This window comes from Sceloporus occidentalis, unplaced genomic scaffold (assembly GCF_023333645.1).
Source record: "Sceloporus occidentalis isolate IW3139 unplaced genomic scaffold, rSceOcc1.0.p SCAF_250, whole genome shotgun sequence".
NCBI lineage: Eukaryota > Metazoa > Chordata > Lepidosauria > Squamata > Phrynosomatidae > Sceloporus > Sceloporus occidentalis.
In genome coordinates, this window is record NW_028317230.1 from 80,462 (window position 1) to 224,640 (window position 144,179).

Consider the following 144,179-nt stretch of genomic DNA (forward strand, 5'->3'; position numbering starts at 1 on the left):
CACTGATTTATCTATACATTATACAGGGGGCCGGTCACTGATTTATCTATACATTATACAGGGGGCCGGTCACTGATTTAACTATACATTATTCAGGGCCCGCCTCGCTGATTTAACTATAGATTATTCAGGGGCCGGCTCGCTGATTTATCTATACATTATACAGGGCCGGCTCGCTGATTTATCTATACATTATACAGGGGGCCGGTCACTGATTTATCTATACATTTTACAGGGGCCGGCTCGCTGATTTATCTATACATTATACAGGGGGCCGGTCACTGATTTATCTATACATTATACAGGGGGCCGGTCACTGATTTATCTATACATTATACAGGGGCCGGCTCGCTGATTTATCTATACATTATACAGGGGCCGGCTTGCTGATTTATCTATACATTATACAGGGGCCGGTCACTGATTTATCTATACATTATACAGGGGGCCGGTCACTGATTTATCTATACATTATACAGGGGCCGGCTCGCTGATTTATCTATACATTATACAGGGGCCGGCTTGCTGATTTATCTATACATTATACAGGGGCCGGTCACTGATTTATCTATACATTATACAGGGGGCCGACTCGCTGATTTAACTATACATTATACAGGGGGCCGGCATGCTGATTTAACTATACATTATACAGGGGGTCGGCTCGCTGATTTATCTATACATTATATAGAGGGCCGGCTCGCCGATTTAACTATACATTATTCAGGGGCTGGCTCGCTGATTTATCTATACATTATACAGGGGTCGGCTCGCTGATTTATCTATACATTATACAGGGGTCGGCTCGCTGATTTATCTATACATTATACAGGGGGCCCGGCACGCTGATTTATCTATACATTATACAGGGGTCGGCTCGCTGATTTATCTATACATTATTCAGGGGTCGGCTCGCTGATTTATCTCCCTCTGTATAGATGTAATGTAGGACAGTAATGAATATGTTGAGAAGCAGTTCGCATGGTTTGCAGGAATCAGAATGTTGGGTATTAAACACACATGTTTGGCCCAAACTCAAAAACATTTGTTCCCAAAACTGAAATTCCGTTTATGTTGATTTTCTTTACAATTCTGATGTTTGCACCGGGGAGGAATTAGCGCGCTGCTAATCGGTTCCGTCTGGGCTCCCAGCATTCCTCTCGCCGCGTTGGATAAATGTTTCAAAATCTAATCAATATGGAATTTCAGACATGATTGTGTTTTCTGGATAGAAGAGATGTTTGCAGCGCAGAGCCTGGGGCTGGGGGGGGGCAACGGAGACCCTTAAAGGGTTAAATACATAATTTATGTATCCGATACGTAACCAACTCGCAACAACGCTGAATGAAGAAAAACTGACATAAAATCCAATCGTATCCCTGAGTGTAATTCTTACACCTATAGAAACCCAGAACCCGCCGGCAGATCGGCCCCATCCGGCCCCCGTCTGGTCTCCCGTTTTTCCTGCTGTAAAGACTCAAACCTTAATCAGTCGTTGGTCTCGTCTTAGATTCAGGAGCCGTATGTCTATCCCATGCATGTTTAATACCCTCACTGTATTACCCTCTACCACTTCTGCTGGGAGGCCGCTCCACTTATATGCACACTCATACTAACACATTTACACACACATGTTACGCAATACCCCTCCTGCTCACACACCGAATGCAGCAGCCAGTCAGCAGAGTGAAACTAGGACCCTGGTGTGTGTGTGTGTGTGGGGGGGGGCATCGCACTGCAGATCTGGAGCTGCAGCTTCTCCTAAAGGTAAATTATTATTTGTTTTTTGCATTGATGAGGCTGCATGGAGCGAGGTGACTGCTGCCGTAACACAGAAGTAAGGTGGTTTCTAATACAGAGGACGCTGAACGCCTCCGGTCCGCCCCGCGTTGTTGTGATTTATGTATATTTTTGTAACTTTCCCCCGAGTGATCGTCAGCTCTGCGGTTCCGTTCCTCTTAGAAATAAAGGCCTGCTCGTTATACGTCTTCACCGCATTACTAACACCGGCTCACTGAGGAGAGACACACGGATTCCTGCCACTGAGTAATACGGACCACCAACAGGCCGACCTCGATGGGGGGTCCGCCATCTATACCACTGCTTTCTGGAAAAAGGATGAGCGCTGACGGGATTGGGCAGAATACGGGGTTAATGGATTAGTAACAAAGTATCCTCGGCGGGGGGGGCATGACTTATTCCTAAAACATCGTCACAGCAGGGGAAGATCAAGGGTTACGGCTGGAAAATGGTTTTACCCCCCAGTCTCGGGGCGATTGGGCAGATTCTCAGTGTTTTTACCCCAATCTCAGGGTGAAGGGGCAGATTCTCAGTGTTTTTACCCCAGTCTCAGGGTGAAGGGGCAGATTCTCAGTGTTTTTACCCCAGTCTTGGGGTGAATCAGTGGATTCTCAAGGTCAGATAGACTGGAGCCGACTCGGGTTTAATGATATTTAAACATCCCGATTGGTGCTTTTCTCCCTGCTATATCACAGCTGGAATCCCTGCTTGAATACAGGTGACTTCATTCAGAATATCTTTACCTCCTGTCACCGAGTCCCTGCAGTGGGATCTGTGTGACGGCTACTAAAGGGTTCTGATTCGCGACTTCAAGTTGCAAGATTTTCCAAGGATCCACTGGGTCCCTCGTCTTGGTCCCTTCAGGTAGCCAGTCGTAGATTCTAAGCGGCCCCGGGCTTCCTTTTTTCAGAAGACGACGTTATATCAGGTATAAGAGTCTCACATTATGTCCCAAAGGGGCCATTCCTGGTGGTCCGAGACCCCATACGGCCGTTCACAATTTTATGGTGGTTATTTCAGATAATGAAAACCATAGATAATCTCACACAAACCATAGAGAGGGGCTTTGGCGGAATGTTGGGTACGTCCCAGAATTCCATGGATGATACAGAAACCAGAAAGTTATGGCACCCGGTTAACGGAGAAACTCATACATTTAGGACAGGACTCCATCGCTTACCCATAATCCAATCTGCTCGCTAGAAGATGTCGCTCTCCAAATCTACCTTCTCAGAATGTCTTCAGACTGTTGGCCCCAACATGGCCTAAAACTCCTGTGACCGTTACTGAAATTATCGGCCTCCCGCCGGCCATAGAAACGAGGAAAACTACTCTTCGTGTTACAATGAAAAGTTGGCGGCCTCCTCGGGCACCTGGTAGCGCGAGGTTCCTACCAGGTCGGCCAGCGAGTCGCTTCTGGGAGCCGGGTTCGGGGTAGAACCAGTTGAAGGATCTCACGGACGTTCCATGGAGTTCCATCGCTGGAGAGCAGAAGTTCATGCATGGCGGAGCCGGTCCTGACCTGGTGCCCCTCCTGCTTTCCCAAAGTAATAATAGAGGGGCAGTTTATTTATTTTCGGGGGGGGGGGGGGGGTTGGGCATTTTTGAGCCGCTTGCTTCTTGGTGATATTTTGTAGGAAATGTTGGTTACTATAGTAACGATCAATCTTTTTTTTTTTTTCCTGTCATCTCCCATCTTTGTTGGGAAGAAGGGACAACGCCTCGTAACTGAAACACAAAGAATTCGTTCTCCAAAACACGTTCTGTATTAACAGATTCCATCTGTTCTGCTCCAAACCGCAAGCCGTGGCCCGGCTTCCAACATCATGTAATACATCTGCTTCGTTCCTCCGCGCAGTACCCGGCCAACCGACAAGATCGGAAGAATAGATTCAGATATCAACTATGGTGTATTGATATATGATACATATTACAGTACCGAGATCATGGTGGATAAGTGGAACAGCCTCCCTGCAGAGGTGGTAGAGGGTAATACAGTGAGGGGATTCAACATGCGCGGGGTAGACATACGGCTCCTGAATCTAAGACGAGACCAACGACTGATTAAGGTTTGAGTCTTTACAGCAGGAGAAACGGGCGGCTAGACGGGGGCCGGATGGGGCCGATCCGCTGGCAGAGTAAAAGGTGTCTCAGTTTATATCAAGGGGATCTGGACACGTTTATGGCCAGGTTAGCTTAACTGAAGAGTTCAATTAGTTTGATTTGGGTAAGCGTGAACGGCAGGTTAACCCGTCAAGCACTTTCTGATCGCCAACGCGCTTTGGGGAGCGAATCGCTTACCAGGGCTTACACTTTTAGCATTCCTCTTTTCTTTTTTTTTTTGGACCGCTCGCCTTGGTGTTAGACGCCACGTTTAATCGAGCCCAATTATTTTAGGTTTCAATGCAAAATAAATTGAAAAGGTCCAGAATTCTAGAAAATAGAGAAAAAAAAAAAAAAAAAAGCGCAAGGCCGCGTGGTTTTGGTCTGAAAGAAAAAAAAAAAAATGAAGATGTCGAGCAGAATAAAATTCGAATGATTTCCTTAAAATGAGAATTATTTCGGGTTTCATAAAATCAGTCAGAGCGAAAGCTTCGATTATATAACCCGTGCTGAGATTTGAACGAAAATCAGGGACTTTCCTAAAACGACGTTCCTGTCAAAAGCAAAACAGAAATGAATTCGCTAAAATGAACCGTTTCCTCAATGAAGGTGATTTCCCATTTAACCAAAAACGCTAAAAAAAAAGAAGAGATGAACCAAGTAACAGCCTTTTACTCGCATTTCATTCGGAAACGATATCATAACGGTGCCATAAACTGAATAAATCAGCGTAACGGTGACTATAGGTTAAGATAACCGTATATATATATATATATATATATATATATATATATATATATATATTAGAAGCCCCTCTTTAATGCCTATAACAAACTCAACGTCCTGTCCGTAGGATCTGCAGGATTATTCCTCCCCATCAAGTTATCATTGCTAAATTGGCGATTGTTGCCGATTGGTTCAATCCTCTAGTGTTAGATTCCGGTCTCTTGTTGTAACTTTTCTCCTCCTTTAAATAAATTCACTCCTGTCCTTTATTAACCCCTTTATGCATTTAAATCCCCCCCTGCATTTAAATGTCTCTCCCATCCCCCGCCTCTTCTCTCCCCCAACCCGACGTATCGATTCCGTAAGCTATTCCCCGTTATAGTCGCCTCCTCTGAACTCTCTCCGATGTGTCTCTAGCCTCCCGCAGATGGGGGTCTCCAGAACTGCCCCCAATACTCTAGGTGAGATCTGGCAGAGCCCCCTCCTTCTGCCCCTAATGCCCCTCTTTACGTAAGAGCTTTCTCCTAAACACCAGAGAGTCCCCGGATTGAGGAGTCTTAGATTCAGGAGCCGTATGTCTGTCCCATGCATGTTCAATCCCCTCACTGTATTACCCTCTACCACCTCTGCTGGGAGGCTGTTCCATTTATCAACAAGCCTGGAAAGTTTCAAACTAAAAAAGCCAAGAATTCTTGTGTCTCCACTTTCGCAAGAAAAACCACGAGGTAGATGTTCGTAATCAGTGAATCTTAAATATCCAAGAGCTCCAGACAGACCCCACGGGGACGCACATTCACATGATTCTTGGAAGCCGTTTGTACGTAAGACCACCGGGGAATGGGATTTATGATCCTCCGTCCAATGCGTGAGTCAAAATGTCTGGGACAGAGGACAATGCAGATGTGGAGGAATGCTAATTACGCTCAGTTTGATATTACAATTTTTTGTAATTGCTATCAAAATCTGAATCACTCCTTTTATATAAAAAGAGATCAGAATTCTGTCCTGCAGGAAACCGATAAATCCAGCAAATCAGAACCTGATAAAAATAACAATTTCCATACGAGAGCCTGACTCAGAATACAGCATGTGAGCTGGACATGAAAACCGCGCTGTATACAGTAATAACCCCCAGCGCTGTATACAGTAATATAACCCCCAGCGCTGTATACAGTAATATAACCCACCCCAGCGCTGTATATAGTAATATAACCCCCAGCGCTGTATACAGTAATATAACCCCCAGCGCTGTATACAGTAATATAACCCCCCAGCGCTTTATACAGTAATATAACCCCCCGGCGCTGTATACAGTAATAACCCCCAGCGCTGTATACAGTAATATAACCCCCAGCGCTGTATACAGTAATATAACCCCCAGCGCTGTATACAGTAATATAACCCCCCAGCGCTGTATATAGTAATATAACCCCCCAGCACTGTACACAGTAATATAACCCCCCAGCGCTATATATAGTAATATAACCCCCCAGCGCTGTATACAGTAATATAACCCCCCAGCGCTGTATACAGTAATATAACCCCCAGCGCTGTATACAGTAATATAACCCCCCAGCGCTGTATACAGTAATATAACCCCCAGCGCTGTATACAGTAATATAACCCCCAGTGCTGTATACAGTAATATATCCCCCAGTGCTGTATACAGTAATATAACCCCCAGCGCTGTATACAGTAATATAACCCCCAGCACTGTATACAGTAATATAACCCCCAGCGCTGTATACAGCAATATAACCCCCAGCGCTGTATACAGTAATATAACCCCCAGCGCTGTATACAGTAATATAACCCCCAGCGCTGTATACAGCAATATAACCCCCAGTGCTGTATACAGTAATATAACCTTCCCAGCGCTGTATACAGTAATATAACCCCCCAGCGCTGTATACAGTAATATAACCCCCAGCGCTGTATACAGTAATATAACCTTCCCAGCGCTGTATACAGTAATAACCCCCCAGCGCTGTATACACTAATAACCCCCCAGCGCTGTATACACTAATAACCCCCCAGCGCTGTATACACTAATATAACCCCCAGCGCTGTATATACAGTAATATAACCCCCAGTGCTGTATACAGTAATATAACCCCCAGCACTGTATACAGTAATATAACCCCCAGCGCTGTATACAGCAATATAACCCCCAGCGCTGTATACAGTAATATAACCCCCAGCGCTGTATACAGCAATATAACCCCCAGCGCTGTATACAGTAATATAACCCCCAGCGCTGTATACACTAATATAACCCCCAGCGCTGTATACACTAATATAACCCCCAGCGCTGTATACAGTAATATAACCCCCCAGCGCTGTATACAGTAATATAACCCCCAGCGCTGTATACAGTAATATAAACCACCCCGGCACTGTATACAGTAATATAACCCCCAGCGCTGTATACAGTAATATAAACCCCCCCGGCACTGTATACAGTAATATAACCCCCAGCGCTGTATACAGTAATATAAACCCCCCCGGCACTGTATACAGTAATATAACCCCCAGCGCTGTATACAGTAATATAACCCCCAGCGCTGTATACAGTAATATAACCCCCCAGCGCTGTATACAGTAATATAACCCCCAGCGCTGTATACAGTAATATAACCCCCCAGCGCTGTATACAGTAATATAACCCCCAGCGCTGTATACAGTAATATAACCCCCAGCACTGTATACAGTAATATAAACCCCCCCGGCACTGTATACAGTAATATAACCCCCAGCGCTGTATACAGTAATATAACCCCCAGCGCTGTATACAGTAATATAACCCCCCAGCGCTGTATACAGTAATATAACCCCCAGCGCTGTATACAGTAATATAACCCCCAGTGCTGTATACAGTAATATAACCCCCCAGCGCTGTATACAGTAATATAACCCCCAGCACTGTATACAGTAATATAACCCCCAGCGCTGTATACAGCAATATAACCCCCAGCGCTGTATACAGTAATATAACCTTCCCAGCGCTGTATACAGTAATATAACCCCCAGCACTGTATATAGTAATAACCCCCAGCGCTGTATACAGTAATATAACCCCCAGCGCTGTATACAGTAATATAACCCCCTAGAAGCTTAAGACCGTATTAATACGTTTCTAATAGCGTATGGCACTGCGGAATATGATGGCGCTACAGAATACTATAATTCTATAATACTACTGTTACATAAGTTATGGTGGGTAAAGGTGATGGAAACCCTTCCACTTAAATTTAAGGGGTAGTAGAAGTATTATTATTAAACACTCATCTACAGACACCAGGCAAGCCAAAAGGCTTGTTTTTCCCCCAGAAATCTCATGGTGCTTCCACAACCACAAGGGATTCTGGGTAGGCGCATGCAAATAAGGTTAACAATTATCACCTTTGCCTCTATATCCAGATATGAGTGTTTAATACTTCTACTACCCCTATAATACTACGAATAACACTAAAGTTTGACCAAATGTGCAAATACATGATAATAGCGCCACCCAGTGGTTAAAAGAGAATATGATTTTTCTTGATTCTTCTGCCTCAAATTGTTAAGGGTCTATTACCGGTATTGTGTATTATTATTATTATTAGAAACGTTTGTATATTGGGTGATATCTCAGCAAATGTTTGTGAATGTAAAAAGGTCAGTAGTAGACGGGGGGGGGGATTTGCCGGCGGATTCTATGTTTCTGTTGCCCCCTGGTCGGGAGGCATCTCTGCCAGCAATCGAAAGAGAACGGAGGACAGGGTTACTTAACCAGCTTCTTATTCTAAACGCCTTCACATTCATATTGTCTCAAATATATCATATTGTCCCATTTGCTATCTGTGCAGCACCCCGTGGCCGCGTGAATATTAAAGCGGTCACACCACGTGCGGTGGTGGTGGAGGAGGAGGAGGAGCGCCCCCCCCCTCCCCCATTCACAGAGCTGCACACCGGCGTTTCTTGTGGAACTAAGAAATTCCACCTTTTATCCAGCACCAGGTTTTGGGTCTTTTTACTTTATTTGGAACAGGACTGAGACGCCGGCTCGGCCTATAATAACCACGGCAAAGATCGGACCCTCGTCACGGAAGGAGATTTACCGGAACGCTCAGATTCCGAAAGCAAAGTACGAGATACAATATAACCAGGAATCTAATGATCTTATCACCATAGCAACCACTAGAATTCCCACTGATTGGACCATTTCATTGGCCGCCAGGACAAAAGACTACTTTGTAGTAAAATGATTATTTATGCCTAAGTTCCCTTGTATTGTGACAAGTGAGTTGCGCAGGTACAGCGACAGCTCGGTAGAAGGAAAAACAGACGCGACACCTCGATTCTTCTGTGAAAAACTGTATAAAAATACATTTTGGTTACAGATTTTTTGTTGTGAGAAATAACGATAGCGGCGGTCGCAGTTTCTACAGATTTTTCTTTCTGGTGGGGGAAGGCGCAGCGAAGACGGAAATGTAAAGTCTGATCCAGGAGTAGGAGACCCCCAGGGCGCAATACACAGAGGTCAGCATCAGCGGCAGAAACGGCAGCTGGAGCCCCCACGGCGTCAGCGGGAAGAGCATCTCACAGAAGACCTCCAAGGGCACCAAGCCACAGAGATAGAGCGTCTCCGGCCAAGTGAGTAGAGGACCTTCCTTCCTGTAACAGACCATAGAGTGGGGAGTCAGGTGACTGGACAGGACTCACAGTATAGGTCATTCCAGTAACTGAACATAATATTACAGTAATATAACCCCCCAGCGCTATATATACAGTAATATAAACCTCCCAGCGCTATATATACAGTAATATAAACCTCCCAGCGCTATATATACAGTAATATAAACCTCCCAGCGCTATATATACAGTAATATAACCCCCCAGCGCTGTATACAGTAATATAACCCCCCAGCGCTATATATACAGTAATATAAACCTCCCAGCGCTATATATACAGTAATATAAACCTCCCAGCGCTATATATACAGTAATATAACCCCCCAGCGCTGTATACAGTAATATAACTCCCCCAGCGCTGTATACAGTAATATAACCCCCAGCCATGTATACAGTAATATAACCCCCCAGTGCTGTATACTGTAATATAACCCCCAGCGCTGTATACAGTAATATAACCCCCAGCGCTGTATACAGTAATATAACCCCCCAACGCTGTATACAGTAATATACCCCCAGCGCTATATACAGTAATATAACCCCCAGCGCTATATACAGTAATATAACCCTCCCAACGCTGTATACAGTAATATAACTCCCCCAGCGCTATATACAGTAATATAACTCCCCCAGCGCTGTATACAGTAATATAACCCCCCAGTGCTGTATACAGTAATATAACCCCCAGCGCTGTATACAGTAATATAACCCCCCAGCGCTGTATACAGTAATATAACCCCCCAGCGCTGTATACAGTAATATAACCCCCCAGCACTGTATACAGTAATATAACCCCCCCAACGCTGTATACAGTAATGACTGGTTTGATCTCATTTTGTTCCAATAAACCCCCTTTTATCTGCAGCCCTGGAGCCGCTGTTGCTGTCAGTCAGGTGATATTTTGGGTGACTTTCCCGGCACAAACACCACATTGAGCTGATGCTTTATGGCGATGCTAATGAAGTCCGTTCCTCCATAGACTTTCATTAGTCAGAGAGTCCGACTGGGTGATTAAGACCGAGCCATTCTATTGTTCCCCACAGGCGGTATGATAAGGAGTCGGGGTGTTTAGTAGATTGGGGTCGGATAACAGAGCGAGAATCATACAAACGGCTGATATGCAGCTGCCTGAAAACGTTATATAATGGGGCAAAATATACAAGTGTAAAGAAAGAAAATTGTGCAAAATTTCTGAAAATATTAGGAAGATTTCCTCTTTAGTAATAAGTCGGTTATTGTTCCCATTTAACTCCCAAACCCTCCTCCACGCTGCCTTAGTTCTGAAAAGCTTTCTGTGGCGCGCATGCACTGTATTCCACCCGCCAGCTTTCATCTACCTGGCAGTCAGAGGTAATTATGGCTCTTCTGAACTACACTGACCAGGTCCTCTCTCTGTGTCCATGGTACGAGGGGTGAGAGGGTAACGGCAATATTCATAGTTCTTTGAAATATAACAAATTTAAACATTTGCCGTAAATACCTGTTATTGCCAACGTTTCTCTTTAAACTTCTTACCTGAACAAGGACTTCAGGAAGGATCCGCTGAACGCGGTGAAAATCAGCATCAGCAAAATCTTAATCGGAAGTTCTAAACACGGAATCGGAATAAATTGAGAAACAGACAACGTTCTGTTTTACTGCAAGATACTGCATATTTGGGAACCTATCCGCTAAAGGTTGTATTTTCTACTATTGGGTATATTCACTAATATTCCATGCATAGCCCCCCCCCGTATAATATTTCCATCAGCGAGCTAGGCTTGGATAATATTATAGTTAAATACCCCCAGCGCTGTATACAGTAATACAACCCCCCCAGCGCTGTATACAGTAATATAACCCCCCCAGCGCTGTATACAGTAATATAACCCCCAGCGCTGTATACAGTAATATAACCCCCAGCGCTGTATACAGTAATATAACCCCCCAGCGCTGTATACAGTAATATAACCCCCAGCGCTGTATACAGTAATATAACCCCCCAGCGCTGTATACAGTAATATAACCCCCCAGCGCTGTATACAGTAATATAACCCCCCAGCGCTGTATACAGTAATATAACCCCCCCAGCGCTGTATACAGTAATATAACCCCCAGCGCTGTATACAGTAATATAACCCCCCAGCGCTGTATACAGTAATAATATAATATATGCAGCTGCCTGAAAACATGATGGGGCGAAACATACACATATATATATATATTGGTGTAAATGATGTTACCTTGGGCTGTAAAAAGCAGGGGGAAGAGAGAGTAATGTCCTGTGGTGGCCAAAAGCAGAAATATCCCAGCATCCTTTACACTCAACACAGACAAGATGCTGCAAAATAAATAATAAAAAAAAAAAATGTAAAATAAATAACTTTCAGTAGCTGAGCGATAGAGCGTCATGAATCGCACACACGGGACCCAAAAATAAAAAGCGATCCTTTTCTCACCTTAGTGGAAGTACGGCCAAGAGGATGGCTTTCTCGTGCACGTGCCAACCGAACATGAAAGAGCCGAGCGCGCACACAACCAGGCAGCGGAGGAAGCCTCGCGGACCTCGGGGGTTAAACCACAAGCAGAAGACGGCCGGCTGAGAAGAGATAAACGAGTGAATGTTACCCCAGCCAGGGGCAATAACCTGCCAGGTAGCTACAAAAACAAACGTACGCATGCGCGGAGGCCTCGGGAGAACTGAGCTGTGTGCTCTCTCAGGAAAGCAGGATCCCTGCTCCCCACTCAATGAGAGGATACGGTAAAGCCCTGCTAAAAAAATCTAAATATTTATAGACAGAAAATATAAAAAAAATTATGTTATTTTATTATTATTTTATTACCAGTATGGAGAGGAAGGTGCACAGTAACGTCGCCAGCGGCGTGACGGAGGGGAGGACATTGTGCTCAAATTCCTGAACCAGACCCCCGGTCATGGAACCGGCGCGGATATCGGATGGATCAAGCAGATGAAACCTCACACCTGTGTGAAAGCAGAAGCGTTTAGGAGGGGGGGGGGGTTACCTGCGGACAGGTGACACGGTCAAAATAATATCACCGCGTGCCACTCGTGTTATCTCTCCTTACTGTTTAGAGAGAGAGAGAGAGTGTGAGTGAGTGAGTGAGTGTGTGTGTGTGTGTGTGTTATATACACATATATATAATGCAGGTCTGTAACATGTGGGGCTTTAGTCCAATGAAAGAACTCAATAGGTTATTATGCGGGATTTCAAAGAAAGATATTTTCCAAAAATATTGAATTTTTAGTACCAATAATAGAAAGCGCTTTGTCTGCCACGTTGTACAACGCCCAGAAATTCGGAGCCCAATACGCATGGCAAAGACCTCTTTTAAAAGGGAAGAGTCGGGACAGAACTTGAGGGATTTGACCCTGAAAAATAAAATATATAATAATAATATAGGAACGTTACTATTAGTCTACGAAAATTATTAACCAGGCCTCATATTAAAAAGGTATGGGTAGCAAAATTGTTCCCTTTGGGGGAAATCAGCCTTTCACGTCCGCCCCGTCCCTGGACCCAATCGGTATCCATAACGCGCGTTTGGACCGCATTCTGTACGGCTGGGGAGGACCAGGGACACGGTGGCCGTTGGCATCGCCAGGTAAGAAAAGGGGTGCTTTCTACCAAACTCTAAAGTAACGTTTGCTTTAAAAGCCCATAAAATAAGCTACCACTTTAACAAATTAACGTTACTTATTGGTCAGAATAACACTGATGAAATGGCAGATAAGTGGAACAGCCTCCCAGCAGAAGTGGTAGAGGGTAATACAGTGAATCTAAGACGAGACCAACGACTGATCGGGGTTGGAGTCTTTACAGCAGACTAGACGGGGGCCGAATAAAGCGGTTTTAGATACCATGTATGCAAAAGGTCCAAAGGAAACGGCGAACACAAAGGAGACGATAAGCGCCAGGAGGAGGAAACGCGAGGGACTGAGGCTTCTCCAGCGTAAAGAGCCGTCTGCAGGGAAAAAAGGAAATATACAAACTACAAAGAAAACGTGACGTTTGATGACATCATATATATGAGCAACGAGATCATCGCTTAAAGAACCTTCATCTTCCACTGCCCGGATAACGGCCTTAAGTGGACACTCCAGCCATCGTCTGCACTTTAATGCATATGACAGGCGTGTGGACCCTTTACATTTTCATGTGGTCTGCCAAATACATGGGGGATTCTGCAAAATGCCCCCAAATGCATTTGCCCCTTTCCCTAGCCAAATGCCCCCGCATGTTACATCATCAACAATCAGATCCAGCGCTGGCTCTGCTTAACGCTGTCTGCGGGGGTCTGTGCAGACCCCAGCGCGCATGTATAACGTCTCCTCATTCAGAGCTCCTTCCTGCCATCGATTGGCTGCTTAAGCTGTCAATCAGGGACAGGGCGTACTCCCACTGATTTAATCGAAAAGCACTTGCTGCCACTGATTGACGGCTTCAAGCAGCCAATCAGCGGCAAGGAATTTCAGATCACGAAGAAACAAAGATTTTGCAGAATGCAGATAACTTCTCATTTTTTTTGGTATGGGCAGAACATTAGATTATTTATGTAGCGCCAGCAGATTCCGTAGCGGTGTTACAATAAGGGACGATGCATATATCTAGCAGATCATTTAAAATGACAGACATACTGGTACAGAAGGAAAAAAAGGGCCCTGATCTCGTGAGCTTACGATCTATCCGTGACATCAGAACTCACCAGGATTATTCCCCGTGAAGCAGTAGCACCGCAGCAGATAAATGCCGTACGCCGGGGCGACGTAGAGGTAAATGTGCTTGAAATTCAGAAGAACGGCGAAAAGGAAGGCGCTTTCCGCGTAGCGATTCTGAGAAGAGGAATAAGACGGAACGTTTAGCGGGGAGAAAGAAATTCCGATATCCTCGCAATCCGTATAAAACACAGAAGAACGCCTGTAACCACAAACATTCTCTTTATATATTCCTATTCTTTCTCACACGCAACGTTCCTTTCCTTAACAGACCCTCTGCGGAAATATTTCACGCTAATTAAATAAAAATAATTAAAAAAAATAATAAATTATACTGTATTGAAGCACAAAAGCCTGTAGGAAATAAAATAAAAAATAATAAAAACCTACTTTTAATCCTTTTTTATTATTATTTATTTATTTATTTTATCCCAGTCAGGATTGAACGTGAATCTGGTACATAATAAAATGTAAATATCGGGACACGGACGAACTCACTTGAAACGAGCGCGCGACGGAGAGGAGCAGGATCCCGGACAGAAGGCCATTGTACTGGAAGTGAATGTCTTCAATCGGGTCAGGAAACAGAACCGCAGAATTCGGAATCACATGACGGGGTTAACAGGGGCCGTTCAACCTATTCTGCTGATTTTATACTCCATTGAAGAACAAAAAAATGTATAAGAATTTAACAATAAAAATATTACAAAAAAAGGGGAAAAAAAAATACCAGAAAACTTTGCCTCAATCATGATTTTTTTCCCCCAACTTTTGAAAAGTTACTCTCGTAAGAGAGTCATCCCCCCTGAGGGTATCACAGAGGTGTCAGCAAGGTCCCCTTTTATATTTTGGGTCTACAGCGTGGAGCTCTGACGCTCTGAGAGCTGCAACTTTGTTTTCATGCCCAAAACGGCCCAAAACGTGCAGAACTTTTATTTTATTCTTTCCTCTGAAGGTTTCATTACTTTAGAAACAAACGATTTCTCTAATCTGCGGAGTCTCGGGACAAGAATAACGTGAAAGAGAAAGCTTTTTTTCCGGTGTTATTACGTAACTAGACATTTTTCACAGATCTGTTTAAGGATACGGTCCACGATTAACAGCCCGAAGTTCCAGAGCAGCAGGGCGGCCAAAACGAACGGCGGCTTCTCCAGGACGTCTCTGCGATCGCTCCTCCCGTCCACGCAACCGCAGCATCTGAACGGGATTAATGTGCCGAGGGCCACGTGCGGGAGGTCAGAGCAAGTTTGGCAACGGCAGGATAATGGAGTGCAAGCTTTCAGGACCACTGTGGTCTATAATACAATCTATATTATTTTATTTTTTTTTTCTCTCTGTGCTTCCTCCATTAATGTGACAAGGTGCCCCAAATTTACTTCTACACAAGAGAGCAAAGCAACATTTGGTGATGGAAGCGGCAGGATGGGATTCTCACAAAACCCGGGGAGGACTTACTGTTTGGCTGCGTAGATGAAGAGGAAGTCGCCGACGATGACAGAGAACCTCTGGAAGAGAACGGTAGCTTGACTCGCGTAGTTCAAGTTCTGCACCTTAAGCATCTCCGGGTCAACATACCGGGCCACGTAGGAGAGTAAACACTCAAACCACGCAAAGAACGGAGGGTAGTCGAGCGTCCACTCAGACGTCGCCTGGGAGCAAGCAAAGGCATGAATGAACAAGGACTTCATTCCTCATCATCCTCCGGCAGTCTGTGTTTGGCTAAGGATAATGGGAGCACATTGCCAATATCATTCTGTATGGTCGGCTGCGTTCAACTTGAAAAAAAAAAAAAGTTTCTTTTAAAGAGATATTTTAGACGTTTTTAACTCTTAAACCCTAAGCGCTAGAAATTGTGTTCCGGTAATTGATGCTCCCGATATCTGCGTACAAAATAAATAATACGTTTTTTAATTCCCTATAAATATACACGGCCGTTCAGAAGTTTGGCGTGACTTAGGAATATATTTGGTCCATTAAAATAACGTGAAATGGATCCGAAATCCAGCGCAGACGGGGTTAATGCTGTAAATGACTATTGTAGCTGGAAGCGGCTGATTTTTAATGGAATCTCTTCATAGGCGTACAGAGGCCCTTTATCACTCCCATCACTCCTGTGTTCCAACGGCCCTTTATCACTCCCATCACTCCTGCGTTCCAATGGCCCTTTATCACTCCCATCACTCATGTGCTCCAATGGCCCTTTATCCCTCCCATCACTCCTGTGTCCCAATGCCCCTTTATCACTCCCATCACTCCTGTGTTCCAATGGCCCTTTATCACTCCCATCACTCCTGTGTCCCAATGGCCCTTTATCACTCCCATCACTCCTGTGTCCCAATGGCCCTTTATCACTCCCATCACTCCTGTGTCCCAATGGCCCTTTATCACTCCCATCACTCCTGTGTCCCAATGGCGCCCCCCCCCCGTAAAATCATACCTCATAGTACCACCGGGAAACGGGCAGACTGTGGGTGATCGCCAGCCAATTTCTGTGAACTTCGAAGTCGGTGGAATGACTAAAACAAAAACAACAAAAAAAAAAATTACAAAACAGGGACAATACATGTTATTCAGAATTAACCCTTTCCTTGCCGCGGCTTTTTAGAGCCCTACGCGTCGCATGATTTCTGGGCCATTTTCACCGTACGTCGGTTTAATTAAGATTCCTCTTTTTTGTGTTTGATGAATCAACGCAAACGATGCATTTTTTTTTTTTCCTCCTCAGACAAAAAGGTCTTTCGTTTAAAAACCAAAGAAACGCACAAATAATAACTACTGTGAGTGCTATGGATCAAAAACAGAAAAAAATAGATTCTTTTTTTTTGAGCACGTTTATCGACACAATTTGGGTTGAGATCCCTTTTGTAAATCTTGTGAATGGCTGGTGATGTCACAATGACATCGCCAAGCTCACTGCATTGTTTATTTTTCCCAATAAAGATGTGTTGATATAAACACGGAGTGGACACTGATTACATTTTATATCAGTCACGGCCTCATGTCTGTGTGTGCGAGAACGTGCTTATGGATAAGCAAAGTCTCCAATCGCATCTATGGTAGATCAGTGGAACAGCCTCCCAGCAGAAGTGGTAGAGGGTAATACAGCAAGAGTATTAAACATGCATGGGACAGACATACGGCTCCTGAATCTAAGACGAGACCAACGACTGATTAAGGTTTGAGTCTTTACAGCAGGAGAAACGGGAGACTAGACGGGGGCCGGATGGGGGCCGATCCACCGGCAGATTCTAGCTTTCTATGTTAAAAAAAAAGGCTTACGTTCCGGGTCAGTTCCAGGTTTTTCTTTGCTCAATACAAAAATAAAAGATTGGTGCCCCAGGAAGAATAAATAATTCTGCATACAATTAAAAAATAATTATGGTAAAAAAAGCATAAACAGTATTTTGTTTATTATCCTTAGCGGGGGCAATTCAGATTCTACTGGGGAACCCGCAAGACCCAAAGCGCGCGCAGGTACAACGATAATACATTTACCAGTCACGGGATACGACATGACTACAATTCCCATTATCCATTCTGCTTCAGAATCTAACAAAATGCTGGCTGAGGATCATTAGAATTACAGTTTTTAACGTGGTAAAAGCGTCTTGGTGTCCATAATTATGCCTGCAGTTTGTATTTATGGGAGGATAGAGGGGGCAGCAGGGGAGGAGAGAGGGGGCAGCGAGGGAGTTGAGGGGGGGACTGGCCAGACTAAACTGAGACACTTGGCAGGTATTGCCCATGGTCACTTGCCTGCTACATACTGAACTCTAATGTGAACGTTATTTAGGTATGAGGGACCGGAGCCCATCCCCCGCCGGCAGTTTCCGAGCGGCTCTTACTAGGTCTGTATCAGGAGACATTTCAGGAGAGACACCCCGACCGCGAGTGTCCCAAACCAGCCACCGTCCCCGCCGGTTTTACCCCGGGAGCTGCTGCCTACATTTCCGCCTCTGGAGGCCGCCATCTTGCTCCACCCGGAAGTTACACGCGGCGCTTCTGTTGTGGTTTTCGATCGCTTGTGACAACGCCCCCCGCCTACGTAACGTCGGGGGGCGTGTCCTGTCAAACCCGTTTAATGCTGCGCTGTGGTTATTACCCGGTTACCGTAATCACCTCTCATCCTGTCCTTCACGGATTCTGACCCAGGGGTTATGGAGCGATGCCGGGAATGTGGTCTTATTACCATAGCAGCCAGTGGAGTGGGCCAATCAGCAGCAACATTCCCATGTTGCTATGGTGATAATAACATCCTTTTTAAACCTTGAACATAATTGCTCTTTAGGCATAACCCTGATCAGGGCGCAGAATACCGGGACCGTCATTTATGTTTACGGGAAAACAATTTTACCGGTTCAATGAAAAGTAACGCGGAACATGGGGGCCTACATTCTACCCCTCCCCGGCTCATGTGCCCCCTCTGGTGGCAGGACAGTGATGGGGGGTTAGCCGGAGGTGGGGATCGGGATCGTTAGACGGACTGATGGGTGGGGAAGCGCCGTTATTCTATAGAACAAACGTTTAATGAGGGGAGATGTGGGGCGTCCTGCGGATTTACTCACCGTGGAAACAGGAACAGAAAGCATGGCGGCCATTAATTTTAGAAAATAATATACTTTGGTCCTGTCCTGTTGATTGGGGCAAATAGTTTAATTTTGGGAACAGACTACATTTACTCAAGTAGTAATAAAAAAAATTACTTCTGTGCTGTGTGTGGGAGCCGCCATCCTGCTGCCCCGTCCCAGGGTATAAATCGCCCCGCACCCTGAGATATCTGTGATAATAGCGCTACGGAGGGACCTGCGGGGCTGGAAACAATCTCTAGCGCTAGAGCCTCATGCGCCGTCCGCTACAACAACGCGGGGAGAGAACAGGAAGCGGCTTTCAACTTCCTGCTCGGGCTGAAAGGAGGGAGAGAACAGGAAGCGGCTTCCAACTTCCTGCTCAGGCTGACGGGAGGGAGAGAAGAGGAAGCGGCTTCCAACTTCCTGCTCGGGCTGACGGGAGGGAGAGAACAGGAAGCGGCTTACAACTTCCTGCTCGGGCTGACGGGAGGGAGAGAACAGGAAGCGGCTTACAACTTCCTGCTCGGGCTGACGGGAGAGAGAGAACAGGAAGCGGCTTACAACTTCCTGCTCGGGCTGACGGGAGGGAGAGAACAGGAAGCGGCTTACAACTTCCTGCTCGGGCTGAAGGGAGGGAGAAAAAAAAGGAAGGGCCCTGTATGTTAGTACTAGGATTTTAAGTGTAATTCTAAAGGTAATAGGGAGCCAGTGGAGGATTTCACAGAGTGGGGAAGCAGACTGTAGAGGAGAGAGTCGAGACAGTGGAGCGCCAACCAGAAGAGTGTTGCAGTAGTCAAGATGGGAAATGATAATAGAATGTACCAGAGTTTTTGTGGCTTCTTGGGTGAGGAGCGCGCAGAGAGAGGTTTTTTAGGTCCAAGCGGCAGGATCTGGCGAGGGACTGAATGTGAGGATGAAGGAAAGGTTAGAGTCAAGGATGACCCCAAGGCATTGGGCCTGGTTAGCAGGAGAGATAGTCGTGTTGTTAATGGTGATAGAGAATTCAGGTTCTGGGGTGGAGATGGAAGGAGGAAAGATAATGAGTCCAGTTTTAGAAAGATTAAGTTTCAGGTAGCGTTGTGACCTCCATGAAGATTATTACCAGAGGATCATTACAGAACCTAAACTAATACTGGGGTTAAATCAGTCCAGGCGCTTTAGGGCCAATGTCTGATAAATCACGTGCAGCCATGGACCGGATCTGCGGTACAAGTGGCAATAACGGTACATGGGGCATTTGCCCTGCTTCCCAGTCCGGTACAAAAATTACAACCCATTAATGTATGGGGGTTATAATACTGTATACAGAGCTGGGGGAGGGTTATATTACTGTATACAGAGCTGGGGGAGGGTTATATTACTGTATACAGCGCTGGGGGAGGGTTATATTACTGTATACAGCGCTGGGGGTTATATTACTGTATACAGCGCTGGGGGTTATATTACTGTATACAGCGCTGGGGGGTTATATTACTGTATAGAGGGCTGGGGGTTATATTACTGTATACAGGGCTGGGGGTTATATTACTGTATACAGGGCTGGGGGGTTATATTACTGTATACAGCACTGGGGGGTATATTACTGTATACAGCACTGGGGGTTATATTACTGTATACAGAGCTGGGTGTTATATTACTGTATACAGGGTTGGGGGTTATATTACTGTATACAGCGCTGGGGGGTTATATTACTGTATACAGCGCTGGGGGGTTATATTACTGTATACAGTGCTGGGGGTTATATTACTGTATACAGCGCTGGGGGGTTATATTACTGTATACAGCGCTGGGGGTTATTACTGTGTACAGTGCTGGGGGTTATATTACTGTATACAGCGCTGGGGGTTATATTACTGTATACAGCGCTGGGGGGTTATATTACTGTATACAGCGCTGGGGGTTATATTACTGTATACAGGGCTGGGGGGTTATATTACTGTATACAGCACTGGGGGGTATATTACTGTATACAGCGCTGGGGGTTATATTACTGTATACAGCACTGCTGGTTATATTACTGTATACAGAGCTGGGGGTTATATTACTGTATACAGGGTTGGGGGTTATATTACTGTATACAGCACTGGGGGTTATATTACTGTGTACAGTGCTGGGGGGTTATATTACTGTGTACAGTGCTGGGGGGGTTATATTACTGTATACAGCGCTGGGGGGTTGTATTACTGTATACAGTGCTGGGGGTTATATTACTGTATACAGCGCTGGGGGTTATATTACTGTATACAGCGCTGGGGGTTATATTACTGTATACAGCGCTGGGGGGTTATATTACTGTATACAGCGCTGGGGGGTTATATTACTGTATACAGCGCTGGGGGGTTATATTACTGTATACGGCGCTGGGGGTTATATTACTGTATACAGCGCTGGGGGGTTATATTACTGTATACAGCGCTGGGGGGTTATATTACTGTATACAGCGCTGTGGTTTAATTAAGTTTTCCCACTGACGATGGGTAATTTCATACCTTCCAACATCTTGATTGGCCAAATTGGTACTTTAGGTGGTTAGAGGTGGCTCTAGTTTGTGAGTGGGGCATTTAGAAGAATAATGGGATTTATTTACCCCATTTGATTTATAAAGCCGTTTCCTGCTGTTTCTATACACATTATCGGGGCTTTTAGGGCTGTAGAACCCTGCGATCCCCTCATACCCAGCAAACATTCTCACCTCCTAGAAAAGGGGGGCATCGGGGGGGGGGAGAGGGGCATCGGATTTAGGGACCAGAAAGAGATCGGCCAAACTGAACAGAGACACATTGGTAGGTTTGTGAACGTGAGCTGGAATCCAAGAATTTCTCTATCGCCCTAGAAATCTGACAAATTATTAAACCAATAGCATTAGGTTTAATGCTACCAAATAGACAGTTACTTTGTTACACGTTAGACTGTCAGGATTAAAAACAAAAGCAAATTAAAAAAAACCACAGAAATCATCCGAAATATTTTTTAAACATGTACCACATTTATTGAGATCGCACATGAAATTAAAATATTAAACCTAAAAGGACTTCTTTCTATATTAAAAAAAAAAGAAACACGCATGAACGTCTACTTCCTGCATAAATAAAGCTACGACTTTACTGTTACTTTCCTAAAACACGAAATAAATTAATAATTTACGCCGCTACGTCACAAATACTCGGGAATTAGAAACACAGAGATGTTAATATTACAAGATATACATTCTATGGTGTAACATCGCACGCGGGGGAAGGGACATTAAATAAAAAAAACATGATTTTTGATGTTTTTGTTCTTTTTTTTACCGTTATTTTTATAATTTCATAATATTCACTAGACATTTAACAATTCGGAAATGTTATTTCAGAACAATTGACAATGACAATTTATGAATATTTTATTGTTGGTGTTTTTTTTTTTTTGTTTTTTTTTAATTTTAATAAATCGAGAAACAAAACAAAAAAACAGGAAACAAACAAAAAAAAAGTAATCAAAACTGAGAAAACAAAAGTGAAAGAAAAAAAACAAAAACTTGCCTAATTCATAAAATTCAGAAGAATAAGATCTCGTCCGGAGTTAATGGAAAATAAAATGTTTGTTTCTGCGCATGTATACGTTTCAGCGTGGCATTGGGACGTGACCCAAATATAGGTGCGGCTGCCGAATCTGGCCCCCCCCCCTATTATAAGTGTTTTTAAAGGCACGTTCAATGTCTATTTACTAAAAAGGACCATCATGAACAAAAATAGAAAATATCTTTTGAAGGCCGGCGTTCGCTCCATGATGTCCTCCTTCTAAGGAAAAAGTTTAGTTACTTTTTCGCTCCAGTGAAGGGACGCAAACCGATGACATCACAGCGAACGCGCACCGTGAGGAATCATGATTATTTGTTTTTTAGGAATCATGATTTAATGTAGGTTGTAAAATAAATTTTCTCCGCTGTGCTGGGAGGATTAGAACTCTGATCACAGATTGCCCCTAGTGCCCTCCCTAGAACCCCTATGCCCCTTTATAACCATAGATCCCCCCCCCCCCCGTCCCAGGAATCATCGGAACAGAAAGATCAAAGAATCGCCAAAATCCTTATTTCTAAACCCAGTCCATACACAGCACAGAGACCGCCGTGCACCGAGCCAACATTTCCTCAAGGAAAACCCAATCAAACTCGGCCGCAGAACTAACAATTTACTACATTTCCACCAGAGATATTGGCTGGGAGTGGGATTAACCCATGAAGGTGAAACCAGAAAAACATTGCAGACCCTGCGTGCAAATTCAAACAAAAATAGTAAAAAAAAAAATAAAATAAAAAAAAGCTTCCCCCCCCCCAATTTTTTTTATTTTTTATTTGGGGAATATGAAAAAAATCTCTGTACTTCAGCGGCCCCAATAATTAAAAAAAATATTGAGGGATTAGGACATCATAATAAGTTATTTATGAGCCAAGTCATAATTCTTCCATTATAGTCAAATTTCCCATTATTACACCAGATTTAGAACATTCACCATTCATTTCAAACTTGTTCCTCTATTTTTGAGAGGCGCGTGGATCAGCCGGACGGAGGGCCTGTTTTTTTTTTTTAAAGAAATTGGAAATTTTGAACATGATATCTTATGGAATGTTCTAGATCTCGTATAATTCACAGAACGTATTTCTGAATGTCACGGGATTCGGGGAATTATTTGTGCACGAGGAGAATGATGGTGCCACGTGGAAAAAAGAAACAAGAAAAAAAAGACTGAAAATGAGGAGCAACGCTAGACTTAACTGCCCGCCGCTCTGACCGGTTACAGAGGGTGAGATGGGCCTGGCTGGTACTAGAAGACCTTGAATCATTTATGGTCTGAGTAACCTCAATGACATCATCGTTCAGGAGGACCGGGCAAGGTCTGGCGATTGTGACACGACCCGACTTTTACTAAACTATGGGTTTGGACGTTAAAATACAGCCCTGCTCAATACTGCCCCCTAATGCCCAATGCTGCCCCCCTAATGCACAACACTGCGGCCTAACGCACAATACTGCCCCCTAACACCCAATACTGCCCCCTAATGCCCAATACGGCGCCCTAACGCCAAATACTGCCCCCAATGCCCAACGCTGTGCCCTTACGCCCAACACTGCGCCCTTACGCCCAATACAGCGCCCTAACGCCAAATACTGCCCCCTAACGCCCAATGCTGCCCCCTAACACCCAACACTGCGCCCTAACGCCCAACGCTGCCCCATAACGCCCAACGCTGCGCCCTAACGCACAATACCGCGCCCTAACGCACAATACCGCCCCCTAACGCCCAATGCTGCCCCCCTAATGCCCAACACTGCGCCCTTACGCACAATACTGCCCCCTAACGGCCAATACTGCCCCAACGGCCAATGCTGCGCCCTAACGGCCAATGCTGCGCCCTAACGGCCAATGCTGCGCCCTAACGGCCAATGCTGCCCCCTCACACAATACATTGTATCAACGCAACTAATAAATGTAACTTTATAAAATTCTACACTTTGGGAAAAGATGGATTCCGGCCCCATGCAGACGCGGCAATACGTTAAACATTCCCCGCCGTGTATGTCCAGCATAATCCATAGATATAAATACCCCATAGAAATCACTCTTTAGTGAATATGCCCCCAATCCACAAATGGTAAAAACACGGGGGGGGGGGGGGGAATTTAAATTGGAGCTCAAATCAATCCAAGACTGGATTCCCCGGTAATAAACCTGATTTCTTTATGAAACACTAATAATATTATAATCTCTATATATAATATTATAATCCGGTTACAGCCCAAATTATGCTCATGGTGCAGAGGGACATCACACGGTAACCTAGCCAAAAAAAGCGCCTCATCGGAATCCCGTAACAAAGCTGAACATAATAAATAGAAGGACGTTAAAATCTATTCTATGGGTTAAAATTAAAAATGTTTTTTTTCTCTCATTTAATTTGGATCGGATCTCCCGTGCTCTACCGCCAGCGAGATAACAGAATACCGTATACATGCTTTGTGGGCGCGACGAAGGGGTCCAAATTAAGGATCAAAGTTCCAATTCGATTAACGGCATTTACGGGTCTTTGATTGTAATTTTCAAGCTGTTGCCATGAGGTATTTCCCGAGTGTCAGAGCGAAGGCGATACGGCGAGTTTTGTTGCTGCGCATGCAGACGCCACCAGCGGCACCCCTGGATTATATATCATGCGCGTCCGGCTAGGCAGGCTTTGTTAACGCTACTCGCGCGGCACGTCGGAAGAGGTGAAATCGGCATCGGCTGATCGATTATCCCACCCAAAATCCACTCGCTAACCTATTGCTATCCTAATAACAGTCACTCGCCAGACCCGCGGCATAAACGTAAGGCGCTCGCACGACCGGGCGACACCGCGATTCTACTCGGTAGGTTCTGGTCAGGGGTTCCCCCCCTGTGACCCGCGTACTGCTGCTTCTCATCAACGAGCGGAACGCAACAGGAGGATCAGACCACAGGTCGAAATCGGAATGAAGCGGCAGAAAAGTCTCGGCTTTGCTACAAGTAACGGAAACGGAATGCTTCGCGTTCTCCTGAATTCCGTAGAAGCGTTGGTGAATTCGGCGGATTTCCCACCTACTCCCGAACCCGTGGTTTTTGATGGCCCCTCACCTTTTGATGGCGGTAAACATCCTCCCCTCCCATCATAACCATGAATAAGTGGCACGGTCTATGCTGCCCCTACTGCCCCCTGCCTGTGCTTTAGGGGCAGATAACAGGTATAGATTTGTTTTTTGGGAAACAGAAGGATCTTAACTCGTTACCTGGAAGGAAATGGAGAAAGTCATGGGGCAACCCCAGGAATCGTAACACTATTGCCCTTTGCTCACATAAATACTTATCGGCGGAAACATGTTAGGCACGAATCACTATTCGTAGATGCCTCGGGCAGGCAGGTAACGGAACTGTAGTGTCCGGAGATCTAACGAAATAGACGCAGTGTGAATTCAGGCCAACGTTAACAGCTGTGGAGGCACTAAGTTGGTATGGTCCATCGCCCGTCCCGTCTTCCAGGAGTCACAATGCGTTAAGGTTTTGCGCTCTTGGTGGGCTCAGAGGACTGGCGCACATCGGTCCACTCTTGCATTGTATTCTGCAAGGCTTGGGTCTTCTCCTTGTCCACCTGAACATAATCCACCTTCTCATCGGAGGCCACAGAAGACGTGGAGGGCTGAAGGCAGAAGAGAAGGCAATGAAATTAATATCATTGGTTCTAAAGACTCAGAAAATATTATTATTTAAAGTATTTACAGTAAAAGAAAGCATTTCTAGACTAAAATATCGAGGGGCAAGTAAAAGAACAAACATTGGCTGTTGGGGCAAACAACTCTGTTTGCCCCAAAGCCGATGCCATGTGAGAGTATTCTGCCCCCCCCCAGCATCATACCAGCTATTGACAAACTAAAACTTTATGGATCTTTCATCAAGAGGAGTCGCAACCCTTCCTTATTCCTTACCGATACATTGTTTATCTGTCATCTTAATCAGTCGTTGGCCTCGTCTTACACTCAGGAGCCGCATGCCTAGCCCATGCATGTTTAATCCCCTCACTGTATTACCCTCTACCACTTCTACTGGGAGGCTGTTCTACTTATCTACCACCCTATCAGCAAAGTAGAACTTCCTCACATTACTGTAAATACAAATTATTTTTGGTACCTTCCTGTGAGGACTCGGTGAGGCCGGCTGGAAGTCCAGTGCTAGGTAATCCACGCTGCCGGTGCTTTTTTTCTGAGCCGGGCTGTTTGTTCCACTAGTCCCCGGCGATGCCGATACTGGATTTTGCTGGAATACAGTTATGCGGAAAATCGTGTGAAATTTGGATTTAAAAAAAAAAAATTATTGACAGATAAGAATTTAAGTGTATCGGGTGGTCTTAGTTGGTCAGTTCTAGTTTTCCAGACCCTTCGAATGTAAGGACTGTAAGAAGCGCTGCGGGATTTGTTGGCGCTATAGAAATAAAAAAGGAAGATTAAGAAGAAGAATAAACAAACAACTTACCATAGCAACATAATTTTCTTCACTGTCCCCCGAACTGGTGCTGGTAATACTCTGTGTGGACACCGGGCGGCAGTACTGAGACGAGCTGCTCCTCAAAGACGGTCTGCAACGCCAACGAAGCCACGTTTAGCGCATGGATTTTATTGACACGGAGCAGGACGATGTATTTACACGACACGGGGGAACGAGCGAGTAGAGCGCGTGAATACACCACGTGTAAAACCGGAGCAAAATCCGCGCGTCAACAATTATTTATGAAATTATTACTAGCGATATAAAAAGTAATCGGGGAGACCCAGCAAATGTGGGGTGACCAGATATCTCCAGGGGACAGAGATTAATTGAGGCTTCTGTCCCCAAGATTTGTCCTTCAAGTCTTTATCTTGAGGTTTTTGGGGGGTTTTTTTTGCATTAAACGGCATTAAAAGCATATCCTGCGGCCAACGAAATCGTAAAACTCTCCGGCAAACAGTAAATTATCCAATCCTCGCCCTCAAAATAACCTCGGTGACATCGAGCGGGATAAACGTGATTTAAGTTCCATTTATAGTTTATTCCTGATGTCACTTCCTTTATTATGGATACATTTCCTCCCGGCCCCCGCCTTCTCGGAATCATAGAAATAAAGGATTAAAAATAATAACAATAATTCCAGAATTTAACGTTAGAAGTCTTGTCGGCTAAATTAAAGTCAAACTAAAAACTAGCTGTTGCCCCGATAAATTTAGCACATAAAAAAATGAAAATCAAAAAAAATAAAAATGTCAGTGTGTAAAATGTATTCGTTATATTACTAGATACATTTTACATATTGAAAAAATTTTTATTTGAAATTTTTTTTATTACAGTAATTTAATAAACAGGCAATTTGAAATTTTTTGGCACCTTTTTTCAGTTTTATTTATTTATTTTATTTACAGCTGCCTTCCTACATAATACCAAGAATAAAAGCCGGCATGGTTGGTGCCCGAAAATAAAATGTTTTACAATATAAGATTAAATAAGAAAATCATAAATAAGAAATTGTTGCATTAGGGACGGCTTCCAGTGAGTTAATAGTTACTTTTGATTGGATGATTACATTTTTTTTTTTCTGCAATTTTCTAGATTTTTCTTTTTTCTCAAGTCTTTGAAAATATTAACAAAAATGATAAATAGTAATACCGAATGCGGGTCAGAAACCGCAAAGAATTCATACTCACGTCTGTCTGGACCACGATTTAGTGACCGGGGATTTAAAGGGGAGTTCGTCAATTATTGCCGTGGCTCTCAGATCCAGCGGCGTTGGCTTTGCTTTGGCACAAAAAAAAAAAAAAAACATTTAAAAAAAATATATATATATATATTTTTTTTTAAATATGTATCCACGTACTCAGGAACGGGCCTGGGCTTCTAAGTTATGGACGCAATGACGACATATAAAACATATACCACATTTATTTACACGGAATGTAGAGGAAAGCTTTGTTTTTTTGTTTAAGATTTTTTTATTATTATTTATTTATAGGTAGGGCAGTTAAGCTGCACAATTCACAATAAAAAAAAAACCAATATATTGGTGATAAACACTATATTCTAGGTAAAAATGCTAAATCTGGACAATAATCATTTTTCATCCAGTTGAAGAAATAAGTATACAGACAAAAGGCTGAACATAAAATGGATTTATGGATTTTTTTTATTTTTTTTTTTATAAAGCTAATTAACTCTTTAAAAGACACGACTGACGGCAGCCATGAAGAAATATAGACTGCGACGGCAGATACGAACCGCATGGCCTGTCTAGTTTTGAGACCTCATAACTACATATTATTTCTGTCCAAATCACATTGTTACCCCCGCCCCCCCATTACGTGCCGTACTTACCCTTTCTGTCCGGCTTCAGGTTCCTGTTCACCGGCGGGGGCTGAATCTCGCTCACCCGCGTCGGCCTCGTACCCAGCGACGCCGTACTCCCTTTGCGGGCGGGAAGCGTGGCGGAAGAAAACCCAAGCAGGTCGAAGTGGTGGGGCCCGGGGCTCATGGGGATATAAGCATTTTGAGAGTTATCGTTCTGCTTCTCGGCGTTAAACTGAGAGGAGGATCCGGGGTTCATTGGAACATAATTATCTTCGGAGTCTGCGCTCTCTGAGCGAGCCATGGAAGATTTGGTTTGCTGAGAGATCAGAAGACATAAAAATAAAGACTCTAAGTCTGTTAGAAACACTTCTTTCTAGTATAGTAACATAGCCAGACCCTGCCCAGAAAGAATTCTTTAATCGTGTAAAAATTTGCCTCATTCGTCGTTTTTCAGGGAATGCTTAATCGTCACATGACTCACAAGCAGGCACTGATAGGCTGTTGCCATAGAGAATAAAAACAAGCTTTCATTTTGTTGCTATGCGATTCCGAGGGAAGAATGAACGGACAGATCTGTTTAGGTTTATTTGCTTAACGTACTAGAAGAGGGCAGTTAATATTTTGCATTAGTGGAACAGCAGCTTTAAATATCGCTAAATTAGCTGAAATGTGTTTTTTGTTACAGAATTCCTTGTTTTGCTTTATAAACCCATTATATATATATTCTCTATCGTATTCCATTTTTCCCTTCTTAACAAGAACTAAATGCATCCATAAAACGTATTATTTAGATAATGTGCAAAAACAGTACGTTAAACAAAAACAATTAAATCCCACCTCCTGATTGGCTGCTCACTCTTTAAAGAATTAAAAAGTAAAATTTTCAACTCACCAGGTAAGAATTGAAACCATCGTTGACGGACTCCATAGATTGTTCAATGCCAAAGTCGCCATGGGGATAGTCGTAAGCTTCACAAGAAGAGGCTAAAAATAAAATAAAACGGTCAAAAAACAGAAGATAACAGCGCGAGGGGATCGGGTCAAATATTTATCAAACTATTAAGAGAAGTATCAGTAGAAGAAAAAGTTAGCTTCATAGAAAATATTTGCTTCCGGAAAACACGCCAATGATTTCGGTTCCTGTGATTAAAACACGTTTATAAAACCAGGACAGTCCCGCCAAATCCGGGATAGTTGGAAGGTACATAGAAAGCAGACCTGTGCATACGGATTCATACAATTCCATACCAATTTCATTAATTCGTATGAATATCCGAAAACGAGGACAGACCCCAACGAAACAAACAAAAACAGAGAGCTATACATTTTCGTCTGCGTTTTGTTGGTTTTGCCACGCTCGCTCTCTCACTCACACTCACCCTCACGTGCTCTCAATGTCTCCCTACCTTCTCCAAGAAGCCAGAATAACGCAGACGGATTCACAGAGAAAGAGAGGCGCAGAGAAGCTTCTCTTTCTGTGAATTGGTGTTCATTATTACGGCCTCTTGGGGTTCTTCTGCATTCCCCACGGGGCAGAGAAGGAGGGGGGGGGCGCGGAGGATCTGCCTTTTTTTGTGGAAGCGGACGTTGAAAGAATGAAGAGGAAAGAAGACAGAAGAACTAGAGGAGGCAAGAGAAGGAGCGAACACAGAGATGTGGAAACGGTTGGCGGAGAAGCTACGGAGACATTGAGAGTGTGAGACTGAATGAGAGCGTGAGAGAGTGAATGAGAGCGTGAGAGAGTGAATGAGAGCGAGTGAATGAGAGTGGATGAGAATGAGAGAGCCCTTCAAATTTCTTCCGAACTGAAAGCGCACCTAAATCCGGCGTCTGAGAACGAACAGACCACAAACGAAGTATTATTGGTCCATTTACACAAATCTAGTAGAAGAAGCCTTGTCATTGGTTTCCTCTGGAAGTGTCTACTGATCCCCTCTTAGCAATGTTTTTGCCCTCAAAGTCAAGAAATCTATTTACTATAACCAATAGCATTCTAACAGCCCCTCCTTTATCGTATAAAACCCCAACCTTAAATATATGAGGAATAATAAAAACTAATCAGAAGGCAGCATTTCGACTCCATCGCCCCCATAGTGGATCGGAGCAGAACGTTGGGCAAAATATCACCTACTTTCCTTCCATTCCACTAAACACAAATTATATCAAACTTCCCGAAACCCGTGAGAATTCTAGATCCCCCAGGAGAACTTCTTGTTTGTACAATCCCTGCAGGGATTCATCGGTTGGTCTCCTCCTGCGCGGCTACGTTTTCTGATACATCGGCCGAGTCGTCTTTTTGTTTTTGTTTCCTAGACTATCACAACACGACCCCGTTGACCCACCTCGATGACGTCTGTTCTCCATCGCCGGCAAAGTGTTCCTTCGCGGAATGTGTACGGGCACCACATCCGCGCTGTCCCCGTTCTGCTGCTGGGGGCTGCCCCACCGAGTGTCCGCTTGCCCGGGTTTAGGAGGCCGGGGCGGCGGCGGAGCGGAATGGAAGTCACCGGACCCAACACCCAAAGCATTGTGGTTCTTGTCCAGGGTGAACGTTCTCGGGATCTGGTACACGGATAGAGGAGTCCCGGGATCGTAGGGATCCGTGGAGAGTTCGCTAAACTCTTTGCACAGGGCGTTGCTGGGAGTTTTGTAACTGTAAACATCTTCGTTCTCCGATTCCAGTCCGGTAAGGCTCGACTTGGTTGGGGTATCTGAACCGAAGCTCCTCGGCAGATCGTAGGCACTGTCCCGTAGCTCCGAGTTATGTCTGCTGGGCTTCGGTAAACTGTAGAAGCCGTGAACTTGGCCGCTGACCCCATTCAAACAGTGTCCGTACCCCTGGGCCAACTTCTGAACAGCTGTATCGCTGCGCATGAAGAAGGAGGACCTCGTGGCTTGCGAAAAACTGGCACTTCTGAAGAAAGAAAAGAAATATATTAAAAAAATTAGATTTTTTATATTAATTTGCATATAGTAGATCAGGTTGGTGGCAATAAAGAAGAGTTGAAGTTAAAAAGCAATCCATATTTACACAGGAACAGAATAATTCAATGTACCCTGGGGGAAGCAATAACCTCTCGCACGCTACACTTCCTGTTTAACCCCTTCGTGACAAAGGCTGATTTTACTTTTTGTACCCTTCGTGACAATGGCCGTTTTAACATTTCTGCGCTGCTCGTGTTTAGCTGTAATTTTCTTCTTTCCCGTTTACTGAACCCACACACATTAGATATTGTTTTTTTCAGGACAAGAAGGGCTTCCTTTAGATGACATTGTTTTGATTGTATCATATTATTTACTATTAAAAAAAGTATAAAATATGGTGAAAAATTTAGAAAAAAATGACTGTTTCTAACTTTTAGTTGAAAAATCTTTTACTCATCTATAAAAGGTAATGAAAAAACCTGCTAAATGGATTCTACTATTTGTCCTGAGTTTAGAAATACCCAGTGGTTTTATGTTTTTTTTGCTTTTTTCTACACATTATGGGGCAATAAGTACAGGTAGCGTTTTCTATTTCAAAGCCATTTTTTCCGAATCTGGTAATTCTTCCCCCCCATGTGCCATTTCGGGTATCTTTGAAGCCGGCCAATGCAATTTACCCCATCAAATCATATATTTCTGAAAACTAGACAGCCCAGGGTATTCCAAATGCTAGTATTTTAACCCTTTTCAAAGCACTAATTCTACCATCAGCCTTTGTCAAACTTTATGGTAGTCATTTTTTTTGCATTTGTTTTTTCACACACATTTTACTTTAGGTATGAATAAACAGGTTCTGGTATATGTCACTATCATAAAACACCCCAATATGTGTTCAGCAACATCTCCTGAGTACAGCGATACCTCACATGAATGATTTTGCTTGGCTGTTTGGGGGCAAAAAGGGCCACATTTGGGGCATGCACATTTTTCAATGTTGGACTTTGGCATTTGGGGATCCACTGCCCATGCCCTATTTGGTACATCTTGGTGCCGGGCCATTTCAGTGTGCCCAATAAAGCTATATATTTTTGAAAACTAGACACCCCAGGGTATTTTAAATGCTGGTATTTTAACTCTTTGCATGCACACATTTTACCACCAGAATTTTTTCAAAGTTTGCAGTAGTATTTTTTTGTGTGTATTTTTCCCCCACACACCTACTTTATGTATGAATTTACAGCTCCTGGTTTATGCCGCTGTCACACGGCACCCAATATGTGTTCAGCAACATCTCCTGAGCACAGTGATACCCCACATGCATGGGTTTGTCATTTTTTTTGGGGGGGGACTAAAAGGCCACATTTGGTACGTGTGCATTTTTCTAATTGGAAATTAGATGGGTGGCCATCCTTCCCCCCGTGTTATTTGGGACATTGTTGAACCCGGCCAATTCAATTTACCCCATCAAATCATACATTTTTTAAAAGTAGACACCCCATGAGCATTTAATATGCCAGTATTTTAACTCTTTCCATGCGAGAATTGTTTGAAGCTAATGTGCTAATTTTAGGACTTGCTCACAAAAATATATTTTTTATATATATATTTTATTTTATTTTTGCCTTTTTTAAAAAAAAAAAATTTTTCAACTTGAAGGTTCCCCTGATAGTGACATCAGTGGGAAAGAATTTTTACATTTTGCTGTTTTTTTACTATTTTTTTTTCTAATTATTATTAATTTAATTTTATTTTTTTAATTTATTTTTACTAATCACACTCTGATTAGAAAGCTGGGCTCCATTGACTTGCATGGTGAATGCAGTACCTGTATTCAACCTGCAAGTGGAGCCAGAGTTCTCTAGATGGTCTGGAGACCGTCTAGCGAACTTTTTCACCTTTATTGTTTTTTTTTTCTCGGGCCGCCGCCATCTTGCAGATGGCGAAGATCAGCGGCAGCTGTAGCTGTGACCGCTCTCCGGAGCGGTCACAGCCCATCGAGAGGTAAGTGTTTGGTGTCGCTGGATGCCTCCTGATCGAGGCATTCCAGCGACACCATTTAAGTTTAGGAGGCGATCGTTGTTCGCCTCCTAAACGCTTTTAAAACGGGCGTCCGCCGCCATACAAAGTATGGAGGATGTTGACGCCCCGGGGAGGGGCCAGAGATGGCCCCTTTGTGCCGATCATGGCGTTGCTGAATGCCTCGAGGTCGAGGCATTACAGCAACGCCGTTTCGGTGCAGAAAGCGAAAATAGATCGCTTTCTGCACCCGTTTAAAGACGTGCCGGTCCTGGCACGTCATTTGTCGTTAAGGCCTTGATTTTCCGCGACGTGCCCGGACCGGCAATTGTCATCAAGGGGTTAAGAGCACATGCATTTTAGATCTGGTTGTGTTACAGGGTCACCGTACCCAAGGCTGGGTACCCCTGTTTGAGGGCTGAGGAATCACCAGTCAGTCCCTCATACGGATAGCACTCAGCTATCCACGGATCATCCAGACCACCATTCGTAGTAAAACAAGAAGAACTCTCTTTATTACAAACACACAGAACTTTATACAATCTCAATGCAATGTGTACCGAACCCAACCCCCAATCCCATCAGCCACATCCCATCACAAATCCCGTCAGTATACAGGGGATGTATCAAGTGAGGGGATTACAGAATACAATGGGTTCCCCCACCTGTGTTATCCCCCCTGTAGTGCGGGGGCCGTCTGGGCAGACAGGGCTGTGCTGGCTGATTAAGAGCCCCAGCCAGATTATAGGATCGTCTCTTTGAAGGCTGGGGCTGAATCCACATCAGTCTCTGGGCCGGTTACACAATAAACACAATATAATATATTACCGGGTCACGGTATACAGAACCGAACACAAAAGTGCTCCGTGACCCGGCTAAACTTCATATGACACATGAGCCAGCTAGCCTGGCCCTGTCACAGGTTGGTCAAATAAAACTGGATTGTGAGCTCTTTGGATCAGGAACACTAGAATCTCTACACCGTTTGATTCCATTTTTTGATCCGTCATGGTTTAGCTGCACAAGCGGATCAGGAAACGCTTTAGTCAGACATTTATTAGATTCGGCAGCAATTGCGTACATTTCATTGTCTTACCTCATGGTTTCACTTTTGCGGCTCATGCATTGGTGCAGGAAGAGATAGTCCTGGGGCGCGCTGGTAGATAGAGTGGTCTGGTGCATGTGGTTGGACTGCGGCTCGAACGTGAACAAGGTGGGCTGGCTAGAGTGAGAAGGGGCTGAGGACTTTCTCTCCCGGAGCAGGAAGTGGCTGGAGCTGCTGAACTCGGCCGGAGACGACCTGGGGCCGTGGTTGATGGACTGAATGTTTCGTAAGGAGTCTGCAAAGAGGAACAACCGCAAAAAGGTCAACAAATCCTCCAACAGCGGAGAGCAAAACCCAACGCAGCCATAGCCAGAAAATCGCGGGTCACCAAAGCACCCCAACGGACCCCAAACGGCATTAGGACTCATTAGGTCTATCGAGGGGTCCATTTTTCAGAGGGCCACTATAAGATATTACAATATCTGACAAAAGAAAAATATCAAGTGACATCATCATAATCTAATCCGGCATTTATACTTTTATTCTTTTAACTTAATGTTACATAGTTTGCAAATTCCCCTCCATTTCCCATGATTTCTCAGTGCAGACTGTATCGGAATCCTCCCATCAGCCCGAGCAGGAAGTTGTAAGCCGCTTCCTGTTCTCCCCCTCCTGTCAGCCCGAGCAGGAAGTTGGAAGCAGCTTCCTGTTCTCCCCCTCCCGTCAGCCCGAGCAGGAAGTTGGAAGCCGCTTCCTGTTCTCTCCCCGTGTTATTTTAGCGGACGGCACATGAGCCTCTAAAACCATTCTGTTGTATACAGATATAATAAGTTACAACAGGATTTTAAAATCTTATTTTTAAAGCCTTATGCATCATTTTGATGTAAATCACAGCCTCCGAATGCAGAGGGGGGAATAAAACACATTAGTATGAATCTGTGGAGTTTTGAGAATCTTAAATCACAAAGAAATTTCCCAAAAACATAATTTTCTCCACTCAACAAATAGTAAAACTTATTAAAATTAAATAATTTTCTGAAAACGTATTATATTTATAAAGTGCCACGTAGATGTTGATGACACACGGAGCCATCACAAAGAAGGGACCCTAGATTGCAGCTTTCTGTATTAGCCTCTACCACTTCTAATGGGAAGCTGTTCCATTTATCTACCACCCTTACAAAAAATGTAATTTTAATTGGAATAATCAGACTGCCCATAAATTAAAAAACTCGCTCAGCAATCATCGTCTCTCTCTCGAGCAGCGCTAAGCGGTTAAACCGTTCCCGCGTTAAATGATTCCCTCGCGCACGTCACTCCTCCGACGCCTTCCAAGAAAAACAAACCATTACGCTTTCATTGTAATTCTCCCGACTCTCGGTGTTGAATAAGCTCCTTATTATACCAAGAAAATGAGTTTGGAAATATGAGAGCCCTTCCTTGGAAACAATACCCCAGAGGATCCGAGGAGCATGGAGGCCGACGGTGGAGGATAAAAAGAGTCGGATCGCAGCCAATTCGGTTCATCCTGACCTCAGCCAATCACACGCCTGGGATATTTTTGGAGAAATCAATATTTTGAAGGGCGTGATAGAGGAGAGTTTTCACGCATGGAGACACAGAACGGCCACCAACTGCTCGACGACCTTCTTAGCCGCTACGCTTCCGCGCTACTCTGCGTGTTACACGTATTAAACTTTATTCTCCTGTACGTATCATATTTACACTGTCTGTTGGTACCCTGAAGTTATACGGGCCGGAGAGTATATAATATATATTATGAGGAATATACAGGGATATAACGGGTTATAAGGACGGGATTAGTTATACGGCCGGAGAGTATATAATATATAATATGAGGAATATACAGGGATATAACGGGTTATAAGGACGGGATTAGTTATACGGCCGGAGAGTATATAATATATAATATGAGGAATATACAGGATATAACGGGTTATAAGGACGGGATTAGTTATACGGCCGGAGAGTATATAATATATAATATGAGGAATATACAGGGATATAACGGGTTATAAGGACGGGATTAGTTATACGGCCGGAGAGTATATAATATATAATATGAGGAATATACAGGATATATTGGGTTATAAGGACAGGATTAGTTATACGGCCGGAGAGTATATAATATATAATATGAGGAATATACAGGGATATAACGGGTTATAAGGACGGGATTAGTTATACGGCCGGAGAGTATATAATATATAATATGAGGAATATACAGGGATATAACGGGTTATAAGGACGGGATTAGTTATACGGCCGGAGAGTATATAATATATAATATGAGGAATATACAGGATATAACGGGTTATAAGGACGGGATTAGTTACACGGCCGGAGAGTATATAATATAAGGAATATACAGGGATATAACGGGTTATAAGGACGGGATTAGTTACACGGCCGGAGAGTATATAATATAAGGAATATACGGGATATAACGGGTTATAGTGTTAGATTATGCCCGCTTTCATTGAAATAAACTTCCCTCTTGTACGTTGTTAAATCCCTTTATAAATTTAAATCTCTCTCTTCTCTCCCCCAAAGCCGGAGATATTTTGTCCTCTCAGCCTTTCCTGCAAACCATTCCCCACTTTCGTCGCCCTCCTCTGAACTTTCTTTCCTCCTGGAGACTTCTCTGCAAGAATCCGTGTATTTCAGCCCATAAACTCTCTATTACCCCCGGATGACGAATCGGTCTTAGAACTTTGTTAGTTCTTTGAAATAACTGAGATAGTTTAGGTGGGGCTGTTTATACAGATGTCCCCAAATCCCTGTGCCGATTGCCTAATAATAACCCGTTATGTCCTGCAAATACCGGAATATTTCACCCTGGGGCTAATTTATGATTTTTTCCCCTTTATCATCAAATGCATGTAATCTATAAAAGACATTCTTTGGAACACATGGAATTCTTGGGCCAAAAAAATAAATAATAATAAAAAATCAAAAGATTGCCAAAAATTCATTGTTTTAAAAAAGTTTCCTCACCTCTATAATGGGCTAAAAACCACTGAAAACATCAGGAAAATAATTATGTTTTATTTAATGCAGTTTTCCAAGACTAAGTCTATAAAAATTGGAAGCTCTGTGGCAGTGGAAACAAAAACAATTGTGTTCCGAGATTCCCACTCCCACACTCGTCGCCCCCTGAACCCTACGGATTAAAAGATTACTTCCCTCGGTTCTTTCAAACTGCCCGCCGGAAAGACGGTGCAGAGGACGCGTAGACAACAATACATCTCATTACATTGTTTTTCCAGAGTGTCTGGTTGTAGAATCCCGTCGGAGCGATGGCTAAATTATCCCCGGTAACCAAATGGTATCCGTCATCGCCCCACGAGGTATAGTTCCCCTTCAATCAGCGGGGATCAGGGCCCGGCGATGACAACGACCCAAGCTGTTTGACGACCTCATGGAAACGGAATCACAAAAAGTTCCCAGTTTGGCTTCACGCGTGGAATTCCCATAAAGCAGAGTAACGATGTATAGCGCGTAGGACAAATAGAACGTTTGGTAATCGCAACCCTGGGAAATCTCAGGTAGACGTTCCAAAGGTTCTCGATGGTCTTAGCGACGGATTCCATTACGGATTTGTCTTGGACGCGGACGTTCCGTTTCAACATGTAATAAAACAATTGGGTTATATCGTAAAGACTTTGTGTTTGAGGACCAGGGGTTCCCTCTTATAAATGAATGTTACCGTGACCTCATCTAACCCGAGCCTCGTCACTACATTTTATGCCATAAAATGTATCTTTCGTTTTAAACAAACCCTACATCAGGTTAACTAGAAAACCACAGGGACCGCAGGTCCTTCAGTGTCAGCTTTGTCCCCAAACAGCTTCTGTGTGCCATTTTAGCCACAAAACAGCCTGTCTGTGCCATTTTAGCCCTAAACCGCTTGCTTGTGCCATCTTTGTCCCCAAACAGCTTGCCTGTGTCTCTCTCCCAGCATGCAGGAAGTGGATGCGATGTCACTTCCTGCGTGCCGGATCATACAGCATCTGATTGGATGATCTCTACACTGCATCTCCATGCTGCTGAATGCAGGTGTTACCCTCAACTAGCAGCTTTTAATGGGGTGGTCGCAGGGGTAACTCAGGCCCCCTCGAGTGGCAGGTCAGGTCGCAGTTGCAACCATGATTGTTACGCACCTGCCCTACAGGATCTAGTCCTAAACGGTAAATAACCCAATATAATGTTGTTTACAGATTAAAATAAGATATATATGTTTAAAAGCCACTCATGTGTATCCCATGGTTATCAGGATCTGCAGGATTATTCCTCCCCATTAAGTTACCGCTCCCCTATTGCCAAGTTCCTGATTGGTTCAGGCAGTGGGATGGGAAGAGGATTCAGAACAGGAGATTGATCAGATAATACTGGCTCTGCCACAGACTGCCACTAACTTCAGCTTCCGAGAAGCAAAAGAGTCCTTTAAACTGAAGCATGGTTTTAATAAGCGGAGCTGTGATAATCTCCCTTTAAATTATTAAAAAGGCAAACAAAAATGTATTATTAGGGTTAGCGGTAATTGTAAAAATGTGTTGTCTTGCAGCCAGCTCTCTCTCCCCTCCATTCCCAGTAGGGTAGGAGGGTCCGCATCATCCTGGCGTGGCCCGACGTCGCACCCTCCCGATCTGCTTCACATATGGATCTAGACGCAAAATGCTTTCCTTCCGGCAACTTTCCAATCTCTGCAGACGTAACAAAGAATAATGCGTTGTATGGCACTTAAAGGGTTAGGAGGCAGTGGCGCGTGGCAGGGGCAGTCTGCAGACCACAATGAAGGGAGCTATTTAACTTCAGTGGCTAAGTCTGGGTAACTTAATACTACCCTGAAACCCCACCCACCTGGTGACTCTGCCCTCAATGCCTGGATGTTCCACTAAAGAGATGGGGGGGACTTTACGGGGCGGAGCAAATCCTGCTAGAAGGGACTGCCATACTTCCCAACAGTCCCTGATTTTTAGGCACCGTTCCACTATCCTGGGTGACCCATGGGCCAGTTGGGGAGATCCGTTTGCCCCCTCCCCCTAATCAATATTATCCAAAGAAATGATGTCACAAATTGAGTTGGTAATTTCGCAAGATACGGTAATTAACTTTTGCCCTTTACTGTGGCATAATTTGTAAGACTACATATTTTGGTGTTTGGATAAAATGTTGACAAAATCATCCCTCTCCTTGACCTTTAGCTAAGTAACAGGAAGACAACCAACACAACTCAAACAGGAAGAGAACATGTCGACAGGAAATGACATCACAAGAGAAAGATGGCACCAAAGTGAAATCTCAATTTTTTTTTTTATTATTTATTTCGGTGCTGTTCTTCTTCCTAAGAATAACCTATCGCTCCTCCCCCAGCTCTAAAGGGGTTAACAAACCCCGGCAGTTTGCGGGACGGTTTCCTACCCCCTGCCTTCCAAAAAAAACATCTCCAACCGCGAGAGTGATATTTTTAGATAATTTTCTCAGGAAACGTATTAAATCCTGACAGCTTGTTTACAGAGTTACACGATGAATCAACAAATCGGGTCAAAAAAGGAAACCGGAATAAAAAAAAAAATAAAAAAAAAAGTTTTTAGATTTTTAGTATACATTTTTTAGATTCTGGAAATAAAAATAATAAGTTTTCCTTAACATTTCATTCTCATCCCTTAACATTTACCCTCAGACATAAAGAGCCCAGTGGTTATCAAATACTGGGATAGGGAGCCTCATAATTGCCAACAGTCCCAATACGGTCAGGAAAGGTCAGACAGTCCCGACTTAACTCCAGGACCGCTGGCCAATACCCCGCCCCGTGCGCCAAGAGCCTTAATTACATCGCAGCAAAAATATGCCAGTTCTGGGAAACGGAGAATATTCCAAAAAGAAGCAGATTGTTCCTTAAATTAACGGTTAGAACTGCCGTTTTCTACTTTTTCTTCTTCCCGTTACCTCAGAGGCCGTTTCCAAGAACCGGTAAAAAAAAAAAAAAAGATTAAAGAAAAAATAAAGCTTGCGTCGGACGCCGAGCCTTCGTTTTTATGCTAATCTACAATTAAGGATAGGGTAATTTTTTCACGTTCCTCATGTGAGCGTCCGACAGAATACAGCCTGAGGCAGATTCATAAACAGGGGTGGCTGGCCCCTGGGCCGCTCTAAAATTCGTAAAAACGGGCTTCCTTGGGTGTGAATGGGGTCAGGCAGCGCCATCTTACATGACCACGCAATAAGAATGTTCAAGCTTCTAAAGAAGCCGCGCGCGGCGTTCTGACCGCTTATACAGGACATGGCTTCGGTTCTCGGACCCTCCCGATGAAAGGTAGAGGTTATGGAGTCTCCGCGATGGGGCCTTATCTTCTTAGATCCAACATGATCTTTGCTTTTACTCACTCCCAATACTATAAGCCAAGAAGCCACAGAAAAAGGGCCAACAAACGAGATGCCCCTGCTTGATCAGGGTGTAGAGATGGAGACAACAAGACCTCGGTCTGAGCAGACCCTGCGTAATGTATAGTTCAATCAGTAAGGCAGCACCATGAATCCTAATGCTATAAATATGCATTATACAGGGCCAGCCAACTATTATTGAGACGAAACTCAACTTTTCTGCTGACTCCCTAACGCGTTCAAGAAGCTCCAAGCTGACCCCTGCGTTTCACCCAAAACTCTCCATTTAGTGAATAAACCCCTCTGAAGACTAGAAAACGCTTCAAGTGTCTTCCCTGCAATTCCTCTGGTCCTCCAATAGTTAATCGTATATTAAATGGGTGAAATTACGGAAGAAAAGGAGGGCGACCACAATACAAATAATATATTTTTTTTTTTAAATACATATTTTTCAAGTACCCTCTTCCAGATCCGCTGCTCGTTCTCCCCAATACCTCGCAGGCTCTGCCCCCCGGCGCAGGAATACTTCCAGTTCGATGATTTCACTTTCTAACCTCTTTTATATTTCTTTCCGAGCGTGAAGAGCCGAGAGTCTTTCTTCTGGCAAAAGTCCGCCTTCCAATTGCCAAAAAACAGAGAAAATAAAACCCAGAAAAAAATGTACTAATGAGACTGCGGAAAGGGGATTATCAGAGCAGCTGCGCGCCACTTTATTTATTATTAGTAATAATAATAATAATAAGTTATTAATTATATTATCGATACGGAATCCAGAATTCACGCCTTTCTGGTTTACAAAAGATTCTCACTTATTGGCTGAAAAAAATATTCTTACGCATTTAGAGGTTAATTTCCATAGCGTGTTCATATTAACGACAACTAATCAACAGGGAAAAAACCTTTGGGGTTTTTTTTTTGGTTTATGTTCTTGCCTCTGAAAGGTTAATCACGTAAAAAAAATAAACTTTTAAGAAGCTTTTTTTCAGTTTCAAACGACAACAACCAATCAGCACCTGCTTTTGTATCACAAGACATTTTGCGGTTCCGGGCAAAATTATGAATAAAAATAATTACACTTTCCGAGAAGGTTTTGGGGCTTTAAACAGGACTAGGAATGAAATTCAGGTAAACGGGTAGAATAGGAACTTTAACAAAGTTTGTAACATATTTTTTTAAGATATATCCGACTCTGCCACCAAGAAAATAATATTTCCCATTGTGCTCTCACTTCCCCGGTTTATTTTGTATCTTTTTTTTTTTATTTTAGAAATTTTGTTACAATGCTTGAAAATCGACAGATCCTGTGAATTCCCCACCGCAGAGATTAAATGCGTCCGCTGCTCTCACGGGAAATTAAGAAACAAGCGCTTCATTGTTTAATACAACGCAGGGAGATTATTACTGTGTGGGGTGATTTACCAGCCAGAGAGCCCATTAAATAAAACAAAATAAATTCTAAAATAAAAAAAATAAAATACAAAAAAGTAAAATAAAATAAATAATATGATAAATAATATAAAAAAGTAAAATAAAATAAATAATATAAAAAAGGAAAATAAATATGATAAATAATATAAAAAAGGAAAATAAATAAAATAAATCATATAAAAAAGGAAAATAAATTATAAAATTTAAAAATAACGCATGTTATTTTTCAAAAAAGTATATTATATATATATATATTTTATTTATTTTTTATTTTTCTGAACTAACCCATACACAGACTAAGGGGTCTCGTCACAAAAAGCATTTTAACGCTTAAACGATATGGCAAAAAGTAGACCCTAAAATATGGCAGCACACACTTACTATATGCTGTAAGGGTTAAATCACGCTTTACACTGAATTGGCTGAATTGTCAAAAACAAAACGATTTCTGCAGATTTAAAACACCCCGGTGACATCACGGATACAACGAACGAACGGCAAAAAACACGCATTAACTTTTTTGTGCTGCCAAAACGGACAGAGCTCAACCTTCTACATCTGCAACCGGTGAAGGTCCCAATACAGAGAGGAACATGCGCAGGAATCCAACAATCTGGATTATATTCTGCCGGATTTAAACAAAAACAAATATTTTTTTTTTTTTTAAAAACAAATCAATAAATCAGCACAAGGCAGGACAACGAAGGATGCGCATTGCGTCATGTGTTACTCATCCCACCAACTGGCATTTACAATTTATTTAGCTGAATCCTTATTAGATTGTTCAAAAGTTTACAGAAAGGATTTTAAAAAAATGATTTTTTTTAGTTATTTTTTATATATCTTTTTTACAAAAAAAAAAAGTAATTTAATTTAGTAATTTTTTTTTGTAATTTAATAATAAAATATGAAATATCTATTTTCAATAAAACCAGAAAAAATTAACTTGTAGGCTACCCAGAGATCTCCCTCTTCTGGGGAGTTGTGCACGGCGGTGGGGCTGGCTATGCATGTTGGGGGGGGGGGGGGTGACCAAACGCGGCTCCCCTGTCGATTTCCCCTGATGGATTTTATGAAAAACTACGAAACAACGCAAAAAAAAAACCTCAGTCGTGGACTCCCTGCCCCTCTGACCCAGTTCTGCCCCCTCTGACCCAGTTCTGCCCCCTTCCAGCACCCATATAGAAGGGTGCATGTTTTAGGAGTCCATAGTTGGATGTTTTATTTATTATTCGCTCCGATCCATTATTCATTCTGTCCGAGTCAGCAATAAACCATAAATGTAACTTTCTCTCTCTTAAAATATTCATCTCAAATTGCCATTTTTATGTCCATAAAAGCCTATTTCCCAGAAACAGTCAGTCCGAGTTAACATCCAGATTCAAGATAGAGATTTAAGAGAGAAGCATTTTTTTTGCCTATATAAAAAAACCCCCCAAAAAACAAACCCATGCCTTCCAACTGTCCCACATCATGCAGGACAGTCCCAATTTTGTCACTCTATCCCGCTGCCACACTTTTCTGTTCAAATTTTAAATTTAAAATTGTGATGAAGACAAACCCTATTTTAACGCCCTACATTTTGTAAAATTTTATGTCGAGGGCGAGTTTGTTTTTCCAGCTGATGCTGGCGGATCAAGAAAACTAAATGAAACAAGATGTTATTCTGTAAAAAGCAATAAATTATTTACAGTTACTGATGAAGTTCCGGGGAGGATGATAGACTCAGCGTAGGTTGGGTTCTATTACTTAAAGATGCCCTAGACAATAAGAAAAATACCCCTTGTAGGTCAACTGAGGTCATGTGAAGAGTGCACAATACTGCCCCCTGTGGCACCTGAATGCACAGCATGGTTAGGGAATACTACCTAAACGAGTCTCTGCGGCCGGTATCGGAGACAAAAGCCACGGAGAAGCCACAAATATCAGCACAATATAACCAAAAGACCAAAATATTACCGATAAGTAGCAGGGAGGAGATGGAATCCTTATTAGATTGTTCAAAAGCTTAAAGAAAGGCTTAAAAAAAATGAATTTTTTAGTATTTTTGCTACAAAACAAATGTAGTAATTTAATTTAGTAATTTTTTTGGTCATTTAATAATATGAAATAAATAAGCGGCAGGGAGGAGATGGAAGGCTGCTGGTCCTTACAGAGAGGGGGTAAAGAAATGGTTTCAATGGGGCAACAACACATAGAAGGATACCCTGCGCACGCTCGCAAAGAATCATATATAATACGTGCAGACAGGTAAAAAAACATGCGTTTCCCCCAATATCCTCGCGATACGGCGACTAGAATCCGATTCATACATCGGGCCGCAATGATGATTTACTGTTCACAACAGCTTCCTTTTAAAGGAGAATATTTAATAGCAACACATTAAAAATATTTTTTTGTTAAATATTGTGTTTTTACCCCAGTTGCAGTTTTTGCCCCATAATATAAAGTTTTCAGGCAGCTGCATATCAGCCGTTTGTATGATTCTCGCTCTGTTATCTGAGCCCCGATCTACTAAACACCCCGACTCCTTATCATACTGCCTGTGGGGAACAATAGAATGGCTCTGTCTTAATAACCCAGCCAGACTCACTGGGGCTTACTAGCCAATACAGCGTGGGGTGTGTGTGGGGGGGGTATTAGTCTATATCTATACAGCACTGGGGAGGTGGTTAGTAGTCTATACAGCGCTGGGGGGTATTAACTCTTGATGTAGTGTCCCGGGTATACAGAGTATAAGGCAATGGTTAAAAAACGGGTAACAGGCAGCGAAGCGGCGACAGCATTCTAGACATTTCTGGAGTCACGTGTAACACGCATGGTTGACCGAGAGTATGTGTAACGGCACGTGCACCAGAATGTCCTCCGTGGTCACGGGGGGTACGAGTACTTCACGTGTGCATGCCCTGCCTGTGCAGTTTGTCCTCTCATACAGATTATATGCGCGTCCCAAGTAAAGGGACCGGTCACATTTTCTTAATTAATCCCCTCCTTAAAGAGTATGAAAATACCATTAAAAAGTCTCTTAATTATCTTAACCCCTTCATGGCAAAGCCCGTACAGGCTTACAAGGCATCGTTTTCCATGGGTTTAATGGGTTAAAGAGATGTTCAGTCTTAATCACCCAGGCGGACTCTCTGACTAATGAAAGTCTACGGAGGGACGGACTTCATTAGCATCGCCATAAAGCATCAGCTCAGTGCGGTGTTTGAGCTGGGAAAGTCACCCAAAATATCACATGACTGACAGCAACGGCGGCTCCAGGCCTGCAGATAAAGGGGAGGGTTTTTTTGGGACAAAATGAGATAAAAGCATAACTTTGTTACTTTAACAAACCTGCGCTCTCCTCGGACTGGTTAAAGCCGCAGATCTGACAGATGCTCCGCACCCACTTGTTCATTTCTTCCTCGGTTTCCGCCACCAGATAGAACGTCCGGTCGCTCGTCTTGATGTCGAACACATAGCTGTCCTGCAGCTCCTTCTTGTTGAAGGTCAGCCCGGCGTCCACCTGCTCGCAGCAGCTCAGGTTAATAACCCGGATGGGTTTCTTGGAATGATCGTTCTTATAATACTCCAAGACATCCGGGTCCCCGCTCATACGCCCGCTCCGCAGGATGAACCAACGCTTCTTCCACGCCTTCAAAGAAACAGACAAAAGCGTCAGTATTTGTGCAAAATCACCTAAAAACATCATAAAAACAAATAAACCAGAAGTGTGGCTTTCATATGAAAACCTCAATTTCCAGAAAGAAAGCCTTAGTCCTCAAGGTCAATAAGTTTAAAAGCCAACATATTACTACTGTATACAGCGCTGGGGGTTATTACTGTATACAGCGCTGGGGGTTATTACTGTATACAGCGCTGGGGGTTATTACTGTATACAGTGCTGGGGGGGGTTATATTACTGTATACAGCGCTGGGGGATTACTGTATACAGCGCTGGGGGGGGGGTATATTACTGTATACAGCGCTGGGGGGTTATATTACTGTATACAGCGCTGGGGGTTATATTACTGTATACAGCGCTGGGGGGTTATATTACTGTATACAGCGCTGGGGGGTTATATTACTGTATACAGCGCTGGGGGGTTATATTACTGTATACAGCGCTGGGGGGTTATATTACTGTATACAGTGCTGGGGGTTATTACTGTATACAGCGCTGGGGGTTATTACTGTATACAGCGCTGGGGGTTATTACTGTATACAGTGCTGGGGGGGGTTATATTACTGTATACAGCGCTGGGGGATTACTGTATACAGCGCTGGGGGGGGTATATTACTGTATACAGCGCTGGGGGGTTATATTACTGTATACAGCGCTGGGGGGTTATATTACTGTATACAGCGCTGGGGGGTATATTACTGTATACAGCGCTGGGGGGTTATATTACTGTATACAGCGCTGGGGGTTATATTACTGTATACAGCGCTGGGGGGTTATATTACTGTATACAGCGCTGGGGGGTTATATTACTGTATACAGCGCTGGGGGGTTATATTACTGTATACAGCACTGGGGGGGTAATATTACTGTATACAGCACTGGGGGGGTTATATTACTGTATACAGCGCTGGGGGTTATATTACTGTATACAGCACGGGGGGGTTATATTACTGTATACAGCGCTGGGGGTTATATTACTGTATACAGCGCTGGGGGGTTATATTACTGTATACAGCGCTGGGGGTTATTACTGTATACAGCGCTGGGGGTTATATTACTGTATACAGTGCTGGGGGTTAGGACTTCATCTTTGAAGTTCTGACCCCAGTTACCGATTTGTTCTGGGTTGGTGGGGAGTATGTATGTGAAGCTGGGGGGGTTCTGGAGGATAATCTTGCCGTATTTGTATCGGGAGCGTTGGACTCGGCGCATGGCGTTCCGCGGCGTGATATGTAACACCCAGCCGGCCCTTTCTTCATGTAATATTTTCAATCGTTTTCCCAGTTTGCAGAATAACAGAAAACGTGACAGATAAAGCCGGTGTCGGGGCGACGGTCGGCTGCTGTGATGGATGGGGTTAAGCAGAGGACTCCTTGGTCTCCTGCCAAGATAAAGCCTGCTCATTATTTGACAGCTGAGGGTTTAGTATAATGCCGGCTGAATATGTCAGTTTATCCAAATAAATCAAGCCTTTTTAAGTCGCGTCAGAATCCGATCACAGAGGAGCGTTACAGAAAACGACATTATTTTTATTGAATAATATATCGGAAATAGTTTTAGAATATTAATCACTAATATTTCCCATTTATATTTTAGATAAATTTAATATAATTGTGCGTTTTTATATATATTCTATGTTCATATTTAAAACTTCTAAAAACATTTGAGAATTGTTTTTATATTATTTATAAGAATTTTTTTTATATTCCCCCCCCCCCGCAAAGAAGCATAGGGTATGTAAAGGCCGGGACCGGCAGCCCCCGCCTGGTTTCTCGGGGGGCCGTCGGGCGCCTGCGGGTCGGCTGTATGTGGCAGGCAGGTTCGACGTCAGGTGGCAGTTGTGAATCTCCTCGGGGCAGATTCCCGACACGGGGCACAAGCCGCAGACCATGAGAGGCTGCGGGCCGAGATTAACCTTTTCAATACACATCAGAGGGCCGTTCTAGAAACGCAACAAGCCTATATAATCTATAGGGGAACAGAAGGACGCCGGCTCGAGAACGCGGGTTTACCCATTGTACTGCGCTACAGACTACAATAGCGCTATATAAATTAATACGTCTCACCAGCGTGCTATTACACAGGAAAAATCTGCAAATCGGCACAAAGGTGGTGAATTCTGGCTTGGGCGGATCGGCCCCATCCGGCCCCCTTCTAGTCTGCCCGCCTGTAAAAGACTCGAACCTTAATCAGTCGTTGGTCTCGTCTTAGATTCAGGAGCCGTATGCCTATCCCATGCATGTGTAATACCCTCACTGTATTACCCGCTACCACCCCTGCTAGGAGGCTGTTCCACTTATCTACCACCCTCTCAGTAAAGTAAAACTTCCTTACATCACATCTAAAATCAAACAAATGAGCGCCCTACATACTGATTCTACAAACATACATCCCAATTCTGGGGTCTCTCAGTACGTGAAAGGGTTAACCCCGACCGTTTCACGGCTCTCGACAGACTGCGCGTGATTTAGACATTCCGCCAGCACGAGACGTCTCCTTCCAAGAAAGCCGTCCGCTGCCCTCCGGACGGAAACGCTGCCAAAGCCCGAAGTGGCCGGCACATTGCGGGGGGGGATTTACTGTACTTTGGCTCAAGGGACCGCAGCCTCGCCAGTCCCCGCGGAGAGACGGTTATACGAGGTCAGCGCTCCTTACCGGGAAGAGACGCCCGGGAGAGGTGATAACTTGTATCAACACGAGAGACATTGAACCGGAATCTAACACGAACCGCAACAAAATAACGCCAGCGATTAACCCTTCCCTGTCTCCGGAGAAACATTCCAAAATCACATGGAATTTAAAATTTAAAGGGACAGTTACGCCTATTTTTTTACCCAGGAGCCACGGGTAACTGTGACATGCGCATGCACAGATACCGGGCGCACATTAGAGTGTTTGAGAGAGAAAACGGGAAAGGGAGAGAGAACGACGATGGAGAAAAGAGGGGGGTGGGAGAGAGATTTAAATACATAAAGGGGTTAATAAAGTACAGGAGGGACATTTATTCCAAAAGGAGGAGAGAAGTTACAACAAGAGACCGGAATCTAACACTAGAGGGTCTGAGGCTGAGATGGAATGGAAGGAAGTTTTACTGAGAGGGTAGTAGATATGTGGAACAGCCTCCCAGAATAAGTGGTAGGGGGACTAAGGGTTTGGGGCGCAAACAAACACTAGGCAAATTACACAGAGACCCATGGCACGTATGCCAACATATAATAATATAAAATAACCTGTGCGCTTTAACAACTCGTGTTACAAAAACAAGGCGACCGCATTGGCCGCTTGTCCCGGGACATGTCGGTGACCGGCGTGTACAGTGCTGCCCCCCGCAGTACGCGGAGTGTATAACAGACTGAGGGTTCATACGCCTCACATCCTGCGGGGGGCAGCACTTTACACGCTGCTCAGCAGCCTGCGGCGACCACACGGCAACCGCACACACAGAAGAACCCAGTCCTCCCCAGTGCTGTAGAGCTGCCCCCGCGGGGTTACCAACGATGGGCAATCACTTCATATTCAGCTTGGCCAGTGGTTTATGAGGATGATCCCCGCACAGAGCTGCTCTCTTTCTAATCGGGGAGAGAATGCGGGTGAAAATCACCAGGACCCTCCCATTTCTAATACTGCGACAAATATCAGCACTTCGCCCCATAACTTCTCCATCACATCTTTAGCACTTCAGGCTCTCAAAGGGTTAATGAAGACCCTTATAGGCAAAAGGGGGCAAAACGCAGATTTTCTGTTATTTTCTGAGGCAGACGGGAAGCTCGATTGATTCCGGAGCTCCCGATCATTTACTATCCCATCCGAGGTGTCAGCGTTCCCAGCGCTTTATCCCCGGAGCAGATCGCTCAGACAGAGCTCATCAATCCCCCCTACAGACGCTAATGGAGGCTGATCTATTAGCGCAGCCTCTGATGAGGTCATAAATCTCTGTATGGGACAATCTCGAAACAAAAACTGTGGCATATAAGAGAAATGTAACAAACCCTGGGGGGGGGGGGGATCATGTTAAAAAAAATAAATGAAAGTTTAATCATAGAACCCCCCATCTTCAGTGAAGAAACACACTGGGCTCGTCTAGTTTGCTCATTTTTCCTGCTGTAAATACTTTATGGCAATATTAATGAAGTCCATTCCTCCATAGACTTTCATTAGTCAGAGAGTCCGGCTGGATGATTAAGACTGAGTCATTCTATTGTTCCCCACAGGCAGTATGATAAGGAGTCGGGGGGTTTAGTAGATCGGGGGTCAGATAACAGAGCGAGAATCATACAAATGGCTGATATGCAGCTGCCTAAAATCATATTATGGGGGCAAAAACTACAAATCCCGATCTCCTCCTGCATCACACTGCCATGTTCTTCTGGTTGCAGTAAAGGGTTAATTTGTGCGCGGAGATCTTTTTGTTCCCGCGTCACGCACGTGTCCGCGGCCTGCGGTGTAAATATGTTCTTTGTCTGCGTGTGGGACTCGCTCCAACTCTCGCTCAAACCCCGTGATTACCATGTGGGGGGGCTTGCGGGATGAAACCGACCCGTCTGCCCCTCCCCCAGCGCATCTGCCTCTTGCCTCCCCCCTACACACACACACTCCGAGACAGACAATAGCCCCTATTCAGCGCGGCCCTCGTTACGATGGACAGAAGTTTAATTTTGGTGCAGGAGAGGCGCGAATATACAAGAAAAAAAAAAAAAGGAGGTAGGACGAATGAAAAATCATTTAAAGCTTCCGTTCCACCCACTCTGCTGAATTTAACGCTTTTGTAACTAAATATCGCATCAGAAGCATCGTTCCTAATCCTGCCAAACGCCCCGAAGCCTTCCCTGAAATAATTGTTAAATTGTGGAAAAACTCGCATCACTCATAATTTCTGTCGGGAACACTTAATTGTCACGTGACATGGAAGAAGGCGCTGATAGGCTGTTGCCCCAGTTTCAGTTTAGATATAGAGCTCTTTGTCAGAACAGTTGAATGAACACCTATTTTTAAGTGACTGGCAGCATATTATTCTTCAGTGCTGACCACCCGTCACCCTCTCCACCTGATCCTTCTTCTGAGCACCGAGCTATGATGTCATACCCGGGTGCTCCACATCTTTAAGACACTCAGTGCCTTTTAACGCATCCTATTGAGGCCGTGCCTGCTCGGTACGTTCCTCCATTATGTTGGGAAGATCAGATCTTCTTAACCGGCTCACCGTATTGGCCTCTACCACTTCTGCTGGGAGGCTGTTCCACTTATCTACCACCCTCTCAGTAAAGTTAAGCTTTCTTACATTCCATCTAAGCCTCTGACCCTCTAGTTTTAGATAAGGGCCTCGGTGGCAAAACACGGAGAGCTGCCCCGGGCAGCGGAACGCAGACGGAATGCTGGTATTTGGAAAGGTTCCATCCGCGTTCCGATTGAGTTCCTCCTAAAATTCCAATGAGATTGCGAGAAGCACGGACGGCTCGATCGTGTCGACCGTTGGATAGTCCGCGGCCCAACCTGGAAGGCGCCTTCAGTATCCTCTCTTGTTTGTTTCGCTATGATGTCATCCATAACGGGAGGTGAACGGATGTCAGCCATAACGTTACTCAGCGGCTTCTGATGTCTCCTGAGCTCCAAGATTAGCAAAATATTCTAGGATTTCACCTTCTGGAAAAGGCACCGGCGTGTGATAACGTCATGTCTCCTTTATTAACCCCTTCCTGATGCTGGGGTGCATAGAGAAAAATAAAAATTACAAAAATAAATTAAAAAAAAAAAAAAAAAAAAATCTATGCTAAATTGAGGAATAAAAAAAATAAAAAAATTGTTTCCGCTGAAAAGCAGTTCATGAGTCCGGCTAAACCCCACGGCCATGCTACGACCTTCATAACGAGGCCCCATCATAGGATACGTGTTATAATTCTGAAGGTACGCGGTTTTAACCCCTTCAGTATCAAGGAGTCTTAGTTTGCTAAATACCATATTTATTTTGCCGTTTGTACCATGTGATAATTTTATAAAGACGAGGATTTTAAACATCATTACATTTATTTAGAGCATAGAACTGAAAAATAAGGGAGAAAAAAAATAAATCTATTATTCATATAAAAATCCTACATATATAACATTTCTCGCAGCAAAACGTAAAAAATTGTGGGCGCCGGTCAAAAAATGCCATAAAATGCCCAACATTCCATCAAACATGCGCAATAACATTTAAAACATCAAAAAGGAAGCAAGAGATTTTAAATTCTTCTTGAAATCAAAGAGAGGAACCCCGGAGGAAATGAAAACGGCAGGAAATGAGTAAACAGAAGAGAAAAAAAAAAAAAAAAAAAAAAATTGTAAAAAAAATTCCCCGGCGGCTTTAAGGACAAGCCGGAAGACCCCGCTAAAAATAGAGGGTCTCTCCAGACAAATAACCTTACAGACGAGGTGAAGGAAAGACAAGCCGGGCCTGTGCGGAGACAATGGGCGCGTGGAGGATATCTCAATGAGCGTGATGTCTGCATATCTACCCAGTGTCCCGGTTTAGATTTACCAGTCCCTCATGGACATAGGGCTGTCCTGATAAAAGATGATTGAGTAAAGTTTTTTAAGTTACCGTTTATTAATTAATTCTCAGCTAGAATTGTATTTTTTGTAACATGTTTACTCTTCTCGTTATCTGCCCCGGGTGTGGAGTCCGCGAGCCTTAAATCCAAAATGTGAAGCCAGGAGGGCCAGGTGCATGGAGGGAAATTTTCTATATCCAGGAAAGATAACAAAACGTATGACTACACTTCACTTTGGCATCTCTCATAGATCACGTTTGATTTGTCTACACAGCTTCTTCTTGTCTGGTTCTTTTTTCTCCCCCCCCCCCCCTTTTCTTGCTCTCCGCTTATTCTCACTTTTCTTCTTTTTGTTCTCCGCTTCTTTTCTATTTTCTTCTTGTTCTCCATCGCTGCCGCTTCTTCTTCTTCTTCATTCTTCTCGTTTTCCACTTCTTCATTTTCGAGTTTTCCGCTCCTTCATTCTTCTTTGGGGTTCCACGGCACGTTGTACCCGTGGTGCTCGCCGAGGCTCTGCCCTGACACAGAAGCGCTCCAGGAGCCCGGGGTAACGCAGCGGATCGCCGGAGAAAAATGAAGGCGACAAAAAAACGAAGAACGAGAAAAGGCAGCGCTGTGGGAGAGGATGGAGGAGGTAAGGAGACGGAGAGAGCGCAGAATGGAGCTTCATTTATTCACGTACGCTCCCATTATATTTTTACTTTTTCATGCCGGAAAACTCAGGATCAGTCCCCAGCATAAAACGCGTCAGACCTGTATGTAAAGTCTTTATCAACCAATGACGTTAGCTTATTACACGCACACCTGTTCAAAAGGAGCGTACAATCTATCCTCCCAACACCCTCAGCCAGCAGCCTGAAGAACCCCCCCCCACCCACAGAGCCCCCCCTTCACAGTCTGATTCTCCCTCCTAATAGATTGTAAGCTCCCGGGAGCAGGGCTCTCTTCTGCTTTGCTATCAGTTTATATATAACACAAACCCCCACTTTTTCATGGTTATTTTACCGGTTTTATAAAAATCAGCTTTGATTTTTTGTTAATTTTTTTTTTTTTTATAACAAATGAAAAGATGAGATTCCGCCGGAAGGAAGTTTATATTTTGCTTCATAAGTATTTCCTCGGTCCTTGAAAATATAGAATCTTCCGCTTCCTTCGAAGCTTTTCTTTAGATTAAAGAACAAAAGCCCGGAGATCAGAGCGAGGGCCTGCTTAACCATTTTTTTTTCTGTTTTTTCTGTGGTAGAGCTTAGGGGTATTAAAATTATATTTTAATCTTCCTTATTTAATTTTATTTGATTTATATTTAATTTTTCCCTTTATCTTATCCCCCCCACCTCGCTTTGCTCTGTCTGCGCTGATCACACTGTGATGCGTGCGATCAGCCAGCAGGGGCAGTAATTGGAGATACCTGCAGGCTCTAGAAAGGCTCTGCCGACTCCCTCCTGTCCCTTCCGGTCACTGACGCATATCGGAAGGGAACACCCGATCGAGTGATCGGGCATTCGTGTTATGACAGTGTACCGGTACTCGCATTGAGCGCAGTTACATGCGTTGGTGGCTACTGCCAACAGGGGAGAGCTCAGGGTGTCATTAGACAGGATGTACCCGCTTTGTCCTAAGGGCCACAAATAAGTTAATATCCGGGCCCTCCACCATAATCAGCCGGGAAGACGAACGGGAATCAGTTCCGTTTTGTAAATAAACCGTAAAATTGCAGGGAACTTTTTCAATTACAACTTTTTTGCAAACTTACATTAAATTAACCCAAAACTTGTGATTTTAGTTTTCAAATCAGCGTAATTGTTTTCGGGACATTTAGTTCAGCATTATCTAATCAATTTCCTGTCCTGAAGTCCTCTCCCTTCCCCACCCCCGACCCTTACAACGGCTGCCTGAACCAGCAACTTAACAATAGGGGAGGAATAATCATGCAGATACTGAGAATGGGGAAGTAAAAAAAAATGGCTGTATAACGTAGGATTCGGGAAAGCAACAAAAACAACCATTTTCATAGCATTCATTTGAGAAAGGAGTTAAAACATCACGCTAGCATTCCAGGGAAAACGATTTATAAGGCAAACTCTTTACACAATTAAATAATTATTTCCGATAAGGGTTCGGACATCCAACGATACTGGGGAGGCTGGATTTGGTTACATTCAGTAGAATAGGTGGGAAGGCACCTTTAATGAAGAATAATGTGCGAGTATTGGCCAGGTAGAGTCGGGGGGGGGGCTGAAACAATCAGATGAATCAGATTATAAAGCAGCACCCCAGCTGTATTTTTTATGTTAAATGTCTATACTTTTTATGTATTTCAGTGCAGGCATTATGTAGTTATTGGAGAAATATGACTTTTGCCTCTTGTAACTCCGCCCCCCGGCTGCCTCTACCGAAAGCAGGAAGTGTACTGCAGTATGCTGCTTCTGAAAGCAACGGGAGTAACAGCAGCCAATCACACGTATGCAACCTGAACATCCATCCTTTGCTGGCATACACATGATTGGCTGTTGCTTTGGTGACTCCAATGAGACTGATACTGAGAACGGCCAATAAACTCGAGGGTATTTAGTAACACAGAAGTTTCACTTTCTGACTCCAATAACTAAAAAATATCTGCTATAATTTGCATCCAAAAAACATTCTTAAAATTAACCCCAAGCGCTGTATACAGTAATATAACCCCCCAGCGCTGTATACAGTAATATAACCACCCCAGCATTGTATACAGTAATATAACCCCCCAGCGCTGTATACAGTAATATAACCCACCCCAGCGCTGTATACAGTAATATACCCCCCAGCGCTGTATACAGTAATATACCCCCCAGCGCTGTATACAGTAATATACCCCCCAGCGCTGTATACAGTAATATACCCCCCAGCGCTGTATACAGTAACATAACCCCCCAGCGCTGTATACAGTAATATAACCCCCCAGCGCTGTATACAGTAATATAACCCCCAGCACTGTATACAGTAATATAACCCCCCCAGCGCTGTATACAGTAATATAACCACCCCAGCGCTGTATACAGTAATATAACCACCCCAGCGCTGTATACAGTAATATAACCACCCCAGCGCTGTATACAGTAATATAACCACCCCAGCACTGTATACAGTAATATAACCCACCCCAGCGCTGTATACAGTAATATACCCCCCAGCGCTGTATACAGTAACATAACCCCAGCGCTGTATACAGTAATATAACCCCCAGCACTGTATACAGTAATATAACCCCCCCAGCGCTGTATACAGTAATATAACCCACCCCAGCGCTGTATACAGCAATATAACCCACCCCAGCGCTGTATACAGTAACATAACCCCAGCGCTGTATACAGTAATAACCCCCAGCACTGTATACAGTAATATAACCCCCCAGCACTGTATACAGTAATATAACCCCCCCAGCGCTGTATACAGTAATATAACCCCCAGCACTGTATACAGTAATATAACCCCCCAGCGCTGTATACAGTAATATAACCACCAGCGCTGTATACAGTAATATAACCCCCAGCGCTGTATACAGTAATATAACCCCCAGCGTTGTATACAGTAATATAACCCCCAGCGCTGTATACAGTAATATAACCCCCAGCGCTGTATACAGTAATATAACCCCCCAGCGCTGTGTACAGTAATATAACCCCCCCAGCGCTGTATACAGTAATATAACCCCCCCAGCGCTGTATACAGTAATATAACCCCCCAGCGCTGTATACAGTAATATAACCCCCCCCCAGCGCTGTGAAAAAAACTGGTTTATCGAATTTTGCCCCAATAATCTCTCTTTATCTGCAGGCCTGGAGCCGCCGTTGCTGTCAGTCATGTGATATTTTGGGTGATTTTCCCGGCTCAAACACCGCACTGAGCTGATGCTTTATGGCGATGCTAATGAAGTCCATTCCCCTATATGCTTTCATTAGTCGGAGAGTCCGGCTGGCTGATTAAGACTGAGCCATTCTATTGTTCCCCACAGGCAGTATGATAAGGAGTCGGGGGGGGTTTAGTAGATTGGGGGTCAGATAACAGAGCGAGAATCATACAAACGGCTGATATGCGGCTGCCTGAAAACTTTATATTCTACAAAAATTTTTGAAACTTATTTTTAGAATCAGAATTCGAGTAATAAAGAAAAAGGTGGGTTCTCCTTTAAGAAAAGTAGAACTTTCAGTTCTTTTTCCTCTTTTACCAGATTTCGACGATCAAAGGAGTCTAAAAATACCCGTTTGCAGCGAGACCGTTTACATCACAGAAGGGACAGAGATTGATCACTAAAAACACATAACAGCTTTTTGAAGCCATATTAACAGCTCCTCTGCGATCTATGAATTCGATGGAGGTTACGAAGAAAAATTTGCTGGCTCTGAAAACTAAGCAATTAACCCACTCACTGCCAGGACGGCTGGCGGCTTCCCATAAGGAGCAACTAGGAGATCGATGCGAGGAAAGGATTCCGATGAAAAGTTAGACACGTTGTCTTATCACCATAGCAACCAGTTAACATTTTAATTGTATCATATCTGTTTCTTAATACCCTCCAATAGCATTCATGGGGCAGTTTGTGGTACCTTATAAACCAAGGGGTTGGCTCCGGGGGTAATTTATGGCATTGATGTCCCTCGTTAGGAAGGGTGAACTAAAATACGGGCATTTAAAGCTTTTTCAGGTTATTATAATCTGTGCGATAAAAAATTGAAGAAACTTGCACACCTGGACAGCGACATCTTCTACATGCAAAAAGGAGTAGTAGAAGTATTATTACACACTCATCTACAGACACCAGACAAGCCAGAAGGCTTGCTTTTCCCTCAGAAATCTCATGGTGCTTTCACAACCACAAGGGATTCTGGGTAGGCGCATGCAAATAAGGTTAACAATTATCACCTTTGCCTCTATATCCACTTTATACACGCAAAAAGGAAAATCTAATCCCTAAAGGACTGAAGAATCCCACTCTGGACTCATACAACAGCAGATATGCACAACAACTGTGCACAAGAACATCACAAAGGCTACGCAACAACCTCATTAGGATTTGTTACAAATGGAAATCAAAATTACAAGCAGAGATATTTACCCTCAAGGAACAGCTCGGACCAGACTATGAGGACACAAAACATACCCTGCAGCAGTACTACGGGAAACTACAAACACTCCTCATCAACACTAAAAATAAGAAACTACAGAGACTGAGAAACAAAGCAGGTTTCACACCAGAATCCATCAGCCAAGTAAACCTCTCAACACACAGACCGAGCAGAGAAGAACTATCTGTCCTCTCCAAAGGCCTGTCATTCTGTCCCGCTAAACCTGTGGACAAGGTTACACCATGCAGCGACATGGAGGAATACTTCAGAAAACTCGGACTCAAGGAATTCTTCCATGATAGAGAAGACACCAACACCACAGAGCAACATCACAATACCCGGGTTCCCACGAAAAGATCCACTTGGAGCCCAAAACCAGGCAGAAACCCTACACTGGACATAGAGAGCTTCAGAAACAGAGCCGCTGTGGAAATACTGGAGAAACGGGGTGACCCAACACCCAACCTGACACACAAAGAACGTAAAGCCATTCAATCCCTGAAGGACAACCAGGATATTATTATTAAACCGGCGGACAAGGGGGGCGCTGTTATCAACACTACTGACTATATACATGAGGCAAATAGACACTATGTGAAGCTACAGGATGATCCCACCAAGGGATTTACTAAACAACTCAATAGGATAATACAAAAACTGCCACACACCATTAAAGACCAGCTAAAACCACCAATACCTGAAGATCCAAAATTGGGCTCCTTCTACATGCTACCCAAAATACACAAAGAAGGCAACCCAGGGAGACCCATCATCTCGGGAATTGGTACACTGACAGAGAATATATCTGGCTGGATAGAAAACACCCTGCAAACACGAGTACAACAAACACCCAGCTTCCTTCAGGACACCACAGACCTCTTAAACAAACGGGCTGACCTGGGCCCACTCCCACATAACACTCTCCTGGCCACCATGGACGTTGAATCCCTATATACATCCCACACAGAGATGGCATAGCGGCATGCCAGGAATACCTGAACCGACACAACATGGACACCGAATCAGTTACGCAGCTCATTGAATTTATACTTAACCACAACTACTTCAGGTTTGGACAGGACCTCTACATCCAGAAAACTGGGACTGCGATGGGTACTCGAATGGCGCCACAATACGCCAACCTCTTTATGGCAAAATTAGAAGAGGATTTCATATCCACCTGCCAAACAAAACCCCTGGTGTACCTTCGCTCTATAGATGATATTCTAATCATCTGGACCGCCAGCAAAGAGGAACTTCTCACCTTCCACGAGAACTACAACGCATTTCACCATCAACCTCACAATCAGCCACTCACCCACAGAAATAAACTCCCTGGACACCACCATCAGCATTAGGAACGATACCATCCACACATCCCTGTATCGCAAACCAACAGACAGACCGACTTACCTTAAAAACAACAGCTTCCACCCTAAACATACAAAAAACTCGATCATATACAGCCAGGCCATAATGATGCCCACGGGGGGGCCAGCATGGGCTATAGTGGGCCTTGACTGTTGTGCGGAGGAGGGGTAGGCTTTTTTGGCGGGAATTTCGGGGGTGGAGTTGGGGGAAGATTATATAAGTGGCTGCTTTCCCGGGCTCAGGAACCATTTTTTGTGGTTAGCTTACCTGGTTGCGTGTCCCACCCTCCCTCCCTTTTTGTTTTTGTTTGAAGGTTTGTGTCGTTTGTCACAGTCTGTGGGGCGGCAGCTTGCCAGGTATCCAGGGGGTTAATGTGGTGGTAAGTGAATGGTTGGTAACATCTGGTGGGAGGTTCTTGGCTGTCAGTGCTGGAACCTCAGGTCAGGGTGGGGGCATCTTGGTATGTCCCTTCCTTAAGTGGTATCTGGTTATGGTACCTGGATTGCTTGGCAAGCTTGGGTGTTTATTGTATATATTTACATGTTGGTGTTTGAGTCGTTGTCGTCGTTAACGCACCGATGTTTATTGTTTCAGGTTTTGGCGTGACAATGACTCTAATAAATAAAATTGGCTGTGGCCTTTTCTCATCCATATTTATGGTGTGCGGTGTCATTATTGGGGGGTTTTTAATGGGGAGTTAAGCCTAGCCCGGAGAATCGAAGCTACAACAGTCAGATACAACCGCATCTGTCCCGATACAGCAGATCGCAACAAACAGCTCCAGGAACTAAGGGGAGACTTTATGAACCAGGGCTACAAGGCCAGGATAATTGACAACCAGATACCGAAAGCCACCAACATTCCCAGAAAAAAAATAACTAAAGTACAAAGAACATCGTACTGGAACCCGTGTGCCCCTGGTCGTCACTTACCACCCCCAGGCAGAAGCGCTACGCAAAATATCTAAAGAACTTCAAGCAACCCTACACACCGATGACAGACTCAGAGAAATTTTTCCACAGCCTCCCCTACTCTCCTTCAGACAGCCCCCCAATCTTAAACAACTACTAACCAGGAGTGCCCTGAACAAGTACACAAAAAATGGCACTTTCCCCTGCCTACAAGGAAGGTGTAAAACATGCGCACACATCCACACTGTGGACATGGTGCCTACACCAAATTCTAATACACTCCATAAGATCAATGGTGCCTTCTCCTGCACATCTTCTAATGTGGTTTACCTTATTATGTGTGCAAAGTGTCCAACAGCCCTCTACGTGGGTGAAACAGGCCAGCCATTGCATAAAAGGGTTAATTCACACAGATTCAACCTCAACAACAAGAGAGCAGAGACTCCAGCGGGAGAACATTTTTGCCAAAATGGACATAGCATCAGTGCCATCAGACTGGCTGTATTAGTGGGACTGCTCAAAACTCAGAGGGAGAGAAAAACATGGGAGGTTAAATTAATACTTAAATTTAACTCTTTAAACGCTGGCCTCCACCGGGATAGGGAATTTGTATCCCATCATCACTTTGTAGATAACAAACCAGACATGCACACAACCTGACCCCATTAGAGTTGTGAATACCCCCTGACACCTCCTTTTATGACCCCAATCCACCTCTGATTTTAACGCTATTGACTGATCAAAGAACCTTGTCCTGGACATTTTGAGGTTATCTGCTTCCCAATTGTAACCATACTGTTTGACTGATACTTAAAGAGAGGTTTTTCACATTATTGTATAACGTGCCTGATGAAGGGACCTGAGAGGTCTTGAAAGCTTGCAATCTATATCTACTCAGTTAGCCAATAAAGCTATCATTCAAACTCCACTTGTCTCCTATAAAAAATTGTGTTCTCAGCTTCTTTCACCTAAAGAATTAGGCATACGGCTCCTGAAAATCCTATCTCATGCATGTTTAATCCCCTCACTGTATTACCCTCTACCACTTCTGCTGGGAGGCTGTTCCATTTATCCTCCACCCTCTCAGTAAAGCAGAAAACAAGATATAAACCTCCCCATCCGGGCTTTGCCAGGAGACAATGAGCTCCTATATCGTATATATCAATTGTCGGAATGTATTAGAACATCAAAAGTAACCCCAATGGTAAGAATTAGCCCCTCTAGCTGCCCCGGCACACGCCCTGGTCACAGAGCCACGCGTGGATCAGATATACAGATAATGACGCATATTCCCTGGAAAATCAGGAGAGGCTTTTAGCAGATGTTCTGCTCCCATCACGTCGGGACAGCCTCCTCCGAAGTCAGTGGCAGGTCACCTCTCCAAACCAATTAGCTAATTGCCTAAGATCTCTCCCAAAGGAAATGAAGGACTGACTCATACCCCAGGGCCCCGGCCGCGCAGGGTGGGAGTTCTTTTTTTCTTAGACTTCATTTCTTTTTTTCTATTATTTTATTTTAAAAAAAAAATTTGTAATTTTTTTTTTATGGTTTTTTTTCAAAAATTTTTTTTTTAAGGAGCGGACTGCAGATCCAAGGGTCCTTCCCCTGCCGGGGGCTCAGATATGGCAGCGGCCGCCACTCCCTGTAATGCGATATTCGCTGCATTATTAATAAACCGCCAGGGCACGGCCACATGGGGTTTTAAACAATAGGGATCTCTCTGCAACTCCCATCACCCTCTGCCAAGCCACTGGCTACCCTACGTGACTGTGGCTGTCCCACACCCTGGAAATTGGGGTATTGCCAGCCACCCTGCGCATGCACAATATCTCACTGGACATCATTTGCCAAGAACCTATCCGCATCGATCGCTCACATTTGATCTATACAGTCTGCTGGGCAGCCGGATCAACAACAGAAAAAGGCAAAGTTTCGCGTCTGAAGCGACCTGCCAGGTTTCCTGCAAATTCTAATAAAATTCAGAATTTTCAGTCCAAGTTCTGCAAATTCAAGATTCTGACCATATTTTTTGGGGAAAAAATTATTATTTATTTATTTATGTATTTTAAGAGTTTTTCATAATTTAAATGTATCAAAAAAATTTAACACTGAACGGAGCCTCTTAAAAGATGGTCAAGAAGACAAAGTATCACCGCAGCGGTCCTTTTTTCTGGAAAATCTGAGAAATCAGGCGCTCCGGTTCCAAAATTAAAATTTATAAGAAAAAATTAACCCCGGCTTTGCCGTCATTTTCACTTTAATGCACAGAAAAGCCTCGCGGCCCCTTTACATTTTAACGATGTTGCTTTTGGAAATAGATGGGGGTTTCTGCGACCCCCCCCCACCCCCAATAGACTAGAATTCCCATCAGCCGCCCAGATGGCAGACGCAGGCTCCGCGTCTTGTAATCTCATCTCTGCTCACGAGGACTCTGAGGACCGGGGACGGAGGTCACGGAGGGGACAGGTTTAAATGGCCCAATGTTCCTTTCCTGACTTGTGACTTAATCATGCTGATTAAAACGTGCGATTAGCAGCCTCATGTCTGCCAGGAATAGAAACAGAACCTCGCTCCGACCAAGAACTCGTTCCACCGAGCGGAGCCTCGATAAAAGGGGAAGCGGTCCGCAGAATGGAAAAAAATGTGTAAAAAAAAAAAAATTTAATTAAATTAAAAAAAAACAAAAAAAAAACCACACTACATTTTGGGAAATAGAGAAAAAAAAAAGGCAGAAAAAAAATTTCTAACAAAATAATTCTGACATAAAATTAAATATCTAAAAATAATAAAAGAAATAAATGAATTAAAAAAAAACAGTCATTTTATTGTTATTATTTCCTTGGTAGATTTAAAGCAATTTTTTTCAGGTTATATGGCAACAGCCTATCAGCGCCTGTTTTTGTGGCAGATGATAACGTGTTAGCGGCAAAAATCATAAAGGAGAGAAAATATTACACGATTAAAGAATTATTTCCGGAAGGGGTCTGGGGTATAAAGCGGGGCAAGTGAACAGGTAGAAACCGAGAACCTGCCAGCAGATCGGCCCCCATCTGGCCCCTGTCAAGTCGCCCGTTTCTCCTGCTGTAAAGACTCAAACCTTAATCAGTCGTTGGTCTCGTCTTAGATTCAGGAGCCGTATGTCTATCCCACGCATGTTTAATACCCTCACTGTATTACCCTCTACCACCTCTGCTGGGAGGCTGTTCCACTTATCTACCACCCTCTCAGTAAAGTTTAAAAAAAAACAACAAACAATAAACGCTGGAAACATCAGTAGATTTTCCTGGAAAGCTGGCAAAGGCCGCCCATCGGTGAGTAACGGCTGGCATCGAAAACGTAACGATTATCCGCAGATTAACAACGTGAAGATCCGTCAGATATCAGATTCTCAGAGAACTTTCTAAACAATCCGACACAAAGAGGTCTCCCAAACGCTGCACTTCATGCCGAGACGCCGTCTGGCAGGACCCGTGACGCGCCAGCGGCTACCACCCCACCGACATTCACATGCCAAGGCCACTAAACGGTTAACGCATCCCTGAGTTAAAGGGACAGCAGCTAACAACGCTCCGTTCACTCGCATTGCGCTGGTCGAGGATGTCGCGGTCTAAACGGCTCTGATACCGGCCCTTATGGAACCCATGACTTGTCAGGAGGAAGGATATTCTAAATGGAGTCACCTGTGTTCAAGCAGGGATTCCTGCTGTGATACAGCAGGGAGAAAAGCACCTATCAGGACGCTCAGACATCATTAAGAATATGAAGGAGTCGCGTCCGGACTGTGTGACCCCGAGAATCTGCCCCTTCACCCCGAGACTGGGGTAAAAATCACAAGGCTAGGGGCAAATCCTAACAGCTGCCACGTGAGCCAAAGACAAGTACCGACGGCCAAGCCCCGGAGCGTAAAGAGTTAAAAGCGCTTCAGTCTATAAATAACGGGTTTATCTGCCCCGTTCTGCCCCGACAGACCTCCAGCCTGCGCTCATTTAAACTCGGCCAGCTCTCTGCCTCCGAAACAAGGACAATCAATACCCAAACCCTGCTCACCCCGGGGGCCAAAACGCTTTAACCTCTTCAGCTCCAGCAATCAGTCTCTAAGCTACTGCAATAAGGGTTAACGATCTGTTCTTGGGCCACATGAGCCGAATTAGCAATTTTTACTGTACCGAGAGGGTGGTGGATAAGTGGAACAGCCTCCCAGCAGAGGTGGTAGAGGGTAATACAGTGAGGGTATTAAACATGCATGGGATAGACATACGGCTCCTGCATCTAAGACGAGACCAACGACTGATTAAGGTTTGAGTCTTTACAGCGGGAGAAACGGGCGACTAGACGGGGGCCGGATGGGGCCGATCTGCCGGTGGGTTTGTGCGTCTGGTATAACCTTTATTGTTACAAAGAACATGCGCCGTGGCGTTATTACATAACTGCAGATGGGGCTCGTCATTAGTTACTGACAACAGAGTGATTTGCAGGGTACAGCACAGAACACACTGTCCTCATTTATTTTGCTGCCTCCGTAAAAGACAAAAAAAAAAGGCAGATGCAGAAAAGCAGCCGCTCGTCCTGCAGCCAAACGAGAGCTCAGAGCTCGCCGGGATAATTACTGCGGGCGCGTAAAAAAAAACCAGGGGTCACCCACAACACGTGAGTGGCGGCTCGGCGGTGTTTAAAGGGACAGCCGCAGGAGAACTTCCTTCCATTCTCTTTCCCAAACCGTATATATGAAGGGGCTTCCTCCCGATATCACTCCGGGGGGCACCTTAATGCCGAGGGGTCCCTTTACACAACCCCTCCCCCATATCCGTTTAACCCTTTCCCTACCCCCATTTATTTTTTGTGCTTGTGATATCCTCCCCGCCAGTCAGGTCCAACGGGCAGGGGGGGTCTTTATAGAATCCCCCACACATGTATTTACCCCTATGCTTGCCTCAAGGATGAGCAAAAAGGGGCAAATGAATGTGATGGGGGGGGTAATTTAAAGGGATCATATGCATTAAAGTGCCTAGGATTGCCGGGGGGGGGGGGGGCTTTAAAGGGATTTAAACCTGAAAGCTCTGCCCATAAGAGCCATCAGAACAGGTTTGGGGGGCAGAGGGGCAAATAAACATGGGGGGGGCTCTTCAGGCTCGCTGTGGAAATTTAAAGGGACCACGCCGCTGTTATTAAAGCGCACGCCGGCAGGACTGCCCCTTGAATAATATCTTTAATCGTGAAGTCATAAAACGCACAGGGAGTTCACACAAAAACCTAATTCCCATGAACTTTTGCCCATGACATCATCATCAAAAGAAGCGAGCGTGTTCCTGGCGCTGCCCGGCTCTCCATAAATAACCCGCCGTGTGTACTGCTGGAAGCGTTAGTCACCCCGAGCCGTGCCAACTCTCTGCCGCTCTCCGGCGAGCCGTAGCCGCGAGCAAGGGGTTTTTTTTTTTGTTTTTTTTCGGGAACGATGTAATTAGATAACTCTCGGCTTTCTCCTTGCGGTTGGAGGACGGCGGCCCGACTCAGCTCAGGTGCGTCTAACGCTGAAACCCAGCGCTGAACTACTAAACCCCCCCGACTCCTTATCATACTGCCTGTGGGGAACAATAGAATGGCTCAGTCTTAATCACCCAGGCAGACACCCTCACTAATGAAAGTCTATGGAGGAACGGACTTCATTAGCATTGCCATAAAGCATCAGCTCTGTGTGGCGTTTGAGCCGGGAAAGTCCCCCAAAATATCACATGACTGACAGTCCCAATCTGCACGCTTCCCATATTATTTCTCCTCTTTTAGTAGAAGGGGGGGTGGTGGAAAGCGCCATCTTTTATACACAAGCATGGGGCATCCAGCTGACAGCCGCCTGAGAGACAGAGGCGTCGGGGGTCGGTGCAGCCTCTCTACCTCCGCAGGTAACGGATCTCCCGCTCGATTTTCCGGACATAGCAACCGAGTGGCTGAATTATCGGCACAAATCCTGCTTTTCCGGATAAACCGCTTTATTTACAACCGAACGGGTTTAACAGCCGAAAGCCTAAGATTCCGGAACCAGCAGCCAAACCAGTTTCCCCGCGAGCTCCGGCTCCGTTCCTCTCCACGAGCGAGTTCTACTCACTACGATAAAGTTTAATGGTATAGTTGCCAACAGTCCCAAACGTATAGGGAAAGTCCCAACAACCAAGCTTATCTTGCCAATGTCAGGTTTTCCTGGCAACACCAATTAGAACCCCCCCTTAAGTCTATCCAATGGGAGCGGCCATATTAACTTCCTGTTCTCAGGATCGGCCGGATTATTCCTCCCCATTAAGTTATCTTTGCCATGTTAAGTTGCTGATTGTTGTTGATTAGTTCAGGCAGCCTTTGTAAGGATGGGGGGGACAGGAGGAAATAGATCAGATAAAGCTGGCTCTGCCACAGGCTGCCACTGATTTCAGCCTCTGAAACCATTATGATGATTGCGTATCTCCCAACCACCAGCGAATCAGGATGCAGAGGGCGGAGCTTGGGAGGTAAAGCGTCACTCAAACTGGCATGCGCGATATGAAGAATGGATGAATTGCAGACTCGAAACTCGCTGTCCCAAAAAGTTGGACAAAAGTAGACCTCGGAACAGGAGGATTGAGTGACAGAATCGGGACTGTCCTGCACAGAACAGGACAGTTGGGAGGCATGCAACTGAATCAAAAAGCAACAATTTATACTAAGCCGTGACAGCCGGCCAATCAGCCAAGTCACGCTGACGAGCCAAGCAGGCAGCTCCATCTACCCCAAGCGAGCCCCGCTTAGCCCTCCGAGCCCTAAAGGGGTCCCAGGCCGTGGAGATCCGGGGCCCGTCTCGCTCCCCCTCCCCTGCCTCCCGTCTCCGCGTCCAGAGACACGCGAAGGACTTCAGTCAGACGTTCGGATAGATCTTGGAAGAGCTTCATGTGGCACCGACCTGCCATCGAGAGCAAAGCCTCCCCGAGGACCGTCGCCTCCAGACGTAACCTCAGCGGTCTCTTATTGTAACCGATCGACATGAAACGCGTCGGGGGATAAATTACCGAGCACAGCCAGGGCTCCAAATATAACCAAGGAACCAAAATCTAAAGAAAAACAGGAGCGTGTCGGATAATTACTGCAGACGGCTCATTCCCGGGGCGGGGGGTCTGCGTTTCTGCTTCGTATGAGAGAAATAAAAGGAATCCAAAACGCTTCACAACATAACAATGGAGATCAAAACCATTTACTGTCCGCATTAGAAAAATAAAAATAAAAAATTGTATTTTGGAATATAATGATCTCTATTATAAACCCCAAAGTTTTCACACATTTCCAAAAGGAATCAAAACAAACACAGAAATACAATAAACCTGGCAACAAAACGAGCCTTCAAATTCAGGAAATACAATACGCTCTTCCCAGCGATTTATATACAGTAATATAACTCCTCCCAGCGCCGCATACAGTAATATAACTCCTCCCAGCGCCGCATACAGTAATATAACTCCTCCCAGCACCGCATACAGTAATATAACTCCTCCCAGCGCCGTATACAGTAACATAACTCCTCCCAGCGCCGCATACAGTAATATAACTCCTCCCAGCGCCGCATACAGTAATATAACTCCTCCCAGCACCGCATACAGTAATATAACTCCTCCCAGCGCCGTATACAGTAACATAACTCCTCCCAGCGCCGCATACAGTAATATAACTCCTCCCAGCGCCGTATACAGTAACATAACTCCTCCCAGCGCTGTATACAGTAATATAACTCCTCCCAGCGCTATATACAATAATATAACCCCCAGCGCTGTATACAGTAATATAACCTCCAGCACTGTATACAGTAATAACCCCCAGCACTGTATACAGTAATATAACCCCCAGCGCTGTATACAGTAATATAACCCCTAGCGCTGTATACAGTATTATAACCCCCAAGTGCTCAAACACCACACTGAGCTGATGCTTTATGGCAATGCTAATGAAGTCCGTTCCTCAATAGACTTTCATTAGTCAGAGTGTCCAGCGATTAAGACTGAGTCTGATATGCAGCTGCCTGAAAACATTATATTATGGGGGCAAAAACTACAACTGGGGTAAAAAAAGAAAACATTTTTTTTTTATCTGCTACGAGGAATGAATAGTCTGAAGTTCTCATTTAACATCATAAAGATGTTCTGCAGATGAGGAAGGAAGGTTCTGCCAACACCACCCCCGCTGTCCTCCCCCAGTCTTCGTTTTTTGTTGTGAGCGCATTCTGCCCCCTTTAATACCCAAAACCACGGCTTTCACCTGAAATTGAATGTTTCCAGAATATGAAACATCTCGAAGTGGTTTCCAGTTAAGTAAACAGAGCACAGCTGGTCTCCCCGTCCCGGCAGACACCTGCGTTCGCATCTCGAGAAGGTCAGGGCGCCCGACGAGCCCCCGGCCAACGTTTGTTTTGCATTAAAATCCCGCCGCGGGCAGAGCGTCTCGCCCGCGCTCCTTATCTCACCTGCGCTCCTTATCACGCCGCCGCTCTTTACACAACAACTTAACCTGGCTTTCCTCGACACGCTTCAGACGCGACGCCGGCAGATCCAAAGACAAACGCAGATACGGTTAATATTTATACTGCAATCAAAACAAACACAGAGTCTGGCTCTTAGACCGAGACTCCCATCACTCCCAGCCAGACATATGCTGCACCGCACAGCTAGATCACCAAATAACGGCCATTAATCCTGGGGGGTAACACGGGAGAAGTACAGGGTACAAATAAGCCTATACTGGTGGCAAAAGCCCTCAGAAGGCATCCAATGGCTGAAGTGATGGGAGTTGAACGTTGAGAAGCTGTGTTGACAGTAAACAGGAGCATGATGCGTGGCCACCAAGTAAAAACATCTGTTACTTTCTAACAAGTGGGGTTTACAGCCGAGAACCCGATACAAAGCTTTCTATGGAGACGTTCCGGTTTGGGGGTGTAAGGCCCAAGCCCCCCGTCTTCTGGAGCGGCACTTCTCCTGCGGCAGAAAAAAAAAAATGGGGGAGGGGCTGAACCAGCCAACTTCAGCACCTAACCCCGCCTCTGGCCACACCCTGACACAGGTGTGTGAGAAACGATATATCCATACCTGGGAACATCCAGCCTCCAGCTACCCAGGGCCCTCCCCTTTTCAAAACGCAGGGTAGGCGGTCCCGCTGAAGTTATGGGTGGGGCTAGCCCCAACACACACCAAAACTAGCCGTGGTGGGCGGGGAAGTGGGCGGAGAGTAGGGGCCCGGAGACTCCTCGGGTTCGGATATATTCTGGTCGGATCCAATTTTCCGAGTTCCGAGCCCCCGGGAGACGGGAAAAAAAACAAACTTATCGTTTACAGAGCAGGAGAGTCATTTTAATGAAATTCCGCCGCGTTCTCCACCAGCGATGTAATCTCTACCGCGCTGCTTAGATGACGCGTGCCCCTCACTACCAAACACGTGACGCCGAGACGGGTTTCAGTTTACACGGAGCGATGCCTGCCCTTCCCGTGTTATCAGACCCACGCGAGGATTCCATTTAATGCGAGCAGCAAGTTATCTGCTCCGCAGCTCCGGGGGTTTATTTCTTCTCCGTCCGCATAATCATCCTGAGATTTTACCTACCAGAACCCGCTGGCAGGTCGGCCCCATCCGGCCCCCATCTAGTCTCCCGTTTCTCCTGCTGTAAAGACTTAAACCTTAATCAGTCGTCGGTCTCGTCTTAGATTCAGGAGCCGTATGCCTGTCCCATGCATGTTTAATACCCTCACTGTATTACCCTCTACCACCTCTGCTGGGAGACTGTTCCACTTATCTACCACCCTCTCAGTAAAGTAAAACCTCCATATTAAAATTAAGATGGACACCAAGTGAAGTTTACTAAGTAATTAAGAAAAAAAAGCAAGGGTTATCCTCAGTTTCTGAGGGTCGCCGCTGCATTTTATTAGCGCTCGTCAGCCATGCGCGGGGACAGATTTCTCTTGTCCTACCGACGAGGTTCTATATTCTCCCCTCCCCCGCCATCTAATAAATTTAATCCGCGTTATCATCTCTTGGACGGCAGAGACAGGACGCCTCGCGCCTCCCTGCAGCGCAGCCTCGCTCTGCTTCTCGTAACGTTATTCGGTCATAATTGCATTTGATGCATGGCAGGAGGACGCCGCATGCACCAGCACCGCAGTGAGGATACGCCTTAGAGGGGGGGGGCATCCGATATTATCCTGTGCGTGATATATAACAGACACGTTACCGGACGGCAGATACACTTGCTCCATTTACTGTAGAGATATGCAGGATGCAGAAAAAAATACGCATTATTATCCGCAGCCCATGCGGGGACGGCGCACAAAATCCGTATACAGATCCAGCTCCACAAATAAAGATCTGGCAACGGAAGACATACCATCAGGATGGAGTATCACAATTTGGCAAAAGATGAAAATCATTTAAAAATCTGGGGGGGTTTATTAAACACACCCTCTAGGGGCAACTCGAGGGGCCATGCACAAACTAGAATGCCGCTTCAAAACGCACAAGACACTTCAAGAAATTAAGTGGAACCGAAGTTTGCTGCCTTTTTCAGGATCCCGGGGGAAGCATTTACCCAGCGCGCCGGCCGTTTCCTGCAGTGTTTCTCTTGCTGAAATCATCAAGCTAGATACAAATAAATTACAATGCACTCTACAAAAAAAATGACATCATAGAAAGCATCATGACATCAATATGTCATAGAAGTTCTTGGCGACGGCAACAAATGAGGGAGAAAGAAACATTTTCAGAAACTTGCTACATTGAAGTTAATTAGAAAAAAGCAGTTATTGTGCAAAGTTGTGCACTCGCCATGGCAACCATATTTCTTAGCACCAAAACTCAGTGTTTCGGCTATAACACCCCCCTCCCCTGTGTTTTATTGAATAAAAAATACAGAAACATTAAATATTAGCATGTAACATTTTTTATATACAAAATAAATACTTAAATTGCAAAATGCATTCGCAACAAAATCTCTCCAATTTAGCCGGATTATTGTGGTTTTTTTGTTTCTTTCTTTTCCTTGAAACGTGATTGGCCGAGCTTTCTGTGGGAGGAGATGTCACCAGGACACGGCTCACTCCTGTCACGTAGAGGAACATGAGGGCAAAAAGTATAGATAGAACCCCCCCAACATGAAATGTGGCATTTGGGGGCCTGCAAAGGAGAGCCCAGAGAACTATGGGTTAAATTGACATTGTTTCATTTATTAACCCATTTTCTGCTGTTTCTATACACATTAATCGGGGCTTTTAGGGCTGTAGAACCCTGCGATCCCCTCATACCCAGCAAACAGGGGGGTAAATACAGGATACTGCAGAACCCCCCCCCCATGCATTTGCAAAGGGGTCTCACACAGAAATGTAAAGGGACCCCGCGGCTATCATCATTAAGGCGTATATGATGGAGCGTCCCTTTAAGGCATCCCATTGTACAGCGCCGCGGAATATGGTGGCGCTATATAAAACAATAAATAATAATAAATCTATTGCAGGCACTGAGACCCGGCGGCCTCCTGTATTCAGAGCGAGTTATTTCCCCGAACGGAGCCACCCGCAATAAATAAACTAAAGGGGGAAAAGCGGACGGAGTAACAAAGTATCCGCTCCTCGCCACAGAAAGCGCTCCCTGCGCGTTTCTCTTCCGTTTCCTCAACTTCTGCCCCAAATGTTAATTTTAGGTGAAAAATAAACTCTTTGCTTTCTAGGAGGTTTTTCTCCCCGGGGAGCTTTTAGCCCAATTACCCTCAATATGCTTTGCTGGATTGCATCGGTTTTCCCTCCCCATTTCCATCCTCCTTCTGATTAGCGATACCTGCGTTTAAAGCGGACCTTCGGGGGGCGATTCCCGCTCTTCTGTCCTATGGATGTTAACCCATCGAGTGCTGCAGGGGTGACCAACAGAACCTAAAAAGGGTTTTGTGACCGTGGACGTGCTCACATAGGCAGTGGCGCGGGGAAAATTAAGAATTGATTATTGATTTATATAGCACCGACATATTCCACGGCGCAGTACAGCGAACTTCACAGCATTGACTCGTTGGCATAATCTACATCCTTTGGGGCCATAACCAGTGGCCCCTGTCCGTTAGGGCCGGGTTGCTCTCTGCAGATTGGCAGAGGAGAGGGGGAGGGGGAGGGGGGGGGGTGTAACCGGATCGGGGCGATGTCGATCAGGACGGACATGTGATTATGGGATGCAGGCCGTATCGATGGAGAGTTCCTGCATTTAGCGGCCCTGGGGAGCGCTCCGGCTCTCTAACCCTCTCCTCTTACTGCATTAAAGAACAATTCCCTCAGCCGAGAGCCCCGTCCGAAAACTAATGGATGCGCCGGCGACAGCTGGAGCCCCGTTAACCCCTTCACTGCCTGCCGCCATATACAATTCATACGATATACATTCATTAAATTGAGAGTTAGATTTAAAAAAAAAATCCAAATATTGTATACAAAGGAGCTGATATCATCCTCTAGATTGTAAGCTCACAAGCCGAGCCCCCCCCTTTACCTAATCTAACTGTTGGTCTTAGTCTGTCAGTTCTAGTTTTGCCAGACCCTCTTAATGTAAGGACTGAAAGAAGTGCTGCGGGAATTATTGGTGCTATAGAAATAAGCAAAATGAAGAAAAAAATATAAAAAACTCCAGATTTGGTGTAAAGAAGAAAAAAAAAAAAAGTTTACATTTTAAAATAGAGCAAAACTAAAGCTTTTTCTTCTTGTGCTTTTTGTGGCATATTGTGTTGCTGTTCTTTACAGCGCTGGTTTCTGAGTGCATGTACAGATACACCCAGTACAGATTGCAAGCTCTTGAGATCTGAGGATATCAGGCGATCGGCCATATCACATTGCAGAGACTCGCGCATGTTCCAGCACACAGCCTGGGGGAACCGCAGGCTATAAATCAAAGGGGATCCCTTACTGGGTGAAGCCCGGAAAACGCGTTATTACAATTATTTTCCAAAATATTAAATTTTTAGATTAACCAAATTGTGCGACCCTGAGAACCTGCCCATTCACCCCGATACTGGGGTAAAAACCCTGAGAATCTGCCCGGTCACCCCGATACTGGGGTAAAAACCCTGAGAACCTGCCCATTCACCCCGATACTGGGGTAAAAACCCTGAGAATCTGCCCGGTCACCCCGATACTGGGGTAAAAACCCTGAGAACCTGCCCATTCACCCCGATACTGGGGTAAAAACCCTGGGAACCTGCCCATTCACCCCGATACTGGGGTAAAAACCCTGAGAATCTGCCCGGTCACCCCGATACTGGGGTAAAAACCCTGAGAATCTGCCCGGTCACCCCAATACTGGGGTAAAAACCCTGAGAATCTGCCCGGTCACCCCGATACTGGGGTAAAAACCCTGAGAATCTGCCCGTAAACCCCTGCCAGTCCCGGGGCCGGATATCATTGTTATTTCTGTAGCTTTAATGACTTCATTAGGTGAATCTGATAAAGGGCAGAAAAAGTGCTTTTTACAAAATTATAATTTATCGGCCTCGGAAATGAAATCTAAATGAAATCTCTTTAGTGACGGAGGACGGCCTACAAATAATCTTGAATGAAGTAGCGTCCAGTTTCGGCCCCCCCCCTTCTAAATAAAACAAGAGACAATTCTTTATTTCAAAAACTTTATTAATCTTCAACTACGGATTTTAATTTGTCCGCGGTGCGGACCGCATATAACACGGCACCGCAACACTCAACTTTATTAAATGTTTACATCGTTGATAACTTTATAACCGTTTATTAGCCAAACATATTTTGGCCCAGTATATAAACATTTCACCGTCAAAATCACAACAACAATGATAACCAATCATAGCCATGAAGTAACCGGCTGGTATGGGCGTGTCCACCTGTATCCCTGCTGGTATGGGCGTGTCCACCTGTATCCCTGCTGGTATGGGCGTGTCCACCTGTATCCCTGCTGGAACTGCCGGCATCCCCCAGCGCGGCAGTCACATGACCCTACGATTCACAGGGGCAGCTGCCCCCGGAGTGTCCTGCACTTACACCTCTGTGCACCACAAGTAACCGCACCTAGAGGGTTAACTCCTGCACCGTACCAGCCTAAAAACCTGAGCCCCCGGCTAATGCAAAAAATCAGGGAGGGATGGGCAGGAAAATATTTTTTTTAAATGCTGACCCTATAGCATAAACCCCCCCTTTATATATCCCCTCAGGGAGGGCAATTACCCCCTCCTCCCTTCTGGTCTTGCACGTGCCTCAAAGGCTTAACACCTTAGGTGCTAAAATTTTGCCTAGTCATGCCTTAACCCTTAACACTAGGCTTTCAACGGGGTACCTCGTCCGGCACTTCATTCATGGGGCCCCTCCGTCCAATTCTTTCCCTACGGGGCTGTTCTAGACGTCCCTAGAAGAGATACCAAACCCGGGGAGGAAAAAGGGCCGTCAGGGGTTTGGGCCCAAAGAGGGACAGAGCAGCCTAAAGAGGGACGCGAGTTGGATTATAGAACGTAAATTTGATTATTTGGAGACTTTCCCCTTTTTGCCACCGATTTGTAGCTCGGAAGCCGTAGAAAGTTTTTGTGCCATCAACGTGAGCTGAGAAAATGCCAAGTTCACTAAACAACGCAACAGACACCTCGCGGCACACAGAACCTTTATCCCCAACACCCCTGACTGCAGCTAAAAGGGTAGAGATTCATACAGCGGGCAGACTCATTGTACAGCGCCACGGGATATGGTAGCGCTATGTAAATAAATGATAATAAATGCATTATACAAACAGGGGTAGGAATTTAGCCAAGACGTCGCTCGCCTCTCACATGCACCACAGCCAATGTCTGACTGATGGGGAATCTTGCCTGCTGGGTGCCTGAGGGTAATGGGAGTCTTAACACAACAGAAGCTAGATATCTGCTGGTTGCCATCTCCCTGATATAGAAAGCTTTTCTCTCTAATCCATACATTACCCCGACACCAGACCCTGTGTGCTGTATAAAATATAACCCTCCCCAGCACTGTATACACTAATATAACCCCCCAGCGCTGTATACAGTAATATAACCCCCCCAGCGCTATATACAGTAATATAACCCCCAGCGCTGTATACAGTAATATAATCCCCCAGCGCTGTATACAGTAATATAATCCCCCAGCGCTGTATACAGTAATATAACCCCCCAGCGCTGTATACAGTAATATAACCCCCCCAGCGCTGTATACAATAATATAACCCCCCAGCGCTGTATACAGTAATATAAGTAGCCTTCCATTAAAATGTACAAAGTTCTTTGAAAATGTCTTAAACCCCCATTTAGCAGATAATTCCCTTGTGATGGTATTAAGGGATGTTCTTTGGCTGATACACGCTGTATAATCTCTGGATTATTTCAGAATTCAGGTATTTATTCAGCTTTTACCATCGCACTCTTATAAGATCACTGTGCATGGAAAAACCAGACCTTTTTTTTTTTTTTTGCTCAGTTTCTGTGCTGTTGCCTAGCAACCTGCAAACTGTACACAATTGTTGGAGTCACTCGAAGAAGTTGGCCGCATCCTCTGGTTATGTCACTTTCCTATTCAGATCACCCGCTGCTAAAATTGCCGACACAATCCCAACATACATCAGCCCCCAAAATCCAGACAACGTTTACCAGAGACATAGTACCTGGCGGCACATCTGCCAACATTCGGCCCCCGTCTAGTCGCCCTTTTCTCCTCCTTAATCAGTCGTTGGTCTCGTCTTAGATTCAGGAGCCGTATGTCTATTCCATGCATGTTTAATACCCTCACTGTATTACCCTCTACCACCTCTGCTGGGAGGCTGTTCCACTTATCCAGATGAAAAAAAATATATGTAAAGCTCACAAGTTTGAAAATATTTCCAGGGCCATCATATTCCGCAGCGATGTTCACCAGCAATACATTACGGACACAGCACAACCAAGCAGCTGTTATCGCAGCAAATTGCTATGCAACCAAATCAGAATCAATAAATTAGCGTTAATGTTAAAAAAAAAAATAAAAAAAATGGGGTAAATCAGCATCATTTAAGACAAATGATAAAGAATACGGATTAAAAGCCAATATTTTTTCTTAACCCCAAGATAATAGGATCCACGGTCCTATTCTGGGTGAAAATCACCAGTTTTAGCCAATATCAGAGAAATTTTCCCCACAACAGGCTGCCCCCACTTTAATGATAAGAGGCTGCTATCCGATACACGGCGGCCTTCGGTGTCACACGAAGCAGATGCCATGGAGCCGCAGAATTCACTTACTGTCCCTTTAAAGAATCACTTTCACTGATACAGCGCAGTGCGTTAACCCTGTGTGCGCCGGGGGTCATCACATAGCAAAGGAGCGGACCATTTAATATTATTATTATTGGTATGTGTTAAAGCTGTATAAAATAAGATGTCGTTAACCTATTGAATGCCACAGGGGTAAGCCACTTCTGGGCTCTTTTTGTCACTAAATGATTGCATGATTGGGGCCAATGCGGATACCTGATAGGCATTTTGTGTAAGATATAACTATATTCTGGCAACCAGGGGTAGGTAGTTCGTTAACATCTCTATTCAAACACCCATCATCCTCAGCAGACCACATTAGAACCAATTCCATCCGCCTCATCAGTGCCGGCCAACATCATAAGCGGTAACAATGAATCAGATATACTTCTGAAGTTATCAGGGGCTGGCAGCGCAGGCCTCTGCGGCTTATAAAAGGTTAAACGCAAATGCTTTTTATACATAGAGCAGTGAGTGAATGGGGCAGTCTGTGGGGGTCGTGCGGTTGACCTCTGTGGAGGGGTAGGGGTTAATCAGACAGGATGCAGCCGTGAAGTGAGGATAAAGGGTCTATTTAGACGGTCCCCACCCAGAGTCTCCCAGATGCAGCACAATGACATGGAACATTCTTTATGCTGTGGATTTGAGCAATAAGTGGTTAACATGGGTACTGGCTGATCAGGATGGGTAAGAGGGAGCCCTCCAGAGGTGACCCACAGACACTTGGGGGGGGGGGGGGGGGGAGAACCCTTGCACCCTATTAACACTTTCATCCCCAATATTGTGTTCTTTTGAACTGGAAGGGTTAAAGGATGTCAGACCAATTACAATCTGCGTTTTCCAGATAGAAAACTCCAAAATTACTTTTTAGATGAAGGCAAAATTCTCAAATAAATTGATACTAGCATGCAGGAAACATCGGAAGCTGAAGGGTTAACCCTAACCTAACGATGCCGTTTAAAACAAACTTGACACAAAGTATCCATCTTCACATCTCTGGGAAACAAAGAGTTAAGGGGCCCTGATGCACAGGGGGTGCTATTGGATAAATGCCCCCTAACCTGGGCTGTGAAGGTTAAAAGCCCCACCCAACTACCCCTCAATCAACCTCCCAGCCTGGTATCTGTAGAGCATTTCCAAGGCACACAATGCCCTGCGTTAACCCCTGAAGGGCCAGCGGGGAGCCCTTCTTCTACAAGAGCCCAATCAGGACCCCATGGCAGGGGAGGGGTTAAGGAATGCCCCGCCCTGTGTTTACAACGTTAGCAAATGCACCTGCCACAGGTTCTACCTGCCGAGACCCAGCCCCCACCAGTACAACAAACTGCTGGACTCCAACTCCCATCAGCAGTAGCCACATAACCCAGCCGAGTCTCTCCAACACCCTCCCAGTCCCTGCTGTAGCCACCAATACAGTCCTGCTCCCACCACCCTCAGCCAGATCCATCAGCTGAGCCCCCTGCCCCTTTCTCCATCCAATACAAAAAAACAGCGTTGGGCTTCAACGTCTAACACCCTCAGCCAGACGCCCCGGACGGTGACTGCCCCACATCCCGAGCCTCAACCAAGAAAAGACCTCCAACTCCTATCACTGGCAGCCACAATGTGATCAGGAGCCCCTGCAGCCCCTCCACAAAACCCAACGTGAACCCGGAGCCCCACTATCTGTGGCTTCGCAAAATATAAGGAGGGGGGGACTCCCTTAGACAGGCTGAGGATGATAGGCGTTTTTCCAAGCACTGCAACAGCCAGACCCCCCCCCCCCCCCATTTACTTACATATCTCCTTAACTTTTTCTCAGGTGGGGATTTCCTCAGCCAGCCAGAGCAGACCACCTCTCCCCCACTCATCCTGCCACACGAGAAGGGGGTCCCACTGTCCAGATCTGTCATCCAAGGTGGGGGGTGGTGGCTTGGTGTGGGGGGGTTATTGCAATCCAAGAAGCATTGAAAGCAGCAATGTAAAAATAAAAAAAAGCAAAAAATACAAATTCTAATAAAATCCGAAAACCTCTGTTTTTTGTTTCAGTGCAGATCCACGGGCATGATGCCCTGGCTGAGGGTACAAGGGTTTCCCAGTGCTGAGCACACTGCCCTCAATGTCTTCACTACACAGCTCCTGCCTCCTGCCTAATGAACAGCTGCTTTAGGAAGCAGGAAACTGCCAATGTTTCCCAGGCTGGCCACACCCATCTCCCCAGAGTGGGCGTGGTATCAATACAGGGCATTTAACCCATGCATGCCTGCACTGCACTTCAGGTCAGACCCACAGGGGGTTAACCTGCCACTTGCTTTCAGTTAGTAAACATTCCCGCAAACAATGTAACAAAACATGGAACGTTCGCAACATTGTGCAAAACAGGCAATAAATTAGCTGGAAATCATTAAAAACAGCTTTTATATACAAAGTATCTGTAAAGAATGAAAAATAATAACCATTAAAAAATTAAGAAACAGAAGAAAATATGTGTCGTTAAAACTAAAGTCGAATTCAAATCGAATTAATCAGAAACATATTTTTTAATGGGTTTCAATTCCTGATTCCAATGTGAAAATCACAATATTTCTGCCAAAAATTATGGAATTCATATGTAGAGCGCTTGGATTTTTGGTGCATTTTGAAAATGAAAATGTTGGCTGGCTAGGTGTGATGGGAGTTGTATATCCGGCCAGCAGGTTGTGGATAATAGTAATGCTTCTATAACACCCCAAAGTAACAACTGCATAACTAGGAATTAGTATCAATAATTCTGGTGCCCCCACTGAATTTTGGAGCCCCCACTGTGTCAAAAAATATGAGTGCAGGTGCTGCTGATCACTAACTCCCCCTAAATTAACATTATTGGGGGGGGGCAGAATCAGATGCTGCTCACTTCTCTGATAAATAAAGGGTTAAAAGAATATTGTAACCCCTTAGCTTCTTCGGCAGAGGACTAAATCCGGCAGTAATATGGGGGCTTCCGAGTTCCCCCCTCCAATGCCAAAATAGGCCAGGAATGGATGGGGATCGCCTTTAACCCTTAATGTGTCATTCAAAACCAACGTGCCCCCCCTCCTAAATTCCGCCACATTTTATATAATAGGTTTTCCTTTTTCTTATACACCTTGAAGATAAACATCACCTCCCTGTAGATTGTAAGCTCTTTCGAGCAGGACCACCATAACGTTATGCAGAGCATTTCAACATGCGTGGATTAGACATGCAGCTCCTGAATCTTAGACGAGACCAAAGACTTTAAGGTTTGAGTCTTTACAGCACGAGAAATGGGCAACTAGATGGGGGCCGGATGGGGGCCGATCTGCTGGCGGCATCAACTTCTGGAATAAAACGAATGGAAATGGTATTTTGCTGTAAAGGTTTTCTCGGTTATAGGAGAATTATGTTACTCTGGGTTGGCCCAATTCACCAAGACTTTTTATGGATGCCTCTGCTGCCCACTGCTGGCACGGTTAGGTAATGCAGTTCTGCTGCTGAGCTCTTTTAGTTGAATAGATTTACTGTATTTGGAAGACATTGATCGATTCTTACAAAGTTCTATGATCTAAAGCAAAAAGACCCCAACTTTACCTTAAAGTGATGACAGCTAAAAGCAGAAACATCAGAAAAAACAGCTGCGTTTTCACTTCATCGAGCACAGAAACCTAGAACCTGCTGGCAGGTCGGCCCACATTTGGCCCCTGTTTAGTCTGCCTGTTTCTCCTGCTGTGAAGACTCAAACCTTAATCAGTCGTTGGTCTCGTCTTTGATTCTGGAGCCGTATGTCTATCACATGCATGTTTAAATTCTGTGTACCACTTCTGCTGGGAGGCTGTTGCATTAAGCTACCACTCTCTCTAAACTTCTGACCCTCTAGCATGAAAAGCTTTTGCCCGAGTAGGATCCAAAAATGAAAAAGGCAATACAAATGTTCAGAAAACGTAACGTTTAGGGGAAAAGACCTTAAGAACGGAGATGTGGTTAGCAGTATTTAAAGCCACCTGTCACTCTCACAAATCTCTTGGGTTACAGTCCTATACATTAAAGATTCCTATGTTTAAGGGTTAGAATCATCCATATATACTGTCTATTTCTCTCTGTTGTTTGTCATTTTCCACATTCTCTCCCATCTTTCTTCTGTCTTCTCTATTGAATCACCCACCTCAAACAATATCTGACAGCCCATCATGCACACAGCACTATACAGCAGCCCCACCGTAACCCTCCTCCCTACACTATCCTGCAGAGCTTTGGTGTGAATTCCTTGTCACTCTGGGGTCATACAGTGAACGTCCAATCAAATTGCATTTTGCTTTTAGCCCCCCAAGTGACCAACAATCCCCCCCCAGGGACAAGGCTTTTATACGTATAAAGATAAGAACCCTATGTGTGTAGAATACACCATCACTAAAGGCTGCGGCATTTCCCCTCTAAACGTCCCATCGCTTTACCGATGACAGATGGAGCTCTAGAACTCTAGAGGTAGTGGGTGCCTGGCCAGAGTCGGGAGTTGTCGAAGACCGGGACACTTGGGAGGTATGCTCTAGGCGGCTCCCCACCTACACCTTTTATTTTATGTATTAAAATGAAGGAGCAGCTGCGGTTCCCGAGGCCAGATGTACTCCAGCCTTCCTTCCCACTTCAAACGCCGCTTTAAAACACAACCAACATGCTTTAGTAATAAAAAACACAATTTACGTTGGGATTAAATATTACCGCCATGTAAATCCAACGCGGCGGACGGAGCGTTATGACTCTATTACTAAACTGACAGCTCGTAGGCGGCCGTGTCACCCCGGATCCGCTCCGCTGGCCCCATTTATTTTCTGGCGAACGAACTCTTGATTATTTTTGAATTGAAACAATTTAATTTCGGTAACGCGCTTTGTGCCGCCAGCCTCGCTTGCAGCAATCAGGATAAATTTAATTTGCGTCTCCGCCGGAATAATATTCTCTATCGACTTGTGGGAAAAAAGTTAGCAGCTAATCAGGATCCTGCTGACAGCATCTTGCAGCGGCATCGCGGGACGCGGCAGGAGCTGAAAAGCAATAGATTCAGGTTCCAGGCGCCACTGACTGATTCCGCTCGTTACGCAGCTTTTCTATAAGGACGTTATACATCATCGTACCGGGGGGGTCGATACCAGCTGCTGTCCAGTCACCTGTTCATTAATGGGACTGTACAAAAAAAAAGACGTCATCCATTCAAACAAAAAGGGTTCTTTACAGTAAGAGCAGTAGAGATGTGGAATCCACTCCCCGTGGAGCAGAAATGGACTGGATGCTTTTAGTGCCGTTTGACCCGTCCAGTCGCCCGTCTCTCCTGCTGTAAAGACTCAAACCTTAATCAGTCGTTGGTCTCGTCTTAGATTCAGGAGCCGTATGTCTATCCCATGCATGTTTAATACCCTCACTGTATTACCCTCTACCACTTCTGCTGGGAGGCTGTTCCCTGTATCTACCACCCTCTCAGTAATGTAAAACTTCCTTCCATCTCGGCCTCTGACCCTCTAGTGTTGGATTCCGTTTCTCCTCCATTCAAGTAATCGTCCCTCCTGTCCTTTTATGAATTTAAATGTTTCTCTCTGATCCCCTCTCTCTCTCTTCTCTCTGGATCGTCTATTACTGCCTAAATCACTCAAGCAGGCCAAATCAGGGACATTATAGTTCTAGCTATTAACTTATTTTCTCTGCAGAACTGACATTTTCCTTACCTATAAATCTTTTGAAACACCCCCAAATGTCCTTTGTTCCTGCCGTGATCAAGAAAACACCATTTTATCTGTAACCCACTCCAGGGTCATAACAACATTATTAATTCTGTCCTTTGCCTCATTAAATTGCACCCCCCCCCCCCCCCCCCCCAGGAGGATCAATCCTGTTACAAATTTTGGTGATGTGAAAAATTAAAGAATCAGAACACATATCCCGCGTTAAATACCATCGGTGATATTATTAACGATCGGACTACGTGGCACTGGCCCCCGAGGCTCTGGTAACCTTTCCTTTGGCTGATTGTGCTTAATTACAATGTATCAAGGGGGTAATCGCAATATATGGAACAGCCAGTGAGATATTGCAGTGTTTACAAAGGGCTATGTTGCCTCTGTATAAATCAAACGTAAAACCACCTTTACCGACCGGAGTATATAATATATAATATGAGGAATATACAGGGATATAACGGGTTATAAGGACGGGATTAGTTATACGGGGGAGAGTATATAATATATAATATGAGGAATATACAGGATATAACGGGTTATAAGGACGGGATTAGTTATACGGCTGGAGAGTATATAATATATAATATGAGGAATATACAGGGATATAACGGGTTATAAGGACAGGATTAGTTATACGGCCGGAGAGTATATTATATATAATATGAGGAATATACAGGGATATAACGGGTTATAAGGACGAGATTAGTTATACGGCTGGAGAGTATATAATATGAGGAATATACAGGGATATAACGGGTTATAAGGACGGGATTAGTTATACGGCCGGAGAGTATATAATATATAACACGAGGAATATACAGGATATAACGGGTTATAAGGACAGGATTAGTTATACGGCCGGAGAGTATATAATATATAATATGAGGAATATACAGGGATATAACGGGTTATAAGGACGGGATTAGTTATACGGCCGGAGAGTATATAATATATAATATGAGGAGTATACAGGGATATAACGGGTTATAAGGACGAGATTAGTTATACGGCTGGAGAGTATATAATATGAGGAATATACAGGATATAACGGGTTATAAGGACGGGATTAGTTATACGGCCGGAGAGTATGTAATATATAATATGAGGAATATACAGGATATAACGGGTTATAAGGACGGGATTAGTTATACGGCCGGAGAGTATATAATATATAATATGAGGAATATACAGGATATAACGGGTTATAAGGACGGGATTAGTTATACTGCCGGAGAGTATATAATATATAATATGAGGAATATACAGGATATAACGGGTTATAAGGACAGGATTAGTTATACGGCAGGAGAGTATATAATATATAATATGAGGAATATACAGGATATAACGGGTTATAAGGACGGGATTAGTTATACGGCCGGAGAGTGTATAATATATAATATGAGGAATATACAGGGATATAACGGGTTATAAGGACGGGTTTAGTTATACGGGCCGGAGAGTATATAATATATAATATGAGGAATATACAGGGATATAACGGGTTATAAGGACGGGATTAGTTATACGGCCGGAGAGTATATAATATATAATATGAGGAATATACAGGATATAACGGGTTATAAGGATGGGATTAGTTATACGGCCGGAGAGTGTATAATATATAATATGAGGAATATACAGGATATAACGGGTTATAAGGATGGGATTAGTTATACGGGCCGGAGAGTATATAATATATAATATGAGGAATATACAGGATATAACGGGTTATAAGGACGGGATTAGTTATACGGCCGGAGAGTATATAATATATAATATGAGGAATATACAGGGATATAACGGGTTATAAGGATGGGATTAGTTATACGGCCGGAGAGTATATAATATATAATATGAGGAATATACAGGGATATAACGGGTTATAAGGACGGGATTAGTTATACGGCCGGAGAGTATATAATATATAATATGAGGAATATACAGGGATATAACGGGTTATAAGGATGGGATTAGTTATACGGCCGGAGAGTATATAATATATAATATGAGGAATATACAGGATATAACGGGTTATAAGGACGGGATTAGTTATATGGCCAGAGAGTATATAATATATATAATATGAGGGATATACAGGGATATAACGGGTTATAAGGATGAAATTAGTTATACAGCTGGAGAGTATATAATATATAATATGAGGAATATACAGGATATAACGGGTTATAAGGACGGGATTAGTTATACGGCCGGAGAGTATATAATATATAATATGAGGAATATACAGGATATAACGGGTTATAAGGACGGGATTAGTTATACGGCCGGAGAGTATATAATATATAATATGAGGAATATACAGGGATATAACGGGTTATAAGGACGGGATTAGTTATACGGGCCGGAGAGTATATAATATATAATACGAGGAATATACAGGATATAACGGGTTATAAGGACGGGATTAGTTATACGGGCCGGAGAGTATATAATATATAATACGAGGAATATACAGCATATAACAGGTTATAAAGACGGGATTAGAGGTTGCTGATCCAGTGACCCTTTTTTGAGGCACAGCTGGAAATCTCTTTTTCATCCTAAATTATATGTATGGAAATAAACATTTGTTGAGAATGCGTCTTCAACATACCGGGAGATTTCCCAGCAAAAGGGGATTATTGATAAAATCATGCAAATGAGCCCAGATTTTTTCTTCAGTTTTGTTTTTGAAAACACTGTATAAAAAGATTCCTCTGCATTATGAGGATTTTACCAGCTTTTAGAAAGGAAGAAATAATTTAGAGATACATTTACAATTAAATCTAACTTCTTCGCGTTATAAAGTAGCATTTGTTGGATACTGAGATGTTATGCCGAGGTCTGGGCGCTTGAACATCCTGCTTTCTGACAGCCTCGTCTCATAAGATCTCGGACCCCCCTTCATATTTCTGGCCGGGGGTCCTCACAAAAGGCAGGAGTGCGGAAAGCGAGGGAAAGGAATGACGTCTTTAATGTTCTCTACTCCCAGAACGCATTGCAGGTAGCGTTCAAACCCCATTCCAAAGCCTCCATGGGGGACCGACCCAAATTTTCTTATATCTAAATACCTGTTTGTAGAGAGAAAGGATGAGACAATTAAAGCACCAAAACCTTTTTTAATTCTTCGGAAAACAATTACATAAATCGTGCCTTCTATGTCAGAATACATCTTATTTCATGACATTATTTATCGTGCTTTAAAAAAGGGCCATGGCTGGCTAGCTTCTCCGCAGGACGGACCCCGCATAACGTATCGTTCCCCTCTTTGGCAGTTAAACAGTTAATTAAAAGCAAGCTTATACACCCTCGTTTTCCAAATCACCCTGAACCTCCTCGTACTTGTAAATTACCTCTTTATAAAGATATAAGCCCCAAAATAATGGAATCATTTTTTCCTTGTACTTAACACCTTCCTTACCAAGTCTCTTTAGTACCATACAGTTTTTGGCCATTTTTACCATTTGGGGATTTTCTGCTTCGCAGCAGGTGCCCTTAAGAAGTTTGGGGTTAGTGAATGGGTAGGGGTTATAAGTTTTACATGTAGTTCTAATGACATAGAATAGAAGGGCTTTTTCCGCGTGTGGGAAGAGGGAGAAAGTTTTTTTTCTTTCCTGCGCTGATCACACTGTAATCAGCAAGCAAGGCTCCATAGACTTGCATTGCTGATTGCAATTTGCGTGATCAGCCAGCAGGGGGAGCAACCGGGGATCCCAGCACAGTCTAGACAGACCCTGCTGAGTCTCTCCTGTCCTCCAGTGACCTCCAGGTTGGTGTCAGCAGTGATGCTGGAGATCGAGGTGAATGCTCACACGCGATTCTTTCATTTATATTCTGGTTAATACGTTTGCCATAACTTAGCAATCAGCCGATCAATACATGAAGTATTACATTTCTTACCACTGATAAGTGTCACGAAGTCCTAACCTGTTAGAAAAGAACAAAAATGTGCAGATTAAAGAGAAGAAAATGAGGAAAAGGGGATTTTATCAGAGGAAGCATCTGGCGAAAGATAAAGCATCCTGTTTATTAGGTCTGAATTAAGTGGGTCTGTGCACCCCTTGTTACTAGTGGAGTACCTCAAGGACCGGTACTGGGACTATTTTTTAAGTAGCAATATTACAGAAGATACAAAGGTCTGCAACAGAGTTGACATTCTGGGTGGAATAAACCAAAAAAAGTACATTAAAAGAGTGGCTGAGAGTGCGGCGGCAGCAGTTTAACATTGATAAATGTAAAATAACGCACTTGGGACATAAAAAAGATTGTACGGAAAATATAGTATTAAAAGGTCAGCAGAAAACGCAAGCAGGGTGCTTGGTGTATAGAGAGGGGCTTCTGCCACGTTACAGATCTCTGGTCAGACCTCACCTATAGTATTGGGGGCAGTTCTGGGGACCCCATTTCCAGGAGGATAGAGGCATACCGGAGAGCGTTCGTATGAGGGCGACTAAAATAGGGAATGGTTTGCAGGATGAAAGCGATGGAAGACTGAGGGCTCTCAATATGTCCGGCTTGGGGGGTCCCCACAGGTACAAACACCTCTGGCCTAAACCTATTACTACTGCGAAAAGTAGCGCGGGTAAATCTAATCGGACTTAGGATCTTAACGCGATCTCGCACTCCTGTTACGTTGTTTAACGTACGTTTCCAGCCGCAACTGAAGTCTGTCCATCCTCTCTTCTCTAAGGCTTCCCCCAAACAGCTCACCAACGCCCGGCACAAGGAGGTCCACGGCTGCAGCCTGCACGGGACACGCGGGGAAACGATAACGGGAGGAAGCGCTCGCTGCACGCGGCCCTAACTCCTTCTTATTTAATGATATTTATAATATACGCCGCTATCAATGTATCAATTAATCTGTGTCAGCGTGCGCTGCGAAACATCCAACACATGGTGATTCCCCCAAACAGTAGAAACATTTAACTATACATTATACAGGGCCGGCTCACTGATTTATCTATACATTATACAGGGGGCCAGCTCGCTGATTAATCTATACATTATACAGGGGGCCGGCTCGCTGATTTATCTACACAGTATACAGGGCCGGCTTGCTGATTTAACTATACAGTATACAGGGCCGGCTCGCTGATTTATCTATACATAATACAGGGGGCCGGCTCGCTGATTTATCTATACAGTATACAGGGCCGGCTCGCTGATTTAACTATACAGTATACAGGGCCGGCTCGCTGATTTATCTATACATTATACAGGGGGCCAGCTCGCTGATTTATCTATACAGTATACAGGGCCGGCTCGCTGATTTAACTATACATTATACAGGGGCCAGCCCACTGATTTATCTATACAATATACAGGGGGCCGGCTCGCTGATTTATCTATACATTATACAGGGGGCCGGCTCGCTGATTTATCTATACAGTATACAGGGCCGGCTCGCTGATTTATCTATACATTATACAGGGGCCGGCTCGCTGATTTATCTATACATTATACAGGGGGCCGGCTCGCTGATTTAACTATACATTATACAGGGGCCAGCCCACTGATTTATCTATACAATATACAGGGGGCCGGCTCGCTGATTTAACTATACATTATACAGGGCCTGCTCACTCCCTACAACCTTGCTCCCAGGGTGCTTTATGGGACAAAAGTTAAATCTCCTTCAGAGCCGCACATTCCAGAAAAGAGTTTCTTGTGCCAGGCTGGCGGCGTGGAGCTCGAGGCTTACCGTTCGCTGCGGCCCGTCCTCATTATCGCGGGCGTAAAACGGTTTCAGGTCGTACGGGTAGTCGACGACGAATACGGGGACGTCGCCGCAATGATTCACCAGAAACTTCTCGTGCTCCGTCTGTAAATCGCATCCCCACTGCCGGGGGAAAGAAACAGACTAAGTATTTTGGCCAAAAACACACAAAATAAAAAATAAAAAAAATTGAATTCCGAGAAGACCTTTTTAATTTTAAGGAAAAAAACGTTAATGTCTTCCTCCGGCATTCTGAATGAACAAACCTTAGCAGGCATCTGACATTTTTATTCTCTAAAGGGTTAACCATATGAAAATAACACTATTCCATGGCAACAACCAAGCATTTTATATTCTTCCAAACACCCTTTTTTCCTATCCTAGTACCCTGAGTTTTCACCCCGTTCCTTGCGAAGGGTTTTTAGTGCCATAGATTTTATTTTTGCCATTTTTACCTTATATTGGTTTAATCGATATTACCCTTGTCTATGTTTGATGAATCAACACAAATTATACATTTTTTTTTTTTTTTTTTTACAGAAAAATTGGGCTTTTGTTTGAAACCATAGAAACATGCAAAAATAATCATTGTGGGCTCTTGTATGTTTAAAAAAAAAAAAAAAAAACGTAAAAAAAAAACCTATAGCAAAAAAACCCAAAAACGTATGTTCGGCAACATCACCTGATTACGGGAACATCCCACATACACATTTCTTCGATGTTTTAGAGGGCCACATCCGCCCCCCCCATAGCAGCGGTTGGTATTATTAATAATTCTGGCTTAAGGGGTTTTATTTATATTTATTGCACTTTTATGAGTGCAATATGTCTAGAGACCTTTAAGGACCTTATGTATGCCAGCGATATCACAATGACATGGAAAGATGTCCCTGCAGCTGCAGGACGTACCAGTACGTCCTATAGGGCTTCTTCGCACAGCTTTTTGGGACATACAGGTACGTCTATATGGTCGCAAAGGGGTTAAAAGCCCTTAGCGGAGAAATACGCTGCTGACACTTTAAGGGGTTAAAAGAGATTTTCACTTTTTCTTTGGTAAATAAAAAGAAGAGACTATCGGGATCGCGATTATCCTACGATTTCCAAGTATTATTCATAATCCGTGCAACGCGCGAGGAAACGGGAAACGGTTTTCTGGTGATATCGCCAAACCGCAAGCGCCACGCGCTGGGCACCCACCTCCGGCTTATACCGGAACAACTTCTGCGATTTCTTTAATACTTCGACCGCTTCGGTATAAGTCATTCTGACAAAGGAAACAAAAGGCGATCAATTCATGTCTCGTAGGGTTTAAACCCGAGCTTTACCTTTTAATCAGGTTTATAGGATACATAGAATTTCCTTCTGTACTCAAACCTTTATCAGTCGTTGGTCTCGTCTTAGATTCAGGAGCCGTATGTCTATCCCATGCATGTTTAATACCCTCACTGTATTACCCTCTACCACTTCTGCTGGGAGGCTGATCCACAGATCTACTACGCTCTCAGTAATGTTAATAACCTAATTTAAAGAGAACAATGGCAAAATTATGTTTGCACACATATGATAAATATGTGTTCCAATGTGTGCGGTCACCTTAGCTACTTGTCATAGGATTTGCATCCTCGTTAAGTTGACCCTACCCTTCGGAGAAAGCCGGTTTGCTCAAGCTGCCTTCGGAGGGGGAGTTTGCTGAATGGAGGGGCTGAAGTTAACTTTGTCTCCAATCCAATACCCCTGTATTTTAAGGCGATTCGTACTTACGTCACAAAATCGCTCGCTAGAAGCCTGTCCAGTCTGTCCTTAAGAAAAAGGGGGGGGAAGAAAATATTTAAAAATATAAATAAATGATATTTTATAAAAAATTATTGAATTTCCAGGATTAGTGAAAAAAATATACAAGTAACTTCTGTTAAGCGGCTCGCGGACGTCGTAATCTGACTGCATAAAATTAAATAAAACTTAAATATTTAATACATTATATATTGCAGTTACTGTCAGTAAATTAACTCCTTCATGACGGGGCTTTAGCACCTTGAGTGACAGGAGCTGTTTTTGCCATTTTTAGCATATCTTTGTTAACCCATGATTCCCCTTTTCCATGTTTAATGCACCCGCACAATGGTCTTTCATTACCCGTAAAAAATAATTTCAAAAACAAACAAAAAAAAAAAAAGACTATTTCATTTTTTTCTGATATCTTACACAAATTAGGTGACACTGACCAAAAAAAGCCCCCACTTTATGCCCAGCAATGTCCTCCGAGTAGAATAATATCCCACATGCATAGATTTTTCATTTTATAAAAGGAGCAAAAAGTCTATTTATTTTTTATTTATATTTTTTTTCTTTTTTAGACTTCTTTGACAGATGCCTTTAAGATCATAAGTGACCTCTAATGGAATAGGATGGCACCCCTTATGATGTCATCATGGGAGTCTGTTTAATCATTTAGTTTTTTGTTTTTTTTTTCCTTTTTGAATATTTTTTAAAATATTTTTTGAAGGGTGAAACAGATTCACTGAATATTTCTTGACTCAGGGAGGGAGGGAGGGTGAAAGCTGGAGGTTGGGGGGAGAGCTAGAGGTATAAGGGGGGGGCAGGAGGAAAGTCTTTAAAAGGAAGTACGTGAGGCTCGAGTAGGGGGTAGAAATTAGGATGGGGGGTATCATGGAGGGCTTTAACTTACTGTCTGTCCGGGGGAAACGTATTTACTGAAGAACTCAATCTCTTCGGGGCACTGAGACAGTAACGCGGAGGTCGTCGACTTAAAGAGATTCTCCATAACCTAAGAGAGAGAAATCATTCATTATACCCCGGCAGAGAGGGGCTTATATCCATCCTTCACTGAACAATGTATAATGCATACCGATCTACCGATACATTATACAGGGGGCCGGCTCACTGATTTAACTATACATTATACAGGGGCCGGCTTGCTGATTTATCTATACATTATACAGGGGGCCGGCTCGCTGATTTATCTATACATTATACAGGGGCCGGCTTGCTGATTTATCTATACATTATACAGGGGGCCGGCTCGCTGATTTATCTATACATTATACAGGGGCCGGCTCGCTGATTTATCTATACATTATACAGGGGCCGGCTTGCTGATTTATCTATACATTATACAGGGGGCCGGCTCGCTGATTTATCTATACATTATACAGGGGCCGGCTCGCTGATTTAACTATACATTATACAGGGGGCCGGCTCGCTGATTTCACTATACATTATACAGGAGAATGTAAATGTATATGTAAATCTATACATTATACAGGGGGCTGGCTCGCTGATTTCACTATACATTATACAGGAGAATGTCACTGACTGTATTATTATTTATATAGCACCGTCGTGTTCCGTGGCGCTGTACCTGCATTACGTCCTCCAGACTTTCAGTAAATGAAATCTCCGCTTCCACCATGTAAAACTCTGCGAGATGACGTCGACTTTGAGAGTTTTCGGCTCTAAACGTGGGGCCAAAGGTGAAGACGCGGGAGAACCCCCTGGACGGGACATCAAAAAAAACGATAGTCGGATTCCTGATGTTCCTAACGACGTTCACATTTCTTAATACTATTGGCTTACGGAGTTTGGGAAGTAGTGATTTTTTTATATATATTTTTTTTAGTTATAGTGGAAGGGCTAAGGGGCACTTAAAAAAAAATAATAATAATAATAAAAAAAATAAAATATATATATATAAAATATTTTTATATATATTATTTATTATTATTTTAATTGTTTTCCCTTTTTTGTTATTGCACTATTCCCAATGCAGTATAGCTCAAGGTATTTTATGTTTTATGCCAGTAATGTCATGTGATATCACTGGGCTCCCAATAAATGTTTATTTGCTTACTTATTTTATTTATATATTTATTTTTCATTTTTTTGGAAGGGGAAGAAACTGTTTTTCACCATCTCCTCCTCCTGATCTGTCTGATGAGGATTACACTGTGATCAGCAAGCCAGGCTCCATAGCCCTGCATTGCTGATCTAAGTGCATGTGATCAGCCAGCAGGGGGAGCACCGTGACACGCGAGCACCGTGACACGCGAGCACCGTGACACGCAATCCGTTCACTGGAAGCTGGCAAGAGAGAATCCGGGTCGTCAACAGACAGTCTGATCTCACCTGTAGAGGCAGGGAGACGTCTCTCCCGCCGCAACAAAGTCAAGACGTACCGATACATTCTTGGCACAGCTTTCAAGGACGTACAGGTAAGTCCTAATGGGATCAAAGGGGTTAAATATAAAAAGGTATGTGGTTTAAGTGTCTTACAATTACCCAGACATGACTTCCAAATGGAGCTGCCCCGACACCGTCAGGAACGCGGGTACATCGAAGAAACCAGCATCGTCCCCACTGCCGCGGTCCCAGTTTGTAGCCTGGAAAGTGACAAAGGGAACAAACCGAGTAATGAGGCCGCTACAGGTAAAAGAGCCCCGTAGCGCAGCCCTGTGTCTCTAACCGGCCATAAATACCTGCAAAGTCAGAAGATGGGACCTCTGAGGTCTTGAAGTCTCTTATAACCCAACGTCTTATCACTAAAAGGTATTACAAAAACCCTGGGAGCTTACAGACGTGCCGAATAATTTCATCTCCCCGACCCCACTCAGCGTTATGAATGGCTGAACCCGGGGAGCTTCTCTGGTAGGAAGGACTGAGCCGACTCTGTATGATGTATATCAAGCTTTTCACTCAAACCCCCCGCTGCCCTGCAAGAAGCAGTGTTACAAATTTACAAACCTGGTTTAATCGCGCCTCTGTAATGCAACCAGATATAAAAGTACCCCCCGGTGGGGTAAATATGCCATACAAACAGTAGTACGTGGCTTTAAAATGCACCTGGGAGGCAGCAGCCCTTCTACTGCAGTTACGTGCTTGAGAACAGGGAGCAAAGGGGCTTCTATTACCACGGAGGTTACAGGGGACGTCCGCAGGTATTATTTCTAATAATATATTAATGATTATGATTTGAGCGATCGCCACTGCCATTCTTATGGTCCTTGGCAATCCACGAGACCAAGGAACACAATGTGCCCTGCTTAAAGGGCGGAGGGGGAAATATTTATTCATAGTGATTTGTATTTGACATCACGCCAATAAAAGGTCACCATTCTAGAGTGCAATAAAAAAACAAAAAAAAAACGAGGTTAAAGCTCCAACAGAGAACGCAGGAGATAGGATCCTTCAAGACAGGGAATGAGTATTTAATGACATCATTATTATTATATTTAATAATTTTAAGGTCTTTGTTAGCCAGCCTGTATTTAAATAGGACAATGTTAGCGCTTAATAAAGGTTAATAATATTTAGAGAGTCATATGGCCTTTGATACAAAATTACCAGTTTTTACTGACCCTTTAAGCTTTTGGTACTTAAAGAAACTTAGAAACAGAACCTGCCGGCAGATCGGCCCCGTTCGGCCCCCGTCTAGTCTGCCCGTTTCTCCCGCTGTGAAGACTCAAACCTTAATCAGGCGTTGGTCTCGTCTTAGATTCAGGAGATGTTGAATTAAAAAAAAGTCTTGTTGCCTACCTCCACCTTAAAAAGCTCGCCGGCGCCTTCACAGTCATTAGAGGTAATAACCGGGGTGTGGATGTGCAGGAAGCCGTTGGTCTGTCATTGGATAGAACAGGGAAGAATCGGACATCGGTAAACATAAAAACGGTTCTTAATATAAAAAAGGTAACTTACCCTCTACCACTTCTACTGGGAAGCTGTTCTATCTATCACCCTCTCATTGAAGTAAATGAAAGTGGAAATGCTTCCAGCTTAATTTTCCCATTGCAGAGAAACAGCGCCACTAAGTGGGCAAATGTATGTACTGCAGTTTAGATCAGTTTGTTTTTTTTGCATTCATACTCATATGCGATTTAATTCGGCTTAGAAGTTTCAAAGTAGTCATTTTGAATACCAGCCTCACCTGTCTGCGGAACTCTCTATTATTATTCTGAAATAAACGGCTGCCGGGCATGGAAATACCTGGAAGAAGTCGTGTACGGCTGCCGTGGCCGCGCTGCGCACTCTCAGCAAGGAGCTGAACGTCTTCGTCCTGCAGCGTAAATGAGGAAACCGTCGGACGTACTCCGGCGGGTGCCGCTCCTTCAACTTAAACGGGAATTCCTGCGCAGACCAGAATGCGGGTTATTCTGTACGTAAACACACCGTCATTCATCCGCGTTCTCATTTATTACCTGCCCCTCCACCCTGAAGCCTATTAATCCCCCAAATCTTGTATACTCACCTGTCAATCAGTCAGCAGCACATCTCGGGAACTACATGTCCCATGATGCTCAATCAACCTTAAGGCTGCCTGAGAATCATAGGATTTGTAGTCCACAAAGATTTTCCCCTATTTTAACCGTTTCCTCTCCATAACGTGTGAAGAGGAGCGCAGACTGATAGACAGGCACGGATCTGAGGTCTGAATAAAAGACGACCTCTATACTAGAACAAGGTATTTTTTTCAGATTTTAGTAAATATATTTTTTTTAAAAAAGGAGCAAATACGGTTTTAAAATGTATGTAATAATAAAAACGTATAAATATATATATTTTTTGTTTTTACTAAAAGAACATTTCCAACACATACAAAAATATTAAAATGTTGCACCTTCTGAGTTAATTCCAAAAAACATCTGCATTTTTTTTTTGTGTGTGTGGAATATCTGATTATTAATAAAAAAAATTCAGCACAAAAATCACGGTTTTTGGCGAGGTCTGCTGTACGAGTCGATTCCGCAGAAGGCGGCTGGTTTTAGGAGCGTTCTGGGGATTCTTACGTGGGAGTCGCACCTCCCGATAACCTTCACATCGGAGGCTTTGAGCTCCACGCTCTGCTTCTTGCGGGGGCTCTTCGCCAACGACCCGGTGACCTCCACCGAACTCCCGAAGCTCAGGGCGCTGCGGAGAAAAAGAGAAATCACTCGTCGTATCCCCCCCATTCCCACGGAATCCGAATAACGGGGGCTGCAAGCGTTCAGCTTCAAAGTTCATCTGAAGGGAAACGAGCCAGCCCTGAGTTATCCTCTGCTTATTAAGCGCCAACATAGTCCGAAGCGCTGTACAATTTAAATGGGGCGGTTAACACACACAGACGCATCGGGGGGGAGAACCCGGCCCCTGAGCTGCCATGTCGCCTTATGGTGCCTTTACACAAAGTTCCTGGCAAGTATGGTGGGCTTCTGAAGGCCTCGCTCGAGAGCTTACAATCTAAAGGGTGAAAAGGGGGAGTAGTAGCTGTCTTGTAGCACTAATGGGGGGTAAGAGGGGGTGGGTTGGTGCTTGTGTGAAGATCGGAGGACTTCTACAACAAGAGGATGGCCTAGCCCAAAAAACACCCGTTTTAATGCGCATTGTAGTCGAGCACACTTCCAGCTCCCAGCAGAGGCAGCTGGGGGAGGAGCCAAGACAGAATTCTCATTTTCTAACTTTAATAGCTAAAAAAAAATGTTGATTTACTGATTTCTTAGTTACTAAGCTTCTGCGCACCGACACCAAATATAATTTGTCGAATTTATTATTACACAGCGTGCGGGCACACAATCCGTTTTGGGGTATTTAGCAGGTGCGGGTTCTTCCATTTAACCCCCCGACCTCATTCACCCCACGGATTTCCTGCCCCGGAGCTCCTTCTCGTGGTATAGTTAAAAAAAAATAAATATATAGAATGTTTCAAAAACTACGGAATCCGACTTAATTTTGTGCCTACAGGGTGGGGGGGTTTGAGTGCAGGCAGAAATCCACCTTAAAAAATAAATAAAAATTAAAAAGAAAAAAATAAATCGGTAACTCGACGTCCGCCGAGCTCAACTTATTTTATTTTTTTTTAATGGTGCATCATGATGTCATACTGATGACATAGCGACCGACCTGTTTTTCAGATGGGGTTCAGCTACAATCTGGAGGCCCTCCAGAGACGAGCCGTCGCTGACGTGCAGGAACAGAACTTCTTTCTGGGACCTGACGGATCGGACCCATCCCTGAAGAGGCAACAACAAGGAGAAAGGAGACAGACAGCAAAGAACCACGAGACCGCAGCGTCTCTCTCAACGTCTCCCTGCCTTCTCTGCCATGGACACAGGAGAGGTCGCGGAGGCGGTAGAGAGACAGAGAGAGAGCGTGAATGAGAGCGCAAGAGCAACAAATTAATATGCTAACTGGCTGTCTCAAGAAGAGACAGTGCCAGTGTTACAGGGTCACCGTACCCAAGGCTGGGTCCCCCTGTTTGAGGGCTGAGGAATCACCAGTCAGTCCCTCATACGGATCGCACTCAGCTATCCACGGATCATCCAGACCACCATTCGTAGTAAACCAAGAAGAGCTCCTTTATTACAAACACACAGAACTTATATACAATCTCAATGCAATGTGTACCGAACCCAACCCCCAATCCCATCACTCCCATCCCATCACAAATCCCATCAGTATACAGGGGATGTATCAGGTGAGGGGATTACAGAATACAATGGGTTCCCCCACCTGTGTTATCCCCCCCTGTAGTGCGGGTGCCGTCTGGGCAGACAGGGCTGTGTTGGCTGATTAAGAGCCCCAGCCAGATTATAGGATCGTCTCTTTGAAGGCTGGGGCTGAATCCACATCAGTCTCTGGGCCGGTTACACAATAATACACAATATAATATATTACCGGGTCACGGTATACAGAACCGGACACAAAAGTGCTCCGTGACCCGGCTAAACTTCATATGACACATGAGCCAGCTAGCCTGGTCCTGTCACAGCCAGGAAAAGATGTCACAAATTTAGACAGCCCGCTAGTTATTTACCTGAACTCTTATCTCCTCGGAGGGCGTCTCGCCACTCGCCAGCGCCTCCCGTACACTCAGCTTGGAGACCGGCCCGAGATGTCTCACGTGGCAGCGATGCCACCGACAGAGCCCGGGGAGAGCCAAAGCTAGCTTTCTAGGCGAGAACATCGTGAAGAGGAGGAGAAGGAGGAGGCCGACTGCACGACGGCGTGAAAGAGCATAAATCCGGGCCTGGAAAGAAAAAAAAGTCACAAAAACACAAAGAAACAACTATTCTGATGGGAGTTTAAAGCCCCCTCCCTCTAATCCGGTTTTCTGGACCTTAATCACCCCTCGGCCTCATCAATGAGGCTGTTTAAGGAACTTGTCTTTTACTGAGAGGGTGGTAGGTAAGTGGAACAGCCTCCAAGCAGAGGTGGTAGAGGGTAATACAGTGAGGGTATTAAACATGCATGGGATAGGCATACGGCTCCTGAATCTAAGACGAGACCAACGACTGATTAAGGTTTGAGTCTCTTCAGCAGGAGAAACGGGCGACTAGACGGGGGCCGGATGGGGCCGATCTGCCGGCAGGTTTTGGGTTTCTGTACAAACCAATGAAATGGTCCGACACGCAGGGTGATTTTAACCGGCGGACTGTAAGCTCCTGGGTTCAGGGCCCCCTTATCCTTTTCTACAGGTTTGTCTAAACATGAATTAAGGGGGGGGGGGGCGGTGTGTGTGTATGTGTGTAACCAGGCCATTACACTAATACTGTAATAGTTGTAGTGTATACATTGCCCTGCCATACGTACACTGCAGCTTCCCCTGCGCTGCACGAACAGTTACACCGCAGGAAGACAAATACCCTCTTCCTACCACCTCTCTCCCCTTGTTCTGCCCTCCTGTAGCTTATACAAGGCACGTGACCCGAACGACCAATCCCAGTCCGGCGAATTTCGCCGGCTCATGGGAACTCAAGCCACAAAGCGGAAGTGACGTAAAATACCCAGCTGGAGCATGCTGGGAAGTGTAGTCCAGACTGTCTTGGAAGCGTTGATTCCTAATGTTTCCTTTAGAGCAGATGGGTGCCGTTTTTATTAGATGCCATTATTAATTCCAGATGTGGGGGTTATATTACTGTATACAGTGCTGGGGGTTATTACTGTATACAGCGCTGGGGGTTATATTACTGTATACAGCGCTGGGGGGTTATATTACTGTATACAGTGCTGGGGGGGTTATATTACTGTATACAGCACTGGGGGGTTATATTACTGTATACAGCGCTGGGGGTTATATTACTGTATACAGCGCTGGGGGGTTATATTACTGTATACAGTGCTGGGGGGTTATATTACTGTATACAGCACTGGGGGTTATATTACTGTATACAGCGCTGGGGGTTATATTACTGTATACAGCGCTGGGAGTTATATTACTGTATACAGCGCTGGGGGTTATATTACTGTATACAGCGCTGGGGGTTATATTACTGTATACAGCGCTGGGGGGTTATATTACTGTATACAGCGCTGGGGGTTATATTACTGTATACAGCGCTGGGGGGTTATATTACTGTATACAGCGCTGGGGGTTATATTACTGTATACAGCACTGGGGGGTTATGTTACTGTATACAGTGCTGGGGGTATATTACTGTATACAGCGCTGGGGGTTATATTACTGTATACAGCGCTGGGGGGTTATATTACTGTATACAGCGCTGGGGGTTATATTACTGTATACAGCACTGGGGGGTTATGTTACTGTATACAGTGCTGGGGGTATATTACTGTATACAGCGCTGGGGGTTATATTACTGTATACAGCGCTGGGGGGTTATATTACTGTATACAGCGCTGGGGGTTATATTACTGTATACAGCGCTGGGGGTTATATTACTGTATATAGCGCTGGGGGTTATATTACTGTATACAGCACTGGGGGGTTATGTTACTGTATACAGCGCTGGGGGGTTATATTACTGTATACAGCGCTGGGGGTTATATTACTGTATACAGCGCTGGGGGGTTATATTACTGTATACAGCGCTGGGGGTTATATTACTGTATACAGCACTGGGGGGTTATGTTACTGTATACAGTGCTGGGGGTATATTACTGTATACAGCGCTGGGGGTTATATTACTGTATACAGCGCTGGGGGGTTATATTACTGTATACAGCGCTGGGGGTTATATTACTGTATACAGCGCTGGGGGTTATATTACTGTATACAGTGCTGGGGGGTATATTACTGTATACAGCGCTGGGGGGTTATATTACTGTATATAGCGCTGGGGGGTTATATTACTGTATATAGCGCTGGGGGGGTGTTATTGTATTAGTTACATTGTGTTGCATTCGCAGGGTTAATGTGATACTTAGTGCTGTACGGGGTTTTATGTTACTCTTTTCTGTTGTCTGCAGTTCAAGTGGCAAAAAATACAGATATGGGAAGAAGAATAAAAAACCCAAAGTGTTGTTATTCTGTTCTTTGAGCCTCCTAACCTCCTAAATGAAATGAAGTCGCCGTAACGACTGCCTCCAGAACGCACTCCGACTCGCTGGTAATTAGGAGGTAGAATGTGCTCCGGCTACAATTGTTTCAATTTTATTAACAGCGAGTTACAGCGCGGGGTTATTAAATCACGGACTCGCTGCCCACGCTGGATTTCAGCTATTTGGCTAAATCGAGATTGTTTTAGCATTCCGGGCGAGAGAGAGACAGAGCGGGCGAGAGAGAGACAGAGAGAGACAGAGCGGGCGAGAGAGAGACAGAGCGGGCGAGAGAGAGAGAGACAGAGCGGGTGAGAGAGAGACAGAGTGGGCGAGAGAGAGACAGAGTGGGCGAGAGAGAGACAGAGAGAGACAGAGCGGGCGAGAGAGAGACAGAGAGAGACAGAGCGGGCGAGAGAGAGACAGAGCGGGCGAGAGAGAGAGACAGAGCGGGTGAGAGAGAGACAGAGTGGGCGAGAGAGAGACAGAGTGGGCGAGAGAGAGACAGAGCGGGCGAGAGAGAGAGAGACAGAGGGGGCGAGAGAGAGACAGAGCGGGCGAGAGAGAGACAGAGCGGGCGAGAGAGAGAGACAGAGCGGGCGAGAGAGAGACAGAGCGGGCGAGAGAGAGACAGAGCGGGCGAGAGAGAGACAGAGGGGGCGAGAGAGAGACAGAGCGGGCGAGAGAGAGACAGAGCGGGCGAGAGAGAGAGACAGAGCGGGCGAGAGAGAGAGACAGAGCGGGTGAGAGAGAGACAGAGTGGGCGAGAGAGAGACAGAGTGGGCGAGAGAGAGACAGAGCGGGCGAGAGAGAGACAGAGCGGGCGAGAGAGAGAGCGGGCGAGAGAGAGACAGAGAGAGACAGAGCGGGCGAGAGAGAGACAGAGAGAAAGTCTGGTGCGGGGATTCCAGCCGTCTCTCCAATAACTGTGACGCTCGCTTGTGGGGGGGCTCAGATGGGGTGCCGAGGATGGCTGTTCGTGGCATTTTTGGGCCAGGAAAAACTTCTGGAGGGCTGAAAAACAAAGCGCACATCTCACATCTGTCTCACGTCTGAGGGTGGTGGATAAGTGGAACAGCCTGCCAGTGAAAGCAGTAGAGGTTAATACAATTATTGCCAGCATAAATCTTTAGCCAAAACGAACTGCCTGATTGCACAGAAGGGCTACTAGGTGCCTGTTATGTGGCAGAGGGGCTGCTGGCCCCCTGGACCTGCCGCTGTAGCCTTAGTTGGTCCAGGATATGCCACTGTTGTACGTTTGCCACCCAATCAGATGGCGGATTGGCTGGATGAGTTTACCCGCTTCGCTTGGCACCAGGGCAACCTTCTGCGGAACAGCGACATGGGTTATATACTGCTTTTAAGCATATCTGCCGAGAGTCTCTCTTTGGTTTGGCCAGTCTCTCTTTGGGACCGAGATCCTGATGCCTGTCTCTCCTCCCTGATGCCCCTCTTCTGTTCCTCAGATGCCCCTCCTTGTTACAGGGTCACCGTACCCAAGGCTGGGTCCCCCTGTTTGAGGGCTGAGGAATCACCAGTCAGTCCCTCATACGGATCGCACTCAGCTATCCACGGATCATCCAGACCACCATTCGCAGCAAACCAAGAAGAACTCTCTTTATTACAAACACACAGAACTTATATACAATCTCAATGCAATGTGTACCGAACCCAACCCCCAATCCCATCACTCCCATCCCATCACAAATCCCATCAGTATACAGGGGATGTATCAGGTGAGGGGATTACAGAATACAATGGGTTCCCCCACCTGTGTTATCCCCCCTGTAGTGCGGGTGCCGTCTGGGCAGACAGGGCTGTGCTGGCTGATTAAGAGCCCCAGCCAGATTATAGGATCGTCTCTTTGAAGGCTGGGGCTGAATCCACATCAGTCTCTGGGCCGGTTACACAATAAACACAATATAATATATTACCGGGTCACGGTATACAGAACCGGACACAAAAGTGCTCCGTGACCCGGCTAAACTTCATATGACACATGAGCCAGCTAGCCTGGCCCTGTCACACTCCCCCCGATCCCCCTCCCCCTCTTCTCCTCCCCGATGCCCCTCTCTCTTCCCCAGATGCCCCTCTCTCCTCCCCTGATGCCCCTCCCCCCTGATGGCCCCTCTTTCCCCCCTGATGCCCCTCTCTCCTCCCCCGATGCCCCTCTTTTCTAGGGGGTCAGAGTGTTTGCTGGGTATGAGGGGATCGCAGGGTTCTACAGCCCTAAAAGCCCCGATAATGTGTATAGAAACAGCAGGGAACGGCATTATAAATTAAACGGGGTTTAAAGGGAGAGGCGGGGTTTAAATGGAGAGGCGGGGTTTAAAGGGACTCGCAGGGCACCTGATAGCCGCCTGTCTGTATTTCACGTGCTGTTCGCCGTATGATAACTGACAGCCGGCAGGTGAATAAAGCTTTTATCTGTCACGGGAACTTTTACAATTTCTTTCGCCCCACCAGCTCCGCCATGAGTTCCAAATTAGCAGCCACTCTAAAATAATTCCCGGAATTTTTTATTTTTTTTTAGGATTTGGCTCCAATTTATGTCAAATTATGAAAGAAAAATCCATAGCATTTCCGCCTAAGAAAAAAAGGCATCATTCATGCAATAAATAATCCGGCGCGGAGTAAACAGCGCAGAGTATATTACCGCACCGAGATAACGCTAACGAGCGCTCCGCGGCGCTCTCGCTTCTCTGAGATAACGGCCCGAAGCCGCGGCTCATTTCATTTTCCGTTTATTTTTTTATTTTTTTGGGGGGTGTGAAGGCTGTGAGTTATTGGGCGTAGCTGACACCCCGCAGAAGGCGTGAGCCGTTACCAGCTCTTTAACGGGACTCTCCAGCCATTATCTGCGCTTTAACCCCTTACAGGCCAGGCATATTTTACACTACAGGAGCCATTTTTGGGGTTTTGCTATGGTTTTCTTGAGATGTTGTTTCTCTCTCCTTAATTATATGAAATATATATATATTCGGGACATGTAGGGCTTTTTTAAAACCATATTTTTTAAAATATATATTTTACATTTTTTTCACGTTTTTTCAGGTTTATAAATTATACACAGCTAGAATAAACGGGAAAACATACCAAAAATATATTCAACTTGCCTGATTTGGAAGCTGCGCTATTTTCCTGAATCATTTTTATTTATTTTTCTCTTTTTTAACCTTTACCTGGCAAATTCCCCACTAACTAGCCACCCACCACAATAACTAAAAGCAATAAATAAATAAAAATAAAATCCGGTCCGGATCCGGAGTGCATCGAGTCCTGAAGCTGAATCACTGATTTTGAGTGCGCACTCATCTCTGTACACTGCCGATCAACCCAAATATTTCCCATGCGACGACACTAACAAAACTAACCAATCATTTCAGTGGGCTCTTGAAGATGTAGTGCGTCTATTGGAGATGTAGTGTAAGGAAGTTTTACGTTACTCAGAGGGTGGTAGATAAGTGGAACAGCCTCCCAGCAGAGGTGGTAGAGGGTAATACAGTGAGGGTAATAAACATGCATGGGATAGGCATACGGCTCCTGAATCTAAGACGAGACTAACGGCTGATTAAGGTTTGAGTCTTTACAGCAGGAGAAACGGGCGACTAGACGGGGGCCGTATGGGGCCGATCTGCCTGCAGGTTCCAGGTTTCTTTCTGCATTACTTTCCCTGTTCTCTCCTCCATTTTTTTGCCCTCTTTTTGTCCAGGTTTTTTTTCCAGCGGTCTCTTTTCTCGCACTCTCTGCCTACACTATTTTCCTCTCTCGTTCTATCCCGGCTCACGCCTGGCCGTTTTTTTCCTGCCACCCCCCTGCAGCGGCTCCCACTCCTATGGGGCCAACAGCCTGAGCCTCGGAGCTCATCCCAGATGTTTTCCGGGTGCTCCAGTTGCAGCGATACAATGTAGCGCAGGGGTTCTCAAACTGCGGCCCTCCAGCTGCTGCAGGACTACATCTCCCATAATGCTCCTTCAGCTAAGGGGCTGGCTGAGGAGTATGGGAGATGTAGTCCTGCAGCAGCTGGAGGGCCGCAGTTTGAGAACCCCTGATGTAGCGGAATACCCTGGGCTCTAAACAAATAATAATAATCAGAGTGGGAATGAAGTCCGCCGAGCGGAGTCGGAGAGCGCAGGATGTGCGGAGCGTTAGTACAGATGGTTGAATCAATACCTCGGTGATACTCGGTGCTCAGCGAAGGAGATTTTTTACCCCTATCTGTAAAGAGTTCTCAAGGACTGGAGATGGAATCCATTCATCTTCCGGTGGTTAGGATGGGGTTGTAGTGATCAGTATTCACCACTAGGTGGCAGTATGGTACTGCGACATCACCGCCGCGCTGCAAACTAAAAAAAACATTCCATCTCCTGCTTATTTGCCTGGATTTTGGTCTATCACGTCTTAACTTATGGACAAAAATAATGTCGTTTATTTCTGTTTATTCAGGAAATGTATACTTTAGCTTTTTAGTTTTTATTACCGTATATATTTTTTTATACATTTTTTTATTTTTTTATTTTGTTAGTTTTTGTTCTGTTATTTAAGGATTGGTTGGGTTGCAGAAGATTGAAAGGATAAGGATGGCTGTTGTCGTAAAAAAAACAACGGCAAGAATGAATGCACAATGGATTTGCAGATGGGCTCCAGAGTATATAATGGGTACTTTGGGTACAAATACGCAAGTTTTGGTACAGATGGAAAAAATAATAATAATAATAAACAAACATGTTGTAAAATGCCCTATTTCGTTACATAAGAGGGGTAATTTACATTGAGTAAATAGTAATGATAAGAATAAAAATAATTGGGGCTCCCCCAGAGCGCTTCTCCTTCATGGAAAAAAAGCTGAGCCAACCCTGTATAATGTATAGATAAATCAGTGAGCCGGCCCCCTGTATAATGTATAGATAAATCAGTGACCGGCCACCTGTATAATGTATAGATAAATCAGTGAGCCCCCCCTGTATAATGTATAGATAAATCAGTGACCGGCCCCCTGTATAATGTTATGTTTTTTGTAGAAAACGGAATAAAATTGGAAGATTTGGGACTTTTGCGTCTCCACCTTCATCCGTAATGAGCTCAGGTGCCTCCGGCCCCCTTCGCAGTCCCATGCAGGTTAAGTGGTGTCTCCTGCGCTAAACGCTGCCCGTTCGCATGATTTAACAATAAATTCGGCAATTTCTGTAGGTCTCCCCCGCTGGAAATCGCGTCTCCGCGCGGAGGAACGACTTTCTAAAAGAACTCCGGAAGAACGTTCAAAAGAAAAGAGAAGGAGATGCTTTGAAACTTAGTGATCAGCGGCCTTTGTATTGGACTGGGGAGGGGGAGGCCATGGATCATGGGAGTTGTAGTTAAAATGGGCACTCCCACTGTACCTCTTGTTACAATTACTTAACCCCTTCATGACAAAGCCCGCACATGTACGGGCTGACAATGCATTGTTTTTAATGGGCTTAAGGACAACCCGCTGTCCTTAAGAGGTTAAATAAGCAACTGCACTTTTTTTGCCCCATAATATAATGTTTTCAGGCACCCCAATCTACTAAACAACTCCTTATCATACTGCCTGTGGGAAATAATAGAATGGCTCAGTCTTAATCATCCAGCTGGACTCTCTGACTAATGAAAGTCTATGGAGGGACGGACTTCATTAGCATCGCCATAAAGCATCAGCTCAGTGCGGTGTTTGAGCCGGGAAAGTCACCCAAAATATCACATGACTGACAGCAACGGCGGCTCCAGGTTGACTTATATTCTTCCCTATAAGCTACCCCCAGTATAAATATATAACGAGGGGCGTTACCCTCTGCCAACAGAATGTTCTCCTGATAAAGCGTCTTGGGAAGGGAAGTTTCATACCTGCCAGGTGTCCTTGTTTTGTTGGCCTAGTCCCTTGATCCCCTGATGGCCCTCTCCCCCCCTATGCCCCTCTCTCCTCTCCCCTGATGCCCCTCTCCCCCCCCCCCGATGCCCCTCTCTTCTCCCCTGATGCCCCTCTTTTCTAGGAGGTCAGAATGTTTGCTGGGTATGAGCGGATCGCAGGGTTCTACAGCCCTAAAAGCCCCCATAATGTGTATAGAAACAGCAGGAAAATCAGAACCGGTGGGATATAAAATATACATTGTGTTGGACGTGGTGGCCCCTGTCAGCTTGGCCCATAATGCTGATCTTGTAGGGATTATGGGGACCCCGCGGCTTCAGGGGCCATGTGGTAAATAGTTTAGAAAATTAGAGCGTGTATGTGAAGCAGAGGTAGGCCCCAACGTCTGTATACGTAATATACCAGCATGACATATACATTAAACACATAGAACCCGCTGCATTTAACCTGCGCTCAATAGCTTCTGCAATAAAGAGCTTTTAAAACCCCCGTAAAATAAAGAAGCCGCTGTTGAATTAATGTTTCCCTGCAGAATGGAAACGCCGTACGGGTAATGATGTCATACCTTTAAATTATACAGCAACATTTAGCAATAATGCAAGTGTCAGCTAATGGAACATTTATTTAGGGTGGCAGCGCTACCTTTCAAAAGTTTGGGGTCACCTGGAAATTTCCTTGTCCATTAAAATAACTTGAAATGGATGAGAAATCCAGCGCAGACGGGGTTAATGCTGTAAATAAGTATTGTAGCTGGAAATGGCTGATTTGGAATGGATTATTAAATCGTGCGCCGATTTGAATCTCTGTAATAGGATCAGAGGAAGTTACTCGCTGATTGCTGCCACAGCAGTAGCTCATTACAGCCAATGTGTAGCATTCAGAAGAGTGAGGACTTTTTACATGACTCCTACTTCAGCGGTATATGATGTAATGTAGGAGAAGCATCGTGGCTTCTTTTAACTCCTTCATGACCTTAGGACGCCCTAAGGAACCTATCCCAACTACCCTAAGCAAATAATCGGACATTAAAAAGGTTTTTGCACCAACAGGGATATTTCCTGTTTTATAGATTTTCCTTCAGTAAAGACTCAAACCTTAATCAGTCGTTGGTCTCGTCTTAGATTCAGGAGCCGTATGTCTATCCCATGCATGTTTAATACCCTCACTGTATTACCCTTTACCACCTCTGCTGGGAGGCTGTTCCACTTATCTACCACCCTCTCAGTAAAATAAAACTCCCTATGGCAACTGATCAATGGCAAGTTTTACTTTCTGAAGCCTGAAAAAGTTAACATTTTAAAATGATCTGTGTATTTTATTACAACATAACAGTGAGACTATTTGTTTTATTATTTTTATTATTATTTAATTTATAATAATAATAATAGTAATAAAAAAGATCATACCGGATTAAATTAAAAAAGAAAACATGATAAACTTTGCATATAGGTGTAAGAATTACCATATTTGCTCGATTATAAGACGAGGTTTTTTTCAGCGCAAATGCTCTGAAAAATACCCCTCGTCTTCTAATCGGGGTCGTCTTCTAATCAGACCTCAAATAGAGGTTTGATTATGAGACTAAGATCCAGATCCCCCGCACCGCTGCAGGGGACCTGGATCCTCCTGCCCCCCCCCATTTAACACCCCCCCACACACACTTACCGGTGCTTCCTGCTGTATTGCCGGGGCAGCGGGTTGACGTCTACGCGATACGCGTACACAACGTCCGCTGCAGCCGGAAGGAGGTGTGGCTAGCAGCGGGGGTTTGTCTGCGTCCGTCGCGCATACCTTCCCCGACTGTCAGAGATCAGAGTTCCCCGGTGCAGGGCCGCGGCCGGGCCAGCCAGGGCCGAATTGACTTAGGGGCTAATGGAGCTGCAGCTCCAGGCCCCTACCTTAAAATAGGCCCAGTCAGGACCGGACTGACTGGGCCTATGCGGTCGTCCTTAACACAGGGCAAAAGGGGCACCTGCCCCTCAAGCCTGCAGCAGCTACGACTGGGCCCGCTACTTACCGGCAGACGCGCGCGAGCAGCGTCCCTTCCACGGCCAGGGGGACGCAGGAATCCAACAGAGCCATGTGACGTACGTAACGTACGTCACATGACCCTGCTGTGCGTCTGCTTCCCCTGTGCAGATCCGCGGAAGTCTGCGAGCTGCGCGTGCATCATCGTTTCAGGTAAGGGGGTGAGGGAGGCTGTATGGTGTATGTGAGATTGAATGAAAGAGTGAATTAATGAGTATCTGTGAAAGAGTGAGTGAATGAATGTTTGTGAATGAGTATATGTAAATCAGTATCTGAATGAGGGAATTAATGAGTATCTGAATGAGGGAATTAAGGAGTATCTGAATGAGGGAATTAATGAGTATCAATGTATGAATGAATATCTGAATGAGTGAATGATTATCTGTGAATTAGTGAATAAATATTTGTGAACAATTGAATGAATATGTGTGTGTGATAGCATGGATGTGTAAGGGGGGGCAAATATGCCACAGGCAGGCTGTTATGGTGGCAAAGTTGCCACAGGCAGGCTGTTTTGGTGGCAAAGTTGCCACAGGCAGGCTGTTTTGGTGACAAAGTTGCCACAGGCAGGCTGTTTTGGTGGCAAAGTTGCCACAGGCAGGCTGTTTTGGTGGCAAAGTTGCCACAGGCAGGCTGTTTTGGTGGCAAAGTTGCCACAGGCAGGCTGAGTGAAACCGTCTGTGGAAACCCTCCGGATGCGGGTGTCAGTGTAGCAAAGCCTGTCCTGGTATTTGTGATTGGGTGTCAGTGTGGCAGAGCCTGTCCTGTTGTGTGTGTGTTTGGGTGTCAGTGTGGCAGAGCCTGTCCTGGTGTGTGTGTGTATGTGTGTGTGTCGGTGTGGCAGAGCCTGTCCTGGTGGGTGTGTGGGTGTCGGTGTGGCAGAGCCTGTCCTGGTGTGTGTTTGTGTATGGGTGTTGGTGTGACAGAGCCTGTCCTGTTGTGTGTGTGTGTGTTTGGGTGTCGGTGTGACAGAGCCTGTCCTGGTGTGTGTGTGTTTGGGTGTCGGTGTGCCTGTCCAGAGCCTGTCCTGGTGTGTGTGTCTGGGTGTCAGTGTGGCAGAGCCTGTCCTGATGTGTGTGTTCGGGTGTCAGTGTGGCAGAGCCTGTCCTAGTGTGTGTGCGTGTGTTTGGGTGTTGGTGTGGCAGAGCCTGTTCTTGTGTGTGTACGAACACAGAAAAGAACCCCAGCACGCCAATCAGCTTCCAATCCTTAGGTTACTTTACTCAAAGAAAGCAAAACAAAAAAGCAACATTCCGGCCAAACAGGGTCTTTGTCAAGCTCAAACGGCCCTGTTTGGCCGAAACGTTGCTATTTTTGTTATGCTTTCTGTTTTTGTTTTGCCCTTTTTCCTGCTAGCTCCCAGCTTCCTGGGAGTTGAGTGCTGAAACATTTCTTCTTTCTTTAACTGTCCTGGTATGTGTGTGTGTTTGGATGTCGGTGTGGCAGAGCCTGTCCTGGTGTGTGTTTGGATGTCGGTGTGGCAGAGCCTGTTCTGGTGTGTGTTTGGGTGTCGGTGTGGCAGAGCCTGTCCTGGTGTGTGTGTCTGGGCGTCGGTGTGGGAAAAGCCTGTCCTGGTGTGTGTGTTTGGTTATCCGTTTCCTTAATTTACAGTGGGAACTATTTCATTTTAACTTATCCAGAGATAAAATGCCCTCCTGAATTTGTAGTGACTTCAGGGGACAAAACATTCAAGGCCCTGAAATCACCCTGAAATAGTGGAAAAGATAAGGTATTGTGTTATTTACTCTATAATATTTATTTCAAGGATTAGTCGCACTAAATTGTGGCTTCAGGCTTCCCATGTTGAATGACCAAGTATTATGTATATGTACGTACATGTATATTTTTTCATAAAAATGGGCTGCTCAGTCTGAAATGCCCGGGCCTATTTTTTGTCCCAGTCCGGGCCTGTATACAATATACACACACACATATACGCGCTGGGTTCTGCTGTCCCCGGGGCCGGGTACCACGTTTTCAGCGATCTATTGATTCGGGAAGCCTATGACAGTAATTTATGCGGAAATGCAGAATTTTGCTTCGGCGCAGGGATGGGGGTCAGGGTTCTGCGGTTTCACCAGTGTTTTGACAGTAATGAGGTTGTGTTCCGTCTGCGATGGCGGAGAACAGCAGACAGGTTCTAATCTTTCGATACATTAATCCAACACGCAACATGACAGCTCGACAACTATATATTAGGGCCATTTTTTAAGCTCCTCCTAATTCGCTAGCTTTTTTTCAGTTTATTAACCCTTAGGGTCTCGGATGAGAAATGAAGAGCCCATTGGGCCATTAAGGGTTAAAAGGATAGACAAGTGAAGAGAGAGAAAAAAGAAAGTGACCATCAGAACTATTTAATATATATTTCCCATGATGCACTGGCTGTAGTATACAGTAATATTACAAGAGTTTAGTTCCACGGGCTGGCTAAGCATGATGGGAAGTGTAGTGCTGGTACCCAACAGGTTGCGTATATTTGGCAAATGTATCATTTGGAATCAAAATAGCGGTTTGTGTTATTTATATCTTTTTTTTCTTAATACGCATGTTTTATGGATGCGGCACCGGCCCCAATCGCATGTAAATATTACGCATTAAAAATACATTTGTGGAACATGTGCCGCGCTGAAATGAAATATGCAGTTTTAATCAGGGTGGGCCGGGCACCGATTTCCGCTCCACGGCACCCGAATTACCTAGTGAAAAATTGATGTGTGAGACGGCTGCGGAGAGGAACGTCTCCGGGTCTCATATCTGCTCAGCAATCCGGCCTCGGCGCTGCATGGCTTATTCCTGACTTTAAAGGGTACATTTACACTGAGCCGGACTCTTAGGATGCAGAACCATTTTATTGCCCCTCAGTCTCAAGACGTTACAGTTATAACCCTCTAAATACCTCTCTATGGGGCATTGGCTTCCATCCTTGGCGCTTGGCGGGGGGTACGACACAGTGGAATTGTTGCCCCAGTGGCATTGATATCCTATTCCTATATGGTGTTAGATATTGTAATGACTTAGATCTTATCCTGCTGCCTTCAAACACAGCAGCTGAAGGGTTAATGGGCCATTAATGCTCATTTTTTATTTCATGAAGCCCATGGACATGCTGTGGACTGTTCACAAAAGGTTATTTGGGCCAAGTCGACTCAGATGTTTCAAGCCGAGTAACTTGTCTTTTCATTAAAGGTGAAGTTGACCACCTGCCAACTTGTAAGAAATTGTTATGAAAAGTTCAACTGGCAGACTCCACGACCAACTCAACTGGCAGACTCCACGACCAACTCAACTGGAAGACTCCACGACCAACTCAGCTTGTAGACTCCACGACCAACTCAACTGGCAGACTCCACGACCAACTCAACTGGAAGACTCCACGACCAACTCAGCTTGTAGACTCCACGACCAACTCAACTGGAAGACTCCACGACCAACTCAACTGGAAGACTCCACGACCAACTCAACTGGAAGACTCCATGACCAACTCAGCTTGTAGACTCCATGACCAACTCAACTGGTAGACTCCACAACCAACTCAACTGGAAGACTTCATGACCAACTCAACTGGCAAACTTGACGACCGACTTAGCTGGCAACCAAATAAACTGATGAACACAACAAGCAACTCGACTGATGGATTCAACGACCATCTCACCTGCCAGACTCGATGTTCCGCTCAACTGACAGCCTTGACAACCAATTTAACAGGAACTCAACAGGTGATTCTCAACATCCATCTTGACAAACCTCTACACAACTAGTTTCAAGTCAAGTTTTGTAACATGACAACTCAATCCTTAATGAAAAGGCCACAAAGGCTTTACTGCCCTGCTCCACCACATCTAATAGGTATTTGTTGCCCCATCTATCCTCTGTCCTACACATTATATCAAATAAAGTAATTCTGGATGTCCAATACATATTGTAATACATACTAGTCTTCATTTCCATTTTTCGTGTTCAAACACGTCGAAGCCCAGATTTGACGTTAATCCACCTTCTGATGATTATAAAAAGCTAATTTTGTTTTCAACTTTGAACATTTAAACCTTTTTTTTGCATGCCAGCTGTATAATTGCAATTATGTATCAATTCAGACAAAACTGGCAAGAAACTTTCTTCGTTTGGGTCCAGGTGAAGTATTCCGACGTCGTGTAAAATGACAAGTGGGAACACAGTGGAGATCGTTTTTACACGAAGCTCTGCTGTTGGCGTCTCTGAGTGTTGGTGGCACAGGTGCGCTCGCTTGGAGTGCGCTTAAAGTATAGTAATGATTCCAAAAGGGGCATTAAAATCATGTCAATTCTTTATACCTGATTACGCTTCAGAAGTAGACGTTCCCAAGATTCTAATTGTCAAATATTAAATCTGACTTCAAGAAGAAATAGAAAAGAGACCCTAATTACAATTAATTTGGTTTTCATTGGAATTAAACGTATTTATGTAGATAAATGGATCCAGCAGCTTAATTAGAAGGTCAGAAATCACAAGTAAACCATTTAATATTTTTATTAGTGATATTACAGAAGGTCTTAATGGAGGAAAAAGTCAAATGGGAAATAATTTAAGTAAATTAGAAGAGTGGGGGAGGGGCTTCTGCTGCAGGGTAACGTGGATAAATGTAAAATAACGCACTTGGGCCGTAAAAATCTCAACTAAGATTGGGGGCTGCGCTGTTGGTGACATCGGGGACTTGGAATCAATTATTATGGTAAGCGGACAATTGAATAAATAGGTAGGAAAAAGCAAGCAGGGTTCTGGGTGTATAGAGAGGGGCATTAGTAGCAGGAAGACAGGGTTGCTCATCTGCAGCATTGGGGGGCAATTCTGGAGACCCCATCCGCAGAAGGATAGAGACACATTGAGGATCAGAGGAGGGCGACTAAAATGGGGAATGATTAACGGTAGAAAAATAAGCAGGAAAGAGTAAGAGGTCTCAATATGTCCAGCTTCGGAGAGGAGACGGAGGGGATGGAAGAGAGAAAGAGTGGTAGATAAGTGGAACAGTCTCACAGCAGAGGTGGTAAAGGCTAATACAGTGAGGGAATTTAAACATGCATGGGATAGACATACGGCTCCTGAATCTAAGATGTGACCAACAGGCAGACTAGACAGGTTGATCTGTCAGCAGGTTCTATGTTTCTATATTAAGTCATTTTATATTATTTTATATTATATTATTATATGTAACGGCAAATATTCAATAATATTCCGCAAACAGACCTACAGGGCCAAGTAAAAAGCAGAATTAGTAATAGGGCCGGGGTCACCTATCATCGGATGAGTCTGGGATATGACCTCGCCCGCTGCAGGTTAATAAATCTCATCTTCCCAGGAATCAGCACCGAAAACGTCTGGGGAAATTTGCCAAAATAAGACAACTCTTCCCAAAGCCAAGTCTTCTATGTTTTATCGTAAGTTCTCTGATAACTTCCCTGGCAATGCTCTTCTTTATTAATATTATTATTAATGATGTCAATGGGCTTCATTTCCAAGGAGAGCGCGATTTCATCCTTACGTGGAATCGATCAGCTTATTCCTGCCTGCGAAAAATAACTCTGCCGGTTCCAGCCGCCGCCAACGTAAATAATGCGGCTGCACTTTGCCAGCTCATCAGATTGTAGAGAGAGCAGAGACCCCGTCCGCATCCGACCGCGTGCTCAGCTTTTACTTTCATCTCTGATATTCTCCCGGATTGCACTGTTCTTCATATCAGAAAAAAGCCTCGAAAGGGAAGCGGCCCCTTCAAACCCCTCCTTACCCCCAAAAACATTTTATTATATTTATATACAGTAATATAACCCCCCAGCTCTTATACAGTAATATAACCCCCCGCGCTGTATACAGTAATATAACCCCCAGTGCTGTATACAGTAATATAACCCCCCAGCGCTGTGTACAGTAATATAACCCCCCAGCTCTGTATACAGTAATATAACCCCCAGCGCTGCATACAGTAATATAACCCCCAGCGCTGTATACAGTAATATAACCCCCAGCGCTGTATACAGTAATATAACCCCCAGCGCTGTATACAGTAATATACCCCCCAGCGCTGTATACAGTAATATAACCCCCCCAGCGCTGTATACAGTAATATAACCCCCCGCGCTGTATACAGTAATATTACCCCCAGCGCTGTATACAGTAATATAACCCCCAGCGCTGTATACAGTAATATAACCCCCAGCGCTGTATACAGTAATATAACCCCCCAGTGCTGTATACAGTAATATAACCCCCCAGCGCTGTATACAGTAATATAATCCCCAGCGCTGTATACAGTAATATAACCCCCAGCGCTGCATACAGTAATATAACCCCCAGCGCTGTATACAGTAATATAACCCCCCAGCGCTGTATACAGTAATATAACCCCCCAGCGCTGTATACAGTAATATAACCCCCAGCGCTGTATACAGTAATATAACCCCCAGCACTGTATACAGTAATATAACCCCCCAGCGCTGTGTACAGTAATATAACCCCCAGCGCTGTATACAGTAATATAACCCCCAGCGCTGTATACAGTAATATAACCCCCAGCGCTGTATACAGTAATATAACCCCCAGCGCTGTATACAGTAATATAACCCCCAGCGCTGTATACAGTAATATAACCCCCCAGCGCTGTGTACAGTAACTAAAGTCTAAATTGGTAAAAACCTGGTTTTATTTAATTTTGTCCCAATAAACTCCCTTTATCTGCAGACCTGGAGCTGCCGTTGCTGTCAGTCATGTGATATTTTGGGTGATTTTCCCGGCTCAATCACCACACTGAGCTGACGCTTTATGGCGATGCTAATGAAGTCCGTTCCTCCATAGAATTTCATTAGAGTGTCCTGATGTGTGATTAAGACTGAGCCATTCTCATGTTTCCCATAGGCAGTATGACTTAGGAGTCAAAGTTTTGGCCATTAAAGGCAGTTTGAAGTAGCCCACATCTGCTCTAAGAAGTCTTGGTGACCCCTTAAAATCTAAAAAAAACCCCATCTCTTAGATGTTGCAATTGTACGACCAGATCCTCCGCTTTGTCTCAGGACACCTATACGTGTCACATACACTCCTATGTGGTCGCCCGGAAATGTCATATGGCTGGCTGTGCGTTATGAGAGTTGGAATCCTCCATAGCTTTTCCCTGTGTCTAATGGCCCGTTTTCCTCTCCATTCAGAGAGGAAAGCATTATCTCAGAAGCCTAAACGTATCCTGGGGTCCGAAGTCTTATTTCGGTTGCTTTTTTCCTCCTTTATTTCTCCGCCGTTTTCTGATCACGCTGGTCCTAGGAATTCAGTCTCCTTGGTAACCCAGCCGCAATACCCTCTAAATTACTCCGATCTGCCTAACCTCGCTCCCCAGCCGCACGCTAACTGCCTCTCATTCGCACAACTTACCAAACATTTCATTTTTTAACATTTTCAAAGAAAAAAACACAAAATCCTCCCTCATTTATACCGAATGGACCAGAATTATAGCTTCTCGTCTGCTGGAAATGGCGAGTTTTAACAGAATAAGTTAGTAAAAAAAGCGTTTACTTTCATCGTACCTCCCAAGTGACCCGTGCAGCTTGTCCAGTCCTTCCCTCTACTGACCTGATGCCCCTCCCTCCTACCCTTATACCCCTCTTTTCTAGGAGGTCAGAGTGTTTGCTGGGTATGAGGGGATCGCAGGGTTCTACAGCCCTAAAAGCCCCGATAATGTGTATAGAAACAGCAGGGAACGGCTTTATAAATTAAACGGGGGAAATAAATCCCATTATTCTTCTAAATGCCCCACTCAGAAATAGGGGCAAAATCACATTAAGAGTCTTGGTAAAGCCCTGCTTCACATGTAGACTATTCCTCGCCCTGAGATATCTGTGATAATAGCGTTACGGAGGGACCTGCGCGGCTGGAAACGATCTCTAGCGCTAGAGGCTCCTGCGCCATCCAATAAAACAACGCGGGGAGAGAACAGGAAGCGGCTTCCAACTTCCTGCTCAGGCTGACGGGAGGGAGAGAACAGGAATCGGCTTACAACTTCCTGCTCGGGCTGACGGGAGGGAAGAGAACAGGAAGCGGCTTACAACTTCCTGCTCAGGCTGATGGGAGGGAAGAGAACAGGAAGCGGCTTACAACTTCCTGCTCAGCTGACAGAATGGAGAGAACAGGAAGCGGGTTACAACTTCCTGCTTGGGCTGACAGGAGGGAGAGAACAGGAAGTGGCTTACAACTTCCTGCTCGGGCTGACCAATAAGATTCTGATACAGTCTGCACGGAGGGATCATGGGAAACAGAGGGGAATGTCAGAGCCGGGAAGTAGATATTTCAATAAATGTAAGAATGTAATATTGAATCCAAGTGGTAATAACATGTGATATAACACGTGAGGGTTTTCCGTGTCGGAGCGATCTGTCTCCCTCCTTAAATTCACACATGAAGAATATCCTCAAAATCCATCATCGCAGCAATTAAGGAGAAATCTTTATTCCTTCCGTATGCAAATTATATGAAATATTCATAAGAGTGCGATCGCGCTCGCTGCTTTCTTGTTGTTTTCTGCGGCAGAAGGAACATTCTTGAAAAAAATCCTCTGAAGTTAATTAGGGAACAAACACTTATTCGCATTCCCTCGCACTCGACTCAAACCAGCCTTTATACTGCGGCTTTTACCGGCCTCTCCTCTCGTTCGGGTTTTTTTATACATTTTTCGAGGATTTTATTGGTTTTTATCTACATTTGTTGTAATGGAACAATCCTGTCGCTACACAGCTACACCGGCTACATATGATCTCCAAAGGACGCGGTCGCCGCTTCACAGATCTCTGGGCGGACATCACCTGGGGTATTGGGGGCAGTTCTGGGAACCCCCCATCTCTAGAATGATACTGACATTCTGGAGAGAGTTCAGAGGAGGCGACTATGGGAAATGGTTTACGGGAGGAAAATTATCAGGAAAGACCAAGGGATCTCAGTATGTCTGGTTTGGGGGGAGAGAAGAGAGAGAGGGGATGAGAGAGTGGATGGGAGAGAGGGGGAGAGACAGAGAGAGAAGGGTTGGGAGAGACAGGAGAAAGAAGGGTAATGTCAGAGAGACATTTAAGTTCATAAAGAGGTTAGAAAGTTTATTTCAGAGAGGGGAAAAGGCCAGAGATGGAATAGAAGGAAGTTTTACTTTACTGTGCGGGTGGTAGTAGTGGATTAGCCTCCCAGCAGAAGTGGTAGGGGGTAGTACAGTGAGGGGATGTTTCATGAGTTGTTGTCCCCGTTTCACTTGGTAAGAATGTTTCATTTTTAAAGACGTTCCTTTCAGCCGCGGATATCAGGTGTATTCTCGACAAGAATCTTATCACATTAAAAACAGACCCAGGTAATTCATTCGCATCCATATTCATTCTGCGTTATGCTAATCGGCAAAAACACATTCTTTACATTATCAAACGCCTGATTTATTTTGGAAAGGTAGCGGCAGCCTGACGCCCCGCGGTAAAACCTTCTCCTGGAAACCGCAAGGACGGATTTCATGAACACTTAAAGGGACAGCGTAATAACAGAGAGCGTTACATGACACGTTGGGACCTCGGAGGTCTTTTCCTCAGACGGCGCTTAACAATTAGGGAGCGATAACTTATTGAGGAGGAATAATAAAGCAGGATCAGGTGTTTTGTAAATCTGCAAAAACAAACATCACACAACAAACCACAAAATGACTTATGATTATTACTAGTTCTCCCATCACAAAGATCCAGCACCCCCCCTATGCCGCCCTTAGTCACAATGAGAAGGCTGAGGTTCTTATCTCACAGATGTTTAATGCACATATCAGGTTCCAACTAAGACAGTTACATCAACACCGTAGAACTAAATAAAAATAAATAAGAAAGACAAATCATCAGACATACAGTCAATTACATCAAAAAACACATGACTGGAAACTCATAATTAGACACAAATACACCTACATACCACTTTTGCCTGCTTGTGAACTAAGAGAGGGGTGTGTATCTTGAATTTTCTTAATCAGATGGCTTATGATTCTGAAAGATAACTTTATGACTTCTGATGACAAGACCATTCAATCCTTTATGTAAGTGATTTGTAACAATGCATTATGGGAATAAAATACATTGACAATTATGCTCACAAGCGCCATCTAATGGACACAGAAAACTTTGTGGCTGCAAACACACTCCCACCATCACAACATGTGATTCTTAAAGGAGCTGATATTATAACACATAACTTAACATGAACATTTAGAGGAAACGCATTTTGCACACATTAATCAGATACAATCACGTTACCCTTCCGTTAATCAGCTTCAAGTAATAACACTGTTTTGTGTATGGGTCTTTCTAGATACACTGGCTTACTAGTGCGTGTGCCCTTGTTATCTATTGTTGTGTCACTAACAAGAAGTTTCAGTTTTCTGACCCTGCCATCAGTTCCTGGGAAGACATCTACCACTTTGGCTAGACCATCATCAACATAAAAATTGCGTTGTAGGAACTTCACTGTAGCTTGATTAAATTTGCCTTCACCTTGTGTGGCAAGGTGCTTGAACCCGAAGTTTGCACATCCTGGCGAGGAAGCAGCTCCAAACAGGTGAACCTTCATTCAATACACTGAAGGTAGGGTCTCCATGTTGCCTTCTTCCCACCACAGGAACCTGAGGTAGTCTCGATCCCTTTGAGCAACATGAAACTGATGGAACATACGCTCCACATCACACATAATGGCCACTTGTCCTTTCCGGAAACGGCACAAGACCCCAACCAGAGTATTTGTGAGGTCAGGCCCAGTCAGTAGATGTTCATTCAGGGAAGTATTCTGAAATCTTGCTGAGCAGTCAAAGACGACTCTGATCTTGCCTGGTTTCTGGGGGTGATAAACCCCATGGTGAGGGATATACCATGATGGTTGCCTGTTTATCTCCATCTTTGGAACCCTTTCTGCATCGCCTCTTACTATCATGTCCTTCATGAAAGCCACGTAGTCCCGGTAGTATTGCTCATCTTTCTTCAAACGTTTTTCTAGGCATTTGAGTCTATGTTCTGCACAAGCCTTGTTGTTTGGCAATTCTGGTCGCTCATCTTTAAAAGGTAATGGCATCTCATAGTGTCCATCCTGATTTTGTTTGATACTGTCTTTTAACGTTGCTAGAAACTGTAGGTCTTCTTGTGACATAGAGACTTCTTCATTATTACTTTCAACAAAGTCTGACTCAAAAACCTTCAGTATATCTGCTGAAGTGATGATTTCCTTTACTTTGTTCCTACACACAAAGTAGACTTCAGACTTGATTTTGTGAACTGGGTCAACAGCTGGTAGAACTTGCTTCATAATAATCCTATGACTCACACCGATTTCATCTTCATAGCCACTGTCGGGGTTATTATATCCGATAATGCTCCAACCTAACACAGATCTCTGTGCAAATGGCTGGTCTTCGTTACCGCTGAGAACCTCTCTGGGCATTAAAGCTTGAGGACAGTTGTAGCCTATCAACAACCCTACTTCACAATCAAGTTCAGGAGACATTTCATCTGCAAGATGTTCTAGATGTGACCAATTCCTTGCGGTGTCACATGTGGGTATATGTGATCTATTGGCAGGTATGTAGTCCCTGGTATAAGTTGTTGGTAGATTGATTCTTATTTCAGACTTGATGCCTCTTACTTGTAGTCCATTCAATTTGTGGCTAGATACAACCTTTGTTTTAGAAGTTATTGTAGAAATTTTGAGCTTGACTGGTTCTCTCTTAATATCAAGTATTTCAGCTGTGTCTTGTAAGATGAAGGTAGTGTCACTCTGGGTGTCTAGTAAGGCGTACACTAGGATCTCTTTATTTGGTTTGGCTATTGTTGAGATATATACTGGAATAACTGATGAGGTATGAGTGTTACTTCTTTCTTGAATAACTCTGTTGGACGTTACTTGCTTAGACTCGTGTATCCTCTGTAGTTCAGCTGTTCTTTCTGCAGGTCCTTGATTGATTTTTGACTGCTCTTGATCGGTTTTAACTCGTTGTTCCTGATCTTTATTCTGCCGATCTTGATGTAGGCATGTTGGGTGACGCCGTTCACATTTATCACACACACTTCTGGAGGTACAGTTTTTTGACTTATGACCGGTTTTGAGGCAACCAAAGCATAAGTTCTCTGACTTTACAAACTTCACTATTTCTTCAACTGGTCTTTCCATAATCTTATGGCACTTATGAAGAGTGTGGCCATGTCTCTTACAAAAGGCACACAGGACGCTAGTATTCTCCCTGGAACTTGTAGTGAATGTTTTGGCACTTGAGTTGCGAATGCGTTGAGAGTTAAAATAATCTTGATCGGTTTGCTTAGATCTTTCTTGTTCTGTTGGCTTTATCGCTTGCAGTGAGGTGATGGGGTTGCATGCAATTCTGGCTTCTTTATTAAGAAATTCAACAAAGTATTTGAAATCGGGGAATGCTTTGTGTTCATCTTGGAACTTTGTGACAGCTCTGTTCCAACGTGAACTCAACCACTCTGGTAGTTTTGCTGTTATCCTTTGATTTTCAACGCAGTCATTTAAAGCTTGTAAACCTTGAACATAAGGCATGGCTGAGTCAACACTGCTCAGGAAATCTACAAATTCACGGAGATCTTTGCTGTCTTTGGTGGCAATCTTATGCCATGCTTGTATTTTGTCACGATATGACTTTCCAACTACAAACGGATTTCCAAATCTGTCATCAAGTATGTCCCAGGCAGCATGATAAGCGGTTTCTGTTCCAACCATGAAGTGTCCTTCAATAGCTCTTTTTGCTGGGCCACTTACATACTTGCGTAAAAAGAAAAGCTTTTCTTGGGTTGGTAAGTTCTTGCGGTCAATTAATGTCTGGAAAGACAACTTCCAGTCATTATACTTCAGAGGATCTCCAAAGAAAATAGCAGGTTCTGGAATTGGAATCCTATTGGCTGTAATTGCTTCAACAAGTGCTTTCACAAGGTCATTAGAAGCATCATGAGAGGTAGTAAATATAGCTGATTGAGAAATAGGATCTTGGGTGAATTTAACCCTTTGAGGTGGATAAAGGGGTTGGTTCAAAGGAGCCTTTGCTTGGGTGAGCAGGAATGGCTGAGGAAGAGAACTTGGATCGCTTGGTTGAGAAACATAACCTTCCTTTGTTTGCTGAGGAAGAGAAGCCAAAAGCTGTTCTTCATCTTCCCTTTTGATACTTTCAGCATACACATGTAGCCTTGCTTGTGCTGCATTGTGCCTTTTTAGTTCCTCCAGTCGTTCCACTTCTTTCTTCTTCCTTTCCAACTTAATTTTTATACTGCTGCTTTCTGAAATAAATAGAGCTCTTTTTCTCGCACTCTCAGCTTCTATTTCCCTTTCTTGAGCTTCTCTCTCAGCTGTTAACCTTGCATCCTCTGCCTCAAGTTTTCTAATTTCCTCCTCATATTGATGTTGTGTATTCATTATTTTAATTACCTCTTGCGTCGCTGCTACTTCCGCTGCTGCTTCTTGTTTCTTCTGCAGTGAAGACTGACTGGACATCTTAGAACCAGATCTTAGCTTACTGGAGGTTGTTGAGATCATGCTGGACACAGTGGTTTCAAAAACTGACTCTGACTCAGGCCAGGGTATGTCTTCCAGATCGTTATTGAGAAAGCGTTGAGCCTTTTCATTTGCAGTGCTGGTAATTGCGTAGCACGTGTCATTTTTTCTCCGGATTTCAGGTTCAGGGCTTGAGATACTTCTTATGTCATCATAAATATGGTCGACCTCCGACTGAGTCGCATTAATGATGTTCACAACTTCAATAATCAATTCTGCTTCATCACTATTCTTAATGGCTCTTTTCAACCCATTGATGTGATATTTCCATCTTCTATATTTCTGTTCAAAATCCTTTTTTAGATAATTTAATTTGATGTCTTGTAGAGCTTTACCTCTTTCGGTGAGTATGCGTGTACGTTGGCTTCTTCTAATGTCTGGGAGCTGTGTATTACCTGTGCTCACTTGAGGCTGTTGCATTTGTGCAGCCACTTCAGCTTGCTCATCTGTATCAGCCTGCTGTGTATTGACAATGTCTTGTGCAGTGGTATCTGCAGGGTTAACTTCACTTGCGTTTGACATGCTAAATCTGTTCAGTACTATGTATTGCAATTTTTCAAAGGTAAAGACGTTCTAGTGCAAGCAATGGTAGCAATGCAACATAGCAATAAATGTCAACACACTTGAATGATATATGCACAAATAAAAATACTAAAATTTTAAGCATTTAGTCTGTTCTAAACATACCATATGTACATTTACTTATCAATTTAGTCTTTATAGCGTCTTATAAAGCCATCCAGTGAAAGAAAAATGTCCACTGTTGTCCTTAGAATAAATATGAAATTCCAGCACAATTAAACTTCAGTAGCAGTTAACAAGTTCTTCTGCTAATTGCACTAACTTAAAGGTGCTTCCTTGTTTAGCCTTTACTTGCTCACTGGCTGCTTCAGTCATTTAACTGTGATCACTCCCAATGTTATACTTCCCTTAGAAAACATGTGGCATCTCTTGATGGCGGTCTTCTGCATGCAGCTTTACCATCTCAAGGCCTTCACTGATGCAGTGAAGTGTTCTACTATGCCGCCCTTAGTCACAATGAGAAGGCTGAGGTTCTTATCTCACAGATGTTTAATGCACATATCAGGTTCCAACTAAGACAGTTACATCAACACCGTAGAACTAAATAAAAATAAATAAGAAAGACAAATCATCAGACATACAGTCAATTACATCAAAAAACACATGACTGGAAACTCATAATTAGACACAAATACACCTACATACCACTTTTGCCTGCTTGTGAACTAAGAGAGGGGTTTGTATCTTGAATTTTCTTAATCAGATGGCTTATGATTCTGAAAGATAACTTTATGACTTCTGATGACAAGACCATTCAATCCTTTATGTAAGTGATTTGTAACAATGCATTATGGGAATAAAATACATTGACAATTATGCTCACAAGCGCCATCTAATGGACACAGAAAACTTTGTGGCTGCAAACACACCCCCAACCGGGAAAACATGTCTCCACAGTGAGTTATGGTGAGGATACTGAGTCCACGGAACAATTAACCCCCAAAATATGAAAAAAAAACAAAGATTTGGAGAGTGTGGAGAGGAGGGAGAGAACGGGAAGGGATACGATGGAGACGTAGAGGGTGAGCTGGCATATAATCCAGCATATAAATCTGTATTGGGTTTTGGGGCTGATTCCACCAGTTCCTCCGCAGATCCAAGTTATAGGATGAAGTTGTTGATGTCATCCAATGATGTCATCAATTCACTAAAACCTGCAGATGCTTGTAATAGAGCATCTGTAAAAGGACATCAGAGACGAAACATCATCGCACCCTGGGTAAGGACAAGCGGATTACCCACCACTTTCTGAATGGTTTCAAAGACCCTTCTGCAGAGGTATAAACACGGGGCAAATATGGAACACTCCTCATTCCAAACTGCCCCTGATTCTAAACTGCCCCTGATTCTAAACTGCCCCTTGGGCTCAGTGTCCTAAACTAAAGTGTGAGGACATTATAAGTCTTGGAGGCTATAGAGCTTGTGTCCGAGTATGTGTCTCCCCCCCCTCCCCCCACACACTGCCCATTGATCATCCCAACATCTCTTCCCATCTCACCATAAAGCGTCGGAAGACAGGAACTTTTTGTAACAGAAATTCCCTTCCAGAGCCTTGGGGGATGTAGGGGGTTTCTGCTGGCCGTTGGCTTTTATCCGACCAAGGAACTAACATGGTGGAGAGAGTTGGAAGAAGTCCACTGCGCGTCTTCGTTTTCCTCTTCGGAATCTGGAGTGTTTGCTGAATACAAAGTATCGGGAGGACAAGAGGCTCCTAAACCCACCTGGAATTCCGGAACCTCGGTGCCGCCCCAACAAACAGGTGCCATGAGGTTCGGTGTTGAGTTGGTGGTGGCTTAAGCCCCGAACTGGGCTGCCCCATGGTAGGAAGGCTTCTAATAAATATCTAAATTGCTTATTTTAATCTCTAAACACCATTAAATGGGTTTATTTAGCGTATAGAACCGGCACATGTAGGATTTGGGAAATAGGTCACCTCTGTATGGGGGGCACAACGTTTCATGGCCCCAGAGCCTTGAGGTCTGGGTTCCCGTTGTAACCGTCTTCACTGTATTTTGCTTTCTTCAACCTTCACCAAAGAAAAGATACTTTAATACCCAAATAAATAATTATTCACGTAAAAACACATAGTCTTTTCCCCGCTCTTTATTCTAACGCCACAATGTTGCTAAAAAAATACATTTCCCGTTACCCAGCGCTCGCTGTTAAAAATAACTATTTTCTTATTCTAAACCGCACGTATTTTTCATACTCTCTCTGATAAAATCATGAACCATTTAGGCGAGAAATAAAAAAAAAAAAAAAAAAATAAAATAAAATAAACTGCGTTTCTTTGCTGATCAGTCGATCTCGAGTTGCCAGATAAGTTGATGATGGAAATTTGCTCCGGGGACGCGGCTGCCAAAGCGAATTGTAAATGCGATGCAAACAACAAAATGAAACGACTGAGTCTTCAGGAAAAATGTTACGAGAAGTGACAGTTAAGGTAAAAAGACTGGAAATAAAGCCGAGGTTTTCTGTAAAGCGCTTACTCGCGGCGCGTCGTGCCGCCCAGAGGTGACGCCGTGTCGCCGGTCGCGTGACGGTCGCGGGTAACAAGAAGTGAAAACCTGCCCCACGCCACCGGATCAACCACCGGATCAACCAGGATGACGGAACCGGATCCCACGGCTGCCACCAATCGGTAATCTGTGTGAATTCACATAAATAGAGTGTAAGCTCTTAAAAACAGGGCCCTCCTCACCTTATGGTCTGTCTACCCTTTGTACGGCGCTGCGGAATCTGATGGCGCTATATAAAGCTATAAATAATATATATATTCAACTTTGTACAAAAGAATGTTTAAAATATTATTATAATTTATTGTTATTAATAATAAAATATGAGAAAAAAAATTGCCTTTATCAAAAACAGACATTTCCTTGTATTAATAAAATAGGGGGGGCGTGGACTTCCTCCCTCGCTTGTGTTTAGGGGGGGCGTGGACCTCCTCCCTCGCTTGTGTTTAGGGGGGCATGGACCTCCTCCCTCGCTTGTGTTTAGGGGGGCATGGACCTCCTCCCTCGCTTGTGTTTAGGGGGGCGTGGACCTCCTCCCTCGCTTGTGTTTAGGGGGGGCGTGGACCTCCTCCCTCGCTTGTATTTAGGGGGGGCATGGACCTCCTCCCTCGCTTGTGTTTAGGGGGGGCGTGGACCTCCTCCCTCGCTTGTGTTTAGGGGGGGCGTGGACCTCCTCCCTCGCTTGTATTTAGGGGGGGCATGGACCTCCTCCCTCGCTTGTGTTTAGGGGGGGCATGGACCTCCTCCCTCGCTTGTGTTTAGGGGGGTCGTGGACCTCCTCCCTCGCTTGTGTTTAGGGGGGGCGTGGACCTCCTCCCTCGCTTGTGTTTAGGGGGGGCATGGACCTCCTCCCTCGCTTGTGTTTAGGGGGGGCGTGGACCTCCTCCCTCGCTTGTGTTTAGGGGGATACCGGTTGCTCCCCACCGGCTTGTCTGGGGTTCCGGGTTTCATACAGAAACAGCTTGCCTGGAATCCGGGTTCCGGACTGCCTTCGTAGATAAATATGCCGATATTTTAAGGCTATAATTATGGAAATGAGCTAAGACCTGAGCGACTCTCCAGCAGGGGTGGCCAGTCTCAGTTGCACTTTTTGTGAAAATAATGAATAACCCAAATTCTACTAAATCTGGTGAAATACCTACGTTTTATTCATAAAGCGCCTGCAGACACTCACGCTCGCACACTCACATCAGGTTAACATAAATTAACCTGTTGAGTGCTGGAGTGGGTGTGACAGGGCCAGGCTAGCTGGCTCATGTGTCATATGAAGTTTAGCCGGGTCACGGAGCACTTTTGTGTCCGGTTCTGTATACCGTGACCCGGTAATATATTATATTGTGTTTATTGTGTAACCGGCCCAGAGACTGATGTGGCTGCAGCTCCAGCCTTCAAAGAGACGATCCTATAATCTGGCTGGGGCTCTTAATCAGCCAACACAGCCCTGTCTGCCCAGACGGCACCCGCACTACAGGGGGGATAACACAGGTGGGGGAACCCATTGTATTCTGTAATCCCCTCACCTGATACATCCCCTGTATACTGATAGGATTTGTGATGGGATGTGGCTGATGGGATTGGGGGTTGGGTTCGGTACACATTGCATTGAGATTGTATATAAGTTCTGTGTGTTTGTAATAAAGGAGTTCTTCTTGGTTTGCTACGAATGGTGGTCTGGATGATCCGTGGATAGCTGAGTGCGATCCGTATGAGGGACTGACTGGTGATTCCTCAGCCCTCAAACAGGGGTACCCAGCCTTGGGTACGGTGACCCTGTAACAGTGGGAACCCGTGATACTTCATGGGTTAAGCAGCAGAACTTTATCCAGGAGGGGCCTGTTTGTCATATAATAGGAAGAGTTTGGGGACTGCGATGCCGATAATCCCTCACGGCGCTGCAAAGAAACACTATATTGTTTTTTTTTTCTCCCCAATGCTTTTGAGTGACAGCAACCATTATAGTGAATTAATTCAGCACAACAAGCCCCATGTGCATGCGCGCCGGCAGACGAAAACAGCGCTCTTCCCAGAAAAATGAATGAAAGGAGAAAAATACCTCTAAAAATATACAATCCCCGGCGGTTCATGCGCCCCCCCCGGGACGTTTTATTGTTTGATTGTTCCTTCCGTCTGTGATTCGCTGTAACTTTCTTCTCTTACATTTAAATAGATCATTGCTGTATCCGGGGGAACTTCCCAACATAACGGGCAATGAACATGCGCAGGCGCTGGAACTTCGGCCTAATCACACAGAGGTCGGGTCACATGGCCAGTCGGACTTTAAAATCCAGAACCTGGCGGCAGATCGGTCCCATCCGGCCCCCGTCTAGTCGCCCGTTTCTCCTGCTGTAAAGAGTCAAACCTTAATCAGTCGTTGGTCTCGTCTTAGATTCAGGAGCCGTATGTCTATCCCATGCATGTTTAATCCCCTCGCTGTATTACCCTCTACCACCTCTGCCGGGAGGCTGTTCCACCTTCCCTGTATTCCAGAGCCGTATGCCTATACCATCCGCGTTTAAATTCCCTCGCTAGATTAGCCTTGGGTGAGGAGGATAGAGGGTACAGGGTTTGGGGCCCAAAGCACATAAACTATATAAGATTTCATACCTCAGACGTCTCTTTCTCAAATTGATTCCATCAGAAGAAGAGACCTCTGAGCTCCACGTCTTTTTCTACATATAAAACCTATGGAAATGAATCACCGCCGAATGAATCCCCCGGGACTCCGCGCTGCGCTACGGCGTCTGCGGCCGACTCTGCGGTGCCAGGAACAGACGTTTTTCCCCGTTATTCTCTATGATTTTTCCGCCCCTCGTTATTAACGCCGAGTGATTTCTGACGTTTATCTGTAACTTTTCCTTCGTTATCCGGGTTTCTCTGTTGCTTAGCAACCCCCTATTCTTCAGATCGTCACCGCTGTCATTCCTGGATTCATCAGAGGATTCAGGTCGCCGAAGGATCCCAAACTTTCTCACAATTTGCCATTTTGCGTCGTTTTTACCAGAAATGATCGGCGATATTATCCGAAATTTGCGGACTCAGCAGGAACAGAAACTTCCATATATACCTGCATATCACCCAAGTGTCCCTGTTTCGTTCGGCCAGTCCCTCTTTGTGCCCCAGAGCTCCGTCGAGGCTCTCCGCGTGTCCTGGGTTTTGTTTCTTATTAATAACGCTGGATTTACAGCATAACCTTTACCACTTTAACGTCTTGGCATTTGCGGGGTTAATAAAGTCCCGATTTTGTAAGTTAACCCCAGAATTCGCCCCACCTGCCCCCCTCCCAGACGTTAATATTTGCCTTGAGATACATTGTATCAAATACTGGAACGTTTTCAAGTCTTTTAACCCCAGCTGGGACCGTTTTGGGTTCAGTTTCGGGTTATTAATCGTTTTTTTTTCCGCTCGCGCCCAGATGTTGCCGCTTACGGCTGTTTGTCAGTAAGACCGCGGCTTGTTTGCCGGGACGGTTATTAACCCTTGCATCGGAGTCACGTATCGGCACCGCAGCGGAGCGCGTTCCAGGGGCCGAGGGGAACGGTGCGCAGGACCGATCATCACAGAAATCAGGAAGGAAAGGAGACGCGGAGCGCAGCGTTTATCGTAAATCCTCGGCCCCGAGGAGCCAATCAGACACCAGTTTTGATGAAGAAGAAACGAAATTAGAGCGTCCGAGAGCAGCGACCAAATCCGCTTCCCCGACATTCTTAGATTGCTTTCCAAGTTTATTTAATGCCATGACGTGCCAGGCACATCATTGGTCATTAAGGGGTTAAATCTTCATGGCACCCCCTGCCAGTCAGCGAATCTCCAAGAGGGGGGGTCTCCATAAACACACAGAAAACGCCCCGGTTCATTTCCATTGGATCGCTTTCCTGCCAATCAGTGGTGTAAATCATTGGACCTTGAAGGAAAGAGTCTGCTGATGCTGTGGAGCTGCAGCTTCTCCCAAAGTGCTTTTTTCCCCCTAGGCCTAATAACTTCATATTAAAGTTGCATTAATATACATCCTGAACGTCCTGCGTGGGGCGCTGACACCCCCAACATTACTAAGAAATATAAAAGTTGGTTGAAATACTTCCAGTTCCGTCGAGGCCTGCGGATATATCGGTGAACCCGGCAGCAGACCGCGGCCGCAGCGCTCCGGAGGCCGCCACTAAACGCTAACAGAGCCGCTTCCCGCCGTCACGCGAGGTTTTTCCGTGACTTCGGCCGGTGGAGCCGCGTAAAGAGACTTCGTGTTTAATGTGGTGCAAAAGCGACCTCTGCCAGCTTCTCCCGGTTATTATGAAATCGGGGAGGAATCTGGAGCCGGCGGGGAGAATCGGGGTTTTCCCACAACTACAGAACATTAGATTTGGTTAGAAAGAGAACCTCAGTGATTCGTCTCGCTGATACAGACCAGAACCTGCCGGCCCCATCCGGCCCCCGTCTAGTCTGCCTGTCTTAGATTCAGGAGCCGTATGTCTATCCCATGCATGTTCAAATTCCCTCACTGTATTACCCTCTACCCCTTCTGCTGGGAAGCTGTTCTATGTATCTACTACCCTCACAGTATTTCTCACGATACTCCAGGATGATAATTCTCAAGTAGGTTATTTCTGGGGTTTAGCTCGGTGCGTCCCGCGTTAACTCCATAGTCTCACTCCTTTCAGCTGCGTCTTGCATCGTTGTTTCTGCTGATTTCTCCCCAAAGTTACTCCAGAACGGTTGAGCTTTTGCCCCGGTCGGTGGTCATTTAACTTTTTTATTTCCTTTCTCGGCAGCCCAGCGATGGGTCCATTGGGGGGGGGGGGGGGGGGGGGGGAATGTTTTGCCTTGAACGATGTAATAAGAAGGTGATTTAATTAACCTTTCATTTGTCAGATCCAGTACCGGTTGCCTTAACTGCAGAGAAAGCAACTAGGGTGGCCCGTTAAACCCCCTGGTAATACTTAAAAAACTCACTGGAACGCTATTACGTTTTCATGGCTGAGAGTGATGAGAGTGCAGAAACACCTGGAAATGCAGCCGAGCCGAGGTCACACTCACCGGATCGCGGATCCAAATCCACAGATGTTTTATATTACAAGCCGGCAGGGGGGGGGATATCAGTTTCACCAAATAAAACAGATTATCCTCATCTGCGATTTAACCCATAGTTTAACCCCTTTAAGGCCAGAGGGGAGAGCAAACCAAACAGAAGATATTAACATGCCTTTGCAGATTTCGTTCCAAAATAAACATAGATTTTAGCCCCCCCCCCGTAAAGAACTTGATAATTATAGCGGGTTAATCCCATTCCGCTCTCCTGCGGATAGAGAGCGTTAATGAAAAGACTCGTCCGCGATATTAAATACCTTCAAATTTACGGCGGAATTTCCTCTGAGATAACGTTTTTTCCTCTAAACTTAAAACCCATTTTAATCCCGGCGATAACGCGAGTATTAAGAGTTTATGGAGTTAGAAGGGAAAGATTGGTTACATTTCCAAATTCCACCGGCCTCGGAGTGAAGTAATGGCTGATAATTAACATTTGGTGGAGAAAAAAAAATGGACCCTGTAACAGCAAAGGGTTATAAAAAGAAAAAAAAAAAGAAAAACAGCCAGAGGAGCGACTAATGAAAATAAATCTGACTAAAATGCACTTAATATAGTCGCGTCTCCCTATAATAAAAAGGTACCTGTAAGGGATGATAGGAATCATAGTGTATCAATGGCTTGTAGTCTTTAAATGGTCTAATCCATAATCTATTTCCATGTTCACCGGACTCCGGTGCATTTTATTGCATGCAAATCGGTGCAGGCGTTCTTTAGTTATTGGAGTTCTTTGGCGTCTCGGTTAGCTCCGCCCCCGGGCTCCCTCCACGGGAAACAGGAAGCGTTCACCGGTACACTTCCTGCACTTACATGCTAGTCAATAGGAATGGCCTTCGCTACTGATGTCAGTAGAAGATGGGCTTCCTCGCTCCACAGTAGAGTTTCTGAGCATGTGCAGGAAGTGTACTGAGGAATCCTTCCTGTTTACCGTAGAGGCAGCCGGGGGGCGGAGTTACAGGACACAGAAGTCACATTTTCAAACTCCAATAACTGAAGAATGCCTGCACTGATTTGCATGCAGTAAAAGGCATTGGAGACCGTAAAAAACCGAGCCCGACATGCATTTTGGGGAGTAGGAAGCAAAGGTAAAGCCACAAACACAATAGACACCAACAACAAAGTGCAGCCTTAGTGTTAGTATTTAGAGTTGTAAAGGTTTATATGCAGTTGATCAAAAAAGAAATCAAACTTTTGCTCCAAAACGTGGGATTTGCTTCTTATCTCGGATCAGCAGTTGGATTTTTGCTGCCTTCATTGCCGGTACCGGCTAAGGGAACGGGAGATGAGGGATGCTGGGAACTTGGATGAGCAGGAATTCAGCAGCCGGGGATCTCACGCTCTGCATGTTCTTAACATTGAAACATTACGTTTCAGATGGCAACTGCCAATGGACCATACCAAGTCCAGGTGTGTGGGGGGGTGTCCTATGTGGCACTTTGGCTTAGTTTAGTAATAAATGAACGTGACAGCAGAACAAGTCAGTGAATTGCACCCAGTGGATAGAAACAGGTTGCCCCCATAACCAAGTTCACAGGAATTCCACAGTTATCCCCCCTACCCCTTCATAGGAGGGTGGAGCCAGGTGGTGGGAGGCAGGGCCAAGCAGTAGAGAGGTGTGTCTAGCTATACCAGTAATAATTATTACAAAATTCTGATGTTAAATTCTAAAAAACGGTGCGGAATCACGCATGGCTTCTGATGTTTGTCTTTAATAAAGATTGAATAATAAAATATATTTAATGCTAAAATAAATGTAACGGCCATTTTTATTTCCAGTATCATACGTGCCGTACTATAAAAAAAAAAACAACAATTAAAATTCATATTTTTAGCCAATATTTTGTGCTCAATATTTTTTTAAATACCCCAAATTTTGCCCCGCCCCCTCTCATGTATTACTTTGATCATTTTGGACGGGCAGATTAACAGAAGCCGTTTTGGGTTCCTTCTGCAGAACCGGTAAATAAAAGTTGCACAATGCGGGGGTTAGCGGCGCACGGTGTTTCACGCGCATGAGACGGAGGGGACGCATTTTGCAAGAAAACAAATCTGAATTAACGAACGCTAATTGGGTGAAAACATGTTTGCAAATTATTTCATTAGCTGAATAAATTCATCTCCCAGAACGGGGCCTCGGTTCGTTAAAGGATCTTGCTAAACCCCCCCGAGACCCCCGAGAAACGGGGACTCGGAGCTGTCTCTGTTTGTACATTCGAGTCCCGTAAGGAAGAGACACTCGATACGTCTCAAAGTAAACACGTCGCTCCAGCGCCTGCGAATCTTTAACCCATTCACAGAACTTTAAAGAACCTGCGGGCTTCTCGGGGTTTAATGGCTCGCGCTGGGGTCACTGCGAGGGCATGCGACTTCATCCGTTCCCCCTAAACAGGGCTTATGGTTGGAGACAATATCCCCTCAAATACACCCCATACCGGGTGAGGGAAGAGGGCAGAAGGGGGCAGAATCGCTTCCCGCCTTGATGAGAAGATGGTTCTGGGGACTCCCATTTTTTTTATTTATTTTTTTACATTTATTTCGCTTTCTCAGGCCCCCGTTTGCAGCTCAAATAATTTTAGGTTGCAGAGACCAGCAAATAATTGATATATTAGTGAGCATACGTTTTTTTTTTTGCGGGTGTCAGAATTTCAGGGCATGCGATCTTAAAGGCGTCATAAAGTTGAGAGATAACTCTACTGAGCAAACACTCAGCTTCTTAGTGAATAGCCCCAAGTATTAGTGCATCTGGGACTGTCCTAAGCCTGAGAAAGCTGAATCGTTCCTTCATGAAACAAACTCAAGGGAGGTCAAGGTGTGAAGCGAGGTGGGATAACGAGGCCATAGAGACCTTCTACAAAAGATGAGCGTCTACGATGAGAACCGTCTTGTGAGGGTGACGTCCCGCGGTTTGGGGGCACCTGACCCTCTGGGCCTTGACTGAAATTCAGCTCTGGTAGGTCTCGTTGGGCTCCAACCTTCTCCTTACCCCCAGCACGTTCCGGCAGCAGAACATCCGGCCATGATGAGGGTGGAATAACTTCATGGCAGGGAATAAATCTCTAAACCAGGTCATGGTGGCCACCGCCGTTGATGTGAGCTTTTGAGGATAACAACCTCGCTTTGCGTATTTTCCATAATCACCTATTATTAGCCTCATCGTCACGCCGCGCGGCTGCCAGCGAGAAAAAAAGCAAAAACAAAGTGGAAATAAAATGGAAATATGTCAAGATTATTTCCCATCAACGAAGCGCTTCGGAGCCCGGCCCAGATAAACAGATGTGTGCGGCGGCCTCGCGGAGTCCAGCTGAGAAGCTTTGTTACGGCATCTCGCAGACGATTGCTCGCCGAAGAGGATGATTAATGAGATGGAATTAGGCCAGCGTCACTCTAACATGTACAAGAACCCGGGACGTGATTAACCCTTCAAACGCCGCATCTTACAAGCAGGGAGGCTTTCTATGTTCCCTTTTTCTTGAAGGAGACAGCAGACGATCTCAACGTCCTCGGGCTTCGCCCTCAATGCATTTTCTCACCGAGGGCCACGTCCGACCCGTGTCACAGATGCCGTTTTGACGTTACTCCATGTGACGGGTCGCTCTGTATTCAAATATATGGCGATGTTTTGTTATTTGTGCAGAAACTTAAAAGATACGACAGAACAGGTGGCTAAATGGTGGAAGTTTAACGCGGATCAATATAATGTTGTGCATTTTAAATGTGCGAATCCCTTATTTTGGAGTAATTAGGACCCAATGAAAACTTTTGGCATCTAATATGGATAAAGTACATGGATTTTTTTTTCCTTTATGTATAGATAACGTGGGAAATTTCTATAGATATCACCTGAACACCAATCACGACTCCAAAAAGGTTAAACACAAAATATCTTTATTTTTCACCGAAGGCTACACAGGATCACTTCTGTTCTTCTAGAAGGTTATCTACATTTGCACTTATTTACAGCTCAGTTCTATTTACACGTTCAAGAATACGGCGTAAGAAACACAGAGTTTCGAGAAAGAAAATTCTCAAAATTACTTCCAGATGGTAAAAGGGTTTTTTTTTTGTTTTTTGTTCGTTCTTCATAAATGGACGTGAAAAGCGTAGGTTCCAAAACAAGGCGAAAATGGTACAAACGCTGGGCTTGGACGACGTCGGCCAACGGAGGAGACTAATTTTTCTTTCAAAAGCACCATTTTCGCCTTAATACTTTCTACCCCCCCCACTTCTTTTCCTGTAGGCAACAAAAAGAGCATTCTGGAGCTACTGGCCGAAGTCTATCGCTAAAGATGATGACCGGATTGTTCCTCCAGAGCATCCATTGTGTTGTCTACAGGGAACGGCGAGGCGTTGCCCACCCGCGTCGTTATCCCGGACGCTCCTTCCGTGCCCAGGAGGTGCACCATGCGCTGCCGAGTCTCCGTGGCACGGAAGGAGGTGACCATCGAAGGACGTTTCGTTTCACTTGGGGCGTTTTGTGGGCTCCTTGGATACTGGCTGACTTGTTATTAATGGAAACAGAATAACGGCAGATTTTTTGTCGCTCTTAAAAAAATGACAAATGGCGACTTTGGTAACGCAACGGGATGCGTTTTTGGAACGCGACGGCAGCACAGAAAGTCTCGTCGCAGCCGTACGGCTCGTTAAGGCGAGATTCATTAGTAAGGGCTCATTTGCAACGGTATATTAAGGACGTTCTAGAGCAGGATCCATCATTTCGACAACCCCCGTCCACCTCGTTCCGCGGCTAGAAAATAAACGCTCTGATAATGGAGGGGGACGCGCGGCTGGCGGGATTATACATCGGGAAACATAGTATGAGAAAATCAGATTATCCGGCACTTCGGGAACCCCGGAACGGACCCTCGTTCCTTGGCTAAGCCCCCCCCCCGATATTCCCCCCCATTGGAATAGAATGTTTTGCAGCCAATTAGAAAACTTATCGACACAACACATTAGCTACGGATTCCTAGTTATATACCAAAGACTGAGACACGCGGCGGGTAAGGGGAGAGTCCAGATGCCAAAACGCGCCAGAATTCTGCTGGCAGCATCCGATTTACTCCTTAAAAATGTATCATCGCGGTGATATTTTGGGCCAGAATCTCTGGAATGGAGGCTCCCCGGGGATGTAGGAATTGGTTTTTCTGATTGAAATTCACCAATAATTTCTCATTTCTATTGAGAATCTTAAAATGAAGGAAATTAAAGAAATTTTAAGATTTATTTTTTTTTTTTAAAACGTCCAAATCAAACATTCTGATCTCTTTGACTTTCCCTGCAGACGAAACGTCGGATCGGGGAGGGCGGCTGAAAGTTTTTTTTTTTGAGCCCAAAGTAATATTTGCTGCGGTTTCTCTACAATTTTTATTCCATTTCACAAAAAAAAAAAAAAAGTGAATTTGCGTCGCGCTGCACTCGGCCGACGCTGGGAAAGTAATAACCCCCCCGTCCCTCCATCTGCCAGCACCTCCGTAAATATGCTCCACGGCCCCCCCGACACCTGCGGCCAAACCCTTCACTCTAAACATGAGCACATGTGGATCCGTGTGCGTGCGTCTTATGTGACACGGACTCATAAAAAGTTATTCCAGCATTTTATTTATTTCTTTATTTTTTTTTCTCGTGGAAACCTGGAACTGGAGCTTTTAAAAAAATATATAGAATATTTACATTTTTTTCTCTACGTTCTCTATCCTGACTACCCTGGAGCGGAGGATTTAGGGTTAAACCGCGAGCCTGTAAGGATTAAAGCCTCCTTCCTATAGATCATGTTGGAGCCTCTATTAATAAATACCCCGCAGCAGGAGGATGGTGGGGTTTATGCAGAAAGGTCTCTCCCCGCTGGGTGAACTACAACTCCCATCAGGGAAGCAAAAATACTGGCTGTGATTCATGGGTGTTGTAGCTACCTGTTCTTTGCCGACTCCATATAAAAAATAAATCAGCGATGCCCCCAGATAAGCTACAGCGGGGGCAGGAGTATAACGGGAAGGGGATTTATGTTCCGATAATGCCCTGGCTGCTGCAGCTCCTCTTTGCAGCTGCGGCATTTGGATTTAACGCCAGAACACGCGTTTCCACTGCTGTCGTGGTAATGGGGCGAAAAAGCTTTAACCTCTTCATTTCTCCAAAGTCACAACATTACAAATTTTTTTTACCAAACCACCCCCCCCCCAATTAACCTGTGAAGGGTAATTTTTTATTTGATGAACAGAATAAAAACTGCTGCCTGTGCCTACTGGGAATTGTAGTCAGCAGCCTTGGGCTACAGCAACCTCTCCAAGCAATAGCTGCCAACAGCCCCGACAACTAGGATTAAATTCTGGCTGTTGTCTGTCCTTGTTTGTACCTCCTGCCCCGTACGTCATTCCGTCGCCCGCATCATGTCGTGCAAACACCCCCATGTGAAGTGCCCCCTATGTGCAGGCCGGACTCGCCCTACGGCACATCCGGAAAATGCCTGCCGGGGCCCCAGCAAGTAGCCGCCTGGTCACTGTTTATTACGGGAGCCAAAGGGGGGGGGGGAGCCCGGCTGATGGTTATCATGGCGCGGGATCCAATGTCTTGGTTTCAATTAGCGTTTGACTGACATAAACCAGGTCGCTGCGAACCGGGGCCGGGAGGGGGGGGGGCGCTTTCTGTAAAAACATAAAACCGCACCGACTCTGCATAATGAATAACGCCGTCATCTGTCAAGGTGACATTTACAAGTCACGGCTCACAGGCGGCATTATTGCCGCTCGCTCCCGCTCCGGTTTTGATTCACGGCCGCTATCCGTATTAGTAACGGCCGGGCAGCAATTTGCATAAATGGATAAAATCCTAAAACGCGATTTCCAATGTTCTACAAAACAGATTACGGAATTATAAGAAAACAAGGGGGGGGGGGGGACTCATAGCGGGCAGGAAATAAATGCACATTTTCTGTAATATTGGCAAAAGCAAAAAAAAATGAAAATAATTTGAAAAAATTATCAAAATACATCATTAAACTAGAGCTCCCTGACCGCGTATACATTATACGGCCAAAAATCTTACCAAATACGGGAGTTCTTTTTAATATAAAATTTAATTATATTGGCCCATCTTGCAATGAAGAGGCGCAAACATCCCCCGGGGCCGGGTGTTGCTGCGATTATATTAGCGGATACCACATGGAAACCAAGCTTGTGGTCTATACATTTACTTATTATAACGTACAGCAAAATGTGTAGATTTAAATAAAATAAAAATTAAAAAAGGGGTTGCAGAACGTATAGAAATATTCGAGCCTTCCGATCACCAAGATTGATTAAACTCTCCCAAAGCTGATGGTGGAAATCGCTGCCGGTACATCACACCAGTACAGACGATTACTGGTGGCCATAAACCAGACTGGGACGTAGACATTTCTCCTGCGTTTCTGGGTGTAATTCTGGACGTTTCCGCTCGGCTTAAATTTCATCTGCATAACAATTTTGCATAAAAACCATACGGCGCACGAAAGCGATTCTATACGAGATAGAAGAAAAAAAAAAAGAATGCAAACGCGGCAAACGGATTTATGTAAAACGGAAACTTTTAACGTGAAATCAGAAATCCCGCTTTTCACGAACGCAGCAGATCTAAGGGAGCTAAAAACGGACGTCTCCGATTTGGGTATTAATGCATATGTTTTACGATTTGTGCTGTCATGTATAGCGTTTATGTTTTTGTATATAGAGGGCAGGCACTGAAATGGGGCACTATCTGTTAAAAATAAATTTGAATTTTATTTATTTTTATTAAAACAAAATAAAAAAATATATATATATATATTTTTTTGTTTACATTTACCAAAACGTTCGCCGTATAGCCCATTCTCAGCATCACCGACCCTGTGACTTTGAAAGGGCTGAGGTGTCCTAAATTGGGGGAAAAAAAAAAAAAAAAAAAAAAAAAAAATTCTAATTTTTCCAAATTTTTTATTTTTTTCTTTAATTTTTTTTTTTTTTTACACAAAAGGACCATCTGGGGTGTCTAGAAAGCAAGATTTGTGTATTTACAGAGAAATTGTCCTTACAGCAATAATACCCCCCCCCACAAAAAAAACAAGAGACAGGTGTGTCCAATAAAATGCAGGGGGTAATCCATGTTGGGGGGTTTTAGAACACGGAAGTGATTTTGAGACAGTGGGCCCCCGGCCCCTGGGGGTGTCCTTTGGATCCCATCTAGCGACTCTCACGGAAAACGAAGGAAAAGAAAATAGAATTTTAGTTTAATATTTTTTGGGGGGGGAAATGGACTCCTTTCTTCGACCGACTCAGACCCGCGTGAGAAGTGGCGCAGGGAGCGGAGGTGCATCATACGTGTTATTATGTTGCGTGTTACAAAATGCTGCAGCTGGAATTACCACGTGATTGGAGGCTGCAAAATTCCAAAACTTCCGACGGCGAATTAGGAGAATATTCTTCTTCTTAAAATATTTCACGTTAAATATTCCTCCACCCCCCCCGCCCCCTTGGCTCGATATCACATAAAAACTATAAAAATAAATGAAATCCACTTAAATCGGCCCCTTTAAACAGGACGGTATTTTCTGCCAGGCACTGAGCGCCAGCCCTGCCCCCGTCAAACTGCATTTTTTTTTTTTGTTGCCTAAACAGCATCTTTACACCAGGAGCCCCCGAAACGCCCCAGAGATTCCCAAGCGAACGCAAGAGGCACACAAATCGGATTGTTTTATAAATTAGGTCCGAAATCGCCCAATCCTCGCATGTCTGCAAAAGCACTTAAAAAAAAAAACAAAAAAAAAAACCTACCGGTCCAAAGTATTATCCAAACCTGCGGGGGAGGGGGGGGGGGATACTATCAACTGCAATGGAAATGTAACACAAGCAACACATCGGGACAGAGATTCCCCCTCCCACATACTGCATCATGAGACAGAACGGCATGATATGAACAGTTTTGGTTAAATCAAGGCAAAAAATTCAGTTCTTTAGGAAGAGCTGAACAGACTTTTCTTTTCTCGCTCCACTTCAAGGCGACTTAATCCCAGCTCCGCTCAGGAAAGGGAGATACAAACGGATCACCGACATCCGTTTTCTCAGGACCGCCACCCAACAAACGCTGGCGTCTCTCGTCCTACAGTTCCTCGGGGGCGGGGACAAAAAAAAAAAAAAAAAAAAGAAAGGACGAGAAACTGGAAATCTTGTTGTGACCACGGAACGGCCAAATACCCAGTGTCCACTGCGATAGGTGTGAAGGCCAAACAAAAGCGCCGCACGAATATCAGTGCAACGGAGCTCACGTCGAAAACCCCCCCAAAAATTAAATAAAAAAATAAAAAATATCCAACACAGTTCAGGTACGTGGTCACAACAGCAGCTGTCTTTGGCAAGAAGTCAACAACAAGTCCACGATGTCACCTTCTGCCCATTTCGCTCTGTCTCATGAAGTGGATGTTGTTGGCGCTGTCTGAGAGTTCTGGGTATTGTTCCACAGAGATGACAAAGTATCCGTCGTAGCCCTGCACCCGGCCCGTGCTCAACAGCTGCTGCTTTTCGCCGTCTGTCCATAAGCGACCGCCCTCTTCCCCTTCCCGGAGTCTCTGCTGTTCTTTCTGCCACGCTTGCGAGACGGCCCGTTGCCGGGCGAGTTCCAACACGTGGACCTTCTCCTCGTCCAGCGTGGTCCCGTAGCGGGTGTTCAGGCACAGGGTGCCGTACTGGAGTTGTATGTCCGTGTAGCGTCTAGTCCTCGCGCCAAGAACGGTGTTGATCTGGGACACCGTGACGTTTACCCCGTTCTCCAGGGTACGGCGGCCGCCGCTGAGGCCGAGGATGGACAGGTCGTTCTCGGATGGTCCCTGCTTGACGAAGTAATGGGTGTCCACCCCGTCGACGGTGAAATGGAGGTTGTCTAAATACTGGGCATTGTTCAAAATGGCCGCGATTCTCCTTCCGTCCTCGTTGGCGACGCTAATGATGTCCGTGGCGACTCGGCCGTCCTTCAGCGCGAATTTCACGCCCTTTCCGAAGATGGAGCCGTAGGACGCGAAGGTCTTGCTCTCCTTTTCCGGTTGGCAGCCGGCAATGGTGGAGCTGAAAATCTGATCGAAGCGCTCCAACGTGACGAACGCCTTCAGCTGCTTCTGCACCTCGCACTGGACTCCGAGGATGGACTAAAAAAAGAAGATAAACACGGTTACTAAAAGACTTGGGGAACTGCCGCCCATTCCTGACGGTCCTAGAAGCATAGAACCCGCCGGCAGATCGGCCCCATCCGGCCCCCGCCTAGTCTCCTGCTGTAAAGACTCAAACCTTAACCAGTCGTTGGTCTCGTCTTAGATTCAGGAGCCATATGTCGATCCCATGCATGTTTAATACCCTCACTGTATTACCCTCTACCACCTCTGCTGGGAGACTGTTCCATTTATCTGCCATCCTCTCTGTAAAGTAAAACTTCCTCGCATTTTATCTAAACCTCAGAACCTTCAGTATCTTTTTTTTCTTTCTGCTACAGCTTTCACTTTAAATCACGAACGCCATCTACTTTAACTGCTTTTAACGCTCCCTCCGGCTAATGGACATTTAGACATACATAATTGATTGAATCACAAATCAAGGACTCATGCGGCTGTTACCACTTTAAAGTGTAAAATCCATTACGTGTCAATAAAGCCACGAGGTGTGAAATCCCCCCGGCCGAGATAAGTGTCTGAACGGCGGGACTCTGAGCCCTCAAACCGGGGAGCCAGAGGGTCGCGGGGAAGGTTAAGCGCCGATCGCCTTCTCCAACCCGAAGCAATGAGAGAGTCTGATCCCCGAGGAACGAGACTTTCTTCACGCAACGGCGTGCGCCGGAATACCGAGAGGGCATCCGTCGGAGGGTAAAAAGCGTAATGGCGGCGAATCGAAGGGGGCCTGACTTTCAACCCCAGAACCAGGAATAATTAAGGCAGAAATCTTTATAAAAATGAAAAAAAAGCCTGTGCTTCATCTGTACTAACGGAACCGCGCATGACTGACGGGGGGAGATTATTCACACGATATCTGGGATACAAATGTAACCTGCGTGGGTTTAAAGGAATCTATGGAAAATAATACCCCCCCCCAGAGCTGTATACAGTAATATAACCCCCACAGCGCTGTATACAGTAATATAACCCCCCAGCGCTGTATACAGTAATATAACCCCCCCAGCGCTGTATACAGTAATATAACCCCCAGCGCTGTATACGGCAATATAACCCCCCAGCGCTGTATACGGTAATATAACCCCCAGCGCTGTATACGGTAATATAACCCCCAGCGCTGTATACGGTAATATAACCCCCAGCGCTTTATACGGTAATATAACCCCCAGCGCTGTATACAGTAATATAACCCCCAGCGCTGTATATAGTAATATAACCCCCCAGCGCTGTATACAGTAATATAACCCCCCCAGCGCTGTATACAGTAATATAACCCCCAGGGTGCTGTATACAGTGATATAACCCCCAGCGCTGTATACAGTAATATAACCCCCAGGGCTGTATACAGTAATATAACCCCCAGCGCTGTATACAGTAATATAACCCCCAGCGCTGTATACAGTAATATAACCCCCAGCGCTGTATACAGTAATATAACCCCCAGCGCTGTATACAGTAATATAACCCCAGCGCTGTATACAGTAATATAACCCCAGCGCTGTATACAGTAATATAACCCCCCAGCGCTGTATACAGTAATATAACCCCCAGTGCTGTATACAGTAATATAACCCTGTGTTATATCATCATGTGATATTTTGGGTGACTTTCTTGGTTCAATCACCGCACTGAGCTGATGCTTTATGGCAATGCTAATGAAGTCCGTTCCTTCATAGACTTTCATTAGTCAGAGAGTCGGACTGGGTGATTAAGACTGAGCCGTTCAGCAGTATTTTTAAGCAGATATTGCGTGGCATCTTTTTATTGCAACGCAACGAAAAACAAATCGTTATGTACTGGCACGGAATAAAAAACAAGACAGGATGCTTCTCTTAATGATGGCAACTTACAAAGTGACATCATAACTGCTCGGCATTACGGAAGTCTGAGATTTCCTGGAATTTTGCTGGATATTAAATGAATTTATTTTTTTTTATATTATTTTCACACTGCGGCCAGGTATTTCCCCAAACAGGACGTCAGCGCGGCCCGCGGATGGATTTACCTTGGTGTTGTCCCACTCCTGGGTTTTCATCTGGGTGTTGAGGAGTTCGTAGGACGGCTCCATGGCGTCTATGTCGGGTTTAGGGTAACCGGGGATCACGTTGTGCAGCTGGAATCCGAAAGTCAGCAGCCAGCTGTTCACGTCTGGAGCGGCGGGGAGAAAAAAAAAAAAAAGAAAAAAAAAGAAAAGAGCAATTCTTTAGTAGGTAAAACACCCGCACCCCCCAGGAGGCTTCACGCCAGCCTCAAAACACATTTATTTTGTGTGAAAACGCATCTGCCTATCACAGGCACTTAAATGAGTTCAAAGCCGGCGAGTGACCGCTAAATGACCTTCGGGAGGGAGTTTTAGAATTTTTAGAATAAGAGACACTAATATAGAATATTAAAAGAAAAAAAAGATAGTTATGGAAGTTACTCCAATGATGCCCCCCCCCGCTATCAGCTCAGCTTTTTAATCTTATTAATCAAGGCTTTCTTTTCTGCCCGAGGATGGTGAGGGGCAAATCTCTTCTTTTTAGGTTGCAATCCCGTATGTGGCCAGAGGGGGCGCCAGAGATAACGGGCAGCTATACCTATAGCTCTGTATTAGTTATGTCTTATCCCTTTTTTTTTTTTTTACTTCTCAGATTTCTTGCTTTGGCAAAGACGACTTATTCTGATCTCCCAACAGAGAGGTTTGACTTTAACGTAACTTGAAAAAAATATATGTTTGGGTCCCAATAGTTTTAAAGTAAAAATTTTTTTTATTTTTTTATTTTTTTAATAGCCCTTTTATAACCCCAACCTGGCAGAAAAATAAAAAAATATACAATGAAAAGCAATCTTTTAGATTTCCTAAAAAAAGCATATTTTTGGCCATCAGAGTGATTTTATTTTAAGTTATTTTGAATGCGGAAACAAATTAACCAGATGTGCGAGCCCCGACGCCAGCATCTGCCGGGTACATGGATGGTTAAACCTCCCCAAAGTATCCAGGGATTCTACTGTATATTGAATGAGTAATTAATCACAACGCAACAATAAATCACAATGCGTCCTGTTGTTGAATAATGTCCTTGGGAAAAAAAATGAAGGTCACGGCGAGATGTTTAATTTGCTGCAAGTCCACACCACTCCTTTTTGAAGCTGCGGTTTAATGAAGTCACTCGCCGAGCGCCGCTTCGTTAAAACTTGGCGGACTTTTTTTAATTATTATTATTCAACTATTTGTTGCCCCCTTTTTTTTTTTAGAACTTTTTTAGTCTTAGGTATTAAGAAAATGATACTTTGTTATATTTCTGTAATATAATTGCGTAATATGTATAGTTGAACGACGGCTTCCGTGAGGTTCTCAGCCAATCGCAGTCTCAGATCGCGAGAGCCGAAGTTCTACAACCTCTGAAAGGATGACCGGAAGGAAGACGGAGCAGACGCCTGGTTAACATGGAGGACCTAGAACCAGAAGGAAGACGGAGCAGACACCTGGTTAACATGGAGGACCTAGAACACCTCGTAGACGAGACCCACCTGTCATGTAACACTTTGTATCCTGGGAGCCGCTCACCGGGTTGTTGTTCTTAAACATGTAGAGGTTGAAGGGTATGACGTTGGTTGAGCTCAGGCGCTTCCAGACGTCGTGGTCAGGGCTGGTCCAGCGGCCTGCCAGCACGTCGTATTCCCGTCGACCCATGTGGATGAGTTTGGTGAGAGGGTCGTACAGGCCGCCGTGGTAGCCGATGATGATCTGAAAGCCGGGGTTGGAGTCTAGGTAGATCTCTCCGTAGGCCGTGTATAGAATCTGTTTGATCATTAACCCGGTTCCGCTAAAGACCGCCAGCGGGGTCCCTATATTGTCGCAGGCGATGTAAAACTCGTCGCCGCTGCTCAGCTCCATGGCGAAGAGGTGACCTTGAAGGTCGTAATAAAGGGAGGCGATCTCCGAACTCGAATGGTTGTAGAAATGGGTGACTCTCGTAGGGTTGGCAAGGTCTGCATAGAAGAACTGTAGATGCTGACCGGAGTTCGTCTTCCGCGAGACCCTCCTTCCGAGCCCGTCGTAACGGTATTTCACGCTCCAGCCGCCAACTCGGTTATACGCTTTGACCAGAAGACCGGCAGAGTTGTACTCAAAGACGTCGCCCCCCCTCTGCCGCAAGAACCCGTCTTCGTCCATCTTATACTGGACTTCCCCCAGCCTCGTTATCCGGTCCCTCAAATCGTACCTCAGCGGCGTGAGACGGGCGCTGTTCCCGGGGCTCAACAAGTGCAAATTCCCATTCAGGTCATAACTGTACCTCCACAGCGGCTTGTCGTTGATGGACACGGTCTGTAACTGGCCGTCGGGGTCATAGTCATACGAGTACCTTGTAGTATTTGCGTAGGGGCCAACTTTTAACTCCTTCTTCACTACTCTCCCCATATTGTCGTACTGCACGGTCATCCAGTACATCAGGGACCTGAAGATTTCGTACTGCACCTCTTTCACCCGGCCATAGGTGTCAAAGTGCTTCGTGTGGGTCATGACGGCCGTGGTGATGATCTGATTTATGTCGTAATAGATGACTCCGAATTTACCGAACTGCTCGGTCTTCCCCGAGACATCATCGTACCGGTACAGGTCGATCGGCAGCGGGGTCTCGTTAATGACGGCCTGCATGCTGGTGACCCGGAAACTGTTGTCGTAGTTATAGTCGAAGCGGGCATTGACCATGCCTTCCTCCGTAAACCGGAATATCTGCCGGTCTATGAGAGGACCTATCTGCCGGTAACGGATGGTGCAAGTGAACCCTTCGTTTTGTAAGTTAATGGTCTTCAGCATGCCAGCGGTTTCGTCGTAGCTGAAGGCTATCTTGGTGGTGTCGTACATGATCTCGGACAACTTGGACAGCTTGCCGTATTTGTACACCACCCGTCTCCCCGTTCCTTGGTAGAGCGTCTGAAGGAGCTGGCCTTCTTCTGAGAAGTCCTGAATGACGGACGCATTGCCTTCTGGAGGCCGGTAGATATTTCTGTAGTACCCGATGGAGCGGACGGTCTCCATGGTTTGCCGGGCGACGTTGGGCATCGTCACCGAAGAGAGGCGGTCATTCTTGTCGAACTCGAAGATGTACTGCCTCTGGCTATGAAGAAGCAAGACCATCGACTGGAAAGAAAAACGAGAAAGAAGAGATTGTAACCATTGGCGAGCACCATTCCATAAACTTTTTCACCGGTGGTCAACCCCAAGCCCTGACACTTAACAATACTTGGTTTTCACGCGGCCGCTGCGACTTCAAACACTACTTGGTTCTTGCTCCAGGGGCCGCCAGTCTTTGGAGAGTCATTACCCCCCATATGCTGGAAACCCGACGCACCTTTTCCAGATAGGTGTAGCTCCATGATTTTCCATCGGCAAAAGTCCTAGACGTTATCCTGCCGGCTGGGTCATACTCCATGCGTTCGGACATGGTTCCTCGCTGAATCCCGGCGATGTGCCCCCCGGGGGAGTAGGTAACGTTGACCCCGTTCAGACGACTGCTCGGGGACCAAAGGGTGGGTCTTCCGGCTTGATCGTACAGGATTCTCAGGGTGAACTTCCGATGGTCGT

General features: G+C 44.8%; 4 protein-coding genes across 7 annotated transcripts in view; all 4 read right to left on the bottom strand.

Moving 5' to 3' along the window:
- Positions 1-9,053: 9,053 nt before the first annotated feature.
- On the bottom strand, positions 9,054-17,987 carry LOC149276030 (dolichyl pyrophosphate Glc1Man9GlcNAc2 alpha-1,3-glucosyltransferase-like). Its single transcript, XM_089503986.1, has 13 exons — positions 17,863-17,987; positions 16,455-16,533; positions 15,473-15,666; positions 15,105-15,214; positions 14,516-14,583; positions 14,008-14,134; positions 13,163-13,266; positions 12,553-12,673; positions 12,126-12,265; positions 11,742-11,881; positions 11,526-11,623; positions 10,819-10,891; positions 9,054-9,285 (listed from the first exon to the last, which is right to left on the bottom strand). Exons 1-13 carry the CDS (start codon positions 17,985-17,987, stop codon positions 9,054-9,056), a joined length of 1,611 nt encoding a protein of 536 aa, XP_089360112.1.
- Positions 17,988-25,627: 7,640 nt separating this feature from the next.
- LOC149276031 (GRB2-associated-binding protein 2-like) lies at positions 25,628-77,960 on the bottom strand. Its single transcript, XM_089503987.1, has 10 exons — positions 77,889-77,960; positions 45,599-45,899; positions 34,478-34,721; positions 30,783-31,354; positions 29,333-29,424; positions 28,468-28,756; positions 27,804-27,894; positions 26,602-26,704; positions 26,260-26,385; positions 25,628-25,771 (listed from the first exon to the last, which is right to left on the bottom strand). Exons 1-10 carry the CDS (start codon positions 77,958-77,960, stop codon positions 25,628-25,630), a joined length of 2,034 nt encoding a protein of 677 aa, XP_089360113.1.
- A 6,781-nt stretch (positions 77,961-84,741) lies between these two features.
- Positions 84,742-120,214, bottom strand: LOC149276032 (asparaginyl-tRNA synthetase-like). Its single transcript, XM_089503988.1, has 15 exons — positions 120,149-120,214; positions 96,332-96,544; positions 95,419-95,528; positions 94,329-94,449; positions 93,529-93,669; positions 93,082-93,162; positions 91,828-91,928; positions 90,911-91,043; positions 90,218-90,316; positions 89,293-89,330; positions 88,729-88,795; positions 87,517-87,654; positions 86,462-86,559; positions 85,716-85,742; positions 84,742-84,886 (listed from the first exon to the last, which is right to left on the bottom strand). The coding sequence occupies exons 1-15, from the start codon at positions 120,212-120,214 to the stop codon at positions 84,742-84,744; spliced, it is 1,578 nt and encodes a 525-aa protein (XP_089360114.1).
- Positions 120,215-137,833: 17,619 nt separating this feature from the next.
- LOC149276033 (teneurin-4-like) overlaps positions 137,834-144,179 on the bottom strand; it is a 144,744-nt gene continuing 138,398 nt past the window's right edge. For all 4 annotated transcript variants that reach the window (XM_089503995.1, XM_089503991.1, XM_089503994.1 and 1 more), the window contains 4 exons: positions 143,947-144,179; positions 142,121-143,735; positions 140,613-140,755; positions 137,834-138,592 (listed from right to left, as the gene is read on the bottom strand). The exon at positions 143,947-144,179 is cut by the window's right edge and continues 64 nt beyond it. In XM_089503995.1, the coding sequence (XP_089360121.1) occupies positions 137,834-138,592; positions 140,613-140,755; positions 142,121-143,735; positions 143,947-144,179 (2,750 nt within the window). The remainder of the gene's footprint in view (positions 138,593-140,612; positions 140,756-142,120; positions 143,736-143,946) is intronic.

Excerpts from the sequence above, each read along its gene's own strand:
- LOC149276030 (XM_089503986.1), bottom strand. The coding sequence starts at position 17,987 with ATGGCGGCCTCCAGAGGCGGAAATGTAGGCAGCAGCTCCCGGGGTAAA. Across the intron at positions 16,534-17,862 it reads TGTCTCCTGATACAGACCTA|TCATTCCACCGACTTCGAAG; the intron begins GTAAGAGCCGCT and ends TTTTTGTTTTAG. Across the intron at positions 15,215-15,472 it reads TTCATCTACGCAGCCAAACA|ATGCTGCGGTTGCGTGGACG; the intron begins GTAAGTCCTCCC and ends AATCCCGTTCAG.
- LOC149276031 (XM_089503987.1), bottom strand. The coding sequence starts at position 77,960 with ATGAGTGGGGGAGAGGTGGTCTGCTCTGGCTGGCTGAGGAAATCCCCA. Across the intron at positions 31,355-34,477 it reads CGCAAAAGTGAAACCATGAG|AAGTGCCAGTTTTTCGCAAG; the intron begins GTAAGACAATGA and ends TTCTTTCTTCAG. Across the intron at positions 26,705-27,803 it reads AAATCGTGGTCCAGACAGAC|ACCGTCTTTGAGGAGCAGCT; the intron begins GTGAGTATGAAT and ends TTGGCGTTGCAG.
- LOC149276032 (XM_089503988.1), bottom strand. The coding sequence starts at position 120,214 with ATGTCCAGTCAGTCTTCACTGCAGAAGAAACAAGAAGCAGCAGCGGAA. Across the intron at positions 93,670-94,328 it reads TCGGGAGGTGCGACTCCCAC|GAATTCCCGTTTAAGTTGAA; the intron begins GTAAGAATCCCC and ends TGGTCTGCGCAG. Across the intron at positions 86,560-87,516 it reads AGGACGGGCCGCAGCGAACG|GCTGCAGCCGTGGACCTCCT; the intron begins GTAAGCCTCGAG and ends TGTCCCGTGCAG.